At 46.4% G+C, this 144,179-nt stretch overlaps 2 pseudogenes; both read left to right on the top strand.

Annotated features, from left to right (window-relative positions):
- Positions 1-42,072: 42,072 nt before the first annotated feature.
- Positions 42,073-83,317, top strand: LOC147109893 (V-set and immunoglobulin domain-containing protein 10-like; annotated as a pseudogene).
- A 7,384-nt stretch (positions 83,318-90,701) lies between these two features.
- On the top strand, positions 90,702-135,316 carry LOC147109892 (guanylate-binding protein 7-like; annotated as a pseudogene).
- Positions 135,317-144,179: the final 8,863 nt, after the last annotated feature.

Raw genomic sequence — 144,179 nt, 5'->3', positions numbered from 1 at the left:
AAAGACACTTCAAATTCAAAGGCCTTTTCTCCAATTGCATTCCTCGCAAGACAGATGTTATTCCCTCCATCTGCCGTTTCAAAATGCTTGATGGATAATTGCGAGAAGGTGCGGTTTGAATTGATGGTGAACTTGGTGTTGGACGCAGTGATCGGTGTGTTGCCTTTAGACCAGGCGAAGGCCGCAGGTAAGAGTTCAGCAGCTGAGGCTCGCACCAGCTCGGTTAATGACACCGCTAAGGCGACATCTGCATTCAAGGCCACCTCCAATTGCGGACCGGAGGGTGAAGACAACTGGGGTTCATCTAAGTAAATCACAGAGGGAAAAGCAGATTCAAATGTCAATGGTCTCACAGAATCTTACAGCACAGAAGGAGACCAATTGGCCTAGCGTGCCCGTGCTGCCTCTTTGAAAGAGCAATCCAATTATTCCTACTGCCCCCAGCATTACTGCTACAGTTCTGCATTTTTGTCTCCTTTACAAGCATATATCCAATTCCTTTTTGAAAATTACTATTGAATCTGCTTCCACCGCCCTTACGGGCAGCGCATTCCAGATCATAACATCCCACTGCGTAAAAAAAGAACATTCTCCTCATCTCTCCCTCTGGTTCTTTTGCCAATTATCTTAAATCTGTGTCCACTGGTCACTAACTATTCCAACAGCAGAAACAATTTCCTATTAGAGAAATGAGAAAGGACTATTAATGGTTATCATCACACGTGATACATGAGCAAAGAAATGCACACTAAGGTAATCTGGGGAGAGGGAGTGAGAAAGGGGGCTTTGGTTTGGTTGAAGCCATTGCCCACATTTAAAAAAGAAATATTCTCGGGATTTGGGCATCGCTGGCATTGCTGGCATGGCTGGAATTTATTGCTCATCCCCAGTTACCCTTGAGAACGTGGTGACACAACTGAGGGTCTTGCTATGTCCTTTCAGATGGCAACTCAGACTCAAGCACTTTGGTGTGGGACTGGGGACACTATGGGGGAAAAATTCAGTTGCTTGTGCCTCCCGTTAGTGCCTTAAGAGGGCACCAAATGGGGCGCAAAGCAACTAGCGCCCGGGCACGGCGATGTTTGCGCCGCTCGTGAAATTAACCAGACATTTGGCGGCAGCGCTAAACAGTACCGCCATGATCTCCTGTGCTGGCAGATTGTGACATCAGTCGAGTGTGCAACGCCCCGTTAGCACCCCGGACTGGATATTGAGTGGCACCCCCTGCCTTACCGCCTGCCGCTAGCAACGACAGGTTGAGGGGAGCGTTATACTGTCAGAAAGGGACTAGGGGAGCGTTATTTAAAGGCGACCGCTTCCTGCCTTTTTTTGTCGGTGACATTTTTGCACCACGCATTCCGAGAGAGAGAGAGAGAGAGTGACTTCTGGAGAGATTCAATGCTGTGTGAAGGAGTTTTGAGTACTGAACAGCACTTTGCAGGTTTATTTTTATTTGCCCTTCCTTGCTTCACCAGCAGTCTGAGGTAGCGCCTCACTCCTCGGCCTCTGCACCTAAAGACAGGTGTGAAGTGCCTGCTTTAGCGCTCCAATCACCTCCAGGGGTGATAAAAGCCAAGTTTGTGGTCGGAGGCGATAATTAGCGCCAGGCGCTAAAGTTTGCGCACAGCCGATAACGGCGCTCCAAATGGGGCGATACTGAATTTTCCCCCTATACTCCCAGATCGGGTAAGGACAGTGGGTTTCCTTCCCTTAAGGAAGCGCCTGACATCATTTATGTACATGCTGGTATTTTTTTTCTGATCAGTATAACGTGTGTCACTTGACAGGAACATGCACTGTCGATGTATTCCCTGATCATTGTTTATATGTCAAAAATGTGTCCTACGCCTCACCGAGTAACCCAACAAGGAGATAGCAAAAGATTCTGGCAATGCACATTTAATTAGCATACATCCACCGCATTCTACACATATATACAGGCGTGCATGTGTGAGTCAGTGGGTAGCATTCTTGCCTCTGAGTATAGAAGGCTGTAGGTTTGAAATCACACTTGAGACTTAAACACAAAAATCCAGGCTGACACTCCAGTGGAGTGCAGCGCTGGTGGAGGTACCAGACTGATACCTGGGATGGCAGGAATGATGTATGAGGAGAGATTGGGTCGATTGGGCTTATATTGGCAGGAGTTTAGGAGAATGAGAGGGGATCTCATTGAAACTTATAAAATTATAACAGGACTATACTGACTAGATGCAGGAAGGATGTTCCCTATGGCGGGGGAGTCCAGAACCAGGGGCCACAGTCTAAGGATAAGGGGTAAGTCATTTAGGACAGAGATGAGGAGGAATTTCTTCACCCAGAGAGCGGTGAACCTGTGGAATTCTCTACCACAGAAGGCAGTTGAGGCCAATTCATTAAATATATTCAAGGAGGAGTTGGATATATTTCTTAAGGCTACAGGGATGAAGGGATATGAGGAGAAAGCAGGGGCAGGGGACTGAATTTGGATGATCAGCTATGATCTCATTAAATGGCGGAGTGGGCCCGAGGGGCCGAATGGCCTACTCCTGCTCCTATCCTATCTTCTATGTTTCGGATGAGACGTTAAACCGAGGTCCTGTCTGCTCTCTCAGGTGGATGCAACAGATCCCATGGCATCATTTCGAAGAAGAGCAGGGGAGTTAGCCCCGGTGCACTGGCCAATGTTTATCCTTCAATCAACGTAACAAAAAGAGATTATCTGGTTTGTGGGAGCTTGCTGTGTGCAATTTGGCTGTTGTGTTTCCTACATTACAACAGTGCTATCACTTCAATATATTGTCCATAAATCAATGACAGAAAGGTGCAATGTCATGTTACTCACCCAAAGCCAATCTGCAAGTCCCTGTAGAGATTACATGCTGTCCAGTGCACAGTAATTCCGTTGGCGAGTTGAGATCTTTCTTTGCAATGGTGTAACGTTGTTCATTTGATCCAATCAGAGTGACCAAGTCAACAGTGAGCGCAGTAATAGTGTTTGGTACTCCACCCGCCCAGGAGCAGGACAAGCCCAATTGGTCTCCTTTGTCTGCGGCATCACACGTGATCAGTCCTGGAGGTTGCCCTGTGCGCAAGAAAAAGAAATCTTCATTCATTGTTCATGCTTTTTGCTTCCTTTAATTTAAAAAATGTGACCTTTTGTCAGTGGCACCACACATGATCTCTCCTGAAGGTTGCCCTGGGTGCAAGACAGAAATAAATTCCTCGTCGATTATTCATGGACAGAATAGAGGTTTCCATAGTTGCGTGCAGTCAGTTTCCTGAATGCCAGAGAGTCTGGGCTGAAGATTGGACCACACGAGGAGTACCGCATGCAGTTATGGTCGCCATATTATAAAAAGGATATAGAGGCACTGGAGAGGGAGCAGAGAAGATTTACAAGGATGATACCGGAAATACGAGGGTGCACATATCAGGAAAGGATGAACAGGCTGGGTCTCTTTTCTCTTGGAAAAAAGAAGGTTGAGGGGTGACCCAATAGAGGTCTTTAAAATTATAAAAGGTTTTGATAGAGTGGATATAGAGAGAATGTTTCCACTTGTGGGGAAGAGCATAACTAGAGGCCATCAATATAAGTTAGCCACCAGGAAACCCAAAAGGGAATTCAGAAGAAACTTCTTTACCCAGAGAGTGGTGAGAATGTGGAACTCGCTATCACAGGGAGTGGATTGAAGCGAATAGTATGGATGCATTTAAGGGGAGGCTGGACAAGCATATGATGGAGAAGGGAATCGAGGATTATGCTGATAAAGTTAGATAACGAAAGACGGGAGGAGGCTCTATTGGAGTATAAACGCCGGCATGGACTGGTTGGGCCGAATGCCCTGTTTCGGTGCCGTATATCCTATGTAATCCTATGTAAAAGATTAACACAGCACTCGGAGCACATAGACCTAAAATGAAAAGAGTAAGGGGAGATCTGTAGGAGGAGTTCACAGTTCTGAAGCGTTTTGTTAATGTAACTAGGGCGAAACCTATTTCCATTGGTCAACAAAGTTGGCAATCAGAGGGCATCAGCTTAAAATCGTGATCAAAGGATCCAAGGGGGAGGTTGGGAGACTTTTGTTCAACACAGAGGGTTGTTAGGACGTGGAATACGAGAAACAGTGCGGTGGAAGCAAAATCCCTGCGGACTTTTAGAAAGGGAATGACTAAATATCTGATAAAGAAATGTGTGGAAGATTGGAAAAGTGGACAGGATTGGACTACTTTATGGGAGAGCCGCACAGTACCATGTGAATGGCCCGCTTCTGTGCTGTTAAATGTTTCTATGAAAAGGAACATCTAGTAGGTTTTGATAACCTCAGAACATAATGCTGCAGAGATTTGCTGGGAAGATTGAGGATACAGAACAAAGCGCAGTCTAATCTAGAGTACTGTGTGCAGCCCTGGGCGCCACCCTATAGGGAGGGTATTGAGGCTTTAGTGGCAGTATGGCACAGAGTCTGCACGATCTTTCTTAGCATCAGAAAATGCAAATATAAAGACAGACACGAAAACTGGAGCCTTTCAGTAGAACAGGTATTACGAGGCGATATGATAGAAGTGTACAAAGTTCTGAAACAATGAGACAGGGTGGATAGATGCAGACTGTTTCAGGTAGTGGAGGCGTCAAGAACGAGGGGACACAGATACAAGATATTTGTACAAGAGATTTCGAACAAAGGGCAGCACATTATTCTTCACACAGAGAGTTGTGGGATTAGTTGTTGAGAATTCAAGATAAAATTGGATAGGTCGATGACGGAAAAGGAGTAGAAGGGATATATGGTTAAATGCGATTAGTACTATTTCCTCGCATGGATGGTAAGCACCAACAAGGACAATCAAATAGCCTGTTTCTACTGTAACTTCTATGTATTTCAACCAGCTGTCTGCACAGAGAGCGGCGGAAACAATGAATGACGAAAGAGGTTGGGAAAACAAACATCTTGTGCTTGAAGCTGTCAGAATGCGGTGCCTGAAAGGGTGGTGGAAACAGATTCAATGTCAACTTTCAAAACGGAATTGGGCAAATATTTTGAGGGAAGAAAATTGGAGAGCTATGGGAAGAGAGCAAGCGAGTGGGGCGAATTGGATAACTGTTTCAAAGAGCCAGCACTGGCACGATGGGCCGAATAGCCTCTTTCTGTGCCGTATGATTCTGTGAATCTATACGATAAACGCCATGTTGTGTCTTAAAATGCCAGATGTTCTTATGGTTTAACTGTTTTGGACCCACATGGTGAGTTGCAGTACACAATCTCCTATGTTGGATTCGAATGTGTGGGCTTTGAAAACTTTCAAATGTTGGTCTTCAGCGAGATTTGGGTGTCCTCGTGCAAGAAACACAGAAAGCTAGCATGCAGGTACAGCAAGCAACGGGGAAGGCAAATGGCATGTTCGCCTTTATTGCAAGGGGGTTGGAGTATAAGAGTAAGGAAATCTTGCTACAATTGTACAGGGCCTTGGTGAGACCACACCTGGAGTACTGTGCACAGTTTTGGTCTCCTTATCTAAGGAAGGATATACTTGCCTTGGAGGCAGTGCAACAAATGTTCACTAGATTGATTCCTGGGATGAGAGGGCTGTCCTATGATAAGAGATTGAGTAGAATGGGTCTATAGTCTCTGGAATTCAGAAGAATGAGAGGTGATCTCATTGAAACACACAGGATTCTGAAGGGGATTGACAGGGTAGATGCTGAGAGGTTGTTTCTCCTGGCTGGAGAGTCTAGAACTAGGGGGCATAGTCTCAGGATAAGGGGTAGGCCATTTAAGACTGAGATGAGGAGGAATTTCTTCACTGAGATGGTTATGAATCTTTGGAATTCTCTGCCCCAGAGGGCTGTGAATGCTGAGTCTTTGAGAATATTCAAGGCTGAGATAAATAGATTTTGGGACTCTAGGGGAATCAAGGGATATGGAGATCGGGTGGGAAAGTGGAGTTGAGGTCGATGATCACCCATGATCTTATTGAATGTCAGAGCAGGCTCGAGGGTCCATATGGCCTACTCCTGCTCTTAGTTCTTATGTTCTTATATTCTTATGAGATATCATATGAGTGAGCAAGTGAATGCGGGCCTTTTAAACACCATCCCTTGCGCGCAGTACCCTGACTCCCAATTTGTTATCAATTGATAATCTGACTCAGGCTGGCTGTTGCAGTGAAAGATGTTGTTCTCAGTTAGAGGGTAAAGTATTTGTAAAATCATTCGAGAATACATTTAGGACTGAGACGGGGAGATATTTCTTCACTCAGAGGGTGGTGAATCTTTGGAATTCTCTACCCCAGAGGGCTGCGGAGGCTCAGTGGTTGAGTATATTCAAGACAGAGATCGATAGATTTTTGAATATTAAGGGAATCAAGGGATATGGGGATAATGCAGGAAAGTGGAGATCAGGTAGAAGATCAGCCATGATCTTATTGAATGGCGGAGCAGGCTCAAAGGTCCGAATGGCCTACTCCTGCTCCTATTTCTTATGTTCTTATGTTCTTATTAATAAAGTCCACGGTCAGTTAAAGCCGCATTCTGGGAATTTATAAAGTCGAGTCCACATGGGCTGGAGTTATCTGAAACTATCGCCTGAGTTCCCAACTTTCATGCATTCGAGCAGGGTGCCAATCACTGCTGCGGATTAGAAAGGGGAGGTGATGCCGACATCCTGACGACCCCGCTGGGTGTAAAGTTTAGGCTCCAGTGAGCTGTGGGATCGCATGGAGACTTGGCGGGTGATTAATGGTCTTTTTCCGCGAATTTAAACTGATTTAGAAATATTGTAAAGTAGTTCAAAGTTATTACAATCTTTCGCCCAGATTCAACAACCACGAATTGCATTTCTATAAAGTGCCATTTTTTTTTGGACACTAAATTATAGGCTATGAGGATAGGGCGGGAAAGTAGAGTTGAGGTCGAAGATCAGTTGTGATGTTATTGAATGGCAGAGCGGGCTCGGGGGCCTTATGGCCAACTCCTGTTCTAATGTTCTTAATGTAGTAAAACATCTCAAGGCGCTTCACAGGAGTGTTATCAAACACAATTTGACACAGAGCCACATAAGGAGATATTAGGGCAGGTGACCAAAAACTTTTTCAAAGAGGTAGGTATTAAGGTGCGCCTTAAAGGAGGAAGGAGAGGCGTAGAGGTTTGGAGGGGGAGTTCCTGAGCTGAGATCTTAGGCAGCTGAAGGCATGGCGGGAATGGCGGAGCGATTGAAATTGGGGATGCGCAAGATTCGAGCCTACTTATACAAGAAGAGTGACAAAGAAAGAGAGAGACCAATCAAGGGACTCAACACAACAAACACAGACAATACCGAGGAAGAAGCTTTCTTCATGTCAACTAACTTACTGTATACAAGGATTGAAACGTCGGAATCGTTGCTTTTCTTGGTATAACTGTTCTCTGCAAAGCAGGTATAATTCCCAGTGTTGTTGAACTCTGCGTTTTGTATCACATGGGTGGGTTTATTGCCCGTTGTGTCTCCATTGTGCAGCCACGTGTAGTTACAGTCTGGAACTGACTGAGTCTGACAAAGCAGAGTCACTTCAGCCCCTTCCTTCACACAATACTGTCCCGGGTAGTTGATACCGCACCGCTCGGCTGTGGCACTTGTCTGGGCCGAGTCGGGTCCATCTAAATAAGAAATAGCGACGGGATTAATGCACATAGATAAATGACAGGCAGATGAAAATCCGCGAGGAATGCAAATAGGTAGAAATTTGTCCGGGGCCCTAGTGGAAAGCGGGCGATGGCAAATCGGTGGCCCGTGTTATACTCTGGTGGGTTGAATGGAAAGGAAAATTGGGCGGAGTGCAAGACGGGCTGGACTTGGTCGCTAGCGCATGGGCCGCCCCTTATACTTCAACACCCCTCAGTGGAACTGAAGATCAGGCGGGGCGCATAAGATTTGCGCACCCACTGAAAACCAATTTCTACAATTACCCAGATTAACATTGCAAACATGTCTTTGTCCCATAAGAGAACCGACACAACAAAACATTCAAACAGCTCTTCATTCACTTTCGATGAAGTCAATTTTAAGCACTACTGAGCGAGCATCAGGACAGGGAGAACTTTGTTCACCCAGAGGGTGGTGGGGGTCTGGAGCTCAGTGCCTGAAAGGGTGGTAGAGGCAGAAACCCTCATCACATTTAAAGAATACTTGGATATGCGCTTGAAGTGTCGGAACCGACAGGGCTACGGGCCAAGAGCTGGAAAGTGTGATTGGGCTGGATAGTGCTTTATCGACCGGAAATGGGCCGAATGGCCTCCTTCTGTGCCGCAAATTTCTATGATTCTGCGATCAAAAGAAGTATTCAGTTGCCACCAACTTGCTTTCTTCCTATTTTCCAATTGGAACGGTAATCTAAATGAATGGTGCGGTTTCTACTGTATGTGAATGATATGTTTTGTTTTATTTCCGATCTTTTAAATATAGTTTCACCGATTTTTAATGGCATTATTTGAATTTACTCACAGTAAATCATTAAATTGGCTGATTTGCTGCGAGCACTGCTCACGGCATTCGTGGCTGTGCAGATTAACCCTCCACTGTCGGATCTGAGCACCGGATTGATTGTCAGGCCGCTGTGATCTGCAGAAAGTGTATATCGTGGGTTTTCTGGTAAAGGTTTTTTGGCAGCGTTCCAGGAGTAGGTTGGGGAGGTTCCCTCTGCTGCACACTTCAGGGTCACAGTATCTTTATCCTCCACAAATCCAACTGACACTGGACTGATACTGACACCCACATTGGATATCCGGGCTGTAAAGAAATGAATACAGGAAAATGTCATGGGGTGCATTGATATTTACATCACATTTAGCTTTGCTTTTGATGTAACTACGATGTATTCAGGAGGGATAGGGAACGAAAAAGAAGAGGGGGTTGTCAGTACTGATCGAAGATACAGTTACAGCACTGGAAAGGGGTGATGTGATTGAGGGCTCTCGGACTGAATCTATTTGGGTAGAGTTTAGAAGCAGAGCAGGAGTTGTTACACAGCTGGGTCTGTACTATAGACCACAAAGAGTGAGAAGGAGATAGAGGAGCAAAACTGCAAGCAAATTTCGGCAAGATGTGAGAACAATGGAGTCATGGTAATGGGGGACTTCAATTACCCTGATACATACTGCAGGATAAAGACAGCGTAAAGGGCAAGTGTGTGTGTGTGTGTGTGTGTGTGTGGGAGTGTGTGGGGATAAAATTCCTGAATAGTGTACAGGAGAATTTTCTTAATCGGTGTGTTTCCAACCCAACGAGGAAGGAAGCAGTACTGGATCTTGTCTTGGGAAATGAAATGGGGCAAGTGGAGGCCTACAAGGAGGAGATAGTTCGGGTACAGACTAAACACATTATCAAGAGGGGAAAATGAATGGCGTCCAAAGGTCGGGCTCGCTGGGTGACTAAAGAAACTGAGATTAAAATAACAGGAAAAAGAGGTTATGATAAATTTCAGGTTCATGCTGCAGAAAAGAATCAAGCCGAATGCAAAAAGTGCAGAGGAGAAATGAGAAAGGAACTAAGAGGGGCAGAGTTTACATTTATCTCATTAGCAAATGTAGCATAAAGAGAACGCTAAAGTCTTTCATGAACATGTAAAGAGTAATAAAGCCTTTCCGCCATCTACAAGGCACAAGTAAGGAGTGGGATGGAATATTCTCCACTTGCCTGGATGAGTGCAGCTCCAACAACACTCAAGAAGCTCGACACCATCCAGAACAAAGCAGCCCATTTGATTGGCACCCCATCCACCTCCTTAAACATTCACTCCCTCCACCACCGGAGCACCGTGGCTGCAGTGTGTACTTTCTAAAAGATGCACTGCAGCAACTCACTAAGGCTTCTTCGGCAGCATCTCCCAAACCCGCGACCTCTTCCACCTAGAAGGACAAGGGCAGCAGGCGCATGGGAACACCACCACCTCCAAGTTCCCCTCTAAGCCACACACACCATCCTGATTTAGAAGTATATCGGCCGATCCTTCATCGTCGCTGGGTCAAAACCCTGGAACTCCCTCCCTAATAGCACTGTGGGAGCACCTTCACCACATGGACTGCAGCGGTTCAAGAAGGTGGTTCACCACCACCTTCTCAAGGGCAACTAGGAATGGGCAATAAATGCTGGCCTTGCCAGTGATGCCCAGATTCCATAAGAAAAAAGTAAAAGGTTAGTCAAAGGAAGGGTGGGCCGATTAGGCACCAAAATTGGATCATTCATGTGCAGGCAGAGGATACTAAATGATTAGTTGTTATAAGCTCCTGTTATTTGTTGATTAATACTTTGTGCAATGGTATTGCTATTGTTTGGAGGCCGATATACTACTCCTACCAGTGTTTTCTGCCCCTTGTTATTTCTTATCTCCACCCATACTGATTCTACTTCCTGATCTTCCAAGCCAAGGTCCTTCCTAATTATTGTCCTTAGGTTATCCTTTATTATCAGGGCTATCCCTTCCCCTCACCTCCTGTTCCAGTGTGCCTGTCTTCTCTAATCGTCAAGTACCCTGGAATACTTAGTTCCCAACCTTGGTCACCTTGCAACCACATCTCTGTAATGGCTATTAGATCAAAGCCATGTATCTCTATTTGTTCCACGAACTCATCTATCTTGTTATGAATGCTTCGTGCATTCAGATAAAGAGCCTTTCATTTTGACTTTTTATCCATTATTTCTTGCTTTCACATCATTCACTGATGCACTTTTACCGTTAAACACTCTGGGTGAGAAATTCATGTATTTACCGCCACTTTGTAGCGCCATGAAATGACGATAAAATGGTGGCCGCCACTCTTTCGCCAGCTGGTGGCAGTTCCCGCGGCAGCCACCATATTCCTCTTCCCCATTGCGCTGCCAGTAACTGGCAGTGTCCTGCAACATAAAATGGTGGCGTGGTGAAATCAATCGGCGTGCAATGCCGACTTAACGTCACCAACACGAACCTTGAACCAAGCGCTGAATTCAGCGCTGGGGCCTAAGCACACCAGGTAACCTAATGTGCAAGCAGGTTGACGGTGGCTGACAGTGGTAATGTCTGTAGCTCTTAAAGGGACACACGCATCATTCAGTTAAGTTTGAAGTTAAGGGTTTGCACTGATTTTTTTTATTTTATTGAAGTGTTGGCTTGCTGCAATAGATGTGAAAAGTTTTTTAAGTGTGTAGGCAGTGGTGCCGGATGCTTTCAAGCGTTTGGATGGTAAATGAAGGCCTTTGAGATGGCAGAACATGCTGCAAATACTCAGCAGGTCACACAGCATCCGTGGAGGAAGAAACAGAATTCGCGTCTCAGGTCAACATGCTGCCTGACCAGCAGAATATTTACAGTATTTTATGCTGTAATTTCAAATTAACAGCATCCGCTTGCAGAGGGAAGAGGATGACGTGGAAGAGAAGGAAGCTGGAGAGGAGGAATCAAGTGGAAGGATGCATCCCAGACAGCCCCTTTGTGGCCGGGATATCCTAGATGGAATCATCTGCCTGCGCTCCCATTGGCTGGGCAGGCTACCTCTTCTTGTTGACTCACTGGCGGGGCAGGCTGTATTTCTTGAGTGTGTGAAATGAGGAAGACACAAGGGTGGAGCTGTGCTGTCGGGAGGGCAGGAAAGCAAGAGGTGCATGCCAGAAGGAGGATCACGTATGAGGATAACTGCATCGTGTAACCTTTCAGCCCCGCCGCTGGCCAAGGGCTCAACCATGCCCCTGCCACTAATGGCCTGCTCCATCTCCTCCAAGAGGATGAGGTGAGGCTAGGAATGGGAGATGTGCCTCATGATTGGTGCAGAATGTTGGTAGGTGAGTGATTGGGGGGTGGAGGTGGCAGTTGTGTATTGAGCAGTGTGTGAGACTATTTGTACAGTTGGTAGGTGACGGCTTTTGAAGATGCATTCATTGACCTTGAGCAGTGTCTGAGGTCATGAAGCTTCTCTGGGCACAAGAGCCAGGTTGGGGGGTGGCGACACTGCTGGCAGTGATGGCCTCGGTGATGTGGTTGCACATCATTCCTTCTGGAGGGCATCCTGGCTCCTGTGGGTTGAGGGCCACTCTTGCAGTGTTGAACGCCTGCACAAAGCTGGAGTGCTGCATGTGAGAACCTCGGTGCTCCCTCCTTGGCTTGCTGAGCCATTTGTGTTAGTGCTGAGACAGTTTTGAGGTTAGGAAGGTAATTCAGCTTTAACAGCTGAATATTCACATTTGGAACTGCTTTTAAATATTGAATATTTCTTCAAAGGCAGAAAGGGCTGAAAACTGCATTGATTCACTGCATTTTTTGTGTGTTGGTTCAGAGTATGTGGCCCCTTTAATTCTCAGACCTCTTCATTACTCATAATTCAGTACAAGCTCCACAACTTCGCTCAGAGGCTGTGGGAAGCTGCAATGCCGCACCTGGACAGGAACTTCGTCCTGGATCCCTCCAGCAACGGCACCAGGACAGCGTTGCATGTCAGGTAAGCACTGCGCCACCTATCTCCATGCCCCCCAGACACATTTCACTCAGTTAGCACTGTGGCCATTTCTATCAACCGTTAACTGCAGTTGCCGGTGAACCTTGCTGGGGACACCGGTAACATTGCTGGCGAACACGAATTTTTCCCCCTCTTCCTGTCACACACTGTTTATCTTTACCCATATCGCTACACTGCTCCATTGCCTTGACCTTTCTCTTCAGATTTCTCATTTTTCCCTCACCTGACCCTCCCAACCCACCCCACCCCCCCCAGCTTTTTAGTTTAAAGCCCTATCTACAGCCCCATATATTCGGTTCGCCAGAACACAGGTGCCAGCCCGGTTCAAGTGGAGACCGTCCCAACCGAACAGCTCCCTCCTTCCCCAGTACTGGTGCCAGTGCCCCATGAATCGAAACAATCAGAAGTTGTCCTGCCACCTTCAAACCTGGGCAGAACACAGCGAAAGGCACAAAACACAAACATCGTAAAGAGGCAGATTCCCAGGACTCTGTGTCTGTCAATGAATCTCGCCTTAATAAAGAGGTGGACAACTACACGTTGATATTCTTACAAAGGAAAATGAATACTAGGTGTGATCACATGCTACTGGTATTAAAATTGTATTCTGTCTATTCTCTACAGTTACGTTAACTTAAAAGAACTTTGAAAGCCTTTTGAGAGAAAGAGCCTTTAGTATAGTTCAAATTATTACAATAAATTAAATATGGAAATCGTTAAGTAAATGTTGCTCACAAATGTGACTGGTACTGTCACCCCTAAAATTAGGTTTTATATTTTAATGGGCAGGATAAGTATATAATATTGAAGTCAATTTAAATTAAGCAGCATTATTACACTACTGGTTTACTCAGTGTGGAAGGGCTGCGGGTAGGACATTCAGTCGTGAAGTCCAGAGAGAGGTCAGCCAGGTGTAACTTGTCAGATCCCTACACGGACATTCTTCAGCTTTTGATCACTGGTGAGAACTGGATCCCCTACCCTGCTCACCGGCACGAGTAAGGTTGGAAGACGGGTGAACGATCACTCCTAAATTTACTGCTTGTGTGCATTTACAGATCGGAGCAGCCTTCTGATTGTAAAGATTGCTGCACTTTTCAGCTTTTGAAATGATCACTGCCACTGGACTGATACTCAATCTGTGTTCATTTAGCAGGGCTTTTAATGGACCGAATCGCAGGTACAAGACCGTACATTATTATACTCTTTCCGACTGATCTGTTGAAATGCACGCTGATGTACAGGGCTTTGGTGAAAGCACACCTGGAGTACTGTGCAACTTTGGTTGCCTTATCTGAGGAAGGATATACTTGCCTTAGAGTCGCTGTAACGAAGCTTCTCTGGATCCCTGGGATGATAGGGCTATCCTATGAGGAGCGATTGGGTCGATTGGACCTATGCACTCTGGAGTTTAGAAGACTGCGAGGTGATCTCATTGAAACACATAAGATTCTGAGGGGGACTGACAGGGTAGATGCTGAGAAGTTGTTTCCCCTGGCTGGAGAGTCCAGAACTAGTGGGCATTGTCTCAGAATAAGGGGTCGGCCTTTTAAGACTGAGCTGAGGAGGAATTTCTTCACTCAGAGGATTGCGAATCTTAGGAATTCTCTACCCCAGAGGGCTGCAGATGTTGAATCGTTGAGTATATTCAAGGGTGAGCCAGTTAGACTTTTTGGACTCTAGGGGAATCGAGGGATATGGAGATCGGGCGGGAAAATGGTGCTGAGGTCGAAGATCAGCCATGATCTTATTAAATGCCGGAGCAGGCCCGAGGGGTCCAATGGCCGACTCCTGCTCTTATTTCTTGTGTTCATAAAAGGCGGCTTTGAAACAATTGCCAAGGTCTAATATTTCCACACTTACCGAAAATCTTTAAAGTCACTGCTTTGCCTGGAGTGCTACCCACAGCGTTGCTTGCTGTGCAGACAAAGGCTTTGCTGTCAGTTGTTTTCACGGGTTTGATTAACAGGCTGCTGTTATCTGCAGAAAGTGTGTACCGCGGATTCTCCGGTAAAGACTTCCCATCGAAGCTCCAGGAATAGGTGGGATCAGTTCCCGTTGCTGAACATTTCAGAGTCACGTCATCTACATTTTCAATAAATATCTCTTTCGCTGGACTGACGTTGATTCCCACGTTCGACACTCGGGCTGCAAAATGAAGTATTTGTGAAAAATGTGTTCCTGCTGCATTAATATTAACCTCAGTACTTGTTTCTGGTGGGCAGGCGTGTTGTTGGAAAGCATTGTTTTAAAGGATAATATACATGATTATAGTTTGGGACAGAAATATAACCGAATACGGTATAATTCTTCCAATAGGGACCTGCATAAGGAGCGGGACCATATGTTGTATTCTGATGGTTTTGAGGATTAGGACCAGAAGAATGTGATATTTAACAAGTAGATTTAAAGCTGGAATGTGGGAGACATTTAAATAGAAACATAGAAACATAGAAGATAGGAGCTGGAGTAGGCCATTCGGCCCGTCGAGCCTGCTCCACCATTCAATGAGATCATGGCTGATCATCCAAATTCAGTACCCTGTCCCTGCCTTCTCCCCGTATCACTTGATCCCTTCAGCCTTAACAAATATATCTAACTCCTTCTTGAAAATATTTAATGAATTGGCCTCAACTGGCTTCTGTGGTAGAGAATTCCACAGGTTCACCACTCTCTGGGTGAAGAAATTCCTCCTCATCTCTGTCCTAAATGGCTTACCCCTTATCCTTAGACTGTGACCCCTGGTTCTGGACTCCCCCGCCATCGGGAACATTCTTCCTGCATCTAGTCTGTCTAGTCCTGTTAGAATTTTATAAGTTTCAATGAGATCCCCTCTCATTCTTCTAAACTCCAGCGAGTATAAGCCCAATCGACCCAATCTCTCCTCATTCGTCATTCCTGCCATCCCAGGTATTAGTCTGGTGAATCTTCGCTTCACTCCTTCCATGGCAAGAACATTCTTCCTCAGATAAGGCGACCAAAACTGCACACAATTATACACGATTATAGTTTGTGACAGAAATATAACTGAATACGGTATAATTCTTCCAATAGGGTCCTGCATAAGGAGTGGGATCAGATGTTGTATTCTGATGATTTTGAGGATGGGACAAGAAGAATGTAATATTTAACAAGCAGATTTAATGCTGGAATGTGGGAGACATTTAAAGATGTTCACTTGAATATTATTGGGGATGGAAATAAAAGATCGGGATCTCTCTCGCGGTTCAATAATTGGGACAGAAAACTCGATGGCTTGAATTGAGTCTGAGACTTGATGGGCGTTCAAAGGAAAACTGGATTTCAGAGAGCAACATTGTAGGAAACGCGGCAGCCACTTTGCACAAGAACCTCAATGAGATAACAACATCAAAGAAAGACGTCATAGGGGAGCAGGTAGGTGATTAGTTGGTGAGTATTACAGCTCTTTTTTTGCTCTCTAAGTTAGGGAAGGGGGTTCAATTAAGAGCTGAGAAACTGTACCTTGTCAGTACTTATTAAATTAATAACTTAAACTAAATAAAATAATCAAAGAATAAACCTAACATATCGATTGAATAAAATCTTTCATTAATAAATTAATATTATTATCTGAACAGCAATAGATTGGGAGAAGGGGAAGTGTAACGAGACCTGGGCGTCCTTGTGCACCAGTCGCTGAAGGTAAGCATGCAGGCGCAGCAGGCAGTTAAGTAGGCAAATGGTATGTTGGCCTTCATAGCGAGAGGGTTCAAGTACAGGAACAAGGATGTCTTGCTGCAGTTGTACAGGGCCTTGGTGAGACCACACCTTGAGTATTGTTTGCAGTTTTGGTCGCCTTATCTGAGGAAAGATGTTCTTGCCATGGAGGGAGTGCAGCGAAGATTCACCAGACTGATACCTGGGATGGCAGGAATGACGTATGAGGAGAGATTGGGTCGATTGAGCTTATACTCGCTGGAGTTTAGAAGAATGAGAGAGGATCTCATTGAAACTTATAAAATTCTAACAGGACTGGACAGACTGGATGCAGGAAGGATGTTCCCGATGGCCGGGGAGTCCAGAACCAGGGGTCACAGTCTAAGGATAAGGAGTAAGTCATTTAGGACAGAGATGAGGAGGAATTTCTTCACCCAGAGAGTGGTGAACCTGTGGAATTCTCTACAACAGAAGGAAGTGGAGGCCAATTCAGTAAATATATTCAAGAAGGAGTTGGATATATTTCTTAAGGCTAAAGGGATCAAGGGATATGGGGAGAAGGCAGGGACAGGGTACTGAATTTGGATGATCAGCCATGATCTCATTGAATGGCGGAGCAAGCTCGAGGGGCCGAATGGCCTACTCCTGCTCCTATCTTCTATGTTTCTATGTCTATGTTAATAAATGTATAAAACAAGGTTAGAGGTGACAGGGCAGGTGGTGTGTCGTAACTGCAGCATGTGGGAGTCTGTGGAGAGCATCACGATCCCGAGCAACCACATCTGCAAGAAGTGTCTGCAACACGAGGAACTTCGGCTCAGAATTGTTGAGCTGGAGTACGAGCTGCAGACATTGCGATGCATCAGGGAGGGCGAGAGTTACCTGGACACTTTGTTCCAGGAGGCAGTCATACCCTTTAGGTTAAGTAGTGTTTTAGAGTTCATCAGTGGTCAGGGACAGGGGGGTGTGACTGCGAGTCAGGAAAGTATGGGGACCCAGGATGTAGTGATGGAGGAGCCTCAGCCCTGGGTCTTGTCCAACAGGTACGAGGTACTTTCTACCTGTATTGATGAGGAAAAGGACTGCAGGGGAGGATAGGCAAACTGACCACAGTACTGTGGTACAGGGGGCCATCCAAGTGGGGGGAGAAGGAAGGAACGTGGTAGTAGTAGGGGACAGTATAGTCAGGGGGCTAGATACTGTTCTCTGCAGCCTCGAAAGAGAGTCCTGAAGGCTGTGTTGCCTGCCTGGTGCCAGGGTTAAGGATATCTACTCGTGGCTGGAGAAGAACTTGGAGTGGGAGGGTGAGGTTCCAGTTGTCATGGTCCATGTAGGAACCAACAACATAGGTAGAACGAACAATAAGGTTCTGCTGAGGGTGTTTAAGGAGCTAGAATCTAAATTAATAAGCAGAAAAATAAGGGGATTTTTACCTGAGCCACGCACAAATTGGTATAGCATCAAGCAGATCAGAGAGTTAAATTCGTGGCTCAAAGAGTGGTATGGGAGAAAGGGGTTTCTATTCATGGGGCACTGGCACCAGTACTGGGGAAAGAGGGACCTGTTCCGATTTGGCGAATCGAATAACTGGGGCGGTTGATAGGGCTTTACACCAAAAAAGGGGAGGGGAGGGGTCAGGTGAGTGGAAATGTAGAAATCTAAAGAGGATGTTCAGGGCAACAGAGCAGTGTAGCGATTTGGCTCAAAATAAGCAGAGTGTGACAGGAAGGGACAAAAAGTTTAATGGTCGCAGTGCAGCAGAGAATAAGCTCAAAGGAGGGAGTAATTGTAAAAGAAATAAATTAAAGCACTTTATCTGAATGCACAAAGCATGCGTAACAAGTTAGACGAACTAGTGGCACAAATAGAGATAAATGGGTTTGATCCAATAGCCATGGTTGCAAGGTGGCCAAGGTTGGGAACTGAATGTTCCAGGGTACTTGACGTTTCGAAAAGACAGGAAGAATGGAAAAGAAGGGGGAGTAGCTCTGATAATAAAGGTGACATAAGGACCATAGCGAGAAAGGATCTCGGCTCGGAAGATCAGGAAGTAGAATCTGTATGGGTGGTGATAAGGAATAACAAGGGGCAGAAAACACTGGTAAGAGTAATATATAGGTCCCCTAACAGTAGCTGTACCGTTGGACAGATTATTAATCAAGAAATAGTAGGAGCTTGCAATAAAGGTAATGCAATAATCTTGGGGGAGTTTAATCTTCATATAGACTGGACAAATCAAATTGGCAAAGGTAGTCTGGATTTGAGTTCATGGAATGCTTTCGGGACAGTTTCCTAGAACAATATGTCATGGAACCAAACAGGGAACAGGCTATTTTAGATCTTCTGCTGTGTAATGAGACAGGGTTAATTTACAATCTCATAGTAAAGAATCCTCTGGGGCAGAGTGATCATAATATGATAGAATTTCACATTAATTTTGAGAGTGACTTGCCTAAGTCTGAAACTAGAGTCTCAAAACTTAAATAAAGGCAATTACAGAGGTGTGAGGGGCGAGTTGGCTACTGTAGATTGGAAAAATAGATTAAAAGGTATGGCAGTAGATAAGCCGTGGCTAGCATTTAAAGAAATATTTCATAATTCTCAACAAAAATACATTTCATTGAGAAACAAAAACTCCACGGGGAAAGTGATCCCACCGTGGCTAACTAAAGAAGTTAAGGATAGCATTAGATTGAATGAAGAAGCTTATAATGTTGCAAAGAATAATAGTAAGCCTGAGGATTGGGAGAGTTTCAGAAACCAGCAAAGGTTGACCAAAAAATTGATAAAAAGGGAAACAATAGAATATGAGAGAAAACTAGCAAGAAATATAAAAGCATATTGTAAGAGCTTCTACAAGTATGTAAAAAGGAAGAGAGTAGCAAAAGTAAACTGAGGCTGAGACAGGAGAAATTATTATGGGGAATAAGGAAATGGCAGAGACGTTAAACAAATATCACAGTAGAAGACACAAAAAGCATACCAAAAATGGTGGGAACCAAGGGACTAAGGGTGAGGAACTTAACGTGATTGTTATAAGTAGAGAAAAAGTACTAGAGATACTATTGGGACTAAAAGCCAACAAATCCCCTGGACCTGACGGCCTACATCTTAGCATTCTAAAAGAGGTGGCTGAAGAGATAGTGGATGCATTTGTTTTGATCTTCCAAAATTCACTAGACTCTAGAATGGTCCCAGCGGATTGGAAGTTCACAATTGTAACACTGCTATTCAAGAAAGGAGGGAGAGAAAAAACAGGGAACTACAGGCCAGTTAGCCTGACAGCAGTTGTCGGGAAAATGCTGGAATCCATTGTTAAGGAACTGGTATCAGGGCACTTAGAAAATCATACCATGATTAGGCAGATTCAACATAGTTTTATAAAAGGAAAATCATGTTTGACAAATTTATTAGAGTTATTTGAGGATGTAACAAGCAGGGTAGATAAAGGGGAACCAGTGAATGTAGTATATTTGGATTTCCAAAAGGCATTCCATAAGATCCCACATAAAGGGTAATTTCACAAGATTAGGGCTCATGGGGTTGAGAGGTAATATAGTAGCATGGAAAGAGGATTGGTTAATGTAAAGAAAAGAGAGAGTAGGGATAAACGGATCTTTTTTCAGGTTCACAGGCTGTAACTAGTGGGGTGTCACAAGGATCAGTGTAGAGGCCACATTTATTTACAATCTATATTAATGAACTAGATGCAGGGACCGAGTCTAATGTATCCCAGTTTGCTGAAGAAACAAAGCTAGGTGAGGCAGTAAACTGTGAGGAGAACACAAAGAGTCTGCAAAGGGATATAGATAGACTAAGTGAGTGGGCAGCAAGATGGCAGATGTAGGGAAATGTGAGGTTATTCACTTTGGTAGGAAGAATAGAAAAACATAATTTTTTTCAATGGTGAGAAACCTTCAAATGTTGGTGTTCAGAGAGATTTGGGTGCCCTCGTGCAAGAAACACAGAAATCTATCCTGCAGGTACAGCAAGCAATAAGGAAGGCAAACGGCATGTTGGCCTTTATTGCAAGCTGGTTGGAGTATAAGAGTAAGGAAGTCTTGCTACGATTGTACAGGGCCTTGGTGAGACCACACCTGGAGTGCTGTGCACAGTTCTGGTCTCCTTATCTAAGGAACAATATACTTGCCTTGGAAGCGGTGCAATGAAGGTTCACTAGATTGATTCCTGGGATGAGAGGGCTGTCCTATGATGAGAGATTGTGCAGAATTGGCCTATACACTCTGGAGTTTAGAAGAATGAGAGGTGATCTCATTGAAACATACAAGATTCTGAAGGGGATTGACAGGGTAGATGCTGAGAGGTTGCATCTCCTGGCTGGAGTGTATAGAACTAGGAGGCATAGTCTCAGGATAAGGGGTAGCCCATTTAGGACTGAGATGAGGAGGAATTTCTTCACTCAGAGGGTTGTGAATCTTTGGAATTCTCTACCCTAAAGGGCTGTGGATATTGAATCGTTGAGTACAATCACGGCTGAGATAGATAGATTTTGGACTCTAGGGTAGTCGAGGGATATGGAGATAGGGCGGAATAATGGTGCTGAGGTCGAAGATCAGCCATGATCTTATTGAATGGTGGAGCAGGCCCGAGGGGCCATATGGCCGACTCCTGCTCCTAATTCTTATGTTCTTAAAAGGCCGCTTAGAATCAATTACCAAGGTCTAATATTTCCCCACTTACCGAAAATCTTTAAAGTGACCGCTTTGCCTTGAGCGCTACTCACAGCGTTGCTTGCTGAGCAGACAAATACTTTGCTGTCACTTGTGTGCACTGGTTTGATTGACAGGCTGCTTTTATCTGCAGAAAGTGTGTACCGCGGATTCTCCGGTAAAGGATTCCCATCGAAGTTCCAGGAATAGGTGGGATCAGTTCCCGTCACTGAACATGTCAGAGTCACGTTATCTTCATTTTCGATAAATAGGTCTTTCGCTGGAATGACACTGATTCTCACATTCGATACTCGCTCTGTAAAGAAAGGAAAACATGTTTCTGTATAGCGCCTTTCACCACCTCAGGACGCCCCAAAGCGCTTTACAGCCAATGAAGTACTTTTGAATTGTAGCCACTGTTGTAATGTAGGAAACACAGCAGCCGAAATGGTCACAGTACCTCCCACAAACAGCAATAGGAGAATGACCAGATAATCTGATGCGGTGATGTCGGTTCAAGGATAAATATTGGCTCCGGACACCAGGGAGAACTCTCCTGCTGGTCTTCGAAATAGTGCCGGGGGATCGTTTACATCCACCCGAGAGGGTAGAGGTTTAAGGCCTCATGTTTTGATTGTGATAGTTTTTGCCAAACAAGCAGAAAGAACTGGCATTTCATCTATATATATAAATAAATCGGTCGATCTGTCTGTCTGTCCGTCTGTCTGTCATCGCGTGTGCATCTGTCGGGCTATGCGCTCGAAAGTTACAGGGCGTACCTACGCGCGCGTTACCTCCAAAGAAAGCTTACGCTTCCGAGACGGTTTTAAGCGTATTTACGTTTCGGCCGGGCTAAAATCGCGCCCGCGGTATCCAAAAAACCTTAACATTCCGCTCATTAGCATCTCATTATCCGCTCACGAGCGACAGAGTGACCTCGAGGTCGACCAATTGTACGGCGGCTTGCTGCTGCGTGCGGCCGGGCCCTCCTACGGTCGAGTGACGGGACGATTGACCAATCCTACGCTTTGGTGACCTGACGGTCGACCAATTGGTGCGTGTGTGGGCGGGCCTTATCGTTCTGAACCAAGGTGAGTAGCCGCCATCTTGCATCCATTCTTTTTCCTGCTTTCTGCGTCTTTCTTTTCAAATATACATTTCCAGCAAAATAAAATTCAATTTATTAAATTCTTTTAAAATAAATCACTCATTTGTAAATATTTTATCTAACCTGAACATTCTTTTTCCTACCTTTGCCCGTTTTTTTCTTAGTCATAGAGTCATAGAGTCATAGAGTAATACAGCACGGATAGAGGCCCTTCGGCCCATCGTGTCCATGCCGGCCATCAAGCCCTGTCTAATCTAATCCCATATTCCAGCATTTGGCCCGTAGCCTTGTATGCTATGGCATTTCAAATGCTCATCCAAATGCTTCTTAAATGTTGTGAGGGTTTCTGCCTCCACAACCCTTTCAGGCAGTGAGTTCCAGACTCCAACCACCCTCTGGGTGAAAAAGTTCTTTCTCAAATCCCCTCTAAACCTCCCGCCCTTTACCTTGAATCTATGCCCCCTAGTTATTGACCCCTCTACTAAGGGGAAAAGCTCCTCAGCATCCATCCTATCTATGCCCCTCACAATTTTGTACACCTCAATCATGTCCCCCCTCAGCCTCCTCTGCTCCAAGGAAAACAAACCCAATCTGCCCAGTCTCTCTTCATAGCTGAAGCGCTCCAGCCCTGGTAACATCCTGGTGAACCTCCTCTGCACCCTCTCTAACGCGATCACATCTTTCCTGTAGTGTGGCGACCAGAACTGCACACAGTATTCCAGCTGTGGCCTAACCAGTGTTTTATACAGCTCCATCATAACCTCCTTGCTCTTATATTCTATGCCTCGGCTAATGAAGGCAAGTATCCCATATGCCTTTTTTACCACCTTATCCACCTGTTCCGCCGCCTTCAGGGATCTGTGTACCTGCACACCCAGATCCCTCTGACCCTCCGTCTTGCCTAGGGTCTTTCCCTTCATTGTGTATTCCCTTGCCTTGTTAGACCCCCCAAAGTGCATCACCTCGCACTTTTCCGGGTTAAATTCCATTTGCCACTGTTCCGCCCATCTGACCAACCCATCTATATCGTTCTGCAGACTGAGGCTACCCTCCTCGCTATTTACCACCCTACCAATTTTAGTATCATCCGCGAATTTACTGATCATACCCTTTACATTCATATCCAAGTCATTAATGTAGACCACAAACAGCAAGGGACCCAGCACCGATCCCTGTGGTACCCCACTGGCCACAGGTTTCCAGTCACAAAAACAACCTTCGACCATCACCCTCTGCCTTCTGCCACTAAGCCAGTTTTGTATCCAATGTGCCAAGGCACCCTGGATTCCATGGGCTCTTACCTTCTTGACCAGTCTCCTGTGCGGGACTTTATCGAAGGCCTTACTGAAATCCATGTATACCACATCCACTGCGTTACCCTCATCCACACACCTAGTCACCCCCTCAAAAAATTCAATCAAATTAGTCAGACATGATCTTCCCTTGACAAAGCCATGTTGACTATCCCTGATTAATCCTTGCCTCTCCAAGTGGAGACAAATTTTGTCCCTCAGGATTTTTTCCAGTAATTTTCCTACCACTGATGTTAGGCTCACTGGCCTGTAGTTCCCCGGTTTTTCCCTACTACCCTTCTTGAATAATGGTACTACATTAGCGGTTCTCCAGTCCTCTGGCACATCCCCTGTGGCCAGAGAGGTCCTGAATATATGTGTTAGAGCCCCCGCAATCTCCTCCTTTGCCTCACACAGCAGCCTGGGGTACATTTCATCCGGGCCTGGGGATTTATCCATTTTTAGGCCAGCTAAAACCGCCAATACCTCCTCCCTCTCGATGTTAATATGTTCGAGCATATCACAGTCCCCCCGCCCTATTTCTATGTCTACATCGTCCTTCTCCATAGTGAAAACAGATGCAAAAAATTCATTTAGAACCCCTCCTACATCTTCCGGCTCCACACACAGATTGCCACTTTTGTCCCTAATGGGCCCTATTTTTTCCCTAGTTATCCTTTTACCCTTAATATACTTATAAAACATCTTCGGATTTTCCTTTATTTTGCTCGCCTGGGCCTTTCTTGCCCAGCCAGGCCCGAGCTAGGTAACTGGGCTGCTACTAAGCTCCTCACCCCCCCCCCGCCCCCCGGTGTCACATTACCCGGGGCAACGGCGTAAGCCATGAGGGTCAGGGTGCGCGCGCAGCAGGAGCAGGTGAGACTCTGTTCCGCGCTTGGCTCGGGCGGGGGGGGGCGGGGCTCTCGAGAGTGCGGATCTCAGCCTTGGTGAGCGGGAAGGGTTACCCCGGCAATGGTGCGGGCCGGCTGGGGCTTGGAGAGCGGGGTGGGCTCGAAGAGCGGGGCTCTCGGGAGTGCGGGGCGGGCTCAAAGAGCGGGGGTCTTAGGAAGGCGGGGCGGGGAGGCTGCGGCTTCGAGAGGGGGGCTCTCGGGAGTGCGGGATGGGGCGGCGCGGCAGGGTTACCCCGGCAACCGGGCATGGCCGTCTCTCAGCCTCAAGCCCTCCCTTCCTCCCTCCCTCCCCCCCCGCCCTTCCCCTCCCTTCCACCCCCTCCCCCTTCTTCCCCTCTCCCCTCCCCCCTTCCCCTTCCTCCCCCCCGCCCTCCCTTTCCCCCTCCCCCCCGCCCTCCCTCCCCCCCTCCCCCCGCCCTCCCCTTCCCCCCCGCCCTCCCTTCCCTTCCCCCCTTCACCCCCCGCCCTCCCTTCCCCCCCTCCCCCCCGCCCTCCATTCCCCCCGCCCCCCTTCCCCCCCGCCCCCCCACCCTTCCCCCCCGCCCTCCCTTCCACCCCCCGCCCTCCCTTCCCCCCTCCCTTCCCCCCCTCCCCCCTCCCTTCCCCCCTCCCTTCCCCCCCTCCCTTCCCCCCCACGCCCTCCCTCCCCCCGCCCTCCCTTCCCCTCCCCCCCGCCCTCCCTTCCCCTCCCCCCCGCCCTCCTTTCCCCTCCCCCTTCCCCCCCGCCCTCTCTTCCCCCCACCCGCCGTCTCTTCCCCCCACCTGCCCTCTATTCCCCCCAGTCTCTCTCTCTCTTCCCCCCAGTCGCTCTCTCTCTACCCCCCAGTCGCTCTCTCTCTCTCTCTTCCAACAACAACATGCCCTCGAAAAAGCCTCGGCACCGCCGGGCACTTCAGCTAGTTGATGATAAATCAGAGCAAAACAAAGTGTTTCTCACTGCACAGAGGAGTGAGAAAGTACGCAGGTTATTGGTACCCAAGCACTGGATATAAAGCCTCTGCAAATTTCTCTCCACCCGTTTTCTAACGTAAGAAGTCACACAACACCAGGTTATAGTCCAACAGCTTTATTTGAAATCACAAGCTTTCGGAGCGCTGCTCCTTCTTCAGGTGAAATGGAGAAATGCATAAAGACACAGCTTATATAGTCAGAGAATCATGTCAGATGTTTACAGGTAACCTTTCCAACTGCCATTTATCACACCTCGGCAGGGAGATAATCACAGCAGTCAAAGGCGTGAATGGTGTCCAAACAGGTCAGTCAGGGAAACATTACATCAAAGAACATTATGCATTTCTCCACTTCACCTGAAGAAGGAGCAGCGCTCCGAAAGCTTGTGATTTCAAATAAAGCTGTTGGACTATAACCTGGTGTTGTGTGACTTCTTACATTTGTCCACCCCAGTCCAACTCCGGCATCTCCACACCACGTTTTCTAACGAACACGCTCGATCATAGAATCACCCGGTCATATAATTCACACCATAGGAGGAGGCCATTCAAGCCATTGCGCCAGTTCCGCGCTATCCCTGCTTGTTTCTCTGTAATCACCTCTTGTAATATGCTCTCAGGACCCTCTCTTCTTGATCCTCTGTATTTCTCATGCTCAGTAATGTTGCGCTTGACCAAGTCCAATTGGGCACATTTCCCGCAGATGTGGTTGTCTTGGACACTGATAAGAGGGTAACATTCAACTTCGGGACGGAGGCGCAAATCAGGCGCCAGCACACTGGCCTCCGGTTATACACACCGACCCGTTTATTTCCAAGGGCGGGATGTGTAATGTGCTGTAGATCCGCAAGCATGGATTGAAGTTTATTACCACAACTCCCACATCATGTAAATTCCGCACAACACCGGTTGTCACTGCGCTGCCGCACTGAATGGCCTCAAGTAGAATTCGGAATAAATAAATAAACTAGAAGCAGCTTCGAACCAACTATTTTTCAGTGTCACTCTCCACATCAGGATAAACACCAGTCACTGATTTGTTATCAAATAATATTTTAACAGCTAATCAATGAATGGATGAATAAAACTTAATAATTAACCAGCCACTCTCGTTCACTGCAAACTCTTCCCTGCTACTTACTCACTATGCTCACCTCTGGCAAATTGCATCCATTCAAATTATTGAATCGTCCCAACATTTATAATAATCTAGCCATCACTGCGAGCACTTTCTACAGTTGCAGTTTAACTTTCTGATCACTCTCAGACCAGTAGATGTGGAATTCAGAGTGCAGCCGACAGCGCTGCACCACTCTCGTTTCTTTTTATACTTTTAGAGAAGTGTGAGCAGCAGTGACATGGTTCACAACACTAAGACTCAATGACACGATTGTTAAGGCACCAAGATTCTCACCAGGCCAACTGACCACTTCTGTAAAATCTGGTTTCAAACATAGCTGGAGTTCTACATCCCCTGGAATAAAACATAACGTCATAGAATGATGCAGCACAGAAGGAGGCCATTCAGCCCATCTTGTTTGTACCGGCTCTTTGAACATAGTCCCACTCCCCTTCCCGTTCCCCAAAACCCTGCAATTGTTTCCTTTTCAAGTTAATATCCAATTCCCTTTTGAAAGTTATTATTGAACCGGCTTCCAACGCCCTTTCAGGCAACGCATTCTAGATAACTACAACACGCTGCATCAAGAAAGCATCAAGAAAGCACCCGGTTATTTTGCCAATTATTTTAAATCAGTGTCCTCTGGTTACCCACGCTGCAGTCAGTGGAAATAGTTTCTCCTTATTTACTCGATCTAAACGCTTCATAATTTTGAACAGCGCTATTAAATCTCTGCTGAAACCTGAAGCCAAGTTCTGGCACAATGTCGCCCAGAGTCAAGTCCCAGACCCCTTCACTATCTACTGCAGTATCAGATCAGGACTGGATATCTAAGCTGTGCTACCACATCCTGTCGGTGTACACCCCAATCAGCTTCATATCAATGAGATGATGGCAGTACAGCGTCTTCCTAAAGCTCCCTTTTCTAATGCAGTTCCACTCATGGTCTACTCACCCTTTTCAAGCGATGTTCAATAATTTAGCATTTATCATTGCCAAACTGCATTGCAATTTTACTTCTCAATTGAATACCAGATACATCTTATTTCAAACACCGTCAGTTTATCCTGTCTCTGTTCAATACCCTAGGCCTGTTTGATAAATATGCACAGTTTTGGTTCTAGCACATTCATGCAGATTGAAAGCATCGTCTCCAAGCATTTCGATGGACTACGGAATTAAGAATAAGAATTTGCCACATTCGAATTATATGTTCCTGGACAAAAATTCGATTTGGGCGGTGATGCAGAACAGACAGTATCGATTCAATAAGGCTTCAATAGAACCGGATATCGGGCGGGGCATATAATAGGCGGCCAATGCGATACCTCCCGTTTTGCATCCCGCCCCAGCGAATTTTGCTCCCGGAGATTCAGTTGCAGTTTGAGAGCTATTATATTGTATAGTTAATATTTAACAATAGAAATTAGTTTACTCACCGTAAATCTTTAACTTGACTGCTGGGCTCTCAACAGAGTTCGCGATGTTCGTTACTGTACAGACGAAGTCTCTGTTATCGGTTATTTTCAAGGGATTGATTGCTAGGATGCTATTTTCGGCAGAAAGTGTATACCGTGGGTTTTCCAGTAAAGGCTTCCCACCATAGCTCCAGGAGTAGGCGGGATAAGATCCCATCACCAAACACTTCATGGTCACGTTGTCCTCATCTTGTATAAATATGTCTTTCCCTGGACTGATACTGATACTTGCGTTTGACAAGGGGACTGTGAAACAAAGCATTGGTTTAGAAGCTGGTTCTCCGTGTCTCGACGCTCATCTTAGACATTAGTGGGAATTTTAACTCACTTTGCCCAGCGGAAACCGAAAGGAACGGGAGTTAAAATTGAGCGACTCTCTCTGCTTCCAATTCTGCCCTGAAGCAGATTTACCCCCTTGCTTTTTGCAGGTGCTCAGGCGGACATTGACTCCGATAGGGGCCTCATTAATATGCTAATCTGGGTCCTATGAGGTGCATGGACCCATTTCGTAAAATCTATCAGCAAAGGAACGAAAAGAACAGTTTTGAACTTATTTGACCACCTGGAGTAGTGGGAGTGTTTCCATTGGCCCCAAAAGGACAATCGCACCTGTGGATATGCACTCCAAGGTCCCTCTGATCTTCTGCACTTCTGCACTTCTCAGTGTCCTACCATTTATAGTGTATTCACTTGCCTTGTTAGCCTTCCCCAAATGCATTACCTCACACTTCACCAGATTGAATTCCATTTGGCACTATTCTACCCACCTGACCAGTCCATTGACATCTTCCTGCAGTCTGCAGCTTTCTTCTTCATTATCAACAACACGGCCTATTTTTGTATCATCTGCAAATGTCTTAATCATACTTCATAAATTCAAGTCCAAATCATTGATATATACCACAAAAAACTAAGGACCTAGTACTGAGCCCTACAGAACCTCACGGGAAACAGCCTTCCAGTCACAAAAAACACCCTTCGGCCAATACCATTTGTTTCCTGCCTCTGAGCCAATTTTAGATCCAACTTGCCACTTTGCCTTGGATCCCAAGGGCTTTAACTTTTCAGACCAGTCTGCCATGCGGGGCCTTTTCAAAAGCCTTGCTAAAATCTATATAGACTAAATCAAATGCACAACCCTCAATGACCCTCCTTGTTACCACCTCAAAAAATGCAATCAAGTTAGTCAGACACGACCTTCCCTTAATAAATGCACGTGGACTGTCCCTGGATAATCCTTTTGTTTCTAAATGAAGATTTATCCTGACCCTCAGAATTTTTACAATAATTTTCCCACCACCGAGGTTAGGCTGACTGGCCTGTAACTATTTGGTCTATCCCTTTCTCCGTTTTTAAACAAAGGTACTATGTCAGATGTCCTCCAGTCCTCTGGCACCACACCTGTAGCCAGAAAGGATAAGAAAATGAGTGACAGAGCCTCTCTTATTTCCTCTCTTACCTCTCTTAACAGTCTGGGATACATTTCAAAATAACAACAGAAAATGCTGGAAAATCTCAACAGGCCAGGCAACATCCGTGGAGAGAAAAAAGAGTCAACGTTTCGGGTCAAAACCCTTTATCAAGACACTTTGGACTAAAAATTCGGTGGCACCGTGTTTGGGGTGCCAAGCTCGCCTGGGCACCAGAAGTCCCGCCCCAGAAGGAGCCGGGAGCGCCAGCCCAATATTCAGTTTGAGCGCCACAAGAGGGAAGCGGGGCACTGCTCCAGGTGCCCCGCATCCCTCGTGGGGCGCTCAAACTGAATATTGCAGCGCAATGTGCCACAGCGCCATATGCTGTAGCATGGCATGCAGCGGTACTGCAGGCCTTCCTCCCCTTCTTAAAGGGGAGGGGCCTGCACCAGCGCGATCACCGATCGCGAGTGCCGGCAAAAGAGCCTGGCACTGAGGAGAAGTGCCGGGCTCTCGGGACACAGCCGGCACTGCCCGGGGGGGGGGGGGGGATCAGGAGGCCGGGGAGGGCAGTGCGAGGAGGTACTGGCAGGCAGCCACTGAAAAAAATGGCCGCCCCACACCTCCCCTTTAATGAGCGCCACTACCGCCACAGGTAAGCCCCCCTGAACCGGTCGCGATTTGCGACCAGCGCTACGGGGGGGGGCACGACCCAATATCGCGATCGGGGCGGTAGCGGGGCACTGCGCACACCGATGATGTCATCGGTGGTGGTGCAGCGCTATAGGCTAACGCCGCCATTAGCTCCCCGCTAAATTTCACGGGAGGCATGGCCAGTAGCGCTAAAGCCTCTGAGTGCCCTCTTTAGGTGCTAACTGGTGGCGCTGCCCACCGAATTTCTAGGCCTTTGTCTTGACAGGAGCACTCTTCTGGGCCCCAACAGGAATGTATGCATCTCTACTGTCCCGGTTCTCAGCCCACTTCACCCCACTTTCCTGGCTGCCTGCCCAGGCCGCCCAGTCTTCGCTTGCCAGTTCAGGAGAAACTTCTTCATCCACAGAGTGGTTGGAATGTGAAACTCGCTAATACATGTAGTTGAGGTGAAAAGCTTAGATACATTTAAGAGGAAGCTAGATAAACACATGAGGGAGAAAGGAATAGAAGGACTTGCTGATTGGGTTAGATGGAGACAGGTGGAAGGCGGTTTGTGTGGAGCATAAACACCGACATAGACCAGTTGGGCCAAATGGATGTTTCTGTGCTGTACAATTCTACGTGGCAAGTCCCGGTTACTTTGGCGTTCATTGAGGCTGCTCGTATTCCTCATAGAGGACCACCACCTCAGGACTTTCCTGATTCGCTCATGGGATGTGGGCGTCACTGGCAAATCCAGCATTTATTGCCCATCTCCAATTGCCCTTGAGAAGGTGGTGGTGAGCCGCCTTCTTGATGTTGCTAGAAATACGGACCAGAAGAAATCTTCATGATGCATTTACAATATCATCTCCACAACTACAGCCATCCATCCTCACTGCTGCACTAAGGAAAAGAGAATCTGCCTTTATATAGCGCCTGTCATGGCCTCGGGAAGTCCCAAAGCGTTTTCGGGCCAATAAATTACTTTTTGAAGAGCAGTCACTGCTGTAATGGAGGAAACACGGCAGCACACAGCAGGATCGCACAAACAGCAATGAGATCATGGCCAGATAATCTGTTTTAGTGATGTTGGTTGAGGGATAATTATTGGTCAGGACACTGGGGAGAACTGCCCTGCTTTCGGTCGAAATAGGGCTATGGGATATTTTATGTCCTCCCAAGAGAGCATACAGGACCTCTGTTTAAGCTTTCCTCCGACAGACGGCACACCCGACAGTGCAGCGCTCCCTCAGTACTGCACTGGGAGTGCCAGCCAGGAATACTTGCTCAAGTCACTGGGGCGGGATTTGAACCCACAACCTTCTGATTCAGAGGCGAGCTTGCGTCCAATTGAACCAGGGCTGCCCACAGACGCGCAGGAATTGACTCAGAAACAACACTTGCACTTAGAAGGAGCCTGAATCATTGTGCAGTCTGTGTGTATGTTTATAGATTGTGTTTTTGTACCAATGGGATTAAAAAAGTCCCACTGGTATATTTTAATCATTGCGTCATGATTGAATAATGTTTTTGTTTTTGGTAAATGTCGACATAATGCCACTACATAGTGACATGTTAGTTGAAAGCCTTAGGGGCAGTTGTTTATCTTGGGTGCCAGGGCAAAACCGGTGGTATCACAGCGTCCTCCTGCCCCACCAGAAATTCGGGTCCCCATGGGTGAGTACGCGCTGGGTAGTCACGTGTAGGCCCAACGAAAGTGCCGGTTTCGTGCATGTACTGCGCATGCGCAGGAAACCGGAACTTCCATTCCCTTAAAGGAAGGGGTTCACAGGTCGAGCGCGTGCACCGGAGAGGCAGCGCGTACGCCTAGAACTTCCGTTTGTTTCACAGGTTTCTCCGGGAGGGTAAGTCTCCAGCAGTTACACTTTTAAAAAGCAGTCGAGCGCCTGCTTTTAACAAGGTAAGTGGTGAATTAAGTAAAATTAAAACATTTTTTCCACAGGTTTATTATTTTTAAATACTTTAAAGAACGGTAAGTTTATTTTTAGCCCCGTTAGAAAATGTAATTAATTTTTTCAAAAATTTAAATTATTGTTTAAAATAGTTCGTGATCTGACAAAGGAGCAGCGCTCCGAAAGCTTGTGATTTCAAATAAAGCTGTTGGACTATAACCTGGTGTTGTGTGATTTCTTATATTTAAAATAGTTATTTTATGTAATTTATAGTTATTTTAAAAATGTGATTATAAAAAATTATTTGAAGTTTTAGTTATGTTTTGGGGCTGAACTCTATTCATGGATTTGACAGCTCTTCCTGTCAAATCTATGACTAGAGATTCCCTGCTATGATTGGCTCTCCATGGCCCACGTGATCCCAGGGGTTGCTGCGAACTAACTGCGCCCCTGGGATATGCAAGCACTGCGCGCCGGCAGTTGGAGCAGGCCCAGGATCGGAATCCCATGCGGGCCCACAGCACAACGGCCGGCACGCTAGATAAGTGCAGGTCGGGGGCTTGCACCCACGGGAAGCCACCGACCCAAATTTCTGGGCCAATGCCTTTCAGACTTACTGGCTGCCCGCTGCTATGGGAGAGCGGCCAGCGCTGAGGGGCAACACTGCGCCTAACACAAATCGAAATATCGTCATTTATTGGGTCGGAATTGGCGGTAGGTAATAATGACGAACTAACAGCATTTGTTGTTATTACCCCTTTAAATCTGACCGTAACTTCAATATTCAGTGCATGTGCACCCTCATGTGGAAATCCTGACGTAGCGGTCAGTCATTCACTGCTTCGACACAGGCTGTGTCTGACCCACCCCACCCACCATAGGCAGCAATCAGTGTAATCAGGGAAACTGAAGGAAAGTTGGGCTTTGGTAATATCGCTGTTAATTACACATTTAACTGTTAGGCCTTGTTGGATTAGGTGCAACTGGGGTTTTAACAGCGTATTGGCTGTTAAGCACACGTTATGCGGCTGAGAAACTAATTTTAACTTTGTGGCATGTCAAATGTTTTTATTATGATAAAAATTGCCTTACGTTTTTAAAAAGTTTCTGCATGATATTTCAGGTTGCACCTTATCCCCATGTGAGAACACCAATCTTTGATTTGCTTTCTGGAACATTTTTAAAAGTCAGAATAAAAGCAGGTTCTCATTTCCTGGTTCCCTGTCTGTCAGAATTCAGCATTGTGATTGGCTGCTTAGGCAGCTTGTTGATGTCATGGCAGATCACACTAGGGAATCCCCACTATAGAGTGCTGAAATCACTTGCTCATCGAAAAAGGCAATCTGCTCGCCACAGAGATCATGAGATCGTGAGATCTCTGTGGGCAGCTTTCTTCGGGGCCAGTGGCGAAGGCATTTGCTTTGATACTTAGCGCACAGTTCGGGCCATTATATTTCAGGCATGTGCATTAGCAAACCAATCACAATAATGTAATGCATTCTCGTTTCTTCTTCTTAATGTGTACTTCTGGCTAGGTTCCAGCTGCAGCTCAGTGAGTAGCACTCTCGCCTCTGAGTCAGATAAACAGCGGATTCAAATCCCACAACCGGAGACTTGAACACAAAATCTAGGCCGGCACTCCTGGGGTGGTAATGAGGGAGTTCAGAAGTTAAACCAAGTCCCCTATTTGCCTTTTCAGGTGGAAGTAAAGTATTCCAGGACCACTCTTTGAAGAAGAGCAGGGGAGTTCTCCCCGGTGTCTGGCGAATATTTATCCCTCAGTCAACACCTAAAACGGATTGACTGATCATGATCACGTTGCTGTGGGATCTTGCTGTGCGCAAATTGGCTGTCGCGTTTCCTACATTACACGTCAGAAGTACTTCGTTGGCTGTAAAATGCATTGAAACAGCCCAAGGTGGTGAAAGTCGCGAAATAAATGCAAGACAGTTCTTCATTTGTTTGAACGGTGGTGATTTAATATTGATTGTCCATCTGTAGTTGCTCTGAGGCTGTTAAGATTCAGCTACATACCCGGGTACTAGAGTCGCTTGTAGGCTGGACTGAGTCGGGTTCCCTTCCCTTTAGGATAGTTAGTTTGTTTTTTGCGGTGATCCAGAAGCTTTCACCATCAGTTTCTAATGCCAGCATAGTTTTTTGTTATTCTTTTATTTTATGCGACCTGGACATCGCTGGCAAGGCCAGCATTTATTGCCCATCCCTAATTGCCCTTGAGAAGGTGGTGCTGAGCTGCCTTCTTGAACTGCTGCAGTCTGTGTGGTGAAGGTACTCCCACAGTGCTGTTAGGTAGGGAGTTCCAGGAGTTTGACCCAGCGACGATGAAGGATCAGCGAGATACTTCTAAGTCAGGATGGTGTGTGACTTGGAGGGGAACTTGGGGGTGACGGTGTTCCCATGAGTCTGCTGCCCTTGTCCTTCGAGGTGGTAGAGGTCGCGGGTTTGGGAGGTGCTGCCGTAGAAGCCTTGGTGAGTTGCTGCAGTGCATCTTGTAGATGGTACACACTGCAGCCACAGTACACTGGTGGTGGAGGGACTGAATGGTCAAGGTGTTAGAGGCTGTGCCAATCAAGCAGGCTGCTTTGTCCTGGGTAGTTTCGAGCTGCAGTTGCATCATACACGTATATGGGGCTACGTAATTTGTTGGTGGAGCCAGTATTGCCAGCAGAAATGCATGCGGGTGGAGGGATTGGTAGACGATCATACAAGATTGAGGTGATTTGAGCTGATTGGTACTTGCATGTAACTCACTTACGCCCAAAATGGCATGCTCTGTTAGGCTACCTAATTGATTTGCGCCCCAGTTACACATTTGTCTGGGCAGCAATATGGAGGAAGTAGAGTCATAACGGCACAGAAGGAGGCTATTTGGCCCATCGAGTCCGTGCCAGCTCTCTGTAGAGCTATCCAGTCAGTCCCATTCCCCCACTCTATCCCCGTAGCCCTGCAAGTTTATTTCCCTCAAGTGCCTATCCAGTCTTCCCTTGAATTCATTGAGTGTCTCCGCTTCCACCACTTCCATCGACAGCGAATTCCAGGTCATCACCACTCGCTGCGTATAAATGTTTTTCCTCACATCCCGAGCAGCCCACCTGATGTCAACCCAGACTTCAAAGCCGGTGCTCCGATTCCACTTGCTGGGACTGTCTGGAGTGGGGAATGCTACCACTGTGCCACAGGCTCACTCCTGTTTCCATTGCTGAAACATGGAACAGCATGGTTCCATTTCACTGTTAAGCTCAGGTATAGCACAAGGAAAGGGACTGCTCATCACTCTTCCATGGGGTTCCGCTTAGTATGCTAGCCATCTGAGAGAGGTTACCAATAATTCTGGGCAATATTCTTCAGGACAGAGATGAGACTGTTCAATATCATCCAAAATCCTGTCACATGGAATCCATACACATTCCTGCGAGGAGAGGAGGCTTTAATTCGATCAGTCTCTGATAGGTACCTACTAAAAAGACTTGAAAGAAAGAGTTGATTTCATATAGTGTCTTTCACGACCACAGGACGTCTCAAACCGCTTTATAGCCAATGAAGTACGTTTGGAGTGTAGTCACTGTTGTAATGTGGGAAAAACGGCAGCCAAATTGTGCACAGCAAGCTCCCACAAACAGCAATGTGATAATGACCAGATAATCTGTTTTTGCTATGTTGATTGAGGGATAAATATTGGCCAGGACACCGGGGAGAACTCCCCTGCTCTTCATCGAAATAGTGCCATGGGATCTTTTACGTCCACCTGAGAGAGCAGAAGGGGCCTCGGTTTAACGTCTCATCCAAAAGACGGCACCTCCGACAGTACAGCACTCCCTCAGCACTGCACTGGAGTGTCAGCCTAGATTTATGTGTTCAATTTCCTGGAGTAGGATTTAGAACCCACAACTTTCTGACTCAGAGGCGAGTGTGCTACCCACTGAGCCACAGCTGATAATACACTAGAGCCTAAGGAGGGGGTGGGGTGGTGGGGCGAGACAACGGTCCCAGTCCCTGTTTGCAACCAATCAGCCAATCGTAAATATATTCACGGAGATCTTGTCACCATTTCACGCGAAATTAGAGGTGAGGTAGAAACAAGTCACTATAGGTAGCCAGCCAGACCCTTTGACTCCTGCATTCTGATGTTAGCGAACAGTACGCCAACTGACAGAGTCACTCACTCTGCTCATTCTTTTGAAATAATTTAGTTCACGCTAAGACTTGTGCAAAATGTTGTGCAAAGGAACGATTGGATCTGATTTGGGTGTGGCTGGGCATTGATTGTGAAAGGGCATCAGGTATGACAGGACATTGAATATGAAAGGACATTGGCAGTATAACACGGTCCAATAATGGTCCCAATAGAATGAATGGGCTAGACATAGGTCTTTGCGGGTACTGTAAAATGGGCGGTATCACAACAGCCTCCTGTTATATGTTCCATCCGAGAGTACAAAGAATTACTTGTGTTTACATAGCGCCATTCATGAAAACAGGACGTCCCAATGAAGCACTTTTTTGGAGTGTAGTCACTGTTCTGTTGTCGGAAATGCAGCAGCCTATTTGCACACAGCAAGCTCCCACGAACAGCAATGTGAAAATGACCAGGAAATCTGTTTTAATGAAGTTGATTAAGGGATAAATATTGGGTAGGACACCACGGATAACTCCCTGCATCAGCCGACAAAGAGCTATCCACCTTAATCCCACTTTCCAGCACTTGGTCCGTAGCCTTGTAGGTTATGGCACTTCAAGTGAATATCCAAATACTTTTTAAATGTGATGAAGGTCTCTACCTCTACCATCCTTTCAGGGACTGAGCTCCAGACCCCCACCACCCTCTTGATAAAAACAATTCTCCTCATCTCCGCTCTCAACCTCCGACCAATTACTTTAAATCTATGTCCCCTTTATTGACCCTTCTGCTAACGGAAATAAATCCTTGCTATCCACTATATCTAGGCCCCTCATAATTTTATATGCAACAGTTAAGTCTCCCCTCAGCCTCCTCTGTTCCAAAGAAAACAACCTATCCAATCTTTCCTCATAGCTAAAATTCCCCAGCCCAGGCAACATCCTCGTAAATCTCCTCTGCACCCACTCTAGTGCAATCACATCCTTCCTGTAATGTGGTGGCCAGAACTGCACACAGTATCCTAGCTGCAGCCTAACTAGTGTTTTATATAGTTGAAGAATAATCTCCCTGCTCAAATATTCTATGCCTCGGCTAATAAAGGCAAATATCCCGTATGCCTTCTTAACCACATTATCTACCTGTCCTGCTACCTTCAGGGATCTATGGACATGCAGTCCAAGGTCCCTCTGATCTTCTGCAATTCTCAGTGTCCTACCATTTATAGTGTATTCCCTTAGCCCACCCCACCTGCATTACCTCACTCTTCTCCAGATAGATTTCCATTTGCCACTGTTCTGCCCACCTGACTAGTCCATTGATATCTTCCTGCACAGCAGCCTTCTTCTTCATTATCAACCACACGGCCAATTTTTGTATCATCTGCAAACGTCTTAATCATACTTCCTACATTCAAGTCTAACTCATTGACATATACCACAAAAGCAGAGGACCCAGTACTGAGCCCTGCAGAACCCCACTGGAAACAGCCTTCCAGTCACAAAAACACCCTTCGACCATTACCCTTTGTTTCTTACCTCTGAGCCAATTTCGGATCCAACTTGCCACTTTGCCTTGGATCCTATTGGCTTTTACTTTTGTGACCAGTCTGCCATGCGGGATCTTATCAAAAGCCTTGCTGAAATCCATATAGACTACATCAAATGCACTGCTCTCATTAACCCTCCTTGTTGCCTCCAGAAAAAATTCAATCAAGTTAGTCAGACACGACTTTCCCTTGACAAACCCATGCTGACTGTCCCCGATTAATCTGTGTTTTTCTAAATGAAGATTTATCCTGTTCCTCAGAATTTTTCCAATAAGTTTCCTACCACCGAGGTTAGGCTGACTGTCCTGTAATTACTTGGTCTATCAATTTCTCCCTCTTCTTTGAAACAGTGCCATAGGATCTTTTACACACACCTGAGCGGGTAGATCGCTGTTTGTTTTAAAAACTCACATGAAAGGCGGCACCTCAGACAGTGCAGCACTCCCACAGGAACAGCCTAGATTTCGTGCCCAAGTCTGATGGAGTGTAAATTGAACCACACATCGTTCTGACTCAGAGGCGAGGGTGCCACCAACTGTGCCACGGATGATACCTCCTGTTGTGCACTACCAACCAAGCCGGATTTCTAACCCAATGTGACACAGCCTCTCAGATAAAAGGCCAGGACTCAGTATTTCCTAAATAGTGAAAGATTGGGGAATGCAGATGCGCAAAGGGACCTGGGTGTCCTTGTACATGAGCCACTGAAAGTGAAAGTGCAGGTGCAGCAAGCCACAGGAAGGCAAATGGTATGCTGGCCTTCATTACAAGCGGATTTGAGTACAGGAGTAAAGAAGTCTTACTCCAATTATATAGGGCCTTAGTGAGATCACACCTGGAGTACTGTGTAAAATTTTGGTCTCCTTACCTAAGGAAGGATATACTTGCCATAGAGGGAGTGCAACGAAGGTTCACGAGACTGATTCCTGGGATGGCAGGACTGTCATATGAGAAGAGATTGAGTAAACTAGGCCTGTATTCTCTTGAATTCAGAAGAATGAGAGGGGATTTCATTGAAGCATCCAAAATTATTACAGGGCTTGATAGGGTGGATGTTGGGAGAATGTATCACTTGGCTGGGGTGTCTAGAACCAGGGGCCACAGTCTCAGGAGAAAGGGTAGGCCATTCAGGACTGAGATGAGCAGAAATTTCTTCACACAGAGGGTGGTGAATATTTGGAATTCTCTAGCCCAGAGGGCTGTGGAGGCTCAGTCATCGGGTATATTCAAAACAGAAGTCGATAGATTTCTGACTAGTAAGGGCATCAAGGGGTATGGCGATAGGGCTGGTGACTGGAGTTGAGGCAGAAGATCAGCCCTGATCTCATTGAATGGCGGAGCAGGCTCGAAGGGCCGAATGGCCGACTCCTGCTCCTATTTCTTATGTTATGTTCTTCACAAACTGCAGACTATGGGGTTCTCTCATTGGCTGCTGAGAGGCAATGATCGGGAGTTAATCGGTTAACAGGCCTCACCTCCGAGGCAGCGGGTTGTGGGTCCAAATGTCACTCCAGGACTTTAGCGCACAACCTGGTCTCATTGGTCAGTGCAGTACTGAGGGAGTGCTGCATTGTCCTCGGGTCATCTCAAAAATAATGCCCTGGCACGATTTCAGTTCTCTATTGCAACATCACCCTTTCAGGAAAACCAACAGAACAGATTACCTTGAAAAGTTAAATGTGTTTCTCTCTCTGCACAGATGCTGCCGGAGTTTTCCAGCTAGTTCTGTTTTTATTTCAGATGCTCAGTATTTTGCTTTTCATAGAATCATACAATGATGCAATGGGTGTCCTTGTGCACCAGTCGCTGAAGGTAAGCATGCAGGTGCAGCAGGCGGTTAAGAAAGCAAATGGTATGTTGGCCTTCATAGCGAGAGGGTTCGAGTACAGGAACAAGGATGTCTTGCTGCAGTTGTACAGGGCCTTGGTGAGACCACACCTTGAGTATTGTGTGCAGTTTTGGTCGCCTTATCTAAGGAAGGATGTTCTTGCCATGGAGGGAGTGCAGCGAAGATTCACCAGACTGATACCTGGGATGGCAGGAATGACGTATGAGGAGAGATTGGGTCGATTAGGCTTATATTTGCTAGAGTTTAGCAGAATGAGAGGGGATCTCATTGAAACTTATAAAATTCTAACAGGACTAGGCAGACTAGATGCAGGAAGGATGTTCCCGATGGCCGGGGAGTCCAGAACCAGGGGTCACAGTGTAAGGATAAGGGGTAAGCCATTTAGGACAGAGATGAGGAGGAATTTCTTCACCCTGAGAGTGGCGAACTTGTGGAATTCTCTACCACAGAAGGCAGTAGAGGCCAATTCATTAAATATATTCAAGAAGGAGTTAGATATATTTCTGAAGGCTAAAGGGATCAAGGGGTATGGGAAGAAGGCAGGGACAGGGTACTGAATTTGGATGATCAGCCATGATCTCATTGAATGGCGGAGCAGGCTCGAGGGGCCGAATGGCCTACTGCTGCTCCTATCTTCTATGTTTCTATGTTTCTCTGTTTACAGCACAGATGGAGGCCATTCAGCCCAACGTGTCCATGCCAGCTCTTTGCCCACTCCCCTGCACATTAATCATAGCCCTGCAAATTTCCCCCTGCAACTATATAGCAATTTCTTTTGAACGTTATTCGGAACAACTCTGGTTCTTTTGCCAATTACCTTAAAACTCTGGTTAGCGACAAATCTGTCACTGAAAGCAGTTTATCCCAATTTATTCTATCAAAACCTTTATTATTTTGAACACCTCTATCAAATACCCCTTAATCTTCACCGCTTGAAGAAGAACAATCCCAGCTTCTCCAGTCTCTCCACGTAACTGAAGTCCCTCATCCCTGGTACCATTCTAATTAATCTCTACTGCAACTTCTCTAAGTCATAGACATCCTTCTTAAAGCGTGGTGCCCAGTATTGCCCACAATACCCCTGCTGCGCTCTAACCACTGTTTTATAAAGGTTTGATATAACCTCCTTGATTTTGCCCTCTATGCCTCTGTTTATAAAGCCAATGATTCTGTCTGCCTTTTTACCAGCCTCCTCAACTTGTTCTGCCACCTTCACAGACTTGTGTAGTGCAAGAATCTCTTTGTGAGACCTTTGATTCCAAATGATTCGACATTAACCCTTATTGGTGGCAGTGGTTAACAATTTATTCAGCATAAGCAAAAATCCGTACAATCATTGTATCTTAAACAGCAGTTTACAAGGTATAATTACGAGTTATACTACCCCGTTTATGCCTCGGGTAAAAGCACCCATCTGGCCGTATTCACTCCTGAGTGTCTCGGGGAATTACACGAATCCTCCTCAGCCTCCTGCTACATTTAACCCCTGCTGGTTTACCTTTTTTAGACCATTTCTTTCAATTCAATCCTAGGAACTTTCCTCAGATCTATCACTCACTTTCCCTTTCTCCCCTGATAGGTTGTCTCTGTTCTCCTCTTATCTCAGACTGTCCCTCCCCTTCTGTTACTTCCCACTGAAAAACACCCACTCCAAGAGATATTGGCCCAGAAATTCGGGTTTCCACGCATGGGGTACTCACCCGTTGGCCCAATGGAAGTGCCAGTTTCGTGCATGCACTGCGCATGCGCGGGAAACCGGCACTTCTGTTCCCTTGAAAGAAGGGGTTCAGAGGTCGAATGCGTGCACAGGAGAGGCAGCGCGTGCGCATCGAACTTACGTTTTTTTTGCAGGTTTCCCCGGGAGGCTAAGTCTCCAGAAGTTAGACATGTAAAAAGCAGTCACAAGGCCTGCTTTTTATAAGGTAAGTGGTGAATTAATTAAAATTAAAACATTTTTTCCACAGGTTTATTATTTTTAAATACTTTAAAGAAAGTTAAGTTTATTTTTAGCCCCGTTAGAAAATGTAATTATTTTTTTCAAAAATTTAAATTATTGTTTGAAAGTTATTTCATGTAATTTATAGTTTATTTTAAAAATGTGATGTTTCTTTTTAATTTATTTGAAGGTTTAGTGATGTTTTGGGGCTTAAAATATTTATAGTTTTAACAGGTCTTCCTGTCAAACTTATGAATGAAGCATTCCCTGCTACCATTGGCTCTCCATGGCCCATGTCACCCCAGGGGATGCATCGAACTAACTGCACCCCTGGGATACGCAAACACTGCATGCCGGCAGTTGGAGTGGGCCCAGGATCGCAATCCCATGTGGGCCCATAGCTCAATGGCCGGCACGGTAGGTAAGTGCAGGTCGGGGGCTTGCACCCGTGGGAGGTCTCCGACCCGAATTTCTGGGTCATTATCTGGCCATAGTCTCATTGCTGTTTGTGGGATCTTGCTGTGTGTTGCCGCGTTTCCTACATTACAGCAGTGACTGCTCTTCAAAAAGTAATTCATTGGCCCTAAAGCACTTTGGGACATCCTGAGGTGGTGAAAGGCGCTACATAAATGCAGGTTCTCTCTTCCTTGCTGCAGCACTGAGGATGTTCTCTAGATGATATTGTAAATGCATCATGAGGATTTCTTCTGGTCAGTATTTCTAGTGAAATCGATCACGGATTCATAAAAGTGGATTCTGTGATTTCACTATCAAAAGCGATCATAGGAAATCTTCCTGGTACCTTTAGCATGACACAGCCTACAGAGACCAGAACAATTCTTGCCCCTTAATCGTTAAATTGGTTTTCCCCTCATAATCCGGAGTGCTCTGCTGAATAAGGAAGAGAATAAAATCATCAACAAACAGGAATCATAAAGAGTGATTTTTTTACCTGCTATCTACAGAACATCGCCTTGTCACTATGAAATAAGCGCAATGAAACTCGACATTGACCCTTTTAATAGAAGAGGCCAGACATTCAGATCGTCCTTTGCCTCTTACTGTAAGATTGTGGCAGTCAGCAGACATGGCGAGGTTGCTGTCTGTTTTATTTTTCCCGTTCGCTAATCTGGGTGAGTTCTACATTTCATCCTATTCCTCATCACAGTAAAAGTGTCGCATGCGCAAACTGTCGACCATTTCTCGGTTACTCGGTGTGTTTTCTCTCAAGTTCAGTTCTTAGACACGGGGCGGATCCCCGCATTGGTTACAATTATAATCGTGAATGTGTTACACGTGAAAGCACGAGTAACTGACGATCCTTTCTGTTGTTTATTCCTGACAGAACTCGCTTTAACTCTTATTGTTTCTGAGAACCCCATTGACAGCATTCCCGGAAACTCCGTGTATTTTTTGCTCAAACCCACGGTCTTGGGGAGTTTTTATACAAGTTGGAAATTCAATTTCAGTAAAGTACTAGCGATAGGACAGGGACCTAGTGCATAGTATTCACTGGCATATACAGACAGAGTAAAGCTTTTCACCAACAATGGGACCTTACATCTGGATGCTGTTACACTGAAAGATTCGGGTTTGTACCGAGTAGATGTGAGCGACATAACCAGCGGATATACATCATCAGCGGAAATCACACTGCGAGTACACGGTGAGTACAGAATTCATTCACACTACCTAGTTTATTTCCTATTAAAACGATTAGAGCAACTATTAGGGCGACTCATATTTTAAATCCACGATATCCCACGGTGCTACTGGCCATCTCGACTTGGGAAGTCTCAATAACATTCGGTGTGCAAAGGTACATGAAATTGTTTTGATAATCCAGCGATCTAGCCCATACTTAGACCGGCACCCACCGCTCAAACCTGAAGAATCGTTCCTTCAATATCTTGAATTTGGTTGTGTTAATATTTGGTGGGAAAAAGGATAACGAAGCAAGATGTTCGTCAAACCAATGCGTGCAGGCAAAAGTTCCGCTATCACTTGTGATGTCGAATACAATTTGCCCCTGGGTTCGCGGGAATGGTAGCATAGTGGTTATGTTACTAATAATCCCGAGGCATTAGTTCAAATCCCACCAGGACAGCTGGGGAATTTAAATTAAATTAAATGAATCTGGAATAAAAAGCTAGTATCAGTAGTGGTGGCCATGAAACTATCAGATAGTTGCAAAACCCATCTGGCTCACTAATGTCTTTTAGGGAAGGAAATCTGCCGCCCTTACCCGGTCTGGCCTATATGAGACTCCAGGCCCACATCAATGTGGTTAACTCTTAACAACCCTCTGAAATGGCCTAGCAAGCCACTCAGTTGTAAAAAAAATACTGGAAAGAAATATACTAAGAACTCCTGCCCTAAGAGCACTATGGGAGAACCTTCACCACACAGACTGCAACGGTTCAAGAAGGCAGCTCACCACCACCATCTCAAGGGCAATTAGGGTTGGGTAATAAATGTGGGCCTTGCCAGCTACGTCCTCATCCCGAGAATGAATCATGGAAGGCCTGAGACGGTGCCCCTCTATGAGGAATATGAGCAGCCTCAGTGAATGCCCAAGGAACCGAGACTTATCAAATAGAAATTTAAAGCACAGAAACAGCCATTCGGCCCAACTGGTCTATGTCGGTATTTATGCTCCAAAAAAAACCCGCCTCCCACCAGCCTTCATCTAACCCAATCAGCAAGCCCATCTATTCCTTTCTCCCTCGTGTGTTTATCTAGCTGCCTCTTCAATGAATCTATGCTATTCTCCTCAACTGCTTGTGTTAGCGAGTTCCACATTCTAACCACTCTGTGGATGAAGAAGTGTCCCCTGAACGGGCAAGCGAAGATTGGGCGGCCTGGGCAGGCAGTCAGGAGAGTGGGGTGAAGTGGGCTGAGTACCGGGACAGTAGACATGCATACATTCCTGTTGGGGGCCCAGATTGCTCCTTCTCCTCCAGGCGTCAAAGTTAATTTCAAAACTTGCATTTAGGTTTTTTTCCTGATAGGTTTTACTGAGTGGGACATGCACATCAAATAACTCCAATCAGCGTGTTACTGAAGACGTTACCCAAGTCAAGGGCCACCTAAGCCCTAGCAAAATCTGGTTCGGGGCAAGAATGGAAACAACTAGAGTTGATCGATTTTAACTCCCGTTTCGCTCAATTTACGTGGGGTGGAGGGAGTTAAAATTTCCACTAAAGTCTAAGGTGATCTAAATCTAAAATTTCCCCCTGCAAGTATATACCCAATTCCTTTTTGAAAGTTATTGGGCCAGAAATTGGGTACTCACGCGTAGTGCCGGTTTTGTGCATGCACTGCACTTGCGCGGGAAACCGGAACTTCCGTTCCCTTAAAGGAAGGGGTTCACAGGTCGAACACGTGCGCCGGAGAGGCAGCGCTTACGCCTGGAACTTCCGGTTTTTTTACAGGTTTCTCCAGGAGGGTAAGTTTCCAGCAGCTCCGCTTGTAAAAAGCAGTCGCAAAGCCTGCTTTGAACAAGGTAAGTGGTGAATTAAGTAAAATTAAAACTTTTTTCCACAGGTTTATTATTTTTAAATACTTTAAAGAAAGGTAAGTTTATTTTTAGCCCCGTTAAAAACTGTAATTAATGTTTTCAAAAATTTAAATTATTGTTTAAAATAGTTATTTTATGTAATTTATAGCTATTTTAAAAATTTGATTAAAAAAAAATGATTTGAAGTTTTAGTTATGTTTTGGGGCCGAACTCTATTCACAGATTCGACAGCTCTTCCTGTCAAACTGCTACGATTGGCTCTCCATGGCCCACGTGATCCCAGGGGACGCTTCAAACTAACTGCACCCCTGGGATACGCGAGCACTGCGCGCCGGCAGTTGGAGCAGGCCCAGGATTGGAACCCCACGTGGGCCCACAGCACAACGGTCGGCGCGCTAGATAAGCACAGGTCGGGGGCTTGCACCCGCGGGAAGCCTCCGACCCGAATTTCTGGCCCATTAAAAGGCGGAAATTAAGCTCACCGGCTTCCCGAATTGCACCAGCCCGCCCGTGGGTCTCAGTGGGAATACCAGACAGGTTTCATTTACATCCTGCGACTAACTGCCGTCTGTAAAAAAAAAACAACTTGCATTTGTCTACCGCCTCTACCGTAGTAAAACGTCCCAAGATGCGCCACAGGAGCATCATCAAATACAATTTGACACCGAGCCACTTAAGGAGATAATAGGGCAGATGACGAAAAGATTGGTCAAAGTAGATGGTCAGGAGCGTCCTAAAGGAGGAGAGAGAGGTAGAGAAGCAGATAGAGAGGGCATTTCAGAAATAGGGCCGAGGCAGCTGAATGCACAGTCGGCAATGGCGGAGCGAAAGAAATTTGAGATGCACAAGAGGCTAAAATTGGAGGAGCACAGAGATCTCGGAGGTGTGTAGGGCTGAAGGAGGTTAGTGAGATAGGGAGTGGCGAGGCCACAGAGGGATTTCAACACAAGGATGAGAAAAGGCAACTGGCTGATTGCTGGCAATCGCAGAATGTGTGGCCTGGGCAACAATCAGGAAAGTGGGGTGGAGGTGGGGGTGGGGGTAGTACCGGGGCAATAGAGGTGCGATGTTCCTGTTGGGGCAATGGAAACACTCCCACTGCTCCAGGTGGTCAAATAAGTTCAAAACTTTGCTTTTCGTTTCTTTCCTGCTAGATTTTACTAAATGGGTCTATGCACCTCATAGGACCCAGATTAGCTTATTAATGAGGCCCCTAACTGAGTCAATGTCTGCCTGAGCTCCTGCAAAAAGCAAGGGGGTAAATCTGTTTCGGGACGGAATTGGAAGCAGAGAGTCGCTCGATTTTAACTCCCATTCCTTTTGGTTTCCGCCGGGAGGAGTGAGCAACAGCAACCTTGAAAATAACCGATAACAGAGACTTCGGCTGTACAGTAACGAACATCGTGAACTCTGTTGAGAGCCCAGCAGTCAAGTTAAAGGTCTATGGTGATTAAACTAATTTCTTTTGTTAAATCCTAACTATACAAAATGATAGTTCTCAAACTTTCAATCAACTCTCCGGGAGCGAAATTCGACTGGGGCGGGATGCAAAACGGGCAGTATCGCTTTGGCCACCTATTATATGCCCCGCCCTATATCCGGTTCTATTGAAGCCGTATTGAAGCCATACCGTCGGTTTTGCATCCCCGCCCAAATCGAATTTTTGTCCAGGGACATATAATTCGAATGTGGCAAATTCTTATGCTTACTTCTGTAGTCCATCGAAATGCTTGGATACATTGCTTTCAATCTGCATGAATGTACTGCAACAGAGATTGTGTATATTTATCAAACAGGCTGAATGCATTAATCAGGGAGAGCAACAGAGACAGGATCAACCGACGGTGTTTGAAATTAGTTGTATCTGGTATTCAATTGAGAGGTAAAATTGCAATGCAGTTTGGCAATGATAAGTGTTAAATTATTGCGCATGGGTTGAACAGGGTGAGTAGACCATGAGTGGAACTGCATTAGAAAAGGGAGCTTTAGGAAGACGCTGTACTGCCATCATCTCATTGATATGAAGCTGATTGGGGTGCACACCGACAGGATGTGGTAGCACAGCTTAGACATCCAGTCCTGATCTGATACTGCAGTAGATAGTGAAGGGGTCTGGGAACCCCTCTGGGAGACATTGTGCCAGAACCTGGCTTCAAGGTTGAGCAGAGATTTAATGGCGCTGTTCAAAATTGTAAAGCATTTGGATCGAGTAAATAAGGAGAAACTATTTCCACTGGCAGCAGCGTGGGTAACCAGAGGACACTGATTTTAAATAATTGGCAAAATAACCAGGTGAGGAGCTGTCTTGATGCAGCGTGTTGTAGTTATCTAGAATGTGCTGCCTGAAAGGGCGGTGAATTTCAAAAGGGAATGGGATATTAACTTGAACAGGAAACAATTGCAGGGTTTTGGGGAACGGGAAGGGGAGTGGGACTAAATTCAAAGAGCTGGTACAGACACGATGGGCTGAATGGCCTCCTTCTGTGCTGCATCATTCTATGTTATGTTTTATTCCAGGGGATGTAGAACTCCAGCTCTGGTTGAAACCAGATTTTACAGAAGTGGTCAGTTGGCCTGGTGAGAATCTTGATGCCTTAACAATCGTGTCATTGAGTCTTAGTGTTGAGAACTATGTCACTGCTGCTCACACTTCTCTAAAAGTATAAAAGAAACGAGAGTGGTGCAGCGCTGTCGGCTGCACTCTGAATTCCACATCTACTGGTCTGAGAGTGATGAGAAAGTCAAACTGCAACTGTAGAAAGTGCTCGCAGTGATGGCTAGATTATTATAAATGTTGGGACGATTCAATAATTTGAATAATCAATGCAATTTGCCTGCGGTGAGCATAGTGAGTATGTACCAGAGGAGAGTTTGCAGTGAACGAGAGTGGCTGGTTAAGTATTAAGTTTTATTTATCCATTCATTGGTTAGCTGTTAAAATATTACTTGATAACAAATCAGTGACTGGTGTTTATCCTGATCTGGAGAGTGACACTGAAAAATAGTTGGTTCGAAGCTGTTTCTTTTTTATTTATTAATTCCGGAATCTACTTGAGGCCATTCCGTGCAGCAGCGCAGTGACAACCGGTGTTGTGCGGAACTTGCATGATGTGGGAGTTGTTGTGATTAATTTCAATCTGCGCTTGCGGATCTACAGCACATTACACACCCCGCCCTTGGAAATAAATGGGTCGGTGTGTATAACCGGCAGCCGGTGCACTAGCGCCAGTTCTGCGCCTCCGTCTAAGTTGAATTTTACCCTCTTATCAGTGTCCCAGACAACCACAGTTGCGGTAAATGTGCCCAATTGGACTTGTTCCAGCTCATCTTTACTGAGCATGAGAAATACAGAGGATCAAGAGGAGAGGATCCTGAGAGCACATTACAGGAGGTGATTACAGAGAAACAAGCAGGGATAGCGAGGAGCTGGCGCAATGGGTTGAATGGCCTCCTCCTATGGTGTGAATTCTATGACCGGGTGATTCTATGATCGAGCGTGTTTGGTAGAAAACGGGTGGAGAGAAATTTGCAGAGGCTTTCTATCCAGTGGTTGGATACCGATAACCTGCGTGTCTTTCTCACTCCACTGTGCAGTGAGAAACGCTTTTGTTGTGCTCTGATTTAACATCAATGGAATGCCAGCTCTTTCTGCTTGTTCGGCAAAAACTATCACAATGAAAACATGAGGCGTTAAACCTCTACCCTCTCGGGTGGATGTAAACATTCCCCCGGTACTATTTCGAAGACCAGCAGGAGAGTTCTCCCCGGTGTCCGGAGCCAATATTTATCCTTGAACCGACATCACCACATCAGCTTATCTGGTCATTCTCCCATTGCTGTTTGTGGGAGGTACTGTGGCCATTTTGGCTGCTGTGTTTCCTACATTACAACAGTGACTACACTTCAAAAGTACTTCATTGGCTGTAAAGCGCTTTGGGGCGTCCTGAGCTAATGAAAGGCGCTATACAAAAACATGTTTTGCTTTCTTTACAGAGCGAGTATCGAATGTGAGAATCAGTGTCATTCCAGCGAAAGTCATATTTATTGAAAATGAAGATAACGTGACTCTGAAATGTTCAGCAACGGGAACTGATCCCACCTATTCCTGGAACTACGATGGGAAGCCTTTACCGGAGATTCCGCGGTACACACTTTCTGCAGATAACAGCAGCCTGTCAATCAAACCAGTGCACATAACTGACAGCAAAGCATGTGTCTGCACAGTAAGCAACGCTGTGGTTAGCGCTCAGGGCAAAGTGGTGAATTTAAAGATTTTTGGTGAGTGGGGAAATGTTAGACCCTGGCAATTGTTTCAAAGCGGCCATTTGACAGGGCTAGCTGTGGCTCAGTTGGTAGCACTCTCCCCTCTTGAGCTTTTTGGTTCTGGGTTGAAATCCCAGCTCCAGAGACTTGAGCACATAATGCTCGGTTGACACGCGGTGATGAGGGAGTGCTGCACTGTCGGAGGTGCCGTCTTTCAGATGTGTTGTTAAACCGATGCCCCGTCTGCTCTCTCAGGCAGACCTAAAAGGTGCTACAGCACTATTTCAAATTAATAACAGGCGAGTTCCTGCTCTTTCCCTCAAGAGGAAACAAAACCAGATTATGTGATCATTATCTCATGGAGGTTCTTGTGCAAAGTGGCTGCTGCGTTTCCTACAATGTTGTGCTCTGAAATCCATCCTTTCCTTCAACGCCCATCAAGTGCCAGACTCAATTCAAACCATCGCTATCTTTTACTTCCTAACCCCAATAATATTCAAGTGAAAATCTTTAAATGTCTCCCACATTCCAACATGAAAACTGCTTGTTAAATATCACATTATTCTAGCCCCATCCTCAAGACCATCACGGTGCAAAGAATATTTCATCAACTTTTCCCAAACAAATACAACATTTGGTCCCGCTTTTTATGCAGGTCCCTATTGGAAGAATTTTACCGTATTCAGTTATATTTCTGTCCCAAACTATAATCATAATATTATACTTAAAAAAATACTTGCCAACAACACGCCTGCCTACCAGAAACAAGTACTGAGGTTAATATTAATGCAGCAGGAACACATTTTTCAAAAATACATTATTTTGCAGCCCGAGTGTTGAATGTGGGAAACAGTGCCAGTCCAGCAAAAGACAATTTTACTGAAAATGTAGATAATGTGACTCTGAAATGTTCAGCAACGGGAACTGATCCCGCCTATTCCTAGCGCACCTGCCATTGAGCTGTGGGCCCGCGCGGAATTCCGATCCTGGGCCTCCTCCAACTGCCGGTGCGCAGTGCTTGCGTATCCCAGGGGCGCAGTTAGTTCGATGCATCCCCTGGGATCAGGTGGGTCATGGAGAGCCAATCGTAGCAGGGAATCTCTATTCATAGATTTGACAGGAAGACCTGTCAAATCTATGAATAGAGATCGGCCCCAAAACCTAACTAAAACTTCAAATAATTTTTTTTTTAATCACATTTTAAAATAACTATAAATTACATAAAATAACAATAATTTAAATTTTTGAAAAAATTAATTACTGTTTGTAACGGGGCTAAAAATAAACTTACCTTTTTTTAAAGTATTTAAAAATAATAAACCTGTGGAAAAAATGTTTTAATTTTACTTAATTCACCACTTACCTTGTTAAAAGCAGGCCTTGTGACTGCTTTTTAAAAGCGTAGCTCCTGGAGACTTACCCTCCTGGAGAAACCTGTAAAAAAAATGAAAGTTCCAGGCATACGTGCTGCCTCTCCAGTGCACGCATTCGACCTGTGAACCCCTTCCTTCAAGCGAATGGAAGTTCCGGTTTCCCGCGCATGCGCAGTGCATGCACGAAACCGGCACTTTTGTTGGCCCTGCACGTGAGCACCCAGCGCCTACTCACCCGTGGGGACTCGAATTTCTGGCCCTCCATGTTTCAATGAGATCTCCTCTCATTCTTCTAAACTCCAGAGAGAAGAGGGCCAATCTACTCAATCGCTCCTCATAGGAAAAACTTCACGTCCCAGGAATCAGTCTAGTAAACTTTCATTGCACCGCCTCTAATGCAAGTATATCTTTCCTCAGATAAGGCGACCAAAACTGTGCACAGTACTCCAGGTGTGGTCTCACCAAAGCACGGTACATCTTAGTGCATTTCGGCAGATCAGTCAGAAAGAGCGTAATGAAGTATGGTCTAGTACAGGCCATTCGGGCCATTAAACACCCTGCTAAATGAACACAGATTGGGTATCAGTCCAGTGAGAGGGATATGTTCTAAAGCTGAAAAGGGCAGCAACCTTTACAATCAGAAGGCTGCTCAGATCTGTAAGCAATGACACAGAAGCAGTAAATTTAGGAGTGAGTGTCCATCTGTCATCCAACCTTACTCGATCTGATCAGCAGGGTAGGGGTTAGTCACAGTGGATTGGGATCCTATTCTCACCAGTGGTCTGAAGCTGAAGACTGTCCAGGTAGGGAGTGCTGACAATTTAGACCTGGCCGACCTCTCTCTGGACTTCATGAATCAATTCCACCCTGAGTAAATCTAATAAGGTAATAAGGCTGCTTAATTTAAATTGACTTCAACATTTTATACTTATCTTGTCCATTAAAATATCGAACCTATTTGAAGGGGTGACAGTTCCAGTCACCTTTGTGAGCAACTTCAATTTAATGATTTCCATATTTAATTTATTGTAATAATAATTTGAACTATACTAAAGACTCTTTCTCTCAAAAGGCTTTCAAAGTTCTTTCAGTTAAAGTAAATGTAGAGAATAGACAGAAGACAATTTTAATACCAATAACATCTGTTCATTAAGATGGAGAATGAAGTAGTCGAATCAGAGACTAGGGTCCTAAATTTAAATAAAGGAAACTACGATGGTCTGAGGCGCGAGTTGGGTAGGGTTGATTGGGGAATGTCACTCAAAGGGTTGACGGTGGATAGGCAATGGCAAACATTCAAAGACCGCATGGATGAACTACAGAATCTGTTCATCACAGTTTGGCATAACAATAAAAGAAAAAAGGTGACACAACCGTGGCTAACAAAGGAAATTAGGGATAGCAAAAGATCCAAGGAGAGGACATATAAATTGGCCAGAAAAAGCAGTAAACCTGAGGATTGGGAGCAGTTTAGGATTCAACAAAGGAGGGCAAAGTGATTAATTAAGAAAGGGAAAAGAGATTATGAGAGTAAGCTTGCAAGGAACATAAAAACTGACTGTAAAAGCTTTTATAGATATGTGAAGAGAAAAAGACTGGTGAAGTCAAGCGTAGGTCCCTTGCACTCAGAATCAGGGGAATTTATAATGGGGAACAAAGAAATGGCAGACCAATTAAATACATATTTTGGTTCTGTCTTCACAAAGGAGGACACAAATAACCTCCCAGAGATGTCGGGGAACATAGCTCTGATGAAAGGGAGGAACTGAAAGAATTCAGTATCTGTAGGGAAATGGTGGTAGTGAAATTGATGGGATCGAAGGCCGATAAATCCCCAGGGCCTGATAAACTACATCCTAGGGTACTGAAGGAAGTGGCCCCAGAAATAGTTGATGCTTTGCTGATCATCTTCCAGTAACCGATGGAATCTGGAACAGTACCCATGGATTGGAGGGTAGCTAATGTTACCCCACTATTCAAAAAAGGTGGTACAGAGAACACGGGGAATTACAAACCAGTAAGCCTGACATCGGTAGTGGGTAAAATGCTAGAGTCCATTATAATAAATGTAATAGCAGAGCACTTGGAAAACAGTGACAGGATCGGACAAAGTCAACATGGATTTACAAAAGGTAAATCATGCTTGACTAATCTACTGGAATTTTTTGAGGATGTAACTGGTAAAATAGATAAGGGAGAACCAGTGGATGTGGTGTATTTGGACTTTCAGAAGGCTTTTGGTAAGATCCCGCATAAGAGATTAGCGTGTAAAGTTAAGGCACATGGGATTGGGGGCAAGTTATTGACTTGGATAGAGAACTGGTTGGCAGACAGAAAGCAAAGAGTTGGAATAAATGGGTCTTTTTCTGAGTGGCAAGCAGTGACTAGTGGGGTACCGCAGGGATCGGTCCTTGGGCCCCAGCTTTTCACAATATATATTAATGATCTAGACAAGGGAACTAGATGTAATATCTCCAAATTTGCAGATGACACAAAGCTGGGTGGGCATGTGTGCTGTGAGGAAGATGCCCAGAAACTCCAGGATAATTTGGACAGGTTGGGTGATTGGGCAAAAGCATGGCAGATGCAATATAAGGTGGACAAATGCGAGGTTATCCACTTTGGTGGCAAAAACAGGAAGGCAAATTATTATCTAAATCGCAATAGATTGGGAGAAGGGGAAGTGCAACAAGACCTGGGTGTCCTTGTGCACCAGTCGCTGAAGGTAAGCATGCAGGTGCAGCAGGCGGTTAAGAAGGCAAATGGCATGTTGCCCTTGGTAACAAGAGGGTTTGAGTACAGGAACAAGGATGTCTTGCTGCAGTTGTACAGGGCCTTGGTGAGACCACTTCTTGAGTATTGTGTGCAGTTTTGGTCGCCTTATCTGAGGAAGGATGTTCTTGCCATGGAAGGAGTTCAGCGAAGATTCACCAGGCTGATACCTGGGATGGCAGGAATGACGTATGAGGAGCGATTGGGTTGATTGGGTTTGTGCTCGCTGGAGTTTAGAAGAATGAGAGGGGATCTCATTGAAACTTACAAAATTCTGACAGGACTGGACAGACTAGATGCAGGAAGGATGTTCCCGATGGTCGGGGAGTCCAGAACCAGTGGTCACAGTCTAAGGATAAAGGGTAGGCCATTTAGGACAGAAATGAGGAGGAATTTCTTCACCCAGAGAGTGGTGAACATGTGGAATTCTCTACCACAGAAGGCAGTAGAGGCCAATACATTAACTATATTCAAGAAGGATTTGGATATATTTCTTAAGGCTAAAGTGATCAAGGGGTATGGGGAGAAAGCAGGGACCGGGTACTGAATTTGGATGATCAGCTATCATCGCATTGAATGGCGCAGCAGGCTCGAAGGGCCGAATGGCCTACTCTTGCTCCTATCTTCTATGTTTCTATGTTTCTATGACACCTAGTAAACCTTTTCCTTTGTCAGAATTTCAATGTTTAGCTATCCAGTTCTTTGATAGGACGAAATCCATTGACAGACACAGAGTCCTGGGAATCTGCCTCTTTAGGATGCCAATATTTGAAGTAATGTTTCCGTTTTTTTGCATTTCGCTGTGTTTTGTCTAGGTTTGAAGGCAGCAGGACAACTTCTGATTGTTTTGATTCATGGTGCACTGGCCCCTCTACTAGCATTGCGAAGTGTGGAAAGTTTCCAGCAAATTTCTGGAAATTTTCCACGGGAAGGTTAGCTTGGGAATTTTCAGAATTTTGGCCAAAAAAGTACATGCTAGCATAATATTGTTTGTTTCTGTAGTTCTTTCAATTTTTTCACAGGTCCTCTCTTAAAATTACTAACAGAGATGGAATCTTAATTTTTAAGGAATGTCTTAATCAATATATGTTTATCTTCTTACTTGGCTTATTTTATTTTAGATGGGTCTTTTATGTGGGGGTTCAATAAAGTTCAAAATTATAACCTAAATAAAGTTTTGAAAGCCTGTTTTTATTTGTATCGAACAGTATGTCTATTCTGATGACAAAGATAATATAAGGGTCAGAGACAAAAACCATCAGTGTGCAAAAAAACTCAAAATTCCCATAAATTCCCCAAAATTCCCATGGAAAGTTTCCTCTTTGAAAAATTCCCAGAATTTTGCAATCCTACCCTCTACTGAGGAAAGAGGGAGCTGTTCCATTGGGACGGTCTCCACTTAAACCGGGCTGGCACCAGTGACGTGGAGAATTGAATAACTAGGGCTGTAGATAGGGCTTTAAACTAAAAAGTTGTGGGGTGGGGAGGGATCTGGTGAGGGGAAATTTAGAAATCTAAACAGAAAAGTCAAGGCAATGGAGCAGTGTAGCGATTTGGGTAAAGATAAGCAGAGTGTGACATGAAGAGACAGAGGGGGGGAAATACATCTTCACCAGCAAAGTTGCCCCAGCAAAGTGGGCGGTGTCACCGGCAACTGAAGTTAACGGCTGCTAGAAATGGCCGCAGTGTTAATCGAGTGAAATTTGTCTGGGGGGCATGGAGATAGGTGGCGCAGTGCTCAACTGCCATGCAACGCCATCCTGGTGACGTTGCTGGAGGGATCCAGGACGAAGTTCCTGTCCAGGTGCGGTGTTGCAGCTTCCCACAGCCTCTGAGCGAAGTTGTGGAGCTCACACTGAATTGTGAGTACTGTAGAGGTCTGAGAATTAAAGGGGCCATGCACTCTGAACCAACACACAAAAAATGCAGCGAATCAATACATTTTCAGCCATTTCTGCCTTTTAAGAAATATTCAATATTGAAAAGAAGTTCCAAATGTGAATATTCAGCTGTTGAAGCTGAATTACCTTCCTAACCTCAACAAATGAGAAAAATGCTTCAGCACTAACACAAATGGCTCAGCAAGCCAAGGAAGGGGCACCGGCATTCTCACATGCAGCACTCCAGCCATTGGCCAGTGACGGGGCTGAAAGGATACAAGATGTGGGTATCCTCCTTCTGGCATGGACCTCTTGCTTTCCCAACCTCCCTTCAGCCCACTCCACCCTTGTGCCTTCCGCATTTGACACACTCAAGAAATGCAGCCTGCCCAACCCGTGGGCCAAAAAGAAGAGGCAGCCCGCCCAGCCAGTGGGACCACAGGTAGATGATTCCATCCCAGATATCCTTCCACCTGATTCCTCCTCTTCAGCTTCCTCATCTTCTGCGCCTTCCTCTTCCCTCTGCAAGCAGATGCTGTAAATATGAAATGACAGCACAAAATGCTGGAAATACTCAGGTGGACAGGCAGCATGTCGACCTGAGATGTGAACTCTGTATTTCTCTCCACAGATGTTGCGTAACCTGCTGAGTATTCGCAGCATGTTCTGTCTTCTCAAAGTCTTTCATTTACCATCCGAGCTCTTGCAAGCATCCAGCAGCAATGCCTACACATTTAAAAATCTTTTCACATCTATTGCAGCAAGCCATCACTTCAATAAATCAAAACACCCAGTCCAAATCCTCAAATAAAAAACTTACCTGAATGATGTGTGTGCCCCATTAAGAGCTGCAGACATCGCCACTGTCAGCCACTGTCAGCTTGCTTGCACACTAGGTTACCTGGCGCGCGTGGTCCTCAGCGCTGAATTCAGCGCTATGGTCAAAGTTCGTATTGATGACGTTAAGTCGGCATTGCACGCTGATTGATGTCACCATGCCACCATTTTATGTTGCAGGCGCTGCCAGTTACCGGCAGCGCAAAGAGGAAGGGGAATATGGCAGCTGCCGCAGGAACTGTGACCAGCTGCCGAAAGAGCGGCGGCCACCGTTCTATCGCCATTTCTTGGCACTATGAAGTGGCGGTAAATACATGAATTTCTAGTCCTCTAGAGAGTTTAATGGTAAAAGTGCATCAGTGATTAAGGGGAAAGCAGGGAATAATGGCGAAAAGTCAAAATTAAAGGCTCTTTATCTGAATGCACGAAGCTTTCACAACAAGATAGATGAGCTAGTGACAGAAATAGAGATAAATGCCTTTGATCTAATAGCCATTAGAGAGACGTGGTTGCAAGGTGACCAAGGTTGGAAATAAGCATTCCAGGGTAGTTGACGTTTAGAAAAGACAGGTAGACAGGAAAAGGAGGTGAGGGGGGGGGGGTACTCTTAATAATAAAGGATGACATAAGGACAGTAATGGGGAAGGATCTTGGCTCACAAGATCAGGAAGCAGAATCAGTATGGGTGGAGATAAGAAATAACAAGAGGCAGATAACACTGATGGGAGTAGTTCATCGGCCTCCAAACAGTAGCTATACCATTGGACAGAGTAGTAATCAACAAATAACAGGCGCTTCTAACAACTAATCATTTAGTTGTCTCTGCCTGCACACGAACATTCCCATTTTGGGCTCGAATCGCCCCGCCTTTCCTTTGACTACCCTTTTACTCTTTATATGTTCACGAAAGACTTTAGCGTTCTCATTACGTTTGCTAATGAGAATAATGTAAACTCTGCCCCTCTTAGTTCCTTTCTCAGCTCTCCTCTGCACTTTCTGCATTCGGCTTGATTCTCTTCTGCAATACGTACCTGAAATTTATCATAATCTCATTTTCCTGTCATTTTAATCTCAGTTTCTTTAGTCACCCAGGAGCCCGACCTTTGGACGCCGTACCTTTTCCCCTCGTGGGATGTGATTAATCTGTACTCAAACTATCTCCTCCTTGCAGGCCTCCACTTGCCCCATTTCATTTCCCAGGACTAGATCCAGTACCGCTTCTTTCCCCGTTGGGTTGGAAACACACTAATTAAGAAAATTCTCCTGTACACTTTTCAGGGATGTTATCCCCCCTCACTCACACACACACACACACTTGCCCTTTACACTGTCTTTATCCTGCAGTATGTTTCAGGGTAATTGAAGTCCCCCATTACCACGACTCCAATGTTCTCACATCTTGACGAAATTTGCTTCCAGTTTTGCTCCTCTATCTCCTTCTCACTCTTTGTGGTCTATAGTACACACCCAACTGTGTAACAGCTCCTGCTCTGCTTCTGAACTCTACCCAAATAGATTCAGTCCGAGAGCCCTCAATCGCATCACCCCTTTCCAGTGCTGTAACTGTATCTTCGATCAGTACTGACAACCCCTCCCCCTTCTTTTTCGTTCCCTATCCCTCCATTTTAGTTACATCAAAAGCAAAGCTAAATGTGATGTAAATATCAATGCACCCCATGACATTTTCCTGTATTCATTTCTTTACAGCCCGGATATCCAATGTGAGTGCCAGTATCAGTCCAGTGTCAGTTGGATTTGTGGAGGATAAAGATACTGTGACCCTGAAGTGTGCAGCAGAGGGAACCTCCCCAACCTACTCCTGGAACGCTGCTGAAAAACCTTTACCAGAAAACCCACGATATACACTTTCTGCAGATCACAGCGGCCTGACAATCAATCCCGTGCTCAGATCCGACAGTGAAGGGTTAATCTGCACAGCCACGAATGCCGTGAGCAGTGATCGCAGCAAATCAGTCAATTTAATGATTTACTGTGAGTAAATTCAAATAATGCCATTAAAAATCGGTGAAACTATATTTAAAAGATCGGAAATGAATCAAAAACACATCATTCACATACAGTAGAAACCGCACCATTCATTTAGATTACCGTTCCGATTGGAAAATAGGAAGAAAGCAAGTTGGTGGCAACTGAATACTTCTTTTGATCGCAGAATCATAGAAATTTGCGGCACAGAAGGAGGCCATTCGGCCCATTTCCGGTCGATAAAGCGCTATCCAGCCCAATCCCACTTTCCAGCTCTTGGTCCGTAGCCCTATCGGTTCCGACACTTCAAGCGCATATCCAAGTATTCTTTAAATGTGATGAGGGTTTCTGCATCTACCACCCTTTCAGGCAGTGAGCTCCAGACCCCCACCACCCTCTGGGTGAACAAAGTTCTCCCTGTCCTGTTGCTCGCCCAGTAATGCTTAAATTTGACTTAAGCGAAAGTGAATGAAGAGCTGTTTGAATGTTTTGTTGTGTCGGTTCTCTTATGGGACAAAGACATTTTGCAATGTTAATCTGGGTAATTGTAGAAACTGGTTTTGGGTGGGTGCATAAATCTTATGCGCCCCGCCTGATCTTCAGTTCCACTGAGGGGTGTTGAAGCATAAGGGGCGGCCCATGCGACCAAGTCCAGCCCGTCTTGCACTCCGCCCAATTTTCCTTTCCATTCAACCCACCAGAGTATAACACGGGCCACCGATTTGCTATCGCCCGCTTTCCACTAAGGCCCCGGACAAATTTCTACCTATTTGCGTTCCTCGCGGATTTTCATCTACCTGTCATTTATCTATGTGCATTAATCCCGTCGCTATTTCCTATTTAGATGGACCCGACTCGGCCCAGACAAGTGCCACAGCCGAGCGGTGCGGTATCAACTACCCGGGACAGTATTGTGTGAAGGAAGGGGCTGAAGTGACTCTGCTCTGTCACACTCAGTCTGTTCCAGACTGTAACTACACCTGGCTGCACAATAATCATAATAATCATAATCATAATCAACTTTTATTGTCATTGTTAGTGCACAAGTGCAGTACAACGAAATGTAGGCTTGCGGCTCCCGAGAGTGTACATTTAGATTAAGAAATTTAAACATTCAACATTCATTTGGCTTTTAATACATTAACATAAACATAATAAAGTGCATTGGCAGATGTGCAGGCTTTAGAGTTTATTTGTGGAGTTCAGTAGGATGACAGCCCTGGGAAAGAAGCTGTTCCTAAATCTGGTCGTTCGGGTGCAAATGCATCTGTAGCATCTCCCAGATGGCAGGAGGGTGAACAGACTGTGGCTGGGGTGGGTAGGGTCTTTGATGATGGTCCGTGACCTCCGTAAACAGCGTTTCTGGTATATGTGCTCTATGGTCGGTAGCCGGCTGCCGGTAATGCGTTGGGCGGTTTTGACTACCCGCTGCAGGGCTTTCCGGTCATAGTAGCTACAGCTGCCATACCATACTGTGATACAGTTCGTCAGGATGCTCTCTATTGTGCAGTGGTAAAAGTTAGAGAGGATCAGGGGTGACAGGTTACATCCCTTCAGCCTCCTTAGGAAATATAGGCGCTGCTGGGCCTTCTTCACCAGAGAGGAGGTATTGAGGGACCAGGAGACGTCTTCCGTGATGTGGACTCCGAGGAACTTAAAGCTGTCCACCCTTTCCACCTCAGCCCCATGGATGTGGATGGGGGTGTGACTTCCGCCTTTAGACTTCCTGAAGTCCACAATGTTTTCTTTGGTTTTCTTGATGTTAAGGGCCAGGTTGTTATCGGCGCACCACTTCACGAGATGCTGGACCTCCTCCCTGTAGGCTGACTCATCATTGTTGGTGATCTGGCCTACCACCGTGGTATCATCCGCAAACTTGATGATGGTGTTGGAACCATGAACAGCCACACAGTCGTGGGTGAAGAGGGAGTAGAGGAGGGGGCTCAGCACACATCCTTGTGGGCCCCCCGTGTTCAGGGTCAGGGCGGGGGGGAGGTGTGGTTACCTAATTTGATAGACTGGGGTCTGTTTGTTAGGAAGTCCAGGGTCCAGTTGCAGAGGGAAGTGTTCAGGCCAAGAGTGTGGAGTTTGGTGGCCAGCTTGTTGGGGACGATAGTGTTGAATGCTGAGCTGTAGTCTATGAACAGCATTCTGATGTAGGCCTCTTTACCATCTAAGTGATTCAGTGCAGAGTGTAGAGCAGTTGTGATTGCATCCTCCGTTGATCTGTTTGCACGATAGGCAAACTGGTGCTGGCCAAGAGAGACAATGGAGACACAGCGAGCAATAAACCCACCCATGTGATACAAAGCGCGGAGTTCAACAACACTGGGAATTATACCCGCTTTGCAGAGAAGTTATACCAAGAAAAGCAACGATTCAGACGTTTCAATCCTTGTATACAGTAAGTTAGTTGACAAGGACAATGCTTCTTCCTCGTAGTTGTTTGTTGCGTTGGGACCCTTAGTGGAACTTACAACCTCTCTCTCGCTCTCTGCTTCTCTCTATCGCACTGTATCTCCCTCTCTGTGTCTCTGTCACTCTCCCTGTATCAATAGGCTGTGATCTGGGGGATTGAGTGCACTAGCTTTGAAAGGTTTTGGTGTATAATAATCTATCCTTCGGAGGCAAAGGAGAAAGTTGATCTCAACTCACCAGTTCCTCACCCATAGTAATAAACCTTAAAAGGGTCCGGTATTTACGACTCAGCATGATATTTCTTACATCTTCAATTAGGACAAGATGCTTGTCTGACCCGCTTCTTTGCCTTTCTTTGCTTCAATTTCTCCTTTATGTGTAACTTGTGGTCGCTCCTATATCCTGTTTTAATGTTAGGTTAGTGAACTGGATTGCCTGTGTATTTTCATGGAATCATAAGAGTTTTCAGAACAGAAGGGGGCCTATCGCCCCAGGGCGCTTTGCCTGTTCTCTGAAAGAACCCTCCTCGTTCGCAGTGATCCTTTTTTACTTTACCATATATTCAGTCTCTCCCTTTTAAGCAGTTACTATGGAATTGCTCCCATTACTGTTTCTGGCATTCCATGTCAGAACAACGCCCTTTGTTAAACAAGAATAACCCAACTTCCAATTTGGAAACACCTTTATGCTGACGCCCTCTGATTGTCGGCTTGTTCACCACCACAACAACAACAGCAACTTGTATTTATATTTATTTAGCACATTTAATATAGTAAAACGTCCCAGGGCGCTTCACAGGAGCGTTATAAAACAAAAGTTGACACGGATCCATATAAGGAGATATTAGGGTAGGTGACCAAAAGCTTGGTCAAAGAGATAGGTTTTAAGGAGCGTCTTAAGGGAGGAAAGAGTGGTAGCGAGGTGGAGAAGTTTAGGTCGGGAATTCCAGGTAGCTGAAGGCACCACCGCCAATGGTTGAGCGATTATAATCAGGAATGCTCAATAGGCCAGAATTAGAGGAGCACAGATATCTAGGGGGGGTTGTGGGGCTGGAGGAGGTGACATAGATAGGGAGGGGCGAAGCATTGGAGGGATTTGAAAAGAAGGATCTGCATTTTAAAATCGAGGCGTCGCTTAACCAGCAGTCATTGAAGGTCAGCGAGCAGTGGGGTGATGGGTCAACAGGACTTGGTGCAAGTTCCAACGCAGGCGGCAGAGTTACAGATGACCTCAAGTTAACGTAGGGTAGAATGTTGGAGGCCAGCCAGAGGAAATAGTTTTTCCCCTTGTGTAAGATTATAGTCAATTTTCTTATTAATTTGTTTATTAACATTTATTTGCTTCATTATACATATATATATATGCAGTTACTAACTTGTTTATTAACACTTACACACAAACACACATATATACATATATATAGATGCCATTAGAATTAGCTTACATGGCGAAGTAACCAGCATAGAGAAAAGGCTGGTGGGAAAAACAATAATGAGCTTGACACTTTTATCAGAGTAGACTATACTTCTTCTTCTTAGGCAGTCCCTCGGAGCCGAGGACGACTTGCTTCCACATTAAGAATGAGTTCTCAGGTGACTGATGAGTCCAATGCGGGACCTACAGTCTCTGTCACAGGTGGGGCAGACAGTGGTTGAAGGGGCACTGTTGGAGTTCTCCATGAGGGTCCTTATGTTCCAGGTCCTGAACTTCATTTTAAAGGGTGGAAGATGCCTGTGCGTGAATTCCTTTAATATGGGGTGGCCGTTGCACATCAGCTACCAGACAGGCTTGACAGAGCAAGGTCTTGGTCCAATGGCAAGGGAATCCAAGACGATTGGAGACCAGGCTTTGCTACATCAGCCTAGTACACACACACAAACATACTCCTACTCTCCTCCTCCCTCCTTCCCGCAGGTCCTCTCTGCCTGGGTTTCGTAGAATGCATTGTGGTCCTCCCGACCTCGCTGTTGGCCCGTGCTGCACCTTCCCTGGGCCCCAACCCCGCTGCTGGTCCACGCTGCGCCACTCCTGGGCCTTGACCTCGCTCCTGCATCCCGGCCTCGCTCCTGGGTCCCGGCCTCAGACATGGATGATGTTGTCTCTCACAGGATCAAATTAGCACTGATATTCTCGCGCTCCCTGACCCCGAACTCCACTCGCGATCCACTAGTCACGAGATCACTAGTCCAGTGGAGAAGTGCAGTCTTGACGGCAGAGAGGTCTGGGAATTTGGGAGCTAAGTTTTAGTGAAGAGCCAGTGCTCACTGAGAACAAAGAACAGGCCTGAACAAAACAGAGTGAAAAGGAATGAAGTCACAGACCTTGAACAGACAGGAGTTTAATAAGTTGAGAAAAACAAGGTGTAGGTGGGAATGGAATCTATGCAGCCATAGGAACCAGACTGATGAGGGAGTTTCACTAAACCGATAAGAAGCTGTGCGTGAGCCTCAAATAACATCTCTTGAAGTAGGTAACAGAAGGCGAGGGACGGTGTGAGATCAGAGGAGAAGTGAGAGGGCCTATCAGTGGAGGATGAGAAGTTGAGTGATAGATCCGAGTCAAGCTCCATAGGTTTGAATTGAAAGAAATGTTATCAGAAAGGGACACCAGCAGGGGTTAAGTGTAGAAGGAGGCCGAGGAGGATTCAAGTAATTCTCGGAGACACTCAGAGGCAAATACGGGCCTCAGGCATGGCCAGATGGATGCAGACAAGTCTTAGCGCGACTTTTACCCAAGGAATAAACGGAGTACTTTAACTCCTAATTGTACCTTGTAAACTGCTGCTTACGATACAGGAATTATATTGATTCTTGCTTGTGCTGAATAAACTATTAACCACTGCCACCAATATGGGTCAATGTCGAGCCATTTGGCATCAAATATCTCACAAAGAGATTCTTACACCAGTTAAATTATCAAGACGATTCATTATTGTGAACTTCTCCTCCAGATCTCCTCTTACCCTTTTCATTTTAGGTTGATGTGCTCCGAGTGTTGTGTTAATCTTCAGCGCAAAGTCTGAGGCATTGAGACAACTGACTGCACGCAACTGTGGAAACCTGTATTCTGTCCCTTCAAAATCACATTTCTTTAAATTAAAGGAAGCAAAAAGCATGAACAATGAACGAAGATTTTTTTTTTGTCTTGCGCACCGGGCAACCTCCAGGACAGATCACATGTGATGCCACAGACAAAGGAGATCAATTGGACTTGTCCTGCTCCTGGGCAGGTGGAGTACCGAACACTACCATTGCGCTTACGGTTGACTCGGTCACTCTAACTGGATCAAATGAACAACGTTACACCATTGAAAATAAAGATCTCAACACACCAATGGAACTATGGTGCATTGGACAGCACGTAATCTCCACAGGGACTTGTAGATTGGCTTTGGGTGAGTCAATCAAAATTCTGTTTTCTGTTATTTTATTAATTTGTGCATTATGATGGCGTGCGCCAGCATTGTACACACACATGTATATATTCACACCTGTGTGTACAATGCTGTTAGATATGCTAGTTAAAGTAACTTATTCTCAAATATTTTTTCTTTGTTGGGCTGACTGATGGAGCCTGTGGTATGTTTAGAATTAAACGTAGTTCATCAGAAAAGAAACGTGTGGGGATCCAATCTCCATATTTGCTGCGATTAAAATGCAGCCTGTAAGTAGTTATAACAGGATTAACAGGCACTAGACAACCTGAATGGCCACGTTGTTGCCAGGCTACACAAGATAGGCCAATCAGAACTAGTTACCAGCATGGACCTAAGGGCTTTCAGGCAATGGCCAACTGCTACAACAAGCTCAAATCATCACCCCCTCCCCTAATTACTTCAGTATTAATTACCTGTCTTTCTTTGTTGATGTTCCTGCATGTGATGACCTGTAAATATCCTTTCATATTTTGCTAAGGAGACCACTGACATTTCAAGCTGCTTATCCCCTTGTGATTTACTCAGATGAACCCCAGCTCTCTTCACCCTCCGTTCCGCAATTGAACGTAGCTCGGAATGCCGACATCGCCTTAGAGGTGCCGTTAACCAAGCGGGTGCGATTCTCAGCTACCAAGCTATTACCGGCGACCTTCGCCTGGTCGAAAGGGAACTCATCGATCACTGCGTCCGACACCAAGTTCACCATCACTTCAAACCGTACCTTCTCTCAATTAGCCATCAGGAGTTTTGAAACTGCAGATGGAGGGAATTACTCCTGCCTTGCGAGAAATGCAATTGGAGAGAAAGCCTTTGAATTTGAAGTATATTTGCAAGGGGGAGGTGAGACACTGGAGCTAAAACTGGCAATATCAGCATCCTACCTTCTGCTGTGTAGCTCACCTTAATGTAATTCGGGTGAAATTGGTCCACACCATCACATTCAAATGGTCTCAAAGCAAATTGGCAGCCCTTTTTACTTACTGCCCAAACCGTGACCTCTACCACCTAGGGCAGCAGGCGCATGGAAACACTACCACCTCCAAGAATCCCTTCCAAGGCACACACCATCCTGACTTGAAAATGTATCGCCGTTCCTTCAAGGTCGCTGGGTCAAAATCCTGGAACTCGCTTGCTAACAGCACTGTGGGAGTACCTTCTCCACATGAACTGCTGCAGTCCAAGAAGGCGGCTCGCCACCACCACCTAGGGCAATTTAGGGATGGGCAATAAATGCCGGCCTTGCCAGCGATGCCCACAACTGTTGACTGAATTTTAAAATATCAGTTCCTTTGACCTCAATAGAATGGAATATCAAGTTGGGGGGGGTGTACCAGGCAGCTGAATGCATACTGCAGTTTTAGTGTTACTGCCAAGACGAATTTCTACACCAAAGTCTGGGAGTTCTTAATAAGAAAATGTGAAGTCTATTCCAGAGAAAGGAAAAAGTTGTATCTGTGTGTCTGTGTGGGTGGTGGGAGGTGCGGGATGGGGTTAAGAAAAGCATGTAGACGTAAACATTTCACATACAGGAATCATTTGTGATGGATACCAGGTACTTGCTTACCATGATATTCCATCCATTAGCCCAGCGGAAACCTGCAAACAGTGCGCACTTTATTTGAAAGTTTACCTTAATGGATGGAATTGCACCTGCAATTCTCTCACAACCTGCTCATGATGTGCGAGGTCCGGGTGGGGAAATTTGGCTCCATTTTAGGTGTGTAAGGAGGCGGCGAGACAAATGATTTTGGAAGGAAGTGCCAGAGGCAGGGACGTAGCGACTGGAGTCTCGGCTTCCTACCATAGGGTGTACGGGGGCAGTGAAGAAAGAACGAACTGGCATTTAGGTAGCACCTGTTATGAACTTAGGATGTTCCCAATCGCATCACAGGCCATGAGCTACATTTGAAGTTTAGCCAATGCTGTAAGATAGGGAACCTCAGCAGTCTATCAGCAGTCAAGGTGTAGAGCTGTTTGATGCAGCCTATGGTTGGAGTGTACCTTTACTTTGGATGGACTGGGGCAACTGATGGACTTAAAGAGGAGGACAAGGAACTGAAAGCCTATTTGGTGGGGAATGACTAGCATAGAATCCAGCTAAATATTCGATGTTGATTAAACTGTTTGCATGTGCCACCAGTGTGTGCCCATGGCATTATTTAGAGGGAGTAAATGGCCAGGTTTTCCATTTAATGCTAATAATTATGCACTCAATGTTATACCTGATCATTTACTCGTACTTCATTTAATATTGTTTTATACCTAAACTAAGAAAAAGTGCAGTAATTATTTTAATAAATCTGTGTCAAATAGATCATTACCAATCTGTCAATTAATACAAGGAAAATTTGTCATCATTCCCTTAGTTCATATTCAGTGTGAGAAACACGGGACCTTTTTAGAGTACAACACCTGGAGTACTGCGTACAGATTTGGTCTCCATATTTAAGGAAGGATGAACTTGCATTGGAGGCAGTGCAGACAAGGTTCACTAGGTTGATTCCTGGAATGAAAGGGTTGACGTAGGACGAAAGGTTGAGCAGGTTGGGCCTATACTCAATGGAGTTTAGAAGAATGAGAGATGATATTATTAAAACATATAAGTTACTGAGGGGGATTGACAGGGTGGATGCTGAGAGGATGTTTCCCCTCGTGGGGGTATCTAGAACTATGGGGCACAGTTTCAGGATAAGGGGTCGCCCATTTAAAACGGCGATGAGGAGGAATTTCTTCTCTCAGAGGGTCGTGAATCTTTGGAATTCTCTACCCTGGAGAGCTGTGGAGGCGGAGTCATTGAATATATTCAAGGCAGATATTGACAGATATTTGAACTACAGGGGAGTCAAGGGGTATGGGGAGCGAGCGGGAAAGTGGTGTTGAGGCCAAGATTGGACTTGCCATGATCTTATTGAATGGCGGAGCAGGCTCGAGGAGCCAATTGGTCTACTCCGGCTCCTGCTTCTTTTGTTCTTATGTTCGTTTTGATGAGATACAGACTATGGGATCAGGATCAACATGCATTGACTCACAATTCCTACGGTTCTCATTGTGATATGTCGGGCAACTTACTAACTTGAGAGAAATGGCAACTCCAATGGAGTAAATCGAGGGCTTTCCATATTTCACGGCCTCTTCCTGCCTGTCAGCGTGCCTCTCTGTACATACTGCTGTGCATATATTGGCCCAGAAATTCGGGTCTCCACGGGTGGGTACGCACGGGGTACTCATCCAAAAGCTCAATGGAAATGCCGGTTTCGAGCATAGACATAGAAACATAAAAGATAGGAGCAGGAGTAGGCCACTTGGCGTTTGAGATAATCTCCCTCTCAAGTTTGAGCCACATGTGGTTTTCGCCCTTTTTTATAAATTTGATGTAATTCTTAAGTTCTGTTTTAAACCAGATCAGTATGCCTCCGGAGTCTCTGCCTTGGGTTACACTTGGTAATTTATTGGAGGGGACCACCAGCTCAGTGTACCCTTGGGGACAGCCAGTGTGTCCTTTTCCTTTATACCAAGTTTCCTGTAAAATGATAATATCTCGATCTTTAGTTTCATCTATGAACTCTGGGGTCCTACTCTTCACGTCTAGCACCGAAGAGCGTAGACCTTGGATATTCCAGGTCGAAATATATAAGGATTTCATGTTAAGTTTGATCTTTTACTATGATAGGTTAAAGAGTGGTACGTGTTTGTCGTGTCTAAGTGTGGGAAAAAAAGATCACTTCAGTTGTCTATAAAAGTTAATACTATTTGGTTACAGTTCTTTCTATTAATTAGTCCTTGATCCATAAGGCGGAAGTAGATACTGCTGCACATCTGCTTATTGTCTCTTAATGGATTGTTTCTGTCTGAGGTATTGCGTACGTCCTGTGCATCTCTCCCTCTGTCTGGCTGGGAGCGGTCCTGTTCCCCTGTGGGACAGGAGTGGTGCAGGTCTGATATTGATGTTTTGCATGGGGATCCTCTCTGGTCTCGGTTGGTGTGGTGGTGGTCTTTGTAGTGGTCCTGATATGTACCCCGCTGATCTCTGGTGGTCGGGGGGGTCCTCTTGGAGTCTGGGTATGGACCCGGTTAAAAGCGATGTCCTTCAGGGCTTTAGCAAAGATCGATATTCTTTTCCTTTGGATGTGGACGTGGTCGTAAAGACATTCCTCATCGAGGGTGGGGTGTTGGGCCAGGTGCACGTTGTGTTTTGATTCACAGTCTCTTGCTATGCTGGCGTTTATCTCATGAATTGTGTTGTTGTTGAAGTCTGTTCTCGGCAATATTGTGGAAACAGTGATTCTAGTGTTTGGAAATGTATTGCTTGCCTTTCTAATCATTGCTCTGAGCGATGTTGCTACCTCTTTCTGTTGGGCCTTTAGGTCATTTGTGCCCGTGTGTATTATTATGTTTTGGGGGGAGCCTAATCTGGCTTTGGTCAGCCATCCCATGGCTCTGTCTGTTGTTGGGCACCAGATCTTTTCTACTTTACTTCTAGGGAATAGCTTTTTCTCCCATAGAAATTTCCCATTTGAGTCTATGAGTATTACGATGTCAGCCTTGTTTGTGTTTACTGTCTGGTGGCTTTCGTCTGGACTCATAGTGTGTGTGCCGGGCTGGGGTGTCTGGTGTGTGCGTACCTCTTGTGAGCGGCTCGTTTGTGGTTCCACGGTGGTGGGGGAAGATTGAGAATCAGTATGCTGGTCGGTCTGTGTGGCACCCCTTGTATTGTGTGTCTGTTGCTTTTGTTCCGTGTGGGAGTGCAGCCGTTCCGTCCGGCTCTGGCTTGTCTTATCTCTAGCCTCTGGTTGCTGGTCTAATGGTGTTATCTCTCCTCTATGGCTCTCTTCTTTTTCCTGCAGCTCTTTCACCTGATTCTTAAGTAGATTCACCTGGTTCTCAAGTAGATTCAGCTCTCTCTTGTGTCTCTCCCTCTCCTGCTTTTGTTCGTGATTCATTTTGAGGAACTCCTCTCTAAGTTTAACCATCTCTATCTCTAATTGATTAAATTTATCTTTTAGTTGTATCTGGCTGTGTGATCCCGGGGTATGTGTCTGGTCGGCCCTGGAAGGCTCACTCACTTCCTGGCTATGCTGCTCTTCTCTTGGTGAGCTGGGATTGGTAGGGGGACTATGTGTGGCTTCCTCCTCCCTGGTAGTTATGCTGGGGTTTGTCAGTTGTATTGTGTCACTGTGGGTCCCCGGGGTTAGTGTCTGGTTTGAACTGTGTGGCTCGTTCACCTCCTGACCAGGCAGATTTACTCCTGATAAGTTGTCAATGTTGGGGGGAGTGCGGGCCACTCTGGGGCTGTTCCTTCCCCTCTTAGTTAATCCTTTCAGTGTCCTGAAGGCCGTTGCAAATTTGTCGAGGTTGCCTTGCACTAATATTGTTCCGGTATTGTACGCGTTGACAGTCATGGTTGCCCTGTCTCCTGGTGTGTTAATTATCATTTTGGACCCATTTGCGGTATTTTCTAGCTTAACACTGGTATAGTGTGATTTTATTGCTGTGATCCAAGCCGCTGGCTGATCTGAATAGAAAATGAGGTTACTTTTGGTCCCATTGTTGTACCAGTCAGCAAAAAGAGTTTCTGGTTTTTCTCTCATCTGATCATGCTTGATCACTTTTGTAGCCTTTTTTGCGGTGTTGGGGGGAATCTGGAAGCGGTTGCTCTCAGTGTCCCTCGGGGGCTGTTGTGGATCTTCTGATTCGCTCATTTTTGGTAAAGTATTGTTGATCTTAGAATAAGCTTTTCTGGGGCCCCGGGTTTGGTGTTTCCCTCTCCCTGTTCGCGACCTTTCCCGGTCCCCCTCTCCGACCCCGTGGTCCCTGGGCCTCGGCTCCTGGGTTCACCCTTCTCAGGTCTGAGTCTGCGAGCCGCTGTTTCCCGGTGCCTTCGGGCTGTTCCCCTCCCCCGCTGAGGTCTCTGGGCCTCTGTCTCGGCCTGGCTCCTCGGACCTTTCCCTGGGCCTCCCTCCCTGGGCCCTGTACTCACGGTCTTGGTTGCGAGCCTTCTGGTTGCTCCCCTTCTCCTCAGAGGTCTCTGTGCCTGATGGCCTGGCTCCTCGGGCCTTTCCCGTGCTGGATTGTTGGGCTGCGGCCCGAGTCCCCTCAGCTGTGCCGGGTGCTGGATTTCTGGGCTGCGGCCCGAGTCCCCTCGGCTGTGCCATTGCTGGGTTGCTGGGCTGCGGCCCGAGTCCCCTCGGCTGTGCCGATTGCTGGGCTACAGCCCGAGTCCTCTCGGCTGTGCCGATTGCTGGGATTCAGTCTCCCTCTGAATCCTAGCCGCCTCTCGGGTGCTGGACTGCGGTCGCCGCTCGGGCTGAATCCCAGCCGCCTCTCGGGTGCTGGACTGCGGTCGCCGCTCGGGCTGAATCCCAGCCGCCTCTCGGGTGCTGGACTGTGGTCGCCGCTCGGGCTGAATCCCAGCCGCCTCTCGGGTGCTGGACTGCGGTCGCCGCTCAGGCTGAATCCCAGCCGCCTCTCTGGCCCTGGACTGTGGTCGCCGCTCGGCCTGAATCCCAGCCGCCTCTCGGGTGCTGGACTGCGGTCGCCGCTCGGGCTGAATCCCAGCCGCCTCTCGGGTGCTGGACTGCGGTCGCCGCTCGGGCTGAATCCCAGCCGCCTCTCGGGTGCTGGACTGCGGTCGCCGCTCGGGCTGAATCCCAGCCGCCTCTCGGGTGCTGGACTGCGGTCGCCGCTCGGGCTGAATCCCAGCCGCCTCTCGGGTGCTGGACTGCGGTCGCCGCTCGGTGTCTCGTTCTCCCGGTTTTTCCCCGAGTTTATTACTTTCCTTATTCTGTCCCTTTGCTTTATTTCTTTATGCTGTTTTTCACTGATTTTTTTATTTCAGTCGGCTTTTCCTTCCTTCCTTACTCTAGACTAGTCTAAACTTAAACTTAAACTAAACTAAACTAAACTATCTTAACTAAAAGTAAATTTAACTTTAAAACCTTTTAGAACTTGAAATGAAACTTTTTTCCCCATTTTAGACACTAAAAACACTAAAAATTCAGCAACACATCTTCAGCGTGTGTATTCACTCTGTCTGCAGACCCTCTCTCCTCTCACACCTCTCTCTATCTCCCTCTGTTGGTGTCTCTCTCTATCACTGTACTCAGTCACACCTCTCTCTATCTCCCTCTGTTGGTGTCTCTCTGTATCACTCGCCGTACTCAGTCACACCTCTCACTATCTCCCTCTGCTGGTGTCTCTCTGTATCACTCACTGTACTCAGTCACACCTCTCACTATCTCCCTCTGTTGGTGTCTTTCTGTATCACTCAGTGTACTCAGTCACACCTCTCACTATCTCCCTCTGTTGGTGTCTTTCTGTATCACTCACTGTACTCAGTCACAGCAGTCGCTATCTCCCTCTGCTGGTGTCTCTCTGTATCACTCATTGTACTCAGTCACAGCAGTCGCTATCTCCCTCTGCTGGTGTCTCTCTCTGTCACTTATTGTACTCAGTCACACCTCTCACTATCTCCCTCTGTTGGTGTCTCTCTGTATCACTCACTGTACTCAGTCACACCTCTCAGTATCTCCCTCTGCTGGTGTCTTTCTTTATCACTCACTGTGCTCAGTCACACCTCTCTCTATCTCCCTCTGCTGGTGTCTCTCTGTATCACTCACTGTACTCAGTCACACCTCTCACTATTCCCCTCTGCTGGTGTGTGGGATATGTGGGATATGTGCGATATGTGGGAACTCAGGGACACTTCCTGTGTCCCTGACAACTACATGTGCAGGAAGTGCATCCAGCTGCAGGTACTGACAGACCGCATTGCAGCGCTGGACCTGCGATTCGATACATACTGGAGCATTCACGATGCTCAGGACATCGTGAATAGCACATTTATGGAGTTGGACACACCGCAGGTAGAGGTTTGACAGGAAGAAAGGGGACGGGTGACCAACAGGCAGAGTACTAGGCGCAGGCAGGAAGTGCAGGGGTCCCCTGTGGCCATCCCCCTCTCCAACAGATACACCACTTTGAGTACTGTTGGGGGGGATGGCTTATCAGAGGAAGGCAGCAGCAGCCAACTTCCTGGCACCAGGGGTGGCTCTGCTGCACAGAATGGGAGGAAAAAGTGGGGTACAGCTACAGTAATAGGGGATTCAATTGTAAGGGGAATAGATAGGCATTTCTGCGGCCGCAAACGAGACTCCAAGATGGTGTGTTGCCTCCCTGGTGCAAGGGTCAAGGATGTCTCCGAGCGGCTGTAGAACATCTTGGAAGGGGAGGGTGAACAGCCAGTTGTCGTGGTGCATATAGGCACCAGCGATATAGGTAAAAAGCGGGATGAGGTCCAAAAAGCGGAATATAGGGAGTTAGGAGATAAATTAATAAACAGGACCTCAAAGGTAGTAATCTCAGGATTGCTACCAGTGCCACGTGCTAGTCAGAGTAGAAATAGAAGGATACTTCAGATGAATACGTGGCTAGAGGAATGGTGCCAGGGGGAGGGATTCAAGTTCCTGGGACATTGGAACCAGTTCTGGGGGAGGTGGGACCAGTTCAAACCAGACGGTTTGCACCTGGGCAGGGCTGGAACCGATGTCCTCAGAGGAGTGTTTGCTAGTGCTGTGGGGGAGGGTTTAAACTAAAATGGCAGGGGGTTGGGAACCTGAGCAGGGAGACAGAGGAAAGGGAAACAAGGATAAAAGCAAAAGATAGGAAGGAGAAAAACAAAAGTGGCAGTCAGAGAAATCAACGGTTTAAATCAAACATGGCCACAGTAAATAATAATTCTAATAGGTCTAAGAGCGTTAAAAAAACAAGCCTGAAGGCTTTGTGTCTTAATGCAAGGAGCATTTGTAATAAGGTGGATGAATTGGCTGTGCAAATAGAAGTAAACAAATACGATTTGGTTGGGATTACAGAAACGTGCCTCAAGGAAGGCCAGGACTGGGAACTCAACATCCAGGGGTATTCGATATTCAGGAAAGATAGGCAAAAAGGAAAGGGAGGTGGTGTAGCATTACTGGTTAAAGAAGGGATTAACACAATTGTAATGAAGGATATTAGCTCTGATGAGGTGGAATCTGTATGGGTAGAATTGAGAAATACTAAGGGGAAAAAAACGTTAGTGGGAGTGGTTTATAGACCTCCAAACAGTAAGGCGGAGGTTGGGGTTGGCATTAAAAGAGAAATTAAAGAAGCGTGCAATAAGGGCACCGCAGTCATCATGGGTGACTTTAATCTACATATAGATTGGGCCAACCAAATTAGTAACAATACTGTGGAGGAGGAATTCCTGGAGTGTTTATGGGATGGTTTCCTGGACCAATATGTCGAGGAACCAACCAGAGATCAGGTTATCTTAGACTGGGTATTATGTAACGAGAAAGGATTAATTAGCAATCTTGTTGTATGAGGCCCCTTGGGTCAGAGCGATCATAATATGATCGAATTCTTCATTAAGATGGAGAATGAAGTAGTTGACTCGGAGACTAGGGTCCTCAATTTAAATAAAGGAAACTACGATGGTCTGAGGAGCGAGTTGGGTAGAATTGATTGGGGAATGGCACTCAAAGGGTTGACGGTGGATAGGCAATGGCAAACATTCAAAGACCGAATGGATGAACTACAGAATTTGTTCATCCCAGTTTGGCATAAACATAAAACAAAAAAGGTGACCCAACCGTGACTAACAAGGGAAATTAGGGATAGCATAAGGTCCAAGGAGAGGGCATATAAATTGGCCAGAAAAAGCAATAATCCTGAGGATTGGGAGCAGTTTAGGATTCAACAAAAGGAGGACAAAGGGATTAATTAAGAAAGGGAAAATAGAATATGAGAGTAAGCTTGCAGGGAACATAAAAACTGACTGTAAAAGCTTTTATAGATATGTGAAGAGAAAAAGATTGGTGAAGTCAAGCGTAGGTCCCTTGCAGTCAGAATCGGGGGAATTTATAATGGGGAACAAAGAAATGGCAAACCAACTAAATACATATTTTGGTTCTGTCTTCACAAAGGAGGACACAAATAACCTCCCAGAGATGCCGGGGAACATAGGGTCTGATGAAAGGGTGGAACGGAAAGAAATCAGCATTTGTAGGGAAATGGTGTTAGGAAAATTGATGGGACTGAAGGCCGATAAATCCCCAGGGCCGGATAATCTACATCCCAGGGTACTTAAGGAAGTGGCCCTAGAAATAATAGATGCATTGCTGGTCATCTTCCAGAACTCGATAGACTCTGGAACGGTACCCATGGATTGGCGGGTAGCTAATGTTACCCCACTATTCAAAAAAGGTGGCAGAGAGAAAAGGCGGGGAATTATAGACCGGTAAGCTTGACATTGGTAGTGGGGAAAATGCTAGAGTCCATTGTAAAAGATGTAATAGCAGAGCACTTGGAAAGCAGTGACTGGATCGGACAAAGTCAACATGGATTTACAAAATGTAAATCATGCTTGACTAATCTACTGGACTTTTTTGAGGATGTAACTGGTAAAATAGATAAGGGAGAACCAGTGGATGTGGTGTATTTGGACTTTCAGAAGGCTTTCGATAAGGTCCCGCATAAGGGCTTAGCGTGCAAAATTAAGGCACATGGGATTGGGGGCAAGGTATTGACTTGGATAGAGAACTGGTTGGTGGACAGAAAGCAAAGAGTTGGAATAAACGGGTCGTTTTCCGAGTGGCTGGCAGTGACTAGTGGGGTACCGCAAGGATTGGTCCTAGGACCCCAGCTGTTCACAATATATATTAATGATCTGGACGAGGGAATTGGATGTAATATCTCCAAATTTGCAGATGACACAAAGCTGGGTGGGAGGGTATGCTGTGAGGAGGATGTCATCAAACTCCAGTACGATTTGGACAGGTTGGGTGATTGGGCAGAAACATGGCAAATGCAGTATAATGTGGATAAATGTGAGGTTATCCACTTTGGTGGCAAAAACAGGAAGGCAGATTATTATTTGAATGGCAATAGATTGGGAGAAGGGGAAGTGCAAAGAGACCTGGGTGTTCTTGTACACCAGTCGCTGAAGGTAAGCATGCAGGTGCAGCAGGCGATTAAGAAGGCAAATGGTATGTTGGCCTTCGTAGCAAGAGGGTTCGAGTACAGGAACAAGGATGTCTTGCTGCAGTTGTACAGGGCCTTGGTGAGACCACACCTTGAGTATTGTGTGCAGTTTTGGTCGCCTTACCTGAGGAAGGATGTTCTTGCCATGGAAGGAGTGCAGCGAAGATTCACCAGGCTGATACCTGGGATGGCAGGAATGACGTATGAGGAGAGATTGGGTCGATTGGGCTTATACTCACTGGAGTTTAGAAGATTGAGAGGGGATCTCATTGAAACTTATAAAATTCTGTCAGGCCTGGACAGACTAGATGCAGGAAGGATGTCTCTGATGGCCAGGGAGTCCAGAACCAGGGGTCATAGTCTAAGGATAAGGGGTAGGACATTTAGGACTGAAATGAGGAGGAATTTCTTCACCCAGAGAGTGGTGAACCTGTGGAATTCTCTGCCACAGAGGGCGGTGGAGGCCAGTTCATTAAGTATATTCAAGAAAGAGTTGGATATATTTCTTAAGGCTAAAGGGATCAAGGGATATGGGGAGAAGGCAGGGACAGGGTACTGAATTTGGATGATCAGCCATGATCTCATTGAATGGCGGAGCAGGCTCGAGGGGCCGAATGGCCTACTCCTGCTCCTGTCTTCTATTTTTCTATGTTTCTATGTGTCTCTCTGCATCACTCACTGTACTCAGTCACACCGCTCACTATCTCCCTCTGCTGGTGTCTCCCTGTATCACTGTACTCAGTCACACCGCTCACTATCTCCCTCTGCTGGTGTCTCTCTGTATCACTGCACTCAGTCACGCCTCTCACTATCTCCCTCTGCTGGTGTCTCTCTCTCTCTCACTCACTGCACTTAGTCACACGTCTCACTATCTCCCTCTGTTGGTGTCTTTCTGTATCACTCACTGTACTCAGTCACACCTCTCACTATCTCCCTCTGCTGGTGTCTTTCTGTATCACTGTACTCAGTCACACCACTCTCTATCTCCCTCTGCTGGTGTCTCTCTGTATCACTCACTGTACTCAGTCACACCTCTCACTATCTTCCTCTGCTGGTGTCTCTCTGTATCACTCACTGTACTCAGTCACACCTCTCACTATCTTCCTCTGTTGGTGTCTCTCTGTATCACTCACTGTACCCAGTCACACCTCTCACTATCTCCCTCTGCTGGTGTCTCTCTGTATCACTCAATATACTCAGTCACACCCCTCTCTCTCACTCTGCTGGTGTCTCTCTGTTTCACTCACTGTGCTCAGTCACACCTCTCTCTATCTCCCTCTGCTGGTGTCTCTCTGTATCACTCACTGTACTCAGTTACACCGCTCGCTACCTCCATCTGTTACATAGAAACACAGAAACATAGAAGATAGGAGCAGGAGTAGGCTATTCGGCCCCTCGAGCCTGCTCCACCATTCAATGCGATCATGGCTGATCATCCAAATTCAGTACCCGGTCCCTGCTTTCTCCCCATACCCCTTGATCCCTTTAGCCTTTAGAAATATATCCAACTCCTTCTTGAATATATTTAATGAACTGGCCTCCACCGCCTTCTGTGGTAGAGAGTTCCACAGGTTCACCATTCTCTGAGTGAAGCAATTCTTCCTCATTTCTGTCCTAAATGGTCTACCCTTTATCATTACACTGTGTCCCCTGGTTCTGGACTCCCTGACCATCGGGAACATCCTTCCTGCATCTAGTCTGCCCAGTCCTGTCAGAATTTTATAAGTTTCAATTAGATCACCCCTCATTCTTCTAAACTCCAGAGAGTACAAGCCCAATCAACCCAATCTCTCCTCATACGTCATTCCTGCCATCCCAGGTATCAGGCTGGTGAATCTTCGCTGAACTCCTTCCATGGCAAGAATATCCTTCCTCAGATAAGGCGACCAAAACTGCACACAATACTCAAGATGTGGTCTCACCAAGGCCCTGTACAACTGCAGCAAGACATCCTTGTTCCTGTACTCAAACCCTCTCGCTACGAAGGCCAACATAACATTTGCCTTCTTAACCGCCTGCTGCACCTGCATGCTTAACTTCAGCGACTGGTGCACAAGGACACCCAGGTCTCGTTGCACTTCCCCTTCTCCCAATCTATTGCCATTTAGATAATAATCTGCCTTCCTGTTATTGCCACCAAAGTGGACAACCTCACATTTTTCCACGTTATATTGCATCTGCCATGTTTCTACCCAATCACCCAACATGTCCAAATCATCCTGGAGTTTCTCGACATCCTCCTCACAGCACACACGCCCACCCAGCTTTGTGTCGTCTGCAAATTTGGAGATATTACATTTAGATCCCTTGTCTAGATCATTAATACATATTGTGAATAGCTGGGGACCAAGGCCCGATCCCTGCGGTACACACTAGTCACTGCCTGTCACTTGGAAAAGGACCCGTTTATTCCAACTCTTTGCTTTCTGTCTGCAAACCAGTTCTCTATCCAAGTCAATACCTTGCCTCCAATCCCATGTGCCTTAAATTTACACGCTAATCTCTTATGCGGGACCTTATTGAAGGCCTTCTGAAAGTCCAGATACACCACATCCACTGGTTCCACCTTATCTATTTTACCAGTTACATCCTCAAAAAATTCCAGTAGATTAGTCAAGCACGATTTACCTTTTGTGAATCCATGTTGACATTGTCCGATCCTGTCACTGTTTTCCAAGTGCTCTGCTATTACATCTTTTACAATGGACTCTAGCATTTTCCCCACTACCGATGTCAGGCTTACTGGTCTGTAATTCCCCGTTTTCTCTCTGCCACCTTTTTTGAATAGTGGGGTAACATTAGCTACCCTCCAATCCATGGGTACTGTTCCAGATTCCATCGAATGTTGGAAGATGATCAGCAATGCATCTACTATTTCTAGGGCCACTTCCTTAACTACCCTAAGATGTAGATTATCAGGCCCTGGGGATTTATCGGCCTTCAATCCCATCAATTTCCCTAACACCATTTCCCTACAAATACTGATTTCTTTCAGTTCCTCCCTTTCATCAGACACTATGTTTCCCGGCATCTCTGGGAGGTTATTTGTGTCCTCCTTTGTGAAGACAGAACCAAAATATGTATTTAGTTGGCCTGCCATTTCTTTGTTCCCCATTATAAATTCCCCTGACTCTGACTGCAAGGGACCTACGCTTGACTTCACCAAGGTGTCTCTCTGGCCCGGAATTTGTGACCAGTGGCGAAGCAAAGGCGATCGCTGCTGACTCAATGATAGCTGCCCACAAAGATCTTGCAATCTCTGTGGCGAGAAGGTTGCCTTTTTCCTACACGTAAGTATCTCTCTTCATGGTAGAAGACACAAAAAACATTCCAGAAATAATGGGGAACCAAATGTCTAGAGAGAATGAGGAACTAAAAGAAATCAGTATAGGTAAAGACATATTACTGGAGAAATTAATAGGACTAAGTGGCGACAAATCCCATGGACCTGACAACCTGCATCCTAGGGTTTTAAAAAAGGTAGCTGCAGAGATAATGGATGCACTGGTATTAATCTTCCACAATTCCCTAGATTCTAGAATAGCCCCCAAGGGTTGGAAGGTGGCAAACATAACCCCACTATTTAAGAAAGGAGGAAGTGAAAAAATGGGGACCTTTCGGCCAGTTAGCCTGCCATCAGTAGTAGGCAAAATGCTAGAATCTCTTATTAGGGATGTGGTAACAGGGCAGTTAGCAAATCGTAGTATGGTTAGGCAGAGTCAACATGGTTTTATGAAAGAGAAATTGTGTTTTACAAATCTGTTAGTGTTTTTTGCAGATGTAACTATTAGGATGGATAAGGGGGAACCAGTAGATGTAGTGTATTTGGATTTTCAAAAGGCATTCGATAAGGTGCCACACAAGAGATTAGTACTCAAAATTAGGACTCATGGGATTAGGGATAATACATTAGCATGGATTGAGGATTGGTTAATGCACAGAAAACAGAGAGTCGGAATAAATGGGACTTTTTGGGTTGGCAGGCTGTAGCTAGCGGGGTACCGCAAGGATCAGTGCTTGGGCCTCAGCTATTCACAATCTATATTAATGATTAGAGGAAGGGACTGAATGTAACATATCCAAGTTTGCTGATGATACAAAATTAGGTGGGAAAGTAAACTGTGAGGAGGACGTAAAGAGGCTGCAGGGAGATGTAGACAGGTTGACTGAGTGGGCAAAAACATAGCAAATGGAATACAATGTGGGGAAGGGTGAAGTTATCCACTTTGGCAGGAAAAACAAAAAAGCAGAATACTTTTTGAATGGTGAGAGACTGGGAAATGTTTGCACTCAGAGTGACCTGGGTGTCCTTGTACATGAATCACAGAAAGTTAACAGGCAGGTCCAGCAAGCAATTAAGAAAGCAAATGGTATGTTAGCTTTTGTTACAAAGGGATTAGAGTGTAAGAGTAAAGAAATCTTACTACAATTATACAGGGCATTGGTGAGGCCACACCTGGAGTACTGTGTACAGTTCTGGTCTCCTTACCTAAGGAAAGACATACTTGCCTTAGAGGGCGTGCAATGAAGGTTCACCAGACTGGTTCCTGGGATGAGGGGATTGTCCTATGAGGAGAGATTGAGTAGACTAGGCCTATATTCTCTAGAGTTTAGAAGAATGAGAGGTGATCTAATTGAAACATATAAAATTCTAAAGAGGCTTGACAGGGTTAATGCTGAGAAAATATTTCCCCTGGCTGGGGAATCTAGAACACGGGGTCACAGTCTCAGAATAAGGGGTCGACCATTTAGGACTGAGATGAGGAGAAATTTCTTCACTCAGAGGGATTTGAATCTTTGGAATTCTCTACCCCAGAGAGCTGTGGATGCTCAGTCGTTGAGTATATTCAAGGCTGAGGTCGATAATTTTGGGGGGAATTAAGGGATATGGGGATAGTGCGGGAAGGTGGAGTTGAGGTAGAAGATCAGCCATGATGTTGTTGAATGGCGGAGCAGGCTCGAAGGGCCAAATGGCCGAATCCTGCTCCTATTTCTTATGGTCTTATGTACATCACACCCAACGTCAACGAAAAAGAGATGCATTAGGGCCCATGATCGGATAATGCCCATTTTATACGGTTGCCAAATGTTAATATTATCCACCAAGGCCAACTTTGCAGTGAATGCCTCTCTGGCTGTCCCTCGCCCTCCAGCCATGCCTCTCGCTACCCTCTCTTTCTGTATCTCTCTCCATTCCTTTCTCTCTCGTCATGCATATCTCTTGGGATGATTTTCACGTTGTGTGATCTCAAATTAAACACCCATTACGCACCACGCCCGATTTTCCTTTGGGTACTTTACAAACTTTGGGACTGAACGGCCTGTGTGTGTCTCAGTGTCAGCTCCTGTGCATGTACAGTACACAATGGGTTAAAGGGAACGATACAGTGCGATACTGAGAGACACCAGCAGAGGGAAGAAGAGAGCGAGGTAGATCATTGACCTGAAACATTAATGGCCCAGAAATTCGGGTCTCCACGGGTGAGTACGCACGGGGTACTCACCCGTAGGCCCAATGGAAGTACTGGTTTCCTGCATGCACTGCACATGCGCGGGAAACCGGCACTTCTGTTCCCCTGACCGAAGAGGTTCAGAGGTCGAACGCGTGCACGGGAGAGGCTGCGCGTGCGCATTGAACTTACGTTGTTTTTACAGGATTTCCCGGGATCGTAAGCCTGCAGGATTTAGAAATGTAAAAAGCAGGCGTAAGGCCTGCTTTTTACAAGGTAACTGGTGAAATAATTAAAATTAAAACATTTTTTCCACAGGTTTATTATTTTTAAATACTTTAAAGCAAGGTAAGTTTATTTTTAGCCCCGTTAGGATACAAAATTTATTTTTTCAAAAATTTAAATTATTGTTTAAAATAGTTATTTCATGTCATTTATAGTTTATTTAAAAAATGTGATTTAAAAATTTTTTTATTTGAATGTTTAGTGATATTTTGGGGCCGTAGTATTTATAAGTCTTGACAGCTCTTCCTGTCAATCTTACGAATGAAGCATTCCCTGCTCCGATTGGCTCTACATGGCCCACATGATCCCAGGGGACGCATTGAACTAACTGTGCCCCTGGGATATGCAAGCACTGCGCGCCGGCTGCTGGACCAGGCCCCGGATCGGAATCCCACGGGAGCCCAGAGCACAACGGCCGGCGTGCAAGGTAAGTGCAGATCGGGAGCTTACACCCGCGGGAAGCCCCCGACCCGAATTTCTGGGCCATTAACTCTGTTTCTCTCTCCCCAGATGCTGCCTGACCTGCTGAGTGCTTCCAGCATTTTCTGTTTTTATTATAGAGAGAGAGAGAGTACAGTGACACAGAGAGACAGCGATGATTAGTAATGAAGGAATGATGATTCAGACACTGGGGAATAAAAAGAACTGGGGAAGTAGAGAATTAAAAATCAGGTAATGATCAATCAGACACTATGGAAACAAAAACTAGTTGTTAGTTATCCCAGTAAAGCAGATTGGACCCCGAGTTCACTGGTCAGCAGTACAGGTGAGCACATCAGCCTTTCAACAGACACACACAGAAACAGACACACACAGAAACAGACACACACAGACAAATAGACACCCACACCCACAGAGAGAGAGAGAGACAAACAGAAACAAACACACCCACACAGACACACACACACGGACAGACAGGTACACACACAGACAGACAGACACAGACACACACAGACAGACACAGACACACACAGACAGGTACACACGCACACAAAGGAGATGCATTAGGGCCCATGATCGGATAATGCCCATTTTATACGGTTGTCAAGGGTTAATATTATCCACCAAGGCCAACTTTGCAGTGAATGCCTCTCTTGCTGTCCCTCGCTCTCCAGCCATGCCTCTCGCTATCCTCTCTTTCTGCATCTCTCTCCATTCCTTTCTCTCTCGTCATGCATATCTCTTGGGATGATTTTCACATTGTGTGATCTCGAATTAAACACCCATTACGCACCACACCCGATTTTCCTTTGGGTACTTTACAAACTTTGGGACTGAACGGCCTGTGTGTGTCTCAGTGTCAGCTCCCGTGCATGTACAGTACACAATGGGTTAAAGGGAACGATACAGTGCGATACTGAGAGACACCAGCAGAGGGAAGAAGAGAGCGAGGTAGATCATTGACCTGAAACATTAACTCTGTTTCTCTCTCCACAGATGGTGCCTGACCTGCTGAGTGCTTCCAGCATTTTCTATTTTTATTTTAGAGAGAGAGTACAGTGACACAGAGAGACAACAATGATTAGCAATGAAGGAATGATGATTCAGACATTGGGGAATAAGAAGAACTGGGGAAGTAGAGAATTAAAAATCAGGTAATGATGAATCAGACACTGTGGAAACAAAAACTAGTTGTTAGTTATCCCAGTAAAGCAGATTGTACCCCGAGCTCACTTGTCAGCAGTACAGGTGAGCACATCAGCCTTTCAACACACACACAGAAACAGACAGACACACAAAAACAGACACACACAGATACAAACACACACAGACAGACACAGAAACAGACACACACAGAAACAAACACACACTCACCGACAGAGAGAGAGACACACATGCAGAAACAAGCACACAGACACACAGACAGACACACACACATAGCCAAACACAGACACACACAGACAGGCAGACACACACACACACACACACACACACACAGACACACACACACACGCAGAAACAAACACACAGATAGACAGACAGACACACCCACCCACAGAGATAGACACAGATACCCACACACACACAGACAGAGAGACACACAGCCACACTGACACACACACAGACACACACACATGGCCAAACACAGACACACACAGATAGACACACTGACACACGCACACACACACGGCCAAACACAGATCCACACACAGACACACACGCAGCCAAACACACACACACAGAGACAGCACAGAAACACACACACGCACAGATAGGCACACTGACATACCCACCCAGAGACACACACCGCCAAACACAGACACGCATAGATAGACACACATACACAGACACAACACACAGAAACACACATAGACAGACACATACAGACCTTCATCGTCGCTGGGTCAAACTCCTGGAGCTCCCTACCTAACAGCACTGTGGGAGTACCATCACCCCACTCACTGCAGCGGTTCAAGAAGGTGGCACACCATCACCTTCTCAAGGGCAACTAGGGATGGGCAATAAATGCTGGCCTTGCCAGCGACGCCCAGATTCCATAAAAGAATAAAAATAAAGACAGACACTGACACAGACAGACAGACACAGACAGATACAGTCACACACACAGTCACAGACACAGACCACCACACACAAAGACACAAACACAGACACACACAATCGCTCACAAACACAAACATTCACTGACAATCGCTCAACACAAACACTCACAATCACTCACTCAGACACGCACAAAAACAAGGCTTCGGGTTAGAGTCTAACCCTGATCAGTGGGATTCTAACAATCAGGCAAAACGAGAGAAGTTGTGTGTGTGAGGCGGGTTGATATCGCTCGCTCGCTCCACCCCCCTTGCCACACATTCCATTCTGACAGCTGCTGATCTCACTCTGCAGTTTCGAACAACGCCATTGCAAAAGGTCAGAGATTTCTTGGAACTGAAATATTTGCATCAATTGAGGGTTATAAAAACAACTTTCTGATCAACCGGTTTACTGTTTACTGCATAAAGGTACCTTCCACAGTCAACTGGTTTCAAGTCTGACGCTACAGAACAATAGCATGTTCCAGCAGATTATTCGAAATGACAGGTCTGTGCCAGGGTCTAACTGCATGAGGCACCCAGTCTAATCCCACCCTCCTGCTCACTCCCTAGACCCTGTAATATCACACCCAGTCTAATCCCACTCTCCCCCTCACTCCTCACACCCTTTAATATCCCACCCAGTCTAACCCCACTCTCCTGCTCACTCCCTACACCCTTTAATATCCCACCCAGTCTAATCCCACTCTCCCCCTCACTCCCCACAACCTTTAATATCCCACCCAGTCTAATCCCACTCTCCCCCTCACTCCCCACAACCTTTAATATCCCACCCAGTCAAATCCCACTCTCCCCCTCACTCCCCACAACCTTTAATATCCCACCCAGTCTAATTCCAGCCTCCTGCTCACTCCCCAGACCCTGTAATATTCCACTCTCCCACTCACTCCCCAGACCATTTAATACCCCACCCAGTCTAATCCCACTCTGCCCCTCACTCCCCACAACCATTAATATCCCACCCAGTCTAATCCCACTCTCCTGCTCACACCCCACACCCTGTAATATCCCACCCAGTCTAATCCCACTCTCCCGATCACTCCCCACATCCTTTAATATCCCACACAGTCTAATCCTGCTCTCCCGACTATTCCCTCCACCATTTAATATCCCACCCAGTCTAATCCCACTCTCCCGATCACTCCCTACACCCTTTAATATCCCACCCAGTCTAATCCCACTCTCCCGACCACTCCCTACACCCTTTAATATCCCACCCAGTCTAATCCCACTCTCCCCCTCACTCCCCACACCCTTTAATATCCCACCCAGTCTAATCCCACTCTCCCCCTCACTCCCCACAACCTTTATTATCCCACCCAGTCTAATCCTGCTCTCCTCACTCCCCATACCATGTAATATAACACATAGGCCTAGAAATTCAGTTGCTTGCGCCACCAGTTTGCGCCCAAAGAGGCCACGCAGAGGCTTTAGCGCCACTGGCCACAACCACCGCAATATTTAGCGGGGCGCTAATGGCGGCATTAGCCTGTAGCGCTGCACCACCACCGATGATGTCATCAGTGTGCGCAGCACCCCGCTACCGCCCCGAATGCCATATTAGGTCGCGCCCGCCTCTTCCGCGCCGGCCGCAAATAGCTACCAATACACAGGGGCAAACCTGTGGCGGTAATGGCGCTAGTTAAGGTGGAGGTGCGGCCGGCCGCCCACACCTCCATCCCCGGCCTCCTACACCCCCCCCCCGCCACGGCATTTCCGGCTGTTTCCAGAGAGCCCGGCACTTCTCCTTGGTGCCGGGCTCATTTGCCGGCACTCGCGAGCGGGGATCGCGCTGTTGCAGGCGCCTCCCCCTTAACAGTAGGAGGAAGGCCTGCAGTACCGCAGCGTGCCGTGCCGCAGCGGGTGGCGCTGCAGCACTTTGCGTGCCGATATTCAGTTTCAGCGCCCCAAGCGGGGTGCGGGAAGCCTCGTTTAGCGGCCCGCTTCCATTTGGGGCACAGAAACTGAATATCCCGATGGCGCAAGTGGCTCCGCGTGCAGCGGTAATTCCGGCGCCCACGCGAGCTTGGCACACCAAACTGAATTTTTAGCCCATAGTCTAATCCCACCCTCCTCACTCCCCACAACCTTTAATATCCCACCCAGTCTAATCCCACTCTCCTGCTCACTCCCCACACCCTTTAACATCCCACCCAGTCTAATCCCACTCTCCTGCTCACTCCCCACACCCTTTAACATCCCACCCAGTCTAATCCCACTCTCCCGCTCACTCGCCACACCCATTAATATCCCACCCCATCTAATCCCACTCTCCCGCTCACTCCCCATCCCACCCAGTCTAATCACACTCTCCTGCTCACTCCCCACACCATTTAATATCCCACCCAGTCTAATCCCACCCTCCTGTTCACTCCCCATCCCACCCAGTCTAATCACACTCTCCCGCTCACTCCCCACACCCTTTAACATCCCACCCAGTCTAATCCCACTCTCCCGCTCACTCGGCACACCCATTAATATCCCACCCCGTCTAACCCCACTCTCCCGCTCACTCCCCATCCCACCCAGTCTAATCCCACTCTCCCGCTCACTCCCCATCCCACCCAGTCTAATCACACTCTCCTGCTCACTCCCCACACCATTTAATATCCCACCCAGTCTAATGCCACCCTCCTGTTCACTCCCCACACCCTGCAGCCCTTAGACAACAGGGGAATGTATTAACCGAATTGTGCCACGTAATTGTGCAGCTCATACTTAAGTATCTCATTTACTGTCAGAGTCTCTTAAGCATAGGTTTTGATATTGAGTAAAACGTGTTGGTTGATGGGACAGGTCCTGTTAGACCTATAAAGCATGGTAGCTGCGGTAGAGGTGACACAGGAGGCACCACCAAAACCACCTCATACTGGATTCATAGTGGTTTTTCCCCACGCTCTGTTATCTACAAAACACAATTATTACAATCACAGTTAAATTCAGTCTTACAATCACTTCAAGCGACATTACAGTTTAACATCTAATCAACAAGTCATGGACTTAAAAGATTCTCCAGATCTCTTTTACTCGTATCCATCTTGTGGATAATTCTTGGTAAACATGATTTCTCCCGAACCCTCAATTGTCCCAATCCAAATTCCATGTAATGCTCCGCTTCAGCTATGATTTAATTCCCTCTAAAAGGTACCAGTGTGTTTAACTCTATTCTAATTGTTTCATTAATTAGATAGTTTCTCGATGGAGTATGTGTCAATGCTTTAAAATTTGTCTCACTCTCCTGAGCCAGATTAACCATTTCATGTCGTACTCTTGTCAAGTAACTGAGCATGTCGGAGACCCGTTCCTCAGTGCAAATTCACCATGCATTGCCGGATGGTAATTGCTTCATACGCAACAAAATCCCATTTGCACACTCATATCAGTAACTCAATATCGTACCACACGTGCCATCCAGTACAAGCCATTCTCTGGCTTTCAGCTGATCCTATCAAAAGATTGTAGTCGTCTAGAGATCTTTGCTCATCTCCCACTGCATGGTCCCGATGTCTTGGGTAGTGGCCAGGCTATCAATACAGTTTTCTTATAAGGTACATAGGCAAGGACACAAATGTCTCCAAGCGAAAGATATCAATTTACTATTCGTAACTACATGTTCCTGACTTTCACTAGAATGAAAATTCCCATTAATACCAGATTCTATCTCATTCATGAGCGTCTGGAGAAACTTAACTGTCCAATACAATATTACAGATAGAAAACATAGATCAAAATTGTTTGGTGAAGCAATCAAAAAAAGCTGCTGTCAGCGGAAAGGGTTAATAAGAAGGCGGCGCACGGGACTGCTCCAAGCAACACCCTCCAGGCCAAGTCCCCAATAGAAAGGGGGACGACTCCTGTGTAGAGAGCTCTTCATTGGGGACCTCCGCCTCACGGCAAGATAGCACGCCAAGGTGTGTCCGGTTGGCAGGCGAAGATGACAAAGTGCAGGAGCAGCCCATACAGGTAACCCCTCCATGCAGAACTAAAGGGCATGGAGGGTATTTCCACGAGGCGGCTGCCACTCTTGGTGATGGACATTAAAGTCCCCCACCCAGAGTGCATTCTGCACCCTTGCTACTCTCAGAGCTTCTTCCAAGTACTAGATTCATCAGCTGAGGGAGGGTGGTAGGTGGTAATCAGCAGGAGGTTTCCTTGTCTATGTTTGACCTGAAGCCTGGAGACTTCATGGGGTCCAGAGTCAATGTTGAGGATTCCCGACTGTATACCACTGTGCTGCCAGCCCTGGTGGTGGATGAGTTTGTGACATTGGTGGAAAGGTGTGATTCTAGTCTATGGGACAGCTCTCCCAATTTTGGGACAAGTCCCCCAGATGTTGCTGAGGAGGACTTTGCAGGGCTGGGTGTGCCTTTGCCTTGTCCATAGTGGTCTGTCCAGTTTCATTTTTATGTTCCGTAGCGGTTTGTTACAACTGAGTGGTTTGCTAGGCCACATTGCTGTGTGTCTGGAGTCACATATAGGCCAGATCAGATAAGATTGCACATTTCCTTCCCTGCAGGACATTAGTGAATCAGTGGGGTTTTAATCCAATAGTTTCATTGTTATTGATACTTGTAATTATTTCAGATTTATTTAATGAACTAAATTTAAACTCCCCAGCTGCCGAGGTGGGATTTGAACTCTTGTCTCTGGGATCATTGGGTTCAGGTCTCTTGGATTACTAGCCCAATGACATTACCACTATGCTACCATTCAATTGGACTATAGGATGTTGGAGGATTATAGTAATCACGTAAATTGAAAAGATCAACGTGTGACCCGTGGGCCACGTAAAATAATCGGCTGACCTAAATATGCTTCAACTAGCTGGGGAGCCCCGCGTTGCGAGGGCAATTTTGAGGTGCTTGGTCTCCCTGCCCCTGTGTGTCCCCCCTCTCCCTGTCATGTCCTCTCCCTGTCCTATCCCTCCCTCCCCTCCCCTCCTCTCCCTCCCCTCCCCTCCTCTCCCTCCCTCCCCTGTCTCCCTCCCTCGCCCACCCCCACCCCTCCCCCACTCCCCCGCTCCCCTCTGTCCCTCTCTCCGGCCCCTCCCCCTGCCTAGCGCCTGAGGTCCGGTGCCATTGCGAGAGCGGGAATGCTGAGCGGCGGCCGGCGCCGGGAGCGGGCTCTCGCGGGCGGCGCATGCGCGGTCGGTGCGGGCGGCGCATGCGTGGTCGGTGCGAGGCGGCCTGGCGGCAGTTAGCGAGCGGGAAACTTCGGGCGGCCCGCCCGCGCTACGGCCCCGACACCGTGAAACCTGAGAGGGGGAAGTAGAGAGAGACAGGGAAGAGGAGAAGGAGAGAGAGGGAAGAGGAGAGAGGGAAGAGGAGAAGGAGAGAGAGGGAAGAGGAGAAGGAGAGAGCGAGAGGGAAGAAAGAGAGAGAGAGAGAGAAATTTTTTGAGCTTCAGGCCCTGAGTCCCCCCTGCGCGAGGGTGAGGAGGAGGGGGGGGTTGCTAAACACAATATAAAACTCAAATAAATTGTTAATTAATTCCCTAACACATCATTAAAATATTTACCTTAGTTCCCTAACACACAGAAAGTGTGGGGGAAAAAATTGTGAAAAATCAAGATGGCGGCCACTCACCTCGGTTCAGAAGGATAAGGCCCGCCCACACACGCACCGATTGGTCGACCGGTCAGGTCACCGAAGCGTAGGATTGGTCAATCGTCGAGTCACTCGACACTCAACTGTAGGAAGGAACCCACCGTCCGATTGGTCGACCTCGATGTCACACAGTCGCTAATGAGATGCTAATGAGCGGAACGCTGAACGTTTTTGGGATACCGCGGGCGGGATTTTTGTCCGGCCGAAACGTAAATACGCCTATGACCGGTCCGGAATCGCAAGCTTTCTTTTGAGGTGACGCGCGCATCGGTACGCTCTGTAACTTTCAAACGTATAGAGAACGGACAGACAGACATCGGGACAGACAGAACAGCTGCTTTATATATATAGATTTGTTGCAGCTGGAACAAGTTTTTGAATTCACCAGATCCACGTGAATCAATTGCTATCCAAACGCACTCCCCACCAGCTGATCAAAACCATGGGAATGAAAGTCTCGGCCGAATGCTGTGCTGTTTCGTTGCAGCTGGGAAAAGGTTGCCTCGGGTTCCGGGATTTTAAAGTTTAATCGGTTGTGTTGAAGGTAGGTGCATTGTTGGTCTCCTCGAGTCGTATTTTTTGCTGTTGTTGGAATCGTGTTTGTTACTTAATTGCTATAATCGCTTTCTGGGCGGTCACTGGTTTAACAAATCTCTTTGGTTTGAGTCAGTATTCCACCGCAGGTGTTGTTTATCGACAAGCAATTGTATGTTTTGGCGGATTTCTATTGCTGTCAATGGAATTACTGGTTTTAAAGGTACATAACCTGGTTATGCCACCCAACTTTTTATGCACCATTCTGGTTCTAAATGCTAGGAAGGATCTGTAGAATGCGTGCGTTGATTCGGTTTTGGTCTATACTAGTGTTTGTGTTTAGAATCGAGCTTTCACGCCGTCGGTTCTGCTAGGGATATTTATCCTAGTTAAGCCAATTAAAGTAATCCTCATAAGAACATAAATAAGAGTAGGTCATTCGGCCCTTCGAGCCTGCTCCGCCATTCAATGAGATCAGGGCTGATCTTCTGCCTTAACTCCATTCACCGGCCCTCTCGCCATATCCCTTGATGCCCTTACTAGTCAGAAATCTAACGACTTCTGTTTTGAATATACCCTAAGACTGAGCCGCCACAGCCCTGTGGGGTAGAGAATTCCAAAGATTCACCACCCTCTGAAGAAATTTCTGCTCATCTCCGTCCTGAATGGCCTACTGTCTATCCTGAGGCTGTGGCCCCTGGTTCTAGACGCCCCAGCCAAGGGAAACTTGGCTTTTGGGATGGGTATGTAAATTAATGTCAGAAGAACTTTAATTTCGATCTCCACAGTTACCATATTAGCTTGCCTAACCAATTTAAACCCAATAAGATGTATTAATGAAACAAATTGCACTAAACAAATTATTTCAAACTATTATTTCTAACGTTATGCATCGCCGCTTTATTAAATGCCTTTACAATTCTCTACGCCATCAGCGTGTCGACCAGTGGCTCAGTGGGCAGCGCACTCGCCTCCAAGTCAGAAGTTTGTAGGTTCAAGTCCCACTGCAACGACTTGAGTACAAAAATCTGAGGGTGTGGTTCAGCCTGCCTGCCCCTCTTTTTTGCGGTTACATTCGCGCCCGGGTGTCCCTGGAGATGGAGCACATCGTGTCCACCAGCACGCTTGAGGCCTTCTGTGACCGGGAGGGAGTCGAGTGCATCATTACCCAGGGGGATAGTATTTGATTTCAAGTTTCCTTTTTAATTTTTGGTTCAGTTACAGTCCCTATTGGTGGTGCCCCATTAAAAAGGGGGCACATGCTTCACTTTAAATTGACAGCAAGAAGAGTGAACACAAAAATCTAGGCTGACACTCCCGTGCAATACTGAAGGAGTGCTGCATTGTCGGAGGTGATGCCTTTCGGATGCACAGTTAAACCGAGGCCCCTCTGCTCTCAGGTGAACGTACAAGATCCCACGGCACTATTTTGAAGAGCAGGGGGCTTCTCCACGGTGTCCTGGCTAATTATTTCTCAAATTAACTTCGGAAAAACAAACCAGTCATTGTATCACATTTCTGTTTGCGGGAGCTTGCTGTGCGCAAATTGGCTGCCGCGTTTCCTGCATTACAAAATGACTACCCTTCAAGCAATTCAATGGCTGTAAAGCGCTTTGGGACGCCTGGTCGTGAAAGTCACTATATAAATGCAAACATCTTTTATTTTCTTAACTAGCTTGCCTGAAATGGCCTCTGCCCTCTACATGCAAACTCCCGTGTGCTTCATTGAGAACACCTCGGATGGCTTGCTGCGGGTAAATCTGGAAGCCATGGAGAGCCTTGCCAGTAACAATGAGCCCGTGGTGGTGGTGGCGATCGTCGGACTCTACAGAATAGGAAAGTCTTACTTGATGAACCGTTTAGCAGGAAAAGCGCACGGTACGGGGGTTGTTCCCGGTGCCTTTGAGCACTTGGTAGGGATCAGCGGTGGAGGGGGAATATCCAGCTGGTGGGGTGTTAATAAATATCTTTATAAATCACCAAGCCCTTGTGTTACAAGGCTTGCCATAGTCTCAATTCCGGTTTACGAGCTTGTTGGGTGCAAGCGGTGTAGCTCGCTGTAACGTTCGCTTGTTAGGTCAGAACTCTAGCAGTTCGAAACTTATTGTACAAAAGAGGATAATCGATGTCCAGCTGGCGAGCTCAAAAGAGAAGTCACTGGCCTAGAAATTGAGTTGGCGCCGCGCCAGGGCTTTAGCGCCGGAAATTTAGCGCCGGCACTAAGTCCCCCTGCGCGCGCCAAAAATTCAGTAGCGCCGCGCCCAGACGGCTGCCGGCGCTACTGGAGGGTGTCAGCGCCTCGCAATGGGCGCTGACTGCCGCATTGCGGCGCTAATCCGCCGCTGCGGCACCCGATGCGGTGCGGCAGGCTGGGGAAGTGCAGGCCTCCTCCTTCCGTTAAGGAGGAGCTGCCTGCACCCGACCGCTGGCCGTTGATCTGTGGAGAAAAATGAGCCCGGCACCTCGGAGAAGTGCCGGGCTCGCGGCCCACACGCATCTGTGCCGCGGGGGGGTGTTGGAGGAGTCCGGGGAGGGAGGTGCGGGCAGGCGGCCACCGGGAAAGCAGCCGGCCGCCGCGCGACCTTGATGCGCCGGCGCTAAGACCCGTAGCGAACTTTTGAAAAATCGTTGGTTGCGGCTGCCACGGGCGAGGCGGCCGCAACTCAATTTCGGCGTTCGGGCGCGTTGCCACGGCAACCGGGACGCTGCGCACACCGATGACATCATCGGTGCCGGCACAGCGCAACCGGCTAACGCCGATGGCAGCGCCCAAGTGAATTTCTCAATCGGCTGTACTTGCGGCGCTAGGCCCTCTAGCGCCTCAAAATGGGCGCTAACCCCACTCAATTTCTAGGCCACTCACTTACACCCCTCAATATCTTGTCTTAAAGGATTATCCAGTTTCCTCTGGAACTTGCTGATAGAATTGATCTGTTCCCTTCAATATGAAATCTGTGAACTCTCACTTCTCGGAATTATATGGGGAGTGCCGAGAAAATTCTAACAGATAAGCGATGTTTTCGCAGAGCTCTCTTTCTCCGTTCAGTCAGAGTTGGGTGACCACCTTCGAGCATGCTCCTTGACATCCGCCTTTTCTCGTGTATGTTGAACGTTGTATCTAGCGGGGTTTAATTACTCTGCCTGCCTGAACTGAATTTTCTATCGAATCTAGCAAGGTCATCAGTGCTTTCAAATGCCGATGTGTTTGATATGCGCATTTCTACAGTCAATTTAACCAGACTATTTTCTCCGTGGTGCTCTTCCTTCTCTATCTTGCTTGACTGTGGGTTTCAGCCCACCCTTTCACTCCAAGATGAGTCTTTTCATTCCCGCTATTCTCACCACTTAGTTTGCTATTTATACCATTCTGCAGTTCTATGCTGGGTGCCAGTTTGACATGTGCAGCAACCCACCCTTCCTGTTCTAGAACACTCGTGCCCTTGAATCGTAACACTGCCCCCTGCGCCACTCAATATTGCCTATTCTCCCTTTGCCTGTTTCAAATAGCACATGGCACATCTGAATTCTCACCTCACTATTGAGCTCTTAAGCTCATGATGCTCTTTGCCCAAGGTAACTCGAGTCATAACCACATTACGTGGCCACAAGAGCCACAACATTGACTAACCTCAATCAGGAGAGGAAATCTGACTGTGCGCACAAGGCGTCAAAGGTGGCAGGGCAGGTTGAGAAAGTGGTTAAAGTATACAGTATCCTGGACTTCATAAATAGAGGCAGAGTACAAAAGCATGGAAGTTATGATCAACCATTTATAAAAACACTGGTTCGGCCTCAACTGGAGTACTGTGTCCAATTCTGGGCACCGCACTTTAGGAAGGATGTGAAGGCCTTGGAGAGGGTGCAGAAAAGATTTAATAGAATGGTTCCAGGGATGAGGGACTTCAGTTACCTGGCTAGACTAGAGAAGCTGGGGTTGTTCACCTTAGAGCAGAGAAGGTTGAGAGATGATCAGATGGAGGGGTCTGGACAGAGTAGATAGAGAAACTTTTCCCATTGGCGGAAGGGTCGAGAACCAGAGGACACAGATTTAAGGTGATTGGTAAAAGAACCAAAAGCGACATGAGTAAAAACTTTTTTTACCCAGGTGGTTAGAATCTGGAATGGGTGGTGGAGGCAGACTCAATCGTGGCTTTCAACGAGAATTAGATAAGTACCTGAAGGGGAAAAAAATGCAGGGCTACAGGAAAGGACGGAGTGTGGGGGAGTGGGCCCAGCTGAAGTGCTCTTGTAGAGAGCCGAGCCCCGATGTGCCGAATGGCTTCCTGTTCAGTAACCATTCTATGATTCTAACTCCACGTTCTCGTCTCATGTCGTATACACAGATATAACGGGGTAGATTTTCCTGGAGCCGTCAGGCGGGGTTTCAGGCGTGTGGGGGGGAAAATCCCGCATTCAGGGGTCCCGACACCATCCCGCCCAAAACCCGCCCCCACGTAAGTTTCACAGGAGGCGGGTACCCGTCCCGCACTGGGATCCGCCGACCCGAGGTGGGAAGGGATTAGTGCCAATTAACTGCCTGTTAACAGGTAGTTAACAGGCAGTTTTTAGCCTAATCCCTATTTTGAGGGGTTTCATGTGGGATTCCCAATGGCTCCAAACCACGCCAGGTTAGAGCAGTCAGGCCGTCGGGTTGAAGGACTTGGAGGGGTCACGATGTCGGTGTTCAGGTGAGTGATGGGTGCATAAGTGCAAAGGTAAGTGTGTTTGGTGTGTCTAAAGTGTGTAAAGAAGTTTAAATTACCTGTACTTACCTTAACAGCCTTTCTTCCTCTCGGCGTCGGGAGTCCATCACTCAGCCGGAACTGAAAGCAAAATGGCTGCGATCTGTCAAAAGTGACAGCCTTCAGCTTTCATTGCCGGTGATCGTTCAAACTGAGTCTGTGTAGAAGGACTCAGGTTAGAATTCAGACTGTCAGTGTTTGACAGCTTCAAACAGCTGTGAAACACTGATATTTCATCTGTCAAGAACTCTTGATAGATGAAATTTCAGTCTGTGACGTCACCTGTTGCCGGGTGGCCCTTAATTGGCCTGCTGAGCCCACCCGAAAGTTGTAGTCCCGCCTCCTTCCCGAAAGCTTAAGGAAAATCGACCCCAACGTGTTTACCACTCCCAATCTGAGTCCACCCTGTTGACTTGTTCCTCTTGTACCTACCACCCGTTTTGCTCCTACTGTGCTCATCTGTATATCGACTTTTTTAGAAGCGAGCTCTGCACCAATCAGCCAACTCGTCACTTCCTGTTGCCTTCAGGTTTTTCCTGCATGCTGCCCAGCTGAACCATGTTACGACACATCTGCTCCGCTGTAATGCTCGCCTCACCTCAAAGTTTAGCGAACCCCCAGCTTAAGTTTACTGACTGAAAATTGATCGTCTTGCTCAATACCTATTGCACCAAACACAATCCACTGGTGCTCATTGCATCCGTATTTGGTCTTGATTTCATATCCTGCGCCCCTTGCATAATAAAATCAGACGGATTTGATGAATTAAGTCCAGTAATGCGTTGAATGTTAAAATGAAAATTGTAAGTACCTTTCCTGTTGTCTGGGTATCTGTGACCGCTGCAGCACTTTCCCTATGTGCATTAAGGAAAATGAGCTTTGCACAAAATTTGTACTCTAGGCCTAGATTACTATTGCCATTCCTCACAAATAATTAACTTCTGAATTACCGCCATTAGTGTCGTGGCATTTGGAGTATATTCTATAATGTGGAGATTTGTTCAGCCTGTTTGATGTGTAAAATGTATCTGAACTCGCCCAGCATATTCATGCTTAATATATATTGTCACATTGACGTTTGATCCAGGATTCTCCCTTGGGTCGACGGTTCAGTCTCATACCAAGGGGATCTGGATGTGGTGCGTGCCTCACCCCCTCAAGCTGAGCCATTCCATGGTGCTGTTAGATACAGAAGGACTGGGGGATGTAGCGAAGGCAATTTGTACATGTTTTCCTATCAAGCATATCACGCTCTCCATGTGCGATCGGAGATTTGCGCTTTCTAACTCTGAAGACAATTCATTACTCTCCCCTGAAACTAAACAGTTCGTAAATCCGAAAAGAGTCCCGACTCTGCTTGTAAACTTTGCCGTGGTTGAGAACAGGTATGGGCTGGGGAGGCGGATAATGATTCATGCAATCCCGTTTTAGGTTTGGGATGCTGCCAGTGACGAAGGGCTGGTGATGGGTGCATGCTGCAAAATTCCCCACCTGTTCGTCTTCCTGAAACAATTCTCGCTGCATAACCCTGTACATTCAGAGACTGTCCTGTCAATTCTAAATTCTCGAACAAATGGGGTTCCTGCATAGACTTGTGGTGCACCAGCTCAGCCATTCTGTCTGTCAACCTAATTTTCATCAATAATGGCACGTTTCTTCCTGCCACTTGCTCTATTGCTTTTTTTCTATCCAATCACTTGAGACCCCTGTTGGAATGAATCAAAAAATCCATATACTCTCTCTCCTGAATTCCCATCATCTATCCAATCGGTTACTGCTAAAAACACCTACAATTTGTCATGTACGACTCCTGCCTTTCTAAATGCTCATTAGTTCTATTTTGAGTTATGGATTGAAGGTTTGCCCACAACTGACCTACAATTAACTAGTTTGTGCCCACCCTTGAACAAGGGTATTTTATTGGCGGGTGTCTAGTCCAAAGGCAGACATTCATAATCAAGGATTGACCCAGTGCTGCTGTGATCTGACATGGATCCACCTTGGGTTCTTTCTAAGCCAATTTCCCCTAACTGTTTTCACACTCTCCTGTAGTTCACTTGTGCTGTTGCTCCACAATTTGTTAAACCACTGCCCAATATTTATCTGTCACAGCACAAGGCAAATAGAAAATAGAATATTTATATTCCCGTTCTATCTAGACCTTTATTTCTTTATACTCTAATTCCCTTTTCACCTCCCCGCTGCATTATTGCGATGATAACAGTTGAGGCTAAAGTAATATCTCCACTTAATCTCGTTATCCGCCAAACGTTGTACACCATTTTAGCCTTAACATGCAAGATTCTTACAGGGCTTGACAGGATAGATGCTGGGAAGATGTTCCCCCTGGCTGAACCAGGGGTCACACTCTCAGAATAAGGGGTCGGCCAATTAGGACTGAGATGAGGAGAAATTTCTTCACTCAGAGGGCGGTGAATCTTTAGAATTCTCTACCCCAGAGGGCTGTGGAGGTTCAGTCGTTCTGTATATTCAAGACAGAGATCAATAGATTTTTGAATATTAAGGGAATCCCAGGATATGGGGATAGTGCAGGAAACTGGAGATGAGGTAGAAGATCAGCCATGGTCTTATTGAATGGCGGAGCAGGCTCGAAGGGCCAGATCGCCTACTCCTGCTCCTATTTCTTATGTTATGTTGTACATTACTCTGAACATCTCCCAATGATCTGTACCAGTTTCCTAACTTGCTGTTTAGTTAATTAGGGGAATCTCCTTTTATCTCACTGAACTTTGTCCTTTTCCAGTCTAGCACTATCTTTGACTCCTTTTATAGCTTTTCTACTGTGGAATTGAGCATAACTAATTGTTTGCCCCGTATCATTCTCCAGAGCTAAGTTGAGCAATGCTGCCGTTCTTGAACCCTGCTTGAGCATACTGTAATGGATACGTTAATCTGTGAATCTGAATGGGATTCCTGCACCACATGGGTGAAAATCTTCAGCTAAAATGTTCCTTAGTAATTGAGACACTGGAAAAACTAGACAAAATATGTTTGCTTTCTTCAGGGCGATCAGGAGAACGACAGCTGGATCTTTGCACTTGCCGTACTTCTGAGCAGTACCCTTTTATACAACAGCATGGGCACAATCGATCAATATGCTCTGGAGAAACTGCAGTATCCTTTGAATAGGATTGAATTCCCCCCAAAAATCACCCAAGGTAACATCGGTCGGAATAGTTAATGGCGTTCAGCATCTCGCTGGGCCTCAGTGTCCATTTTGAGACATTTCAGCCACAACACGAACCAACAACAACTTGTATTTATATAAAGGAGTATTAGAAGACAAGAAATTAGGGCAGATGACCAGTAGCTTGGTCAGAGGTAGGGTTTAAGGACCGTCTTAAAGAAGGAGAGGGGTTTTGGCAGGGGATTCCAGAGCATAGGGCCTTGGCAGCTGAAGGCACGGCTGCCAATGGTTGAGCGATTTATAATCGGGGATGCTCAAGAAACCAGAATTGGAACAGCGTAGATATCTCGGGGGTTGTGGGGCTGGAGGGGTTAGAGATATGGAGGGATTTTTAAATCGAGGCATTGCTTAACCGGAAGCCACTGTAGGTCAGCGAAAGCACGGGTGATGGGTGAACGGCACTTGATGCGAGTTAGGGAACAGGCAGCAGAGTTTTGGATGACCAAGTTTTCGTAGGGTAGAACATGAGGCCAGCCAGGAGGAAACATGATGGATGAGAATGGGTAGCTTAATTTAGTCGGCCTATGACATGGATTCACAAGCAATGAATTTGGACGAAGATGAGCCAAAAGTTCATTCAACTCGGTACAAGCGCATGTCGAACATTTAGCTCATCTGTGTCAAACACGAGAATGTGGAATGTTCGAAATTCAGTTTCAGTAATTCTATTACTTGACTTAAGGTTGACCTTGCATTGGGCCATGGGAAATGTTTCGGCTACTGTGGGTTTGATGGAACATATCCTCCATTTGTTTCTATTGCATCTTGACCGAACAGTAATGAATAGAGGAGACGGAATGTACCTTTTACTATTTACTGAATAAATGGGTGGACATTACAGCACATTGTCTGCACGGCAGAACCCGAAACTGAAAGTGAAAGACAAAATAAAACCAAGCCCCCCAGCTCCCCCTTCAGGTAACACCCGGGAACTGGGACAAACTTAATTGAAGCAAAACTCAAAACACAACACTCCTTTCCCCCAGATAAAACCCCTTAGTCTTCCAGGCGTCTGGGACGGAATCTAACCTGACTTGAGCGCCGCTGGACAGGCATAGTCGGGGTGCCACTGCTAGCTGCAGGAAAACCTTCCTCTATGGCTGATGACTCCGTGACACCTTCTGTCGATGTGGCTTCCATCGTTGTTGCAGAAAGCAGGCCGTCACTGCCTGGCAGAGGTGACGGAGACAATGGCCTAGCCTGTGACGTCTCTGTTACTCTCAACGGAGTACGACCCCGTAGCTGGTCTACGTGGCATCTGTGTAGCTGGCCATCAGGTGTACGGACGCTGTATGACAGGGGACCCATGGCCTGCTCCACTACGGCAGTCATCCATTTGTCTCCTCCTGCATAGCAATGGGCAAACACAGTCTCTGATGGCTCGAACTGCCTGGCGGTGTCCTGGTGCTTCTTAGCCAGCTCCTCTTGCTTTGTGTGCATTTCATCCCTGTAGTCCGGGTGTAGCCGGTCCAGTACAGTCACCAGCCGGTGACCCATCAGCATCTTGGCAGGACTCTTCCCCGTTGCTGAGTTTGGTGTGGTATGCTGTGATAACAGGAACCTGGCCAATCTGGTTTGCCAGTCCCCCACCGATATCCTCACCAGTGCCTCTTTTGTGGTTTGCACCATCCTCTCTGCCTGCCCATTAGAGGAGGGGTGATAGGGCGCTGTGGTCACGTGGCGGATCCCGTTTCTGCCTGCAGATGCCTTGAACTCCACTGACGTGAAGGCTGCTCCATTGTCCGAAACCAGCACATCGGGGACCCCATGTGTGGCAAACAGCAAACGAAACGCATTGATCACTGCACTGGATGTCATGGAGCTCATGTTAGTCACCTCCAGCCATTTCGAATGAGAATCCACCACTATCAAAAAGACCTACCCCTGAAATGGCCCTGCAAAGTCAATGTGGAGTCTTGACCGTTTACGAGTGGTCCACTCCCAGGGGTGAAGGCGAGCCTTGGATGGGCTATGGCGAGTCAGCTGACATGTCTCACAGCTCTTTGCCACCTCCTCCACGTCTCGGTCCAACCCCGGCCACCAGATGTAGCTTCTCGCCAATGCCTTCATGTGCACAATCCCAGGGTGTGAGTCATGCAGCATTTTCAGCACCTCCTCTCTTGCGGCGGCAGGAACCACCAAACGGCTTCCCCAGAGCATGCAGTTCTTGTGTGCAGACATTTCATGGCACCTCTGAATGAAGGGCTTGAAATGCTCCTCCTGGACCTCGGAGGGCCAGCCATGCAGCAGCCAGCATAGCACCCATGATAAGACTGGATCTTTCTGTGTGAGGCTGCCAATCCTCTGGGCATGGAGTGGAGCCTCCGGAACCTCCTCCAGTAGCAGCACCTCCAGGGGTGGTGGCATCTCAGCCATCGGCCGGTTCAAAGGCAAGCGACTCAGAGCATTAGCATTAGCCAGCATCTTCCCAGGCCTGTAGCAAAGTTCATAACTGTAGGCCCCCAACATCAGACTCCACCGAAGCATACGCGTTGATATGATCTGGGGCATGGGCTTGGAGTGATGCAGGAGCCCCAAGAGTGGCTTGTGGTCTGTGTAGATGACGGACTGTCTCCCTAACAGGTACTGGCTGAACTTCTTTACCCCAAATATGATGGCTAGGGCCTCCTTGTCAATCTGGGCGTAATTACGTTCTGTTGTTGAGAGTGTTCTTGAGGCAAAACTGATAGGCGCTTCCCGGCCATCTGGCTCTATGTGACCCAACAGAGCTCCCAGCCCGTATGGTGAGGCATCACACACCAACACCAATGGCTTGTTTTCATCATAGTATGCCAGAACCTTATCTGCTTGTAACAGTTCCTTTGCCTGTCTGTAGGCTGTTTCATGAGCTGAGGTCCAGTTCCACACTGTTGCTTGGTCTAACAGCCTGTGCAGTGGCTCTAAGATTGTGGCTTTGCCCTTGAGAAAACAACTGTAGAAGTTTAACAGTCTGAGGAATGCCTGCAGTTCGGTCTTGTTCTTGGGGTGGGAGTGCTCCTGATAGCCTCCACCTTCTCCGTAGTCAGATGCACACCGTTTTTGTCCACTCGGAATCCCAAGAACTCCACCCCATTGGCAGCGAACACACATTTCTCCTTCTGAAGGCATAGTCCTACCTCAGCCAGCCGGCGTAGTACTTCCTGCAGCCGCTCATCATGGGCTTCCTGTGTCTTGCCTGTAATCAGTATGTCATCCAAGTAAGGCAGAACTCCCGGAACACCAGCCAACAGGGTGTCCATGAACCTCTGAAAGATTGCCACAGCCGTAGACACCCCAAACTTCAGCCTTGTGGCTCAGAAAAGTCCTCTGTGGGTGTTGATTGTCAACAGCTCGGCTGACTCTTCAACCAGGACCAGTTGCTGGTATGCTTGCTTGAGATCCAGCTTGGTGAACAGTGTGCCTCCAGCCAGTGTTGAAAACAGCTCTGTAACTGTTGGTAAGGGATACACATCTGGTAACACAGCAGTATTAACTGTACATCTGTAATCTCCGCAGATTCGCAGGCCCCCATCCTTCTTTGCAATGGGCACGATAAGGGTGGCCCAACGGGAGTTCTTCACTGGCAAGAGAACCCCTTGGTTCACCAGCTTATCCAGGGCCTCATCCACCTTCTTGCGCAACGCAAAAGGAACTGGTCACGCCTTGAAGAACTTAGGCGCTACCCCTGGGTCCACTTCGATTGAGACTGGTGGTCCCCGACAGGCCCCGAACTCACCAAAAACATCTTCATAGTTCTCCAACATAGGCATTATGGGCTGTCGCTGTACCGTGTGTACTCCTGTCACTTCAATACGGAGGGGCGCAAACCAATCTCTGCCCAGCAGGCTTGTGCCCTGCCCCGCCACCACATAAAGTGGAAGTGTGTCCTTGACTGTCTGATACTTAACTTCCACATGAATCATACCCAGCAGCTGGAGTTGAGCTTGGGACCACTGCCGTAGCATGCCACTGACCTGAGCCATCGCCGGGGGTTCACTTGGCCACAGCCTATTTTAAGTCTCTTCACTTATCAACGAACACGCTGAGCCTGAATCCACCTCCATGCAGAGTGGTGCCCCATTCATGATCACATTTGCCGTGTATCCCCACCGTCTGTGGGGTAGCTGCTCAGCTTCCGTGGTATACACTGTTTACTCATCGTTGTCCTCCAGTGTCAGGGTGTGTGTCTGCGATGCTTGTGTTGGCTCTGCTGCAGCAGCCTGAGCTTTCTTCATGCAGACATGAGCTAGGTGTCCTCTTTTCTTACGGAAATGACATACCGCTGACACAAATTTGCATGTAGTGGAACCATGGAGAGCCCCACAGCGGAAACATTTTCTTCCTGTCTCTTTAGTTGCCTCCATGTCTCTCGCAGCAGCAGCTGCGTGTGTGGTCTTGTGCACCTCCTCGTCGGCCTGAGATGGTGCTGCCTCTGTACGGAGCATACGTGTGTTCATCGATGCAGCCTCTGCTGCTAAAGCCTTCTCCTCGGCCAGTCGGAACGTCAGGGCCTTCTCCGCTAACAGCTGTCTCTGCAATGCCGAGTCCAGCACTCCACACACAATCCGATCATGGAGCATATTGTCTAAATGGTCACCAAAATTACAATGTAATGAGCGTTTCCTCAACTCAGCAATGTAACTTGAAATAGATTGTCCAGGCTGTTGTTTACAATTGTGAAAATGGAAACGCTGCACAATCTCTGAGGGTTTTGGGTTAAAATGTTTCTGCAGCTTCTCAATCAAATCAGCATAATCCACCTCACTCGGTTTACGAGGAGCCACCAGTGAACACAGGACGGAGTAAGTAGCAGCTCCGCATACACTTAGCAACACTGAGCGCTTCTTCTCTTCTTTGTTAATATTATTGGCCTCAAAGAAACACCCCAGTCTTTCTGCGTATTCCTCCGATGAACTGTCCTTATCCCCAGAGAACTCTTCAATACGTCCCAAGGTCGTCATAGTTTTAATGTGCACTGTCCCTTTAAGGTCCACGGACTTTTTTCTTTTTGTTTTAAATTCTTTTTCTCCTCCGGCCAGAGTTACGGTAGCTACACTCACAGTAGTTGCCTGGCCCGCACAATACTCTGTCCGCCGTCTACATCGCAGCTAGCCAACTATCAAAATGCCGTTGATGTTGCTAGCTGAGTGGCCCGCTCGTCGCAATTTCCAATATCACGGCTGTAGGTTCGCATGTCTATCTCTGTCCTTCTAGAGAGTTCAACAGCCGCCTCGTCGCCAGTATTGCATCTTGACCGAACAGTAATGAATAGAGGAGACGGAATGTACCTTTTACTATTTACTGAGTAAATGGGTGGACATTACAGCACATTGTCTGCATGGCAGAACCCGAAACTGAAAGTGAAAGACAAAGTAAAACCGAGCCCCCCAGCACCCCCTTCAGGTAACACCCGGGAACTGGGACAAACTTAATTGAAGCAAAACTCGAAACACAACAGTTTCTATTGGAGGATTGTGCATGAATGCCTGTTCTGAAACGAGGTGCCACAATAAATGCACATCTGAACAATCCTTCATTCTCAATTGGGGTTTATCTTGCTCATTAAAATGTGCACAAAGTGTAAGGAGATACATTTTTCGTAAGGAAAATGAGACAACACAAGCCAAATGGTACAATTTTAAAGGAGTTGCAAGAACAGAGACCTAGGGGTGTTTGTATACAAACATTTGAAGGTGGCAGGACAGGTTAATAAAGCATATGGGATCCTGGTCTTTATATAAATAGAGGCAGAGTACAAAAGCCAGGAAATTGTACTAAACCTATATAAACCATTAGTTCGGCCCCAGCTGGAGTATTGTGTCCAATTCTGAGCACCATACTTTAGGAAGGACGTGAAGACTTGAGGGTACTAGAATGGTTCCAGGGAAGAGTGATTAGTGTTACGTGGCTAGACAGTTGGTCCTCCTTTGAGCAGAGAAGGCCAAGATGAGATTTGATCGAGGTGTTTAAAATCCTGAAATTCAGTTGTACAAGGTATTGGTGAGACCGCACCTGGAATACTGCGTACAGTTCTGGTGTCCATACTTAAGAAAAGACATACTTGCTCTCGAGTCAGTACAAAGAAGGTTCACTCGGTTAATCCCGGGGATGAGGGGATGGACATATGAGGAGAGGTTGAGTAGATTGGGACTCTACTCATTGGAGTTCAGAAGAATGAGAGGCGATCTTATTGAAACATATAAGATTGTGAAGGGGTTGGATCGGGTGGATGCAGGGAGGATGTTCCCGATGATGGGTGAAACTAGAACTAGGGGGCATAATCTTAGAATAAGGGGCTGCTCTTTCAAAACTGAGATGAGGAGGAACTACTTCACTCAGAGGGTGGTAGGTCCATGGAATATGCTGCCCCAAAAAGCTGTCGAAGCTACATCATTACATAAATTTAAAACAGAAATAGACAGTTTCCTAGAAGAAAAGGGAATTAAGGGTTACGGGGAGTGGGCAGGAATTTGGACATGAGTCGGTTCAGATCGGTCATGGCCCTGTGGGTAGCGGAGAGGGCCCAGGGGCCGTGTAGCCTGATCCTGCTCTTGTTTCATGGGTCTAATTCTGTTAGATTCAGGAGATAGTCCTGTGATAGTGGATTGGCCAGTTAGGATCAGATCAGCCATGATCTTATTGAATGGCGGAGCAGGCTCAAGGGGACGATTGGCCTACTCCTGCTCCTATTTCTTATGTTCTTATGTTTAGATAGAATAAATAAACTGTTTCCAATGGCTGGAGTGTTGATAAGCAAAGGGCACAGATTTAAGGTGATTGGCAAAAGAACCAGAGGTGACATGAAAACTTTATAAGACAACGGGTGGTTAGGATTTGGAATGCACTGCCTGATAGGGCGGTGGATACAGATTCAATAGTAGCCTTCAAATGGGAATTGGATAAATACTTGAAGCAGAAAATATTGCAGTGTTGTGGGGAAGGGGAGTGGGATTAACTGGATTGCTCTTCGAAAGAGCTAACACGTACTCAATCGGCCATATTTCCTCCTTCTGTGCTGTACTACTGATTCCTAGTCCCACCAAGCATTGACAACCATTATGCATTGTGCTATGGCAGCTTGTGGACATATCCTACCGATTAGTAAAACTCGGCTGGTCTTCATGCCTTAACGATCAGATGCTGAAATGTTTCCTTGGCTTATTTGGTAGCACAGTTGCCTCTGGGTTCAAGCTCCGCACCAGGATTGCATCTCTGCTCATTATATAGGCTCAAGTCCAGCTCAGTGCTGCCCTGTTCCAGGTGTCGAATGAGACCCTAAACCAGGAAGTATTTCCTTATCCACTGTACATTAACGGTCCCATGGCACCATTCGAATGCCAGTTACCCCAGTGCCTCAGCCAAATTCTTCACTCGCCCAATGCTGCCATAAGCATGGTGAGATCTTGCTGTACACAAAATGGCTGGTACGTTTGTCTGCTTATGTCAATCACTAACTATCCAAATGTTTTAATGCATTGAAGGTGCAATAAAGTTAAGCAATACAAACTTTTCCAATTACACACGGCAAAATAGTAGCAACTTTGTGCGATTGGTGTCTCGGTTTGTGTTTCGTTCTCATTTCCTGTTTGAGACTTGATTCTTTAACCAGTCCAGTTTTGTCAATGAGCTGACCGAGCTGATCAAAGTTAAAGCCAGCGATGATTTCCATGAAGACAATGAGATCGAATATTTGAAGTTTTTCCCGACTTTTGTCTGGTCCATCAGGGACTTCAGTCTTGAACTGAAAATCGAGGGCAAAGCGGTGAATCAGGATGAATATTTGGAACACACTCTGCTACTGAAAAAAGGTAATGCTTTTTATTCTGCAGGGGGGAACCATCTTGTTTCAGTCAATTATTGTTACATAGTTATGTTGGGACTACATTGTACAAGTGTACTAACACTGAAATCAAGTGTAGCAGCACTACGATGCTGGAAAAGTAGTGCGCAGGCACCGCACAGAAGTTGAATATATCACCCCCGCACCATGCGGCAGGCAGCCATTACAACACAAATAAAACAGTAGTTATAATTACAAACTACCGAGTCCAGAGTCGTCTTTACAAAGCACTACAAGCGCTAGAAGACATAACATGGTGGCAACGCTATAAGTGAGTAAAACTTACGCAAATAAAAATGATATCAGATTGAAGAAAGAAACTTAAAAGTAAACTCTGCAGCGTTGTAACCGTGAATCATACGGGCAGCTAAAATGGTGGCGTCCAATGCACTGACTGCGAATATGCTCCCCATCATGAACTGGAAAGCTGATGATATCGTGGAAGCTTTCCGGAAATTTAAGCAAAAATGCGAGCTCACATTTAAAAGTTTCTTGAAAGGCTCCTCCGATGAGGAAAAAGTCAGTTACATTCTACTGTGGGTGGGAGACAAAGGCTTAGATCTCTATAACTGCTGGAGTTTATCCGAAGAGGATAAAACGAACCCTACGGAGATTGATGAAAAGTTCAGTAACCATCTCAAGCCTAAATCAAACCATCGCATACACAGGTATAAATTCCAAAGCTTAAGACAGGAACCTGGTGAAACGGCTGACAATTTCCTGACAAGATTAAAAAATGAAGCCAGCAAATGCAAGTTTACGGAACTAGAAGAAAGGCTGGTAGACCAATTAATATGGGGATCAGCACATACAGAAGTGCAAAAAGAACTCATAGGAAAAGAACAGCTCGGAATATCAGAAGCCATAGATACAGCGAGGGCTCATGAAGCCACAAAACAACAGATGAAAATGCTGAATACTCATACGGCTGACGTGCGGACAACTCCCGAACCGGATCACAGAGTTGATGCAGTGCGCGAAAAGCATAGCACACAAAAACAAGTATATGACAGTGGGAAGAATACGTATAGAAACTGCGGAAGAAAACATGACTACACAGACAGAAGAAAATGCCCAGCGTATGGAACAAGCTGCAAAACGTGTGGTAAAGCAAACCACTGGCAAAAGATGTGCAGAGCTAAAAGAGAGGGGCTACACACCAAAAGCAGAGGTGAGCAGCAGAACCAACAAAAGAAAAACAAAATCCATACCGTGGGTGAGCAAGATGATGAAGACTGCGGGTACAACAAAGCACTGAACATTGAAACCATAAAGGTTCTCTTACACGAAACGTCCAGAGCGGAAAGCACCCCAAAGAAAGAATGGCATACTATCATCCAGATTAAAAAGAGGATCGAAGGACAGCCCACAACCGTCAATCTAAAAGTAAAGTTGGACACAGGAGCTCAGAGCAACATCCTTCCACTGAGGCTATACCAGAGGATCTTCCCCGAAAACTTGGGTGAAGATAGATACCCGAAAAGAGGATGTTTAAAAGCAAATAACGTCACGCTGACAGCGTATGGGGGGAGCGAGATCAGACAACTCAGAACAACCTATATAAAAGGAACACACAAAAGCAGAAACATCAACTGCATGTTCTATGTGGCCGACTCCGAGGGACCGGCGATCCTGGGATTAAACAGCTACGAGAAGCTGGGGTTAATCTCGGTAAACCACGAACTAACAAAAACATCACTGAAAGTCGGCAGCAACACCCCACTGGAGAATCGTCCACAAATCATGGACACGAAACATTTGATGGACATGTATCCAGAGTGTTTTGATGACACTGTAGGATGCTTTGGGGAGTGCAAGTACCATATAACAATAGATCCAGAGGTAAAACCCAGCATCCACGCTCCAAGAAAAATACCCATCGAGCTAAAAGAAAAATTATACACCGAACTAAAAGAAATGGAAGAGAAAGAAATAATTGCAAAGGTCACTGAACCCACAGACTGGGTAAACTCGATTGTGGTACGGGAAAAGCCGAACGGGTGGCTCAGAATCTGTCTGGACCCCAAAGACTTAAACCAGGCAATAAAGCGGGACCACTACCCCACACCAACATTAAAAGAAATCACACCAGCACTGGCAGGAGCCAAAGTCTTCTCCAAACTGGATGCAAGAAATGGCTACTGGAACGTAAAACTGGACGAAGAATCAACTAACCTGACGACTTTTAATACACCATTGGGGTGTTATAAATTCCTGCGGCTGCCATTCGGGTTGAAAGTCAGCCAAGACATCTTCCAACAAAAGATCGATGAAACATACAAAGGCTGTGAAGGAGCCATTGGAATCGCTGATGACATCCAAGTTTACGGATCAAATGAAAGAGACCAAGGCGTGCACTTGCACGAGGCCATGGAGCACACCAGAACGGCTGGCATCAAGCTGAACGCCGAGAAGTGCATCGTTAAAAGTACGAAATGCAAATTTTTTGGCATGATCTACACACCGGAGGGTGCCAAGCCTAATCCCGAAAAGGTCGAGGCGATAGCAGAGATGAAACCTCCAAACAACAAGAAGGAGCTGAGAAGCTACCTCGGCTTGGTCCAGTATATGAGCTCTTTCATCCCGAACATGTCAGACTACACAGCGAACCTAAGAAAATTACTAAAAGAAGTCACCGATTACCAATGGTCAGAATCCCATGAGAGGAACTTCAAACACCTAAAGGAATTATTATGTAAGGAAACCAGCCTGTCTTATTATGATAGAAAAAAACCTGTCACCCTACAGGTAGATGCCTCTACCAGGGGGCTAGGGGCAGCCCTCGTGCAGGAAGGAAAACCAATAGCTTTCGCATCGAAGGCATTGACATCAGCAGAGACAAGATACGCAAACATCGAAAGAGAGCTATTGGCAGTAGTATACGGATTCGAAAAGTTCCACACCTACTTATACGGAAGAAAATTCGAGGTAGAGAGTGACCATCGTCCACTCGATCAAATGTACAAGAAAAACCTAAGCAAGGCCCCAGCAAGACTGCCTTAGCCAAATTCAAGAGGAGACTGTTAAAGAAGAGGAGTTGCTACTACTCATGCAACAGCTAATACAGGGGTGGCCGGAGAAGATCCAGCAGGTCCAAAACCAAATCCGACAGTACTGGACAATCAGAGACGACATCTCGGTAGAGGACGGTGTTCTCCTTGCTGGCTCAAGAATCATAATACCAAAAATGATGCAAACGGAACTTCTCCGCTTAATACACCAAGGCCATATGGGGATGGAGAAATGTAAACTAAGAGCCAGATCAGCTGTGTACTGGATAGGCATGTACAAAAGCATAGAACAAATGGTCTCCACATGCTGCATATGCCAGAAATACTGAAACACACTGCAGAAGGAGGAGATGATTCAAATGGAAGTACCCCCGAGACCATGGCACACGGTCGGAACAGATCTGTTCCTGTGCAACCAGGAGTGGTACATCATAGTAACAGACTACTACTCAAAATGTCCTTTTGTCAGAAGGATAAATGACATGAGAGCCACAACAATCACAAAAATTGCGAAAAACTTATTCGCAGAACAGGGCATCCCAGAGAAGGTCATCTGCGACAATGGGACACAATTCACCTCCAGCGAATTCAGAGCACTGACTGGAAAATACGGATTTAAAATAATTAACTCATCCCCACATTACCCAAGGGGACACGGATTTATTGAAAGACAGATCCAAACAGTCAAAAGAGCTCTGATTAAAAGCAAGGAGATGGGAGAAGACCAAGACCTCGCCCTTTTGGCAATCAGATCGACACCTTTGAGAGCAGACTCAATCACCAGCAGAACTACTAAACGGTAGAAAATACAAAACAACTCTACCAGCAAAGGTATATCCTCCCCAGGACCAAGAGGACATTCGGCAGAAGTTGATGGAAACACAAGCTACGGGGAGCACACACGATAACAAGCATGCAAAACCACTACCGGAGCTGCTAAATGGGCAATCAGTGCATATACAAGATCCATTGTTGAGAACATGGAGTCCAGCCAAGGTTTTGGAAAAGCTGATGCTCCAAGATCTTACTTGGTAGAGACAGAACCTGGAAACCAGGCAAAACAGGATCCATATCAGACCCTCACCTGAAGCTGTCAAACAGTGGACAACATTAACAGCAGTTAGGGTACCAGACACGGAAAACAATATAACGCCAGAAACAAACACCTCAAATAAAACAACTGCAAACATGCACTCTCCAGAGCCAAACACGACAGCACCGGCAACAAGAAAAGAACACACCAAAACACCGCAGAAAGGAATAGTTAGAGCCAAGTCCACAAGATGGAGGAGTAACATACAACCACCTGAGCGGTATCACGAATAATTATAAAGACACAGAACAGTAAAACAACATGGACAAATATCTGTATATAAATTGAGCAAAGAAAGCTCACGTTCTGTATTTTGTTAACGTTATTCAACTGGAAACATTGTAAAATAGAAAATTGATGTAATTAGTTTTGCTGGGAAAGAGGGATGTTACATAGTTATGTTGGGACTACATTGTACAAGTGTACTAACACTGATATCAAGTGTAGCAGCACTACGATGCTGGGAAAGTAGTGCGCAGGCGCCGCACAGGACTTGAATATATCACCCCGCACCATGTGGCAGGCAGCCATTACAACACAAATAAAACAGCAGTTATAATTACAAACTACCGAGTCCAGAGTCGTCTTTACAAAGCACTACAAGCGCTAGAAGACATAACAATTATCCTTTCCTCTTCCCTCTTGAGGAAATCTACATGATATAAGGGGTTAATTTCAAGTGCTTGCTGGGTAAAAGTTTTCAGACTTGACACTGGGCAAGTGTCAATGTGTAACTAGAGCTATTGCACGTACTCGAACTACAGCCAAGAACAGATGCCTGCCCACCTAATGAGAATGTAGAAGTGGAATAATGAGTTTCTTTGATGTACCAATGACCTGATAACTTGTGACCGAAAGCAAAGCTTGCCTCCCTTATATATGATTAAAGAGGACCTCCGGTTACACGATTCATGCCCTGTTATAGATTAACGGTTGACTTATGTGTCCAGGATCCTTCTGTCAATATGTTATTTCTACCTGATGATTAATCTAAAATGTATCCTGATAGAGGAACAAAGGGATTTCAATCAAACTTGTTTGTTACACTGTATAAATATAGAACGTTTACACTGTATCATTGGAATAGTAGCCTCACCCCTTGAGTGGAGGTGCTGATTCCCCTTGCAAGTGAAGTAAAATAAAAGGCCTGTCCGTCTGACGAATCCAAGTGTGTATTGAGTCATTACCCAGAGCTAAGAAGTAAGGCACTTCTACAATTTGGAGGTTCCACCGAGATGGCTTGCTGTACCAATTGGTGAGTTAACAGACGCCGAGTACGTTGCTCGGTTGGGAAAATCCCATCGGCCGAAGGTGGTGTTTTGCCACATTTTTGGGACTTTCCCTGCCATAAGCATAGCTGCGCACAGTCTGTTTATTCCATTGGACAGCACTGCCATCGGGTAATTGACTCACAAGGTTCGGGGGTTAAACTGCCGTTGTGACTGCTTCCCTTTCAGAAACGGAACAGAGGACCAGCCATGAGGCGCTGACGCCCCGCGAACAGGATCGTGCAGAAAAGGACTGTAGGAAGCGCTGAAATAAAGGTACCAGAGAGAGAAGGTTAAGTCAGGAATTTGATTAACTAAGGAGCTAGCGATTTATTGGAAATTGAACTAGCAAGGTTCCAGCTTGCTGAGAGAGAAGGTTAAGTCAGGAATTTGATTAACTAAGGAGCTAGCGATTTACTGGAAATTGAACTAGCAAGGTTCCAGCTTGAAGTTAGCTGGGACAAATTGAAGGCCCTTTTTGCTAAAGATTTGGCTAAAGGGAGTAGGGTAGAAGGAGAGAAGAGCTTGAAGTTAGCTGGGACAAATTGAAGGCCCTTTTTGCTAAAGATTTGGCTAAAGGGAATAGGGTAAAAAAAAAGAGAGAAGAGTGGGCGGATGTCTGAAACACAGTGTCAATGTTTAATGTTTATGAGAGTGAGTATTTAACTACTTGTTATTATCAATCAACTTTGCAGCTTTGTCCAGTAAGGCTGCATAGGTTGGGGATTTAGTAACACTATTGGTTGTTGTTTAACAAGTGTATTGTTTATTGTTATATGTATTAATGTTTAGTCATGTCTGATCTGTAGAGGCGTCCCACGCAGATCATAGAGTGTTACGGAATTGTTGTATGTTTTAACTAAAATATTTAAACTGAAAAAAAAAGCTGCAGAAGGGGTTGGAAAAGACCCAAGCCGGGGAAGTGAGTCCCGCGGCGGAATGTATTGTTGAGAAAATAGTGATGTCTTTTACATGATCCACTAAGCTTTTGTGGATTCAGTATTTTCCCCAGTTAGAAATACCTTCCACGAGGGTTGAGAACCCTCGAGTTTTAAAGCATAAGGATATGTCTTAATGTGTTGTAAATATTTTTTTAAAAAACCTTGTTGCAGTCAGTTGACTAAATTCAGTCGGGAAGTGCCGAGTTTCAGTCGCCTAGCCTCAGGCCGGTTATTAAGAGGGCAAATGCCCCACGTGAAGGCCGGGACCATAAAGTAGGCGCCGAAACTCTAAAGGCACTCGGAGTGACAAATGGTCAAGGACTTTGTGACACTGATTTGAAGTAAAAACCAAGAAGATTGGATGTGACTGTAATTTTGATACGTATGTATAGTTTATTAATCTGATCTGTAGGGGCGTACAACGCAGATCACGGATTGTCACGGGAGTTTAGATTGTTTTAAGTGAACCATTTAAGCTGCTACAATGGGTGCTAGCACCAGTAAGCCACCCGAGAAAGGCACGCCAGCAGCCTTTATGTTAAAGAACTGTGGTCAATCATCCATTGATCACCCACTAAATTGGTTCAAATGGACTGTAAATAAGACTAGACCCTTTCCCTCAGATGGTTCATTTAACATAGAAAGAGTTACTTGCCTCGAGAAATGTTTAACGGACAAGAGAGAAATAGAGAACAGCCAGATAAAAAGACTGCCTCTATGTTTGTTGAGTCAGAAAAAAAAAATTACCCTGAAGAAACACCTTTCTCCTCTATTATGGTAGGATAACAAGGTAACTATAGAAGGATGAATAGAGGGGAATATAGAGGAAGACGTGGTAGAGTAAGAGGGTATGGACGATCTGGTAATTGTTACAATTGCGGACAACCCGGACATTGGGCAAACCAATGCCCTGTGAAAAATCGTCAGAACAAAACCTCCAATAATGGACCTCCGTTAGAGAATAAAGGTCCTAATTTCACTGTCCATAACCCTTTTTCGGACCAGTCAGGAGGTTACCCTACAAACGGACAGGGATTTAGGAGAAATAGAGATCAGAATTACTGACTGACACCAGCAGCCCCAGGCGCCACAGACCACCAAATGCCCGTTGTTTCTTTAAATTCACGCAGCGAACCTGAAATTAAAATGCAAATAGCTGGGAGACCTATGTCATTTTAGTAGATACAGGAGCAACCTTTTCGGTGTTAGGGAAAGGATATTCTGAAGGAATGCCTATTAATGGGAAAAAGACCCCGATAGCTGGATTGGCTGGAATACTACAATGCTTGAATCAATCGACTCCCCTCACAGTAAAAGTAGAAGAATTTGAGGAAGAACACTCCTTTCTGTTATCAGGAGATGTCTCTATGAATTTATGTGGAAGAGACTTGCTGTGCAAAATGAATGCTACAATCATTTGCTCCCCATCAGGAGTAACGGTAGAAATCCAAGTAGACAAGGCATATGCGTACCCAGTAACAGAAATAAAACACCCTGTTCTTTACGCATGGGAAATTGCCGACCCAAGTTTGAGTCCCAAACTTGTCAGTCTGTTAGGAGCGTGGGGATTCATTACAAGCTCCATAAAACAATACCAGGAATTCCTGAAACTAGGGAAATGGCATTCAAAATTGCACTGCACGGCCTGCTATGACAAAACAGGACAAGATTATCAGCCGTTTTTAAATTTAAAATACCTCCTAACTATTAGACTGCACAGCTGCATCATTACCCAAAAGGTCACAGTATCCATTGTCAGAGAAAGCAGAAAAAGGAATTGAGCCAGTGATGGAATCATTGTTAAAACAGGGAGTTAACGCCGGATAGAATAAAGGTCGTTTGCAACATATCGTTGCCAAAAACTAAAAGAGAAATGAAGCATTTTCTAGGAATGACTGGCTATTGTAGACAATGGATATTGAACTATTCAGAAATAACCAGACATGAGCATGACAAATTTGGAAAATTCGCGGTTACCTGACTTCCTCGGGAACCCAGATTAAAAATGCACAAGAAGTGCAAAATCTTTTACTAGCTATTCAGAGACGTAAACAGATTGCAATTATTAAGTGCCAAGTGCACACGGGGCATTTGGACAAGGTTGCGCTTGGAAACGCTGCTGCAGATAGCGCTGCTAAGTCAGTAGCTATATCAAGTACTGAATGACAAGTTTCAGCCTTCCCTGTTAGGGAAAAGCCAGAGATACCGCAGCCTCCGTCCTTAGATGATGTGCTGACCCATCAAGATAGGGCCAGTTCTGATGAAGTAAAGGAATGGGTTGTTAATCATTGTTTTAAAAAACACTGACGGCTTATGGGTTCATCATGACGGCCGCATGGTGGCACCCAAATCATTACTATCACCAATTGCCCGATGTGTTCATAAATTCACCCATGCGGGCAAAGGGGGGATGGCGGACTATATCCTCAAGACCTGGTATGCACCAGGAATCTCAAAGTTGGCAAAACAAATATGTGAAAATTGTACTATCTGCCAGACCATGAATGCAGGGAAAATAAAGAAGGTACAGCCCGCATCCCACCCAAACCCCATGGGCCCTTTTGTACACTTGCAAATGGATTTTATTGAACTACCTGTGTGTATGAGCTTTAAATATGTATTAGTTATTGTTGATATGTTTTCAAGATGGATTGAAGCGTTTCCTTGTAGAAAGAGTGACGCCACTACTGTTGCTAAATGTTTATTGAAGGACATTGTACCTCGCTTTGGGATACCAGCAAAACTGTCAAGTGACAATGGGTCCCATTTTACGGGAACATTGATTAAGGAACTATGCAAAGCCTTACAGATTAACCAGCACCTCCATTGCAGTTATCATACACAGTCGGCTGGACTAGTGGAAAGATATAATGGGATGCTGAAAAACAAGCCTGCAAAACTGTGTAAAGAAACTGGACTTAAATGGGTTGATTTTTTACCCATAGCTTTAATGACAATGCAGTCTGCTACCAACAGAACTACAGGATTGTCGCCTCACGAGATCGTCATGGGAAGACCACAAAGATTGCCCTTTTCGGCACCTTTAACAGCTAAACAAATCGACATTCATAAAATGGAGGAAGATATGTTGAGTTATTGCATTGCACTAACCAAATGCATTTCTAGTTTCCATCAACAGGTGAAGGAAGCCCAGGTCGACCCCACTGAAGGAAAGTGCCATACTTTCGAGCCAGGAGATAACGTCTACATAAAAATCTTCAAGTGAAAGAATGGCCTTCAACCCAGATTTGAGGGACCCTTCCAAGTACTCCTGACCACAAACACCGCTGTAAAAGTAAAGGAGCGACCAACATGGATACATGCGTCCCATTGTAAGAAGGCATCAGTTGAAGACGATACACTGCCAAGATGAACTGGATTTGGACTCTAACAAGACTGTTCCCTTTGTTAACGATAATTGAAACTGCCATATTGATTTACCCAGATCCCCTGAAGGGCAAACCATGCATAGAAGAATGTGTACTTTTAAACAGTGATTTCTTTTATATTATATGCTATAACGAGACTATGAAGGTTCAGCTTCAGGATCACACTATGCAGGTAACCCCGTATCAACCCCTGAGCCTTAGGATTAGGCAGGATAAGATAGTAGAAGATAGATGGAGTAAGTGCAAATGTAACTACACTTTGACTAAAACTACTACTAAACCACCGGGCGCAGTCGAATGGCCCTATTGGGGACAGTGGAATCTGTCCACAGTACAAAATTTGACTAGCAAAAAAATCTGGAAAGGAGAATACGGAATAGGAATGATGCACCAGATATGGAACAAATTTGAAGCCTATAATAACACCTATTTCATCTGTGGGCATAGAGCATACCCCTGGTTACCACAAAATTGGACTGGGTCATGTTATTTGGGATATGTAGTGCCTTATATACATCACATTTCATCTTTGGATAGCCACCCTGGGACACGAGCAAAACGAGCCATTACAGAAATTGAAAGGTTCTTTGCTATAGCATTTCCCTGGTATGGAACAGGGAAGTTAACAAGAGAATCTATAAACATGGCAGCAGTGTTGGAACAAATAGCCAATGATACTGCAGATGCTCTTAGTGATGTAAACGCAGAAATGGTGGCTTTGCGCACTGTTGCCTTACAAAACCGCATGGCTCTGGACTATTTGTTGGCAAAAGAAGGGGGCACATGTGCAATCATAAAAACCGAATGTTGCACCTATATCCCAGATAGCTCAGAAAATATCACCAATCTGGTAAACCACATAAAGAAGGCCGTAGAGAAACTACGTCAACCTGAACCATGGTCAATGTGGGATTGGATTTCAGGATGGGGAGGAGCATTGGGAAAGCAAATTTTGGAAGCTTTTATCGCAATTGTGATGATAATAATTTTAATTAGTTTATTGATTGGTTGTTTAAAATTATTGTGTACAAAAGTCCTTTCCTTATTAGCGTCAACTCCTCCAGTACCAATGATGTCTGAATATGAGGATATTAAGGGTGAGACCTTTGATGTAGAGTTTCTTAAACTTAGCGAGATAGATTGTCCTTAGAAAGGACAAAAGGGGGGAATGAGGAAATCTACATGATATAAGGGGTTAATTTCAAGTGCTTGCTGGGTAAAAGTTTTCAGACTTGACACTGGGCAAGTGTCGATGTGTAACTAGAGCTATTGCACGTACTCGAACTACAGCCAAGAACAGATGCCTGCCCACCTAATGAGAATGTAGAAGTGGAATAATGAGTTTCTTTGATGTACCAATGACCTGATAACTTGTGACCGAAAGCAAAGCTTGCCTCCCTTATATATGATTAAAGAGGACCTCCGGTTACACGATTCATGCCCTGTTATAGATTAACGGTTGACTTATGTGTCCAGGATCCTTCTGTCAATATGTTATTTCTACCTGATGATTAATCTAAAATGTATCCTGATAGAGGAACAAAGGGATTTCAATCAAACTTGTTTGTTACACTGTATAAATATAGAACGTTTACACTGTATCATTGGAATAGTAGCCTCACCCCTTGAGTGGAGGTGCTGATTCCCCTTGCAAGTGAAGTAAAATAAAAGGCCTGTCCGTCTGACGAATCCAAGTGTGTATTGAGTCATTACCCAGAGCTAAGAAGTAAGGCACTTCTACACTCTCCTCCCTTCGAATTGTTGAACTATTTCACATAAAACGATGTTTCCCAGGAACCCTGATTCCAAAATGGCAACTGAAACTAGGACCGTTCCCCTGTCAATCTAAGGTATTGGGTTCCAATGCAACCCAGACTGCTGGGCTCAGTCTTTCCTTTGTGGACACACTCGAATGTGATCCGAGTCCCTCCGTCTTAATTTACTTGTGGTAACGCCCCAGCCCAATTTCTGAGTTAATTAAACTGCCAGCCCTGTTGTGTGAAATAAACATGTTGCTTGTGCAGGAATTCGTTCTGCTTTGGCTCAGTTGGTAGCGCTCCGGCCTGAGACAGAAGGTTGTGGGTTCAAGTCCCACTCCCGAGACCTGAGCGTTTAATTTAGGCTGGCGCTTCCAGTGCAGTGCTGAGGGAGTGCGGCACTGTCGGGGGTGCCGTCTTTCGGATGAGACGTTAAACCAAGGCCCCCATTGTAAAGTCTGTGTGTTATATTGCGAATTACTACACAGACCACAAGAGTAAACTTTAACAGGACTTTACTATTCGAAGGTCAGGGCGGAACTGCCCAATAAATCATTACACAGCACTTATATACCGGTGTGGTCACCGCCGGTATTACAGTATACAGCAGCCAAGATAAAGTAGTGCAACCCCTAAAATAGTTCTCTTAAAGGTGGACGGTTACATACAATAGTTCTCTTAAAGGTAGAACGGTTACATACACTACAATCCTCCCTTTTTAGCTTACAATATACCTATTCCCCATTAAACATAACATCATAACATATATTCAACTTCATGTAAAAACAGTTCACAGATGTGGTCTCTGCGGGAAACAGTTCACAGATTCAGTCTCTGCGGAGGCGCCTCCTGCGCTTCCTGACTCGGTCGGGATAACGCCTCAGTGGTGTAGTAGTTCTCGGTGGTGTAGTAGGTTCACGTTGCTGGGGTGACTCATCCAATAGTCCTTCACTGGACTTAACAGCTTGAACTTCCGTAACTTCAGAACCAGCCTTGCTGACTTCTAAAGGCTCGAGTACCTTGGGAAGTTTTCCTACTTCCAAACTGATTTGACTCAGTTCGGAGGGACCACGTGCGTGACCTGGTAGAGGTGATAATGGTTCAGATGGGTCATCATCTTCTGCTTCGTCTTTTCCTTTTCTGCTTCTTGGAGACTCTCTGGGCTCCACTCCCAGCTGCATGCACAGTTCCTCCTCCTCTTCCTCCTGTTGCCGTATCAGCGCCACCATCTCCCGGTGTTTCTTAGACTTTTCGTGATTCTTCATGGTTTTTTTACTTTGGAAGACTTCCCCACAAGCTGGGCAGAACAGGTCGTGGTAATATTCGGTGTCGTCCAGGTAGTGGTAATAATCGGTGTCGTCCTGAGCTAGGCCAGTGAGAGGGTCCTCTATTTCCTCCATGCCCAGCTGGACGTTAGCCAGCTTTTGTTCCAAATCCAGACATCTCTCCTGAAGAGACTTCTTCATGCGTTCAGCTTCATCCAGCTTTTTCTGGGCTTCCTGCAAGTCTTTTACCAATGACATCATTTGTGATTTCAATACTTCAACTTCATTCAGAGATTGATTGATCGGACTATTCAATCCCTCTACTGGAGCAGCTGTTTCAGCATTCTGTTGTTCTACATTGCCATGAGTCAGCGTACTCTTGGCATCCAAGGGCTGCTATGTTGCAATCTTCTCAGTCTGTGTTGCAACCTCAGCTATTTCAATAACTTTTGAGAGCTCCAAACCCCTTCCCTTTGAAGATTGAAGCTTGTGTTCAAGTTTTTCCCATTTCAGAGTCTTGTCCCTCAGCATATGAAGGAGTTGGCTGACCGTTAACTCTTCTGACATCAGATGTTTCCCAGTATCGTCGTCATGTGTTTTTGACGTATAGGCTGCAGGGCTGTTTGTAACCTTGCACTGGGGCTCCTTTGCTGCTTTTAATTCGCCATCATCCGCAGCCTCCACCATTCGAATTTCAACAAATGAATCATCCGGTGATGCTGCACCCAACTTCAGTAGGAGCTCAGAATTCATGGCAACCAAATCAGCCTTTTCTGCCTGCAACCTGCTAACAAGTGCCTTCAGTTGCTGAACATCTTGCTCCAGCAGATTAGAGCATGCACCTTCAGAAACCGAATCAGCTTTGATTCGTTTGGCCTCCTCGCGCAGACGGTTTGTGTGCTCCTGCTCCATTTTCTCCATCAGCTGCTTCTGTTGTCTTTCCAGATTCTCCCACTCTGTGTCAAAGAACTTTTTCGTTGCATTCATCTCTTGCTCAAGACGGCGAATCATTTGTTCTAATTGCTGTTGTAGTTTGAAATGGAGTTGAGTTCGAGCCCGGTGTTCCTCAGAAATGTGCATGTCTGAAGACTGGACAGACTCAGAATTCTCTGTCAACCTATGTTGTTGTTGTTCGGTGGAAATCTGTTCTGATACTTTGCTCTCTTCTGAAGCATTTATGCACTCCTTCGTTTTTCCATCATTAGTCTGCAAGTCCATTTTAGACTTGTCTTTTGCACATGGGCTGGTCTTACCATCATCAGTTCCAGAGTCTGAGCTGATTGTCTTCACCGAGTTCTCACTCTCTGCTTTGTCCCTGTCACTGTTGCATATGCCCTCATCCAGTATTCTGGACAATCGTGCAGGTTTGACATTTTTCTTTCCGGAATCTACCGTTATTGCTTTTAGGGAGTGCCAGTCCATATTTATTTTCCTGATCCACTCCCGTCCCAGAAGTGGTGGACCTCCCTCAGGTAGTACATATAATTCCATTCCTTGGTGTTCTTTGCCCTTGTGTATCACCTTGACTTTTATCTTTCCGATAGGGTATACTTTTTGCCCCGTGTATGTCTGCAATACTATCTTCGTGTCCCGTAGGGGAATATGTTTGAATAACTTTTTGTAATCTTGTTTATTCATGACCGTCAACGCCGCTCCGGTGTCCAAGTCCATTTTCACATGGACTCCTGCTATCTGCAGTGTGACCCAGATAGTTTGTCGGTCAGCTTCCTTACTCATATTGTAAATTCTCAGACTACCCAGTTCCTTGCTGTTGGAGTCTGAATCCGAATTCTGTTCATCCGAACTCTTCTCAGCCACCTTGTGTACCTTGCTGTACTTTTCCGGCGGTGACTTTTTTTTGATGCTGGTCTTCTTTCCTGACCGGCATACTTTAGCTATGTGACCAAGCTTGCCACATTTTCTACATTCCTGGTTTTTAAACCAGCATTGGTTCTGGTCGTGTGTTGTCTTCCCACAATGATAACATTTCGTTGTACCCGAAGTCATTTGATCCACGCTGAGTACCGCTGCCTTCAGCTGCATTTCCGCAGTGCCTCTCGCTGCGGCTTCGTGCGATGCTGCAATAAGGACAGCCTTGTCAAGTGTAAGATCGTTCTCTTCGAGCAGTCGCTTTTGTGTTCCTTCCTTCGACAACCCGCACACGAACTTGTCTCTCAATGCCTCTGTCAGATTTTCCCCAAACTGACAGTATTTCGCTAGTCCACGCAGTTCAACCAAGTACTCCGCGTTGCTTTCCTCTTTCAGTTGCGTTCTCACATAAAATTTGAATCGTTCCGCTAACATCAGCGTTGTGGGGTTCAAATGATCCTTCAGGACAGCAACAATATTAGCGAAAGTCTGATCCGCCGGTTTAGCTGGTGATAGGAGATGCTTCAATAGCCCGTATGTCTTCGCACCCATTGAGTTTAGTAAGGTTAGAGCTTTATCATCATTTGCTATTTTATTGGCCTTACAATATATCTCGATGCGTTCTACATACGTGGCCCAATCTTCCACATCGGAATCGAAATCGTTGATGTTACCACGCTTAGGCATCTTCACAATCTTTCTGAGAAACAACAACGAATTTTTCTTTAACTTTTTTTTTTTTAATGGCGGTTTCCCGCGCTTATCTTCTTCCCCACCTCCGAGAATGGCGGTTTCCCGCGCTTGTCTTCTTCCCCGCCTAACTGGTGGCTTCCCGCGTTTCTTCCTCTGGCGGGAGGGGTAAGCTTTGCCCTCGGGCGACGACCGCTGACTTTCGGTTTATTCTGAAGCACGAGAACAGCTGATTGAGTTCCTTGTTCCCTTTCCCGACAGGGGCAACCGGGCGCTGGGGACAACCAGTTGGCGGCGGACAGTTCCAGCTCTTGGTCCTTTGTGGAAAGCTGCTGTAAGCCGCTGGGCGGAAATCTCGCTCGGTCTCCCTCGCTCGGTCCCGTTCCCCCCTCGCTCGGACTCTGTCTCTCCCGCTCGCTCAGTCTCCCTCGCTCTCCCGCTCGCTCGGGCTCTGTCTCTCCCGCTCGCTCGGGCTCTGTCTCTCCCTCAGCGGTTTTCAATCTTGCCTCCCAGCCCTCTCGCAGTCCGGTCCTTTCCTCCCCCGGCTGCGGCTGAGTTCCCCGCGGTTTTATTTTTTTTTATTTTTTTTTTTATTACCTCCCGCGCCTTACGATCCCGGTCGCAGCGCCTCGCGGCCTCGGTAGCTGCCCGGCCTTTTTCACCAGTCGCGGTTGAGCTGTCTCACGACGCTGTTGCATCTCCCAGCCCACTTGTAGCCCGGTCTCTCACACCGGCTGCGTTCCCGCTTGTAGCCCGGTCTCTCACACCGGCTGCGTTCCTGCTTGTACCGCGGCTTCCGCGCCCTACGCTGCCCCAGTCTCAGCGCCTCTGGCCCCGACTTCTGTCCGGCCCCTTTCCCCGGCCATGGTCGAGTTCACCGCCCTTATATCCTCCGTTTCTTTTTATTTTCTCCCCTTCTCACAGTCAACGTAGCCGACTTGCTTCTCGTTGCTGATTGGCTCACTCACCACCGTGATAGAAGGGACGATCACTGCCTGTTGCTGATGGAAGGCTTCGTGTCAGAATTCTTCCTTCTTCCTTGCTCTGCAGACTCGAGTCTTCTCTCAGCAGAATGACGAGGGCGGATGCCTCTTCTCGACGCTCGTTAACTGCTTCGGATGTATCTCTGCCGCAGGGTAAGATCGAACTCGTCGCCACTGTAAAGTCTGTGTGTTATATTGCGAATTACTACACAGACCACAAGAGTAAACTTTAACAGGACTTTACTATTCGAAGGTCAGGGCGGAACTGCCCAATAAATCATTACACAGCACTTATATACCGGTGTGGTCGCCGCCGGTATTACAGTATACAGCAGCCAAGATAAAGTAGTGCAACCCCTAAAATAGTTCTCTTAAAGGTGGACGGTTACATACAATAGTTCTCTTAAAGGTAGAACGGTTACATACACTACACCCATCTGCTCTCGGGTGGACGTAAAAGATCGCCCCTCCCACCCTCATCACCCCACGAACCCCTTAACTAAAAGTAAAAACAGCCGATCTGGGTCACTGTTTGTGGGAACTTGGTGTGCGTAAATTCCTTACATTTCTTACATTAAAACAGTGACTGAAATACAAACATATTGGTTGTAAAGCACATTGAGGGAGTGAAAGGCGCTATTGAAATACAGGGTGTCTTTTTCCGATCTCTGTTCCAAGTGTGCTTGAATCGGCGAGGAGAAAAGATCGCTAATCATTGAAATTTACGGCACAGAAGGAGTCCATTCGATCCATCGTGTCTGTGATCCTTGTAATAGCATCACTTTTGGGGAGGGTGTTGTGTATGTAATATGTATGTTGCTTTAGACCTGTGGCCAGGGCAGCACTACTTTGTAGGGCGTAGTGATACCGTAGTTCCACCCCTGGCCATAGGGGTATAAATAGTACTGTGGGCACTGATTTCCCCTCAGTTCCCGCCTGTTGGTATGAAGTAATTACAGAGGGGGAATGTTTTTCCAAGTCTTAAGGTTGACAAATCCAGTGTATTTTCCCACCAAAAATCTTTTTTTTCCCTATCACACTTTAGCGGCGTGTCAATCCAATTGTTTTTGTGTGTCACTGTAGGGGAACTGCCTCCGCTCAACCTACGACACACGCATAGAATGGTTACAGCACAGAAGGAGGTCGTTTGGCCCGTGTCGGCTCACTGCAAGAGTACCTCAGCTAGTCCCACTTACGCCCCGCCCTTTTCCCCGTAGTCCTACATTATTTTTCCTTCAGCTACTTATCCAACTCCCCTTTTCAAAGCCATGATTGAATCTACCTCCACCACCCTTTCGGGCCGTGCATTCCAGATCCTAAACATTGGCTGCATTTATTTTTAATTCCTCATGTCGCCTTTGTTCTTCTGCCAATCACCTTAAATCTGTCTCCCCTGGTTCTCGATCCTTCCATCAATGGGAGCAGCTTCTCTCTATCTACTCTGTCCAGACCCCTCATGGTTTTGAACACCTCTATCAAATCTCCTCTCAACCTTCTCTGCTCTAAGGAGAACAGCCCCAGCTTCTCCAGTCTATCCATGTAACTGAAGTCCCTCATCCCTGGAACCATTCTTGTCAATCTTTTCTGCACCCTCTCTAAGGCTTTCACATCCTTCCTAAGGTGCAGTGTGTAGAATTGGACGCAATACTCCAGTTGAGATCGGACCAGTGCTTTATAAACATGGATTCCTAGTGCTGTAAAATAAAATTAAAGCTTCCCTTTTTGTCAGTCACCTACAGTGACTATTAAATTTCTTTCTAAATTCGCCCATTTTTCAGTGCTCTGTTGCTGGTTTGCTATCGAATTATAATCATTATCAACATTCCTTCCCACATGTTACAATTTCTGTTTTAATTCAGGTAATTCTAAAAAGGTGATGGAATATAATTTGCCCCAGCAGTGCATCCGGAACTTTTTTTCCAAACGGAAGTGTTTTGTCTTTGTCCGGCTCGTTGGCAGCAATCTGCACGCAATGGAAACCATTCCTGAACACCAGATAGACGAGAGCTTCACCCAGGAGTGCCAGCAGTTCTGCAGGTACATCTATCAAACCTCGCAACCCAAATCCCTCAAAGGAGGCCACATCATTAACGGGAGAAGTAAGTATGAGCGCCTTGAAACCAATGGTAACATCACCTGCTCAACAGCCATCCAAGAAATCCACATAGCTCTGTACATGAGCTTTAATTCACGATTATATAGAACCATTTAGCACAGGGGGGCATTCAACCCATCATGCCAGTGCCAGCTCTTTGAAAGAGCTATCCAATTAGTCCCACTCCCCTGCTCTTTTCCCAAGCCCAGAAAATGTTTCCTTTTCAAGTATGTATCCAATTCCATTTAGAATGTTAATGCAGAATTTACAGTACAGAAACAGGCCATTCGGACCAATTGGTCTATGCCAGTTATGCTTCACAGCAGCCTCCTCATCTTACTTCAACTCATCCTATCAACATGCCCTATTACTTTCTCAGCTGTACTTCTGTTGCTCTCTCATTGACTTATCTAGCTTCCCCTTAAATAGATCTATGCTATTTGCCTCAACCGTTCAAGTTAGCAGGTTCCACATTGTAACTACTCTCAGAGTAAAAAAGTTCCTCATTAATTATTTTTTATTCATTCATGGGATGTGGGCGTTGCTGGCAAGGCCAGCATTTATTACCCATCCCGAATTGCCCTCGAGAAGCTGGTGGTGAGCTGCCACCTTGAAACGTTGCAGTCCACGTGGTGAAGGTACTCCCAATGTGCTGTTGGGGAGGACGTTCAGGAATTTTGACCCAGCGATGATGAAGGAACGCGATATACTTCCAAGTCAGGATGTTGTGTGACTTGGATGGGGAACGTGGAGGTGGTGGTGTCTCCACGCACCTGCTGCCCTTGTCCTTCTAGGTGATGCAGGTCGTGGGCTTGGGGGTTGCTGTCAAAGAAGCCTTGGTGAGTTGCTGCAGTGCATCTTGAGATGGTACACACTGCAGCCACAGTGCGCTGGTGGTGGAGGAGTGAATGTTCAGGGTGGTGGATGGGTTGCCAATTCCTTATTGAATTCATTAGTAGCAATCTTATATTTATAGCTCCTTGCTTTGGACTCTCCCATATTGGAAATGCCTTCTGTCTATTGAGTTAGCTTCCACCATCACTCTCAGGCAGTGCTTTCAGATCATAACTTGGTGTAAATCATCTATCGTCATCTCCGCCCGGTTCTTTTGCCAATTGAATTAAATGTGTCGTTTAGTGACCCTCCAGCCAGTGGGAATTGTTCCACTCTATCTACTCTGGCCAAAACCCATCGTAATTTTGAACGCCTGTCAAAAACCTCCTTGACTTTCTCTGCTCTAACGAGAACACTCCCATCTTCTCCAGCCTATAAATGTTGATTCATCGGCTTTCAATAGATCGACTTGAAAGCAGTTACACTGTTTAAATATTTGTAGGTATGTTTCTGAATAGTAAATCCCATTCTGGAAATGGGACCCTGTAGGAATGGTCAAATTCCTATCTAGAGATTGAGTTCGACGCAGGCAATCAATCAAAAAGGTTTTTAATGTCAAACTAACGAGTTTAAACAGATTGATGCAAGAGAACTATAAATACAGGTCTTAACAGGTCGGAGGCTCCACGAGGACTGCCTGGGTGGTCCTGTGGATGGCGTCATGACGTCATCACGTTTTCCCCGCGTTTGGGTGATCACGTGATTAGCGGCATGACGTCATCGCGTTTGCCCGCGCTATTAAAGGGACCGCGCACTGTACATGCAAACAGTATATACAATGGTACAGATTTAGTCTGTAGCTAACACATCGTTAAAGGGAATTATGTACAGTTGTTCAGAGTCCCTCAGTAGCTCTGCCACATGCACCCCCCCAGAATTGTCTTTAACGGAAAAAGTCAAACGGTGAGGGGGTCTGACAAGCCTGTCAGAACGACTCCTGTATTCCCGAAGTGGAAGCTGTTGGATGGCGGGTGGTCTGGCAGGTGGTTGCACTTGTTCTGCCGTGACAACGGTGGGCGGCCAACCTCATCTCGGTGGATGTGCGGTCTCGACCGGACGGTCAAGGTCCGGTTTTAAACGGTTGACCGAAATGTGGTCCGGTTTACCACCGACATCCACCTTGAAGGTTTGGTCTCCTGCCTCTAACACGCGGAAAGGACCAGTGTATGGGGGCTTGAGTGGATCCCGGTGAGCATCGTGGCAGATGAACATGTAGTCGGCTTGTTTCAGCTCTGCTGGAACGTGAGAGCCCTGAAACCCGTGATGCGATGTGGGAACCGGTGCGAAACAGCTGGCTGCTTCCTGGTGGCTGATAAGCTGGCGTGAGGCGGACCATGGCTCCGTTGGTGTTGGCAGGAATTCCCCTGGCACTCGCAGCGGCTGACCATAAATGAGCTCTGCCGCGGAAGAGCGAAGATCTTCCTTGGGGGCCGTGCGAAGGCCCAACATGACCCACGGCAGCTTGTCTGCCCATCCAGCGTCTTGGAGGCTGGCCCTCGGTGCAGCCTTAAGCAATCTATGGAAACGTTCGCACAGACCGTTCGCTTGCGGGTGGTAGGCTGTGGTGCGGTGTAATTTGACACTGAGTCATTGAGCCACCGCATTCTAGAGTGTGGAGGACAACTGCGGTCCCCGGTCCGAAGAGATGTCAGCAGGCACTCCAAAACGGGCAACCCATGAAGAGATGAATGCCCTGGCCACATCCGCTGAAGTAGTAGATGACAGGGGAACTGCCTCTGGCCACCTGGTGGTGCGATCTACTATGGTCAGGATGTGCATAAAACCATGGGAAGGTGGAAGTGGTCCTACCAGGTTCGCATTAACATGGTCAAACTGCCGCTCGGGAACTGCAAAGGTGGCCAATGGAGCCTTGACGTGGCGCTGTACCTTGTCCTTTTGGCAGACCACGCAGGTGTTGGCCCAGTCGCGGACATCTTTATGCATGCCCCACCAAACAAACTTAGATGACATTAGCTTCTGAGAAGCCTTCAATCCTGGGTGTGACAACGCATGTATGGCATCAAACACCTTGCGGCACCAGGCGACCGGCACAATAGGGCAAGGGTCCCGAACAGAGATGTCACACAGCGATGTGGTACCAGCCGAATGGAACCTGATGTCAGCCAACTGGAGGCTAGTGGTGTTGGTGCGGTAAGCCTGCACTTCTGGGTCTGAAACTTGGTCTGCTACCATGAGGGCGTAGTTGATGCCCAGCTGGACCGCATGCACGGTCGCGCGGGAGAGGCAATCCGCCACCAGGTTGTCTTTACTGGTCACGTGCTGAATATTTGTGGTAAATTCGGAGATGTATGTCAGCTGACGTTGTTGTTGAGATGACCACGGTTCGGTGGTCTTGGCCATGGCAAAAGTCAGTGGCTTATGGTCGACGAAAGCGGTAAAGGACGTCCTTCCAACAAGAACCGGAAATGGCGGATGGCCAGAAAAAGGGCTAGTAACTCCCTGTCGAAAGTACTGTACGCTCGCTCGTTATGTCGCAGTTGATGGATGAAGAATGCCAACGGCTGCCATGTCCCATTCACCCACTGCTCCTGAACGGCGCCAATTGTGTAATCTGACGCGTCGGCGGTGAGGGCGACGGTGGCTCCTGGTAGCGGGTGCGCCAGCATGGTCGCATTGGCCAAGGCGCTCTTGGTGTCGGTGAATGCCCGGTCCATGTCAACCGTCCAGCCCACCGGATCCTTGCCAGACTTGCCCTTGAAGGCCTCGTACAGGGGCTACCTTAGGCACAAATCGGTGGTAAAAGTTTACCATGCCGAGGTACTCCTCCAGGGCCTTTATGTTCTGCGGGTGTGGAAAGGATGTCACCACCTCTACCTTCACTTGCAAAGGAACCGCTCCCTCTGAGGTAATGCGATGTCCCAGGAAATCTATTTGGTGCAGACCAAACTGACACTTGGCTGGGTTGATAATCAGGCCGTGTTGGCTGAGGCGTCGAAAGAGGGTGCATAGGTGAGAGATGTGTTCCTCCTTATTAGGACTGGCAATGAGGATATTGCCTAAGTAGACGAAAAGGAACTTGAGGTCCCGCAGCACGGAGTCCATGAGGCGCTGGAAAGCCTGGGCGGCGTTCTTCAACCCAAAAGGCATCCTTAAAAATTCGAAGAGACCGAAAGGGGTGATGACTGCGGTCTTTTGGACGTCTTGCAGGTGCACCGGGACCTGGTGGTAGCCTCGGACAAGGTGAACCTTGGGAAAAATGGTGTTTCCTGCCAAATGGACAGAGAAATCCTGGATGTGGGAGATCGGGTATCGATCAGGAGTGGTGGCGTCGTTTAGGCACCGATAGTCACTGCAGGGCCGCCATCCGCCGCCAGGTTTCGGTATGATGTGAAGAGGCGATGACCAGGGACTATTCGACCTGCGAAGAATCCCTAAGCGTTCCATTGTTGCGAACTCCACCTTCGCGACCGCTTGCTTGCCAGGTTCGAGGCGCCGGGCCCGTGCGTGGACCGGGGGGCCGGTGGTGGTGATGTGGTGTTCCACACCATGTTTCGTGGCCGTGGAGGAGAACGTGGGCCTGGTCAGGTCTGGAAATTTGCCTAGCAGGCGAGCGAACTCATTCGGAGTCGGGAAAGCCCAGGAGATGGTGCGCGACATGCTGTTACTACGGTGGCAAGGGATAGAGTGAAACGTGGCCGCGTTGATCAGCCGTCGGTTCCTTACATCGACCAGGAGGCCGTTGGTGCACAGGAAATCTGCACCGAGAATGGCTTGCGAAACCTTGGCCGTAACGAATTCCCAGAAAAACCGCTGGCCGCCGAAGCACACCTGGACCCGCCGTCTGCTGAAGGTCCGAATAGCTCCACTATTAGCCACTTCGAGGGGGAGGCCGTGCCTCCCAGCCTGTACATCAAGCGCTGATGCAGGTAGAATGCTGCGCTGCGCTCCGGTGTCGCACAGGAACTGACGACCGGAGAGGGTATCTGTGATGAAGAGCAGCTTGCCTACATTGCCGATTGCCATCGCGGCCGCGGGGCACCCGTTAGAACCATTCTTCATTGGACGGAGTTGTGTTTTTTTTGAGAGAAGCTGCAGGGAGGGCGGCAACATCTCGCATTCACGCCAAACCGCGCGTGGTAGAAGCACAGCCCCATGGGCTGAGGGGCTGGGGCAGCGTCTGTGGGGGATGAGCGCCTCGTGGCAGCGCAGCACTGTTGCGTAACTGCGAATATTTTGTCTGCCTCGGCAGCAAGCGCTGCGCAGTCTTCGACCTCGGATCTCGCCAAGGCCGCTTGCACTTGCTCCGGTAATTGGCTGAGGAATAACTCTCTGAAGAGAAAGCATTCCGGTTCGGAGCTGAGGAGGGTGAGCACTTGGCTCATCAGCTCGGAAGGTTTGGAGTCCCCGATCCCGGACATATCGAGCAGCCGACGGGCGCGCTCTGATTTCGTGAGCCCAAAAACCTGTAGCAACCGCGCCTTGGGGGTCTCATACTTGCGGTCCGCAGGGGGGTTCTCGAGAAGACTGATGATTGCGAGGCGGTAGAGCTATCGAGTGCGGAGACCACGTATAAGTATCGGGTCTGATCCTCAATGATGCCTCTCAGGGCGAACTGGGCTTCAACTTGGATGAACCACGAGGTCGCTTGTTGCTCCCAGAACTGGGGCAGCTTCAACGAAACGGTGTTTGCCGCCATGCTGTGTTCCTTTTGCGAAATCCGTTCACAAAAGTCGAGGTCACCAATGTAGGAATGGTCAAATTCCTATCTAGAGATTGAGTTCGACGCAGGCAATCAATCAAAAAGGTTTTTAATGTCAAACTAACGAGTTTAAACAGATTGATGCAAGAGAACTATGAATACAGGTCTTAACAGGTCAGAGGCTCCACGAGGACGTCGAGGACAGGGACGCGATGGTGTCCAACTACCACTGCCCCTGGGAAGGGAATCAAGGTAAAAAGCTAGTGTGGTGGCTAAGACTTTTGTAAACAAAATATAAGTCGCGGGGTTGGGGGGGCGTGGGGAAATCGGCTTAATGTAGCTTCTGTGAGTATTTCGTGGAAGGCGCTGCTATTCACATTATCTGTGGTGAACTTGCTTCCTCAGCCGTGATCATTCGGGAAAAAATATACAATTGAAGTTTAATTTTTTTTTACGACAAATGGGAAGTTAAAATGAGTTCAACAGTTCGAACGGCCAGCTCTATTGGAGTTTGTGTTGGACGAAGCACTTGAGGTTCACGGGTCGTGCAGTGAGGCCACTGGAAAAAGCCTATAAGGTGTTGGGGTATATGGCTGGGATCCTGCCGAATAAAGCTCGGAATACTATCGTTTATGCGATGCTTTAGTATGATATTTAAGGCACCGTGCAACTTTGATTCCCGAACATGGTGGGTGTTCCAGTCATTTCCATAAACTGTCTGAAGTCGCTGTTTATGGGAAATGACTGACGTTGCTTGATATCTACCTTTGGGATCATACAACCCACGAGTGGTGCGCCCCTTGCGGCCTGAATAGGGTATCCGCGTACATTACTGGGCAACCTCTTCATTTAGTGTCAGGGCATACATTGGATGAGCATGGCTTGGTACATCTTATTTCTGACTAATTAAACAAGGGAACAATAAGCTACCATATCGCACTTCAAAGAAAGTCTTGCATTTCTATAGCTACTTTCACGACCACAGGAAGTCTGGCAGCACTTTTCAGCCAATGAAGTACTTTTGAGGTGTAGTTACTGTTGTAATGTGGGAAACACCGCAACCAATTTGCGCACAGCAAGGTCCCACAAACAGCAATGTGAAAATGACCAGATAATCTTTTTGTTATGCTCTCTTGAGAAGCGTCTTGTTTGTCGATTTGGTACTCTAATGGATTTTTAAGCCTGTCTTCTCTGGAGCCTCTTCACCTCGGCAACTTCTGCTGGAATAGAATCGTTACAGCACAGAAAGAGGCCTTTCTGCCAGTCGAGCCCGTGCCCGTTCTCTGCAAGAGCACTTCAGCTAGTCTCAATCACATTCCCTTTCCCCGTAGTCCTGCAAATGTTTACCCTTCAGGTAATTATCCAATTTCCTTTTAAAAGCCACGATTCCATCTGCCTCAACACTCTTTCCGGCAGTGCATTCCAGACCCTAACCATTCGCTGCTTAAAGCTTTTCCTCATGTTGCCTTTGGATCTTTTGCCAATCACCTTAAATATGTCTCCTCTGGTTCACCACCCTTCCGCCAATGGGAACAGTTTATCTATCTACTGTTTAGAACCCTCATGATTTTGAACACTTCTATCAAATCTCCTCTAAACCTTCTCTGCTCTAATTAGAACAACCCCAGCTTCTCTACATAATCCACGTAACTGAAGTCCCTCATCCCTGGAACCATTCTTGTAAAGCTTTTCTGCACCTTCTCTAAGGCCTTCACATCCTTCCTAAAGTGCAGTGCCTAGAATTGTGAAACAATGCTCAAGTTGTGGCCGAACCAGTGTTTTATAAAGGTTGATGGCAGGAATGACATATGAGGAGAGATTGGGTCGATTGGGCTTATACTCGCTGGAGTTTAGAAGAATGAGAGGGGATCTCATTGAAACTTATAAAATTCTAACAGGACTAGACAGACTAGATGTAGGAAGGATGTTCCCAATGGCTGGGGAGTCCAGAACCAGGGGTCACAGTCTAAGGACAAGGGGTAAGCCATTTAGGACTGAGATGAGGAGGAATTTCTTCACCCAGAGAGTGGTGAAACTGTAGAATTCTCTACCACAGAAGGCAGTTGAGGCCAATTCATTAAATATATTCAAGAAGGAGTTAGATATATTTCTTAAGGCTCAAGGGATATGGGGAGAAGGCAGATACAGGGTACTGAGTTTGGATGATCAGCCATGATCTCATTGAATGGCAGAGCAGGCTCGAGGGGCCGAATGGATTATTCCTGCTCCTATCTTCTATGTTTCTATGATCATAACGTTCTTTTGAACTCTATGCCTCGCTTTATGAAGCCCGCCCAGGATCGCATATGCTTTTTTAACCGCTTTCTCAACATGCCCCACCATCTTCAACAATTTGCGCACGGCATCTAGCTGTCAACTTGATCCTGATTCAAATTAAAGACAACTTATCAACAGTGGGTCTGATGTGTATATCAGTTAGACAAATTAACAATTTTGTTATTTGCAGTATGAGTAATTGGCATAAACATAAGCTAATTAGCATATTTAATTATCAGCTCCAACCACGGGTTTTTTTGCAGAAATACACTACTTAAAAAAAATAATGAGATTGCAAAAAAAAAGTTTGGTGGTGGGAGGCATGTGTTGGTGCTCCTGAACCGTGACAGTGGGGAATATTGAGCACTGACGTTCTAGAGGAAAGCAACTAGGATTGTTTCTCCAATCTTGGGGGTCATTGATTGTAAAGATAGGTTCTCGGAATTGGGAGGATTACTTTCATTTGAGAAGCGAAGACTGAGACTTGAATTTGTGTTTTCAAAACGAAGTTTGGCTTACGTTGAACTGGTTAGGGTTAGAAGAGCAGGGTTAAATTTTAAAATTCCTTAAGGGCATTGTGCAACTTTGGGAACTGATCAACATAATCTAAAGTTGGGTATCTACAGCCTTCAAAAAGGAGCTGGGAGAGTCCCTGGAGAGGGTTAGAAGGTACGCAAGTGTCAGGTGGGACTATTGAGCATCTTTCCCCTCCCCTTGAAGCCTCCAGCTCTACTCCCTCTTCCTGGTGACTGGAACGGAGATTGTGAAGGGACTTGATGGTAAATGTGGGTTTCACCATGTCTAAAGAGACGGGGTGGATGAACAGTTGGTCTTTTTCTGACCTTTGTTTTTCTTCTACATTCATAATTTATGCCCTTTGGTTGTCCCTTTAAGAATTCTCTCCCCAGCTTCTCCCATTTAACCTTAACCACCAATTTTGAAGAGCCCTCTTCTTGAGCCGTCTTTTGCTGACAAGAGCTCTAACTTCTCCATTCTTTCCTCGAACATTAAATGCCCTCATCTGGTATTTGCTTTCAATCACCTCTTCCCTTGACATCTATCCTAAAACAAAGGCCACAGTACTGGCCAGCAGTCTAAGCGCATCTTGTATATTAAATTTACCTTCGCTTTTGCACATTGTCTACGTTAATAAAACCCAGGGTCTCGTGTTTTTACAACTTTTCACCTCATATCTTGGTCTCTGCACTTCTATCCATCTTTCTTTTCCCCCTAAATTTTTGGTCCTGCGACATGCGATTTTTCAAAAATGCGTTGCAGCACCACACAGTATAGTAACCAATATATTAATATGTCTAGCTTTTAGTACCAGCCTTTACATGGAATCAAATAATGCAGGACAGGAAGAGCTGTCATTTGTCCCACTTCTTCCCCATAGCCCTACAGATTTCTCAAATATATTCAATTCCCTTTTGTAAAAGTTACTATTGAATCAGCTTCCATCCTTTCAGCTAGTGCATTCCAGATCATAACACTCTGATTAAAATCTTCCTTCATCTAGCTCTTTTGTCAATTATTGTAAATGTGTCCTTTGGTTACTGACCCTCCTTGTTATCTACTCTCCACATCATTCATGGTGTTAAACACCTCTCTTAAATCTCCCCTTAACCACCTCTGCTTTAAGGAGAACAGCCCAACTTTCTCTAGCCTCTATGTAACTGAAATCACTCATTTGCTTCAAAACAGGCTGAATTGGTCCTCACAGACTTTCTCAATAGGAAGTAGGTGGAGGCGGACACCATACTGCAGGCCGAGAAGAAGCTGTCTGAATCGGAGAAGAAGTTGGCCAGTAAGGACACGTTGCCTTTCTTCTGCTTTTCTTACTGTCGGAATGTGGTAAAGTTTCACCTGCAGGATTCCTCAGTGTGATGCTCAGATTAACATTGTTTTCAAAGTCTTCAGTTAACCTCGTTCAATCTTTACTTCACGGTACTTTAAGGTTGACATTTCGGTTGCTGCGGATTTCGCAAGTGGGCTATTGTAACACTTAGTAAAACACGGTGAGGAAATGTAATTTATTTTTAGAATACCATGCACTGTTTCACCTAGAGTCCAGTCCATTAACAAGGGTAACGGTTAGTCACCTTGTCACTGTCTGAAATCTTGTTGTACTCAAAATGGCTGCACACACATTAGTTTCTTGTATGTGATGCATTTGAGAAGTGTGCAAGTATGAGTTTAGCTTGATTGGACAATGGAATTCCCTATATTTCTGGAGCGTGTGAAGTGCTCATTCGAGCGCCAGTCAAGAACTATCGCATCTTATCGAATTGAAAGGTGCAAATATCAAGAAATCTGTTCCAAACATCCATCACTTGACCAACGATCTGGATGTGCAACCAAAAATTGCATGAATATTGCTCCTTTAACATGTTAAAAGGCTTCATGTGTGGCATTTGGATAAGTATGGAATGAAAGTCAGCATGGATCGTTTAAGGAAAATCGTGTTTCGCAAACTTGATAGAATTCTTGTAACGGAGTGCTGTGAGTAGATAAGGGTAGTGCGGTGTATTTATGGACATACAAAAGGCATTTGACAAAGTACCACATAATAGACTTGTTAACAAAATTGAAGCCCATGGGATTAAAATGAGTGACCATGTGGATACTTAATTGTCTCAAACAAAAGTGGTAAGTTTTTCCACACTGGAGGGAAGTATACAGTGGTATTCCTGGGTGACAGTATTGGGACCACCGCCCTCTTTGATGTATATTTTGCCCTGGACTTGGGTATAGGGGGCATAATTTCAAAGTTTGCAGTTGAAATGGAACTCAGAAATGTAGTAAACAATGAAGAGGATAGAAGCAGACTTCAGGAGGGCATACAGATTGGTGAAATGGGCGGACACATGGCAGATTAAATTTAACGCAGAGAAGTGTGAAGTTATATATTTTGGTAGGAATAATGTGGCAATACAAAGTTACAATTAAGGGGGGGTGCAGGAAGTGAGACTTGAGTTTGCTTACAGAAATCTTTTAATGTAGCCTGGAGGAGTACATACACTTGAAGTGGCAGAACAAGTCTAGAAGGCTGTTATAAAAGCACATGGATCCTCCTTTTATTAATAAGAGGCATAGAGTGCAAAAGCAAGGAGGTTATGCTAAACCTTTATAAAACACTGTATAAACCTCTGCTAGGATACTGATTCTGAGCACCACTTAGGAGGGATGTCAAGGCCTTAGAGGTTGCAGAAGAGATTTACCAGCATGGCACCAGGGATGTGGGACTTCAGTTATGTGGAGAAGCTGGGGTGGTTCTCCTTTGCAGCAGATAAGACGGGGGAGGTTTTGATAGAGGAGATTTGAAATAGAGTGGTTTTGATAAATTAAATCAGAAACTGCTTCCAGTGGCAGAAAGGTCAGTAACCAGAGGGCACAGGTTTAAGGTGATTGGTAAAAGAACCAGAGGCAACATGAGTGAACATTTTTTTACTCAGTGATTTGTCTTTATCTGGAAGCACCATCTGAGGGTGATTAAAGCAGATTCAATAGAAACTTTCAAAAGGGAATTAGATGAATATTTCAAGGGGAAATTATAGGGGTATATTAAGACCAGGTGCTAATTGGGTAGCTCGAGCAAAGAGCCAAAACGGGCAAGATGGTCCGAATGGCCACCTGGAGGGTGGAAATGTTTATAGGGAATGTCAGAGCTTGGGGCCTAGGCAGCTATCGGCAGGGTCAGTAATGGTCAAGTGATTAAAAATTGGGGATTCACGAGGCCAGAATTGGTGGAGCACCGACATCGGAGGGTTGTAGGCTGGGGAACATTGTGGGGGCGGTGAGGGGGCGAGGCCATGGAGCGGTTTGAAAGCAGGGATGAGAATTTTGAAACTGAGGCATTGTTGGGCCGTGAGCACAGGGGTGATGGGTGAGCCTGATTACTGCTGGTTATGAGCCTGTAACTAGCCTCTTTTCCCACCACCAAGGTGAAATGGAGATGGCGGCCCTGATGGAACAGCTGAACAAGGCTCGGGAAAAGGAACTGTTGAAGTTGAAGCAGCTGAGGCAGGACGAGCAAAGGACCAACGCAGAGAATCTTCGACAGATGAAGGTGAAAATGCTGGAGGAGAGGGAGGGAATGCTGAAGGAACAGGAGCGGGCCCTGGAAAGCCTGATGACCGAGCAGCAGGCGGTATTGGAAAAGGGCTTCCGGGAAAAAGCTGAGCTGATGGAAGAGCAAATTCAACAGCTCAAGGACCAGGAGCAGCAGACGCGGGCTAGCACCCTTGTAAGTGCCATAGATTTCATGGGGATCTTGCATTCTATATTCAATGCGGCAAAGGTGCTCGCCACTGGCTTTATTGGTGCAGATGGAGAATAGTCCATTCGTAAAGATTGAAATATTTGGATTCCTGTTCAAATGGACGAAGCTCTAAAGCAAAGGTTTCACTGTGTTCAATCGGTGGCAAATTTCACGTGGTTAAATGTTCAACAGCACTTTTGATGTAAAACTAAAATGCCTTTATAGTACAGTTTGTATAAAATAAAAATTATTCTTGCTAAGCAACCTGTCGTCACTTAATCTATCGAGGACCATCCCAATGATATCCTAGTGTAGCCTAGGCGAGGCATGGTGTTTAATGAATGGCTGACTGAATTATCTAGAAATGTATCTTGTACCTTGCTGTACAAGGCGATGGCAAGTTTGCTTTAAATGGTAATAGTCCCTGCCAAACTTCAAATGATCTACAACTATACTTTTATTTCATGAAGTTTCATTTATTTTCAATACGACCTGACAAAGTCTCATGTTTAATGGTTCTGTATTAAAACTGAATGCACGTCCAAGTTAAAGGCTGGAAATATGCATAGTGAAGCGCTTGGATTAATTTTCCAGTCATGTTTCCCTCAATGGGGTATATTATCCACTAGCAACATAAGACCTGTTATCCTAGTTTGGGTAGATGGGTATAGGAGTGAGATAGAGAATGATTAACAGGGGAAAGGAGAGTAAAAATAAGTCCACTTCTTCTATCGGGTGTAACACAACTTGTGCCAGTAGGTCACTCTGGTGTATTTGGTAAATGATGAACTGTGATGAAGTGGTGTTCTGGTCACTTCAGATAGGGACAGGAGTCGACAGTTTTATAAGTAGAAAGGAAGTCAGCTGAACTGCATTCATGTTGCTCAAATTGTGACACATTTTGATTGGAGAGAGATGCCTTTATATGCCCCCCCCCCATGTGCAAAAGTTAGAAATGCATTCGGACTTTTTTCAGACTTTCTTGTCTGTGTTTCTGATGCCAGTTAGTTCGAAGAACGACCCGGCTTCATTTACTTCCTGCGACTAGGAGCCAGCCCTAAATAGCACTGAAGAGGCAGCTGGCCTCTGGCAAGTGAAGATCGGATGGCCTGGACAAGCAGTCAGGAAAGTGGGGTGGGTTTGGGTGAGTACCGGGACAGTAGGATTACATCCTTTCCTGTTGGGACCCAGACGAGCACCCCTGCTCCTTCAGGCGTCAAAGATAAAATCAAAAGTTACATTTTACTTTCTATTCAGATAAGGTTTACTGGGTGGGGGACATGTACATCAAAGGAACCAGATTAGCATTTTAATGAGTCTCCTACCCGAGCCAAGGGCCACCTAAGCCCTAGCAAAAGCAAGGGGGGGTAGTCTGCTTCGGGGCAAGAGTGACAACAGAGAGCCACTCGATTTTACATAGGATATGTGGCACAGAAACAGGCCATTCGGTCCAACCAGTCCATGCCGGCGTTTATGCTCCATTGGAGCCTCCTCCCATTTTTCCTCCTCTAACTCTATCAGCATAACCCTCTATTCACTTCTCCCTCATATGCTTATCTAACCTCTCTTTAAATGCATCTACACCATTTGCCTCAACTGCTCCATGGTAGCAAGTTCCACATTCTCACCGCCCTCTGGGTGAAGATTCTTCTGACTTCCCTATTGGTTTTGTTGGTGACTATCTTATATTGATGGCCTCCAGTTATGCTCTTCCCCACAGGTGGAAACACTCTCTCTGTATCCACTCTATCAAAACCTTTCATCATTTTAAAGACCTCTGTTGGGTCACCCCAGAGCCTTCTCTTTTCAAGAGAAAGGATATCCAGCCTGTTCACCCTTTCCTGAAATGTATACCCTCGCATTTCTGGGATCATCCTTGTAAATCTCTTCTGCACCCTCTCAAGGGCCTTCACAACCTTCCTAAAGTGTGGTGACCAGAACTGGATGCAATACTCCAGTTGTGGCCTAACCAGCGCTTTATAAAGGTTCAGCATAACTTCTCTACTTTTGTACTCAATACCTCCTATTTATGAAGCCCAAGAACCCATATGCTTTGTTAACCACTCTCTCAATATCCTGTCACCTCCAGGGACTGATGCACATTAACTCCCAGGTCCTGCTGTCCCTGCACACTCTTTAAAACTGTGCCATTAATCTTATATTGCCTCTCCCTGTTCCTTCTGCCAAAATGCATCACCTCACACTTCTCTGTATTAAATTCCATCTGCCACTTGCCTACCCATTCTGCTAGCTTTTCTATGTCCTATTGATATCATCATCACTGTTTGCCACACCCCCAAGTTTGGTATCCTCAGCAAACTTGGAAATTCTACTCTGTATTCCAATATCCAGGTCATTTTTATATATATCAAAAAAGCAATGGCCCCAGCACTGACGCTTGGGGAACACCACTGTCTACCATCCTCCAATCTGAAAAACAGCCATTTACCACAACTTGCTATTTTCTGCCCTTAAGCCAATTCCTTATCCAAGCTGCCACTGACCCACCTATTCCATGAGCTTCAATTTTGTTAACCAGCCTTCTATGTGGTACTTTGTCAAACGCCTTCCAAAAATCCATGTAGACAACATCCATTGCATTCCCTTCATCAATCCTGTTGCTTCATCAAAAAATGCAATTAGATTCGTCAAACACGTGTTGGCTCTCCTTAATTAGCTTAAACCTCACCAGATGCCGGTTAATTTTTTTTCTTGATTATTGCTTCTAAAACTTTACCCATCATTGATGTTAAACTGACCGGCCAATAGTTACTAGGATTGTCCTTACCCCCTACCTTGAACAATGGTGTCACATTTGCCACTTTCTAATCCTTGAGCACCTCCCCCTGCATCTAGGGAAGGTTGGAAAATTATGGCAAGCACTTCTGCAATCTCCTCCCCCAATTCCCTTAGTAACCTGGGATGCAAGCCATATGGACCAGGCGACTTGTCCACTCTAAGCATACTCAGCCTTTCTAGTACACCCTGTCTATCAATTTTCACCCCTTCCATTGCTTCTATCTTTTCCACTTCTACCGATATATTGTCAGCATCCACCTCCTTAGTAAACATGGATACAAAGTACTCATTGAGTATTCTAGCCTTGCCCTGTGCCTCGAAGCATATATCTCCTTCTTTGTCACTAATAGGCCCCACCCTGTCTCTTATTACCCACTTACTGTTTAGATGCTGGTGGAAAATTTTTGGGTTCCCTTTTATGTTAAATGTCATTCTACTCTGATATTCTCTCTTTGCCAATTGTATTTTCATCTTCACATCCCCTCTCAACTTATTGAATTTGGTCGTCTTCCCCCTTTTTTTTGTTTCATCTTCTCTATCTCCCTCGTCATCCAAGGAGCCCTTGCTTTGGTTTCCTTACCCTTCCCTCTTGTTGGAATATCTACTCCTTAAAGATCACGCAGAGTTCGGGAATTATGCTGAGATGCCCAGATAATGATCGTTAAAGGTGGCCATGAAATCATTGGGAGCAGTAAGCGAGTGGCTGGAATTTTCGGCCATCTCATGGTACAAGGGTGGGAATTTTAACTCTTGCTGATCGTGTGAAATGGGTGATATCAGATTGGTCGCCCGTTATGAACCACTCGCGATTTTACTTTCCATGGAAGTCAACATTTGTCAGGCTTCGGATAAATCTGCCCAACGTTTATATACTTGCAAAGATCGGTAGATAAGCCCAAAAAAGAAATTGGTGTAAAATATAGCGTGCAATACTTTGGGTGTAATTTTAACTTTGAGCGATTATGCAAAATGAATGATATGGAACTGAATGCCCATAATATGCCCCACCCAACTTTTGCCTTCCATTGACTTAAATGGAGAGCAAAATCAAGCAAGGGTGATTTTTGGTGAAGTATCTAAGTTTACCTAGAAATTGAACTGAATGTCGTGTTTGGAACAAATAACCAGATCGAACCTTCGCTGTTCGTATGTTGCTTAATAAATCAATGTTGCTTAATAAATCAATTTGGACTATATATGCACAGCAGTATGTATAGAGACAAGCTGACAGGCAGGAAGAGGTCGCGAAATATGGCAAGTTCTCGACTTACTCCGTTGGAGTTATCATTCCTCTCAAGTTGGTAAGTTGCCCGACATGTCACAATGAGAACCGTAGGAACTGAGTCAATGCACATTGATCCTGCTCCCATAGTCTGTATGCCATCAATTAATGAAGCTGGTGGTTGAATTTACTTCTTTACATTTTTAATGGATCAATAGAAAAGTAAAATGACATAAGTGACAGTAGAAATACCATAAAGATAAGGCAAACAGTCAACTTGTTGAGTACAGTTTGAAGTAGCTTTGACATGTTTTCCATTTTGTCAGTGGAGGATGCTAATCTCCCCTGTGTTTCATTTGTTCGGCTGTCACCCATCCCTGGTTGTCCTAAGACTGAGCGGCAGTGAAAATCAACCAATTCACAACACTAACAATAAAAACTTGCATTCATACAGTGCCTTTAATGTAGTAAAGTCCCAAGGCGTGTCACAGGAACGTTATCAAACACAATTGGACACCGAGTCATGTTAGGACAGAGGAGCAAAACCTTAGCCAAGGTGGTAGGTTTTAGGAACGCCAGCGGCTGCACTAATACCAGAAGTTTATCTTTCCCAACAACTTGTATTTATATAGCGCCTTTAACATAGTAAAATGTCCCAAGGTGCTTCACAGGAGTAATATAAGACAAAAATTTGACACCGAGCCACGAGGAGAAATTAGGACAGGTGCCTAAGAACTTGGTCAAAGAGGTCGGTTTTTCGGAGCGTCTTAAAGGGGGAAAGAGTGGCAGAGCGGTTTGGGCTGGAACTTCTAGAGCTTGGGGCCTAGACAACAGAAGGCACGCCCACTAATGGGTGAGTGATTATAAATGGGGATGCTCCATAGGGCCGAATTAGAGGAGCGCTGTTATCTCGGGGTTGTGGGGCTGGAGGAGATGACGGCGATAGGAAGGGGCGAGGCCATGGAGGGATTTGAAAACAAGGATGAGAATTTTGAAATCGAGGCGTTGCTTAACTGGGAGCCAATGTAGGTCAGCGAGCACAGGGGCGATGGGTGAACGGGACTTGGTGCGAGTTAGGACAGAGGCAGCCGAGTTTTGGATTACCTGAAGTTTACGTAGGGTAGAATGTAACTTAATACTCCAGTAAAGTCTCAGAAACCATTGCATTGTCATTGTTATTGATGGTGGAATATATTGATGGGTATCTATTGATGGGAGTTGCTCTTCAAATATCACACGGCTGGAGTGAGTTTCCTCAAGTGTGGCTCTGAATCATGCACAGATCTCAGATGTGCGGGTCTTGGAGATTTAAATTAAGAGAACAGCTTGCAGAAACTTGGCTTGTATTCCCTGGAGTATGAAAGATTTAGGAGTGAACTGATCGAGGTGTGGAAACTGTTAAAAGGATTCGATAGGAGATATGGAGATACTATTTCATCGGGTGGGGGAATCGAGGACGAGGGGCCATAATCATAGCCTTAGAGCTAGGCCGTTCAGGAGTGAAATCAGGAAGCACGGTTTAACACATGGTAGTAGAAATCTGGAGCTGTTTGCCCCGAAAGGCTGTGGACGCTGGAAAACAATTAGAGCTTTCAACACTGAGATCAATAGATGTGTTAGGTGAAGGTGTTGAGGTGGAGCTAAAGTGGGATAAATGGCGCAGATGTACAGATCAGCCGTGAACCAATTGAATGTCGGAGCCTACTACTGTTCCTGCTCCTGTATTTCTATTGCGTAATCAATAAACCGATCATTGAGTAATGAACAATTCCTTCATTGACCTTAAGAACGTGGAAGACTTCTGAAGGGAATCATTTAAGATTTTACCCACTTTGAAAAGGCGGAAGTAGAACCGAATCCGAGAACACTCGGGGTTTGATTGGAGCCTTGAAATATGCCCGAGATATCAACCTGAAATTTATGTCTGCTGTATTAGCGACCCGTTACTTATCAGAGAGGCATTTTAGAGGCACGATTGAAGCATTGCACCTTTTATCCCAGTCTGTGTAATCGCAGGGCCATAGAGATTATTGCCCTAACAAATCAGGACTGCGGTTGGTCGTTTCGATGACTTTGAGTTGTCCTTCACTTAAAATCGAGATGTTGAAGCATTGTTGGGAAGAACTAACTCGGAGAGACTGAAGGTGCTGTAAAGAGTTGGAGCAGAATCCAGGCTTTGCTATTGAAGAGTGACTGTTCGCCTGTCCTGTTAAATCCGAGTACACGTCTCCATTATTGGGACTGACGCTCTGCAGGAAGAAAATAAGTTAAGGCACATTTAATTGGGACCAAATTAACTCTGTGGTAGACAAGTGCTCAATGAATGAAGGTAGATGTGTTCTGCTGGTATCTGGGTGGAGCGCCACTGCACCCTGATATGCTTATCAATTACTTCATAAAAGGTGATGAGTCGAAGAAGAGATGATGAGTCGAAAGAAGAGATGAATAAGGCTTTTATTAGCTAAGAAGAGACCATGCTTCTTCGTGAGTGACTGAACAAGTCTGAACGAAACCCACACAGTGGTGGGTGGAGTCAGCTGAGGCATGCCTCCATACACAGCGCCACCCAGAGGTGGCAATATACAATACAGTGGTTTACCACATTCACCCCTTGTTTAATGTGAAGTCCGGCGGGGTGAAGGGTACTACAAGTTAAGTCTATCAGGAGGCCTTGTCTGATGTCCTGATCGTCGTGGTGGCGGCGGTGGTGTTACAGCATCCGACGTCGGGTCTGGTGTCTGGGTGGTTGGCGAAGATTCCTGGGGCTTTGGCATGCCGTCTGCAAGGGTTGGGTTGGGAGGGGTGGTGGGGGATAACAGTGGTAAGGGGGATAACGGTGGTAAGGGGGATAACGGTGGTAATTCAGGGGTACCCGAGGGTGCGAGATCTCGTATGGAGACCGTGTCCTCCCGCCCGTCTGGGTATGTCACCCAGGCATACTGGGGGTTGGCATGTAGGAGGTGCACCCGCTCGACCAGGGGGTCCATTTTATGCGTCCTCACGTGCCTCCGCAGTAGGACGGGCCCAGGAGAAGTCAACCATGCCGGTAGCGAGGTTCCCGATGTAGACTTCCGGGGGAAAATGAACATTTTCTCATGAGGGGTCGCATTAGTGGCAGTACAAAGCAGTGACCGAATGGAGTGGAGCGCTGCAGGGAGGACCTCCTGCCAGCGGGAGGTCGGAAGGCCCTTAGATTTTAGTGCTAAGAGAACTGCCTTCCAAACCGTCGCGTTCTCCCTTTCCACCTGGCCGTTCCCCCGGGGGTTGTAACTGGTGGTCCTGCTCGTGGCGATACCTCTTGTTAGCAGGTACTGCCGAAGTTCGTCGCTCATGAACGATGAGCCCCTGTCGCTATGTATATAGCTGGGGAACCCGAACAGAGCGAAGATGTCATTCAGACACTTGATGACCGTGGTACTGGTCATGTCTGGGCAAGGGATGGCAAAGGGGAAACGGGAGTACTCATCAACTATGTTGAGGAAGTACACATTGCGGTCAGCGGAGGGGAGGGGCCCTTTAAAATCGACGCTCAGGCGTTCGAAGGGGCGGGTGGCCTTGATCAGGCTTGCTCTGTCCGGCCTATAGAAGTGCGGTTTGCACTCGGCGCAGATTTGGCAGCTCTTGGTCATGGTCCTGACATCCTCGATGGAGTAGGGCAGGTTACGGGATTTGATAAAATGGAAAAACCTGGTGACCCCCGGGTGGCAGAGGTCATTGTGGAGGGACTGCAGCCTATCACTCTGCGCGTTGGCGCATGTACCACGTGATAGGGCATCTGGGGGCTCATTGAGTTTCCCTGGCCGATACAAGATATCATAATTGTAGGTGGAGAGTTCGATTCTCCACCTCAAGATCTTGTCGTTCTTGATTTTACCCCTCTGCTTATTATTAAACATAAAAGCTACTGAACGCTGGTCAGTGAGCAGGGTAAATCGTTTCCCGGCCAGGTAATGCCTCCAGTGATGCACCGCTTCTACAATAGCCTGGGCCTCCTTTTCGACGGAGGAGTGTCTCGTCTCGGGGCCCTGGAGGGTCCTTGAGAAAAAGGCCACGGGTCTGCCCGCCTGGTTAAGGGTCGCGGCTAGGGCGAAGTCGGAGGCATCGCTCTCCACTTGGAAGGGGATGGACTCATCCACCGCGTGCATTGCGGCCTTCGCGATATCATTCTTGATAAGAGTGAAGGCTGCACACGCCTCTGGTGTCAGGGGGAAGGAGGTGGCTTTGATGAGGGGCCTGGCTTTGTCTGCATAGAGGGGCACCCACTGGGCGTAGTAGGAGAAAAACCCCAGGCATCTCTTCAGTGCTTTTTGGCAGTGGGGAAGGGGTAGCTCCATTAGGAGGCGCATTCTGTCGGGGTCGGGCCCGATGACTCTGTTCTCCACCACGCAGCCGAGGATGGCCAGGCGCTTGGTGTGAAACATACATTTTTCCTTATTGTACGTTAGGTTCAGCCGTTGGGCCGTACGGAGGAAATTTGCTAGATTAACGTCGTGGTCCTGCTGGTCGTGGCCGCAGATGGTGATGTTATCCAAATAGGGGAAGGTTGCCCGCAGCGCGTTCTGGTCAACCATTCGGTCCATCTCCCTTTGGAAGACCGAAACCCCATTGGTGACGCCGAAGGGGACCCTAAGGAAGTGGTAGAGGCGGCCGTTTGCCTCGAAGGCAGTATACTGGCGGTCCTCATGGCGGATGGGCAGCTGGTGGTACGCTGACTTAAGGTCGATGGTGGAGAATACTTTGTATTGCGCAATCTGATTGACCATATCAGATATGCGAGGGAGGGGGTACGCGTCCAGCTGGGTGTACCGGTTTATGGTTTGGCTGTAGTCGATTACCATGCGGCGTTTTGCAGTGGTTTTAACGACTACAACCTGGGCTCGCCAGGGGCTAGTGCTACCTTCGATAATGCCCTCCTTCAAG

The sequence above is a fragment of the Somniosus microcephalus genome, chromosome 12, assembly GCF_052327205.1.
Source record: "Somniosus microcephalus isolate GS21.2 chromosome 12, FLI_Smic_1.0, whole genome shotgun sequence".
Taxonomy (NCBI): Eukaryota; Metazoa; Chordata; class Chondrichthyes; order Squaliformes; family Somniosidae; genus Somniosus; species Somniosus microcephalus.
The sequence above is the reverse complement of the archived record's forward strand: the minus strand, read 5'-3'. Positions and strand labels throughout refer to the sequence as shown.